Source organism: Phyllostomus hastatus, unplaced genomic scaffold, assembly GCF_019186645.2.
Source record: "Phyllostomus hastatus isolate PE091 unplaced genomic scaffold, TTU_PhHast_1.1 phas_contig_34, whole genome shotgun sequence".
NCBI classification, from domain to species: domain Eukaryota; kingdom Metazoa; phylum Chordata; class Mammalia; order Chiroptera; family Phyllostomidae; genus Phyllostomus; species Phyllostomus hastatus.
Genome location: NW_025333857.1, coordinates 26,661,895 through 26,806,073, shown reverse-complemented (window position 1 = coordinate 26,806,073; position 144,179 = coordinate 26,661,895). Strand labels below are relative to the sequence as shown.

Here is a 144,179-nt window from a genome sequence, read left to right as displayed (position 1 = left end):
AAAGAAGTAACAAAAAGCCATGATTATCATCAGCGGGTGCTAAGGTAAATTTCACATAGAGCAGAGGCCTTGCAGCCAGAGCACACAATGCAGGGATGCAGCATCAATATTAATTTTTAGGGTTGATACTGCCTGGGCAGGGGGTTTCCATGAAACATTTGGGGGGGTAAAATTATTTTTATATAGAATAAAAGAGGCCCCTATTCTCTCATTTACCTGTGAACTTGAGCAGATTTGAACCAAAGTTTTAGGAAAAAATCTTGACCATTTTTGAAGGCATTCCCTCCTCCCCCCAATTTAGTAGGGTCCCTTCCAGATTAGGCTCTGACAGTTCTACAGTGTGACAAAGACAAAAGCAGCCCCTGACAGCAGGGAGCCAGCCTGGCACTAGCAAATTGATCTTGGTGTTGCTAGGAGGCAACATCAGTCAAGGACATTCTATTACTGGGATAAAGTGAGATAAAAATAAATGCAATCCATAACCACGTCTGGGCATGGGCAAAAACAAGGTGTAAACGCCACATTTCCTTCTCTCTCAACTTGTAGGCAAGATTGCCACTTCTTCCCAATCACAGCATTAGCAGTGCTTCAGTCCCCCTACACTTGCTATAAAAATTAAGATGCCCAATCATAGAATCACCCCGAGTTCCTGATAGCACCCAATAGAGAGCAAACTCCTGCTTCCTTGAACTCTCCCCCAAAATCACCTAACTCAAGCTCAAATCCTATAATATAAACCTCCTAGTACCTTTTTACCAAGACTCCCCACAGTTTCTTCCCGTTGGTGTGTGGTCTCTCTCAATACAACAGCCAAGAAACCCAATTCAGTTCACCTGCAGGTGTGTTCCTGGTGGTTGCTGGCTTTACAACGCAGACAAATGAAACAGCATCTTTATTCCTGGATTTGGTCAACTCCAGGGAGAGCAATCTGAATTTCATTGGCAACCCAGAATAGGTTCCAGCCATTGTATAAAAACTGAATTCACTGTTCACTGCGTTCATCAATGTTCAGTTGAGAGAAACAGTACAGTGGACTGCCAGAAGCATATGGAATCCCTCTCCTTCTCTAAGACCTCTGAAACCTATCCCTAAACTCAAGGAGACCAGCCAAGAACTCTATAGCTGAATCCCACTCCTTGGCATCCATGGAAGTGCTGTTACTGAATTTAGCTTTGGTAGAACATTATGCGGGCTTTCGTAAAACCTCATCACTTGGCCACTGTCAAGATGTCCAAGATGCCATTCATTGCATAAAACAATTCGACAACTCTCAGGAGACATTATTTGTTTCGCTAACACCGGGAACCGTTTCACCACTCCTGAGCAACAGGTTTGTTTCCATCTGACATATAGTGTGAATTGTGTAACTGTTAAGTTTTCATTTTTCAAGTGAGTTTCTTGAAAAGTGAGCCAAATCTGTTGCAAGACTAGTCGCTTTCTGATGTTTGTCTCATTCCTGGCTTCCTTCTATAACTCTGCTGCTGTTTTGTTTTTGCCAAATATACTTTTTTTGTATCTTGCTGCATTTTATGTACCTGTGCCAGCTGCCTGAAATACTATTTTTTAAAAGATTGAGCAGGCTATAAAAAAACAGAGATAGGGAAATCAAGCCTGAATGGTGTGGCTGAAAAGATCAAGCAGGGTAGGCACTTAGAGGTGAGCCCCTGGCAGGGGCAGTCAGCAACTGGCCATGAGGGCTGGACACAAGGAGAACCTGGAGCACATTCCGGGTTGGATGAGAAGTACATTTTCTCTAAAAGCTTAACCCAACAGAGTGTGTACAGGAGGTGGAGCAAACTAGACCGCAAGGAGACTTGACTGACTGTCAGGTAAAGTGCATGCTGGAGAGATAAGCCCTGGGATGCAGAACAGGAGGGGAAGGCTGTAGCGGACTTGGAAAACAGGAGGTGTTTGGGCTCAATGTAGGCTGCATCTGTCCTTCCTTAACCAATACAATTGTTCTGGTCCCCGAACTTGGGGGTCAGAGAAGTTGGTAAAAGAAAGGGGGCTATATTAGCCTGCTAGGGCTGCCATAGCAAAGTACCACAGACTAAAGGGTTTAAACAACAGAAGTGTATTTTCTCATGGTTCTAGAGGCCAGGAGTCCAAGATCAAAGTGTTGGGAGGGCTGAGTTTCTTCCGAGGCCTCTCTTCTTGGTTTACAGATAGCCTAATCTGTGTCCTTATCTCCTCTTCTTATAAGGACATGCATCATCTTGGATTAGGGTACACCCCTGATAACCTCATTTTACCTTAATTACCTCCTTAAAGACTATTTGAGACACAACTGATTGATGTTTCTCTTTCACATTTATGTGCTTCTCCCTCTTTTTCTCTCTCCCTTCCCTTCTCTCTAAAAATAAATAAAAATCTTTTTAAAAAGCCAACATCTGCCTCAGCTGGTATAGCTCAGTGGATTGAGTGCAGGCCTGTGAGCCAAAGGGTCTTCGGTTCAATTCCCAGTTGGGGCACATGCCTGGGTTGTGGGCTAGGTCCCCAGTAGGGGCTGCACAAGATGCAACTACACATTGATATTTCTCTCCCTTTCTCTAAAAATAAATAAATAAATAAAATCTTTTTTAAAAAGAATTAAAACTTTTTAAAAATATATTTTATTTATTTATTTTTAGAAAGGGAAGGGAGGGGAATAGAGAGAGAGAGAGAAACATCAATGTGCGGTTGCTGGGGGTTATGGCCTGCAACCCAGGAATGTACCCTGGCCGGGAATCGAACCTGGGACACTTTGGTTCCCAGCCCACGCTCAATCCACTGAGCTACGCCAGCCAGGGCTAAAAAGAATTAAAACTTAAAAAATAGAAAAAAACCAACCTCTTTTAAAAAATATTTTGTATGTAGTCACACACATTATAATAAAGATTATACTGTAAAAAAAAAAAAGACCCTATTTCCAAATACACTCACATTCTGAGGCACTGGGGGTTAGGACTTCAACATATGAAGTTGAGGCACAATTCAGTCCATACTAGGTACCTAGAGTAGCTTCAGAAGAAGGCTCAAAGCATATGGCAGCCAAAATACAAGGGTCAACGTGTAAAATGCAATTTATTTCTGAGAGATGGGGCACCCCTGTGTTGAAAGGAAGCTGGGACAAGTAACCATTCTGAATGGGTGTTGCCCACTGACCTTGGCCCTCAGAAAATCAAGTAGGGTTCATCTTTCCCAGATACCTCTAATCAACGATATCATGAGGGAAGAGTGAACTCTGGGCTTAATGAAGACAATAAAATAATTTTGCTGACAATGACTTATCATGAAGACTGTGGACAATATATGGTTTGTTTCCAAACACCATGAGCGATAAAGGACACTCAGTGACTCAAGATAGTCATGGCAAGGCTCTCATCGCCAAGCAGGTGGTAGAGCACAACCAGTATGACTTAGACTGATCGTTTTCTGGCTCTACCCACACTCTCTTCCACAGGCACCACACTGTCTGACTGAGACAGTGAATTAAGTCTCTCTTCTCTAACTACCTATCAGAGGAAAATGTTCATACATTTTTCTCACATACCATTTCAATGTCTTTAATTGAGGAGGCATCAGGTGAGTTCTGTGACTCTCTATGGAAAGACACATGGCTACTTTGCACTTAATCCCAGTTAACCTTGGGCTAGCCTATGTGCCGCAGGCCCCTCTGCTTCTCTAATCTGAGCTTTAGCTTGGTTGTAGCATCTGTGTGTTCTTTGTAGAAACAGCATTTCCTCTGTGGAAATATCATTTCTGGCAAAATCACCAAATTCCTGCCTGCTGTATGAATAGGAAGGAAGTATCATATCCTTTTTAAAAGGATGATTTGCTTCTGGTTGTGGTCCTGTTGAAAAATTAATCCTTCATTAGAAAAAAACATAGAGCCCATGAAATTTTCTATGCTAGCAACTAAATATTCTCTTCTTGATAATAACTCCTGACATTATAATTTAATCACTTCAATACTGGGGCTGTTAGGTTAGCAAGTAAATTCTCTCCCTGCCTTTATTGTGATCACTTTAGGTTGATTTTGCCCTCTGTGCTGCCCCATCCATCCAATATTTCCTGAGTAGACTGCCATCCCTGAAGGTTATACCCCTATTAGTTCAGTTGATTAAAGTTGCCCTCAGCTTTTCTTCTAAATGGATATTTTTTTCTAAGATGAAAACATTAAATGGATAAAAGTGGGTCTCAGATCCTGCTTAAGCTTAAGCTTCAGAAACTGAGAATATTCAGAAGTTATTGAATAAAAGACTGAGAATAAGAAAATTGTGATTGTAGCATTCCAGACAGATAAGCCCAGGAAAGAACCAAAAAGGAGGAGGGCTGGTTGCAGGGCATTTACAGCAGCCCCAGCCTGTGGTTAGAGCTCAAGTACTTGAACTTCCCCAAGCTATGGGGAAATAAAGGACTGCAGAAACAGGGGCAGAAGCTTTGGAAATGGGCACAGTTAAAGGAAAAGAAACAAAATAGGCCAGGTAACAAAGTAGGACAAAGGCTGTTGGGAAAAGATGACACAAGCAAAGTTTTGAGCTAGAAAAATTTGAGACTATATAAATCAAACTGCTTTACCATATTTTGTCATGTACAATGTGCACTCATGTTTTGTGCACATTATACATGGGATCATTATACCATGGTATATAATCATTATACCCATGAATAACATACATCCTTATTTTTCCCTCAAAATTTTGTGCAAAAAAGTGCTCATTATACACCACAAAATATGATAATTTTAGATGAGAACTCAGCCTTCAAAGTTAAACTCAATGTCCCAAAATCTTCAGTCCCAGACCCTTCCACACCCCCTGGTAGAAAACCAGGATACGCCACATCAAAACATACCAGCCAGCTCATGGAGGAGAAGACATTCCCGACCAAACCTATTTGTCCCCTGCATCTCTCCATGATCTGCTCCCTAACCCAAGTGGCTTTCCATCCTGTCCCTGTTGTGATACTGATGGGCTGATACAGGTTGTCATTGAAGCTGCTCAGCATCACCACCTGGATCCCTCCACTGATGGGCCGCCACTGACTTAGTGATGCTGGTCTTGTTGATGGGAACGAACAACAGCCCAAAGTCTGGAGTATCAAATAAAAGTCATTGTTTAACTTCTTGGAGATTCAGTTTCCCCATCTGCAAAAAATCAGGGTGATAATCCTTCCTCTACAGGTTGTAAAAAAAAAAAAAAGTATGGTTATTCTGACAGTAAATGGGGGACACATTTATTTTTTAAAGCAACTGTTACTGTCATTAAGAGAAGTGAAATTTCTTGACCACATTCTTTGTTCCAGGCACTCTTCGCATAAATTACCTCACTTAATCCTCATATCTGCATTATGCAATGGTATTAATATCCTGGTTCAGAAAGGTACAATTATTTGCTCTAGGACGTTTGGCTCTAAGGGTTACATAACCCCAGCTGTCAGCCCAGATCAAATTCTTTCTAAGGCTTCTTCTAGCAGACGACAGGTTTAGCCAGGGTTCAATGGCCCAGGCCAAGGCATTTGGCAAGGAACATCATTATTTCCCTAGACTCTTCCAACTTCCCCGTTAACTGGCTGACCCTGTGGAGTTATTACTTTGGAGACAGTCCAGGTCACTGCACACATTCAGTTGCCCCTCAGAGGGGCCCGGATGCACATTTGCTTTACGTTCTGCTGCCCATGCATTCTGTCAAGCAAACCCTCCTTTCAAGTTGTTTCACTGACAACTTGAGCTCCTTCCCCTTGGATTGGCACAGAGTCAGTACCTATTTTAAGCTATGTATTTGTCCTCCTACAGACACACTGAGAGAGAGAGAGAGGGGAGTTCTGTGTGTATTTGTGTCTGTGTGTGAATGTTAGCAGATTAACTTTTTTTTTCTTTTCAGCAACCAGACTCATGACCTACATTTTGGGAACCTTTCCTGAGGCAAAAATGCCTCCTTGCCCACTATTATTTCTTTGCATAACTAATATATGTCCTTGTAATTTTCATCAGAAACTTCCTCCTGTGTCCTTTCACATTTTGCAAACAATGATTGATTTTCTACACATGAAGTTACCTAGTTTTCCTGACCCTCAAAACCCAGCTGAAAACTTGCCTCCTTTGCTTGCAATGAAAAATTTTTTTTTGCTATTAGATACTAAAATTACAAAAACAAATAATAACCCCCTAACACACAAGGCCCTTGCTCAAAACCACTGCATTCTGTCACTTCCCACTGATGCCAGCTAGGTATCACTTGAAACAATAGTGATTAGAAAGCAGATCAGAGGTCATCAGGGCTGGGGGAATGAGAATTTGCTGATTAATGGATAGAGTTGCAGTTTGTGATGAAAACAAAAAAAAAGTGTGGAACTGGATAATGGTAATAGTTGCATAATATTGTGAATGTGCTAAATGCCATTGAGTTGTTCTCTTAAAAATTGTTAAAAGAGTCAATTTTATGTTACATGTTTTTCTAATGAAAAAGGAAAGCCTAAAAAATGACAGTGATTGCTACTTTCTTTTCGCTTAGTATTGCAATTCATTTAATTTTTCCAAGCCTCAGTTTCCCCATCAGTAAAATGGGAATAAAAACACTGACAGCTACTGTGGAATATTGCTGTGATAATTACTCTGTAACATATGGAATGCACCCAACAACACATGTGGCACCTGTGATGCTCAGTCTGTGTTCAATCCCTATGCACTGTCCAACATTAATGTCCCCACTAATTTATACTCCTTGGGCACAGCTCGGGAGTTGGGGCATGTGTGAACTAACTGGGAAGGTTGTCTGCCATTTAACAGTGGCAGCATATTGCAAATTTCCAGCACTTAACAGGTATCTAATAAACGTTTGTACAACTAAATTAGATTGAACAGATAAACCACGGGGGAACAATAAAAGGATGCTGCTGCCTTATTCTGAGACATTTCTTGACCTATGTATCAGGGCCTCCTAATCAGAGGGGATATAAAGAATATTTGTTGTTGATGAAGCAACTCAGTAGTTCATTTGATTTCTTTTCAGATTTAGGCTATTTTAAAAAATCTGACTTTTTTTATAGGCACTTTTACTATCTTGAACAACTGGAGCCAATAGGAAATGGGTGTTTCGGGGACCATCTATAATAAAGGAAATGGCATTAATAGGTACAAGAAGCAGATTCACAGAGCACATATTACTTAATCCCCAGTTGGGGATGTACAATGAAAACTGAAAATAGGCATTAACTGGATCCACCTTTCATTTTTAAGGTTGCATGGAGTCTATACAGTGGTGAACATTATAACTAGGTAATTTAAGTCACACTGCCGTTAAATTCAGAGCATGGAGCATAAAATGTATGCCAAAAATATATAACTTCTAAAAGTATTTGGTACTTTCATTTCACATTCTGGTAGGCTAAGTGAAGAAAATGAGGTTGAGCAGGAGAAGAAAGGGAAGTAATAGAGCAAAGGAGAGAAAATATAAGGTAGGTCAGACAGAGGAGAAAAAAGAGAGAGAGAAACCCATTGAGGGAAGAGACATAAGTATAGGAAGAGAATGAAGCATGTAGAAGACCCAGGGTGATTTTTTAAAAAATTCTCAATTAGTTCTGGGGCAAGTGAAAGAGTCAACTACTGGTGTCACACCCTGGTGTTACCATTGACCTCTATCATTATCATTTGATGGCCACAATGCTCACAGTCCTACGGTTTCTGTCCCTGTGTTCCTGTCACAGAGAAAGGCTTCAACATTCACTCAGATGCTTAAGGCAGAAACCTAATGGCATCCTGGAGCCCTCTCTCCCTCTCCCACATTCTGCTGTTTTTAGCATCTGCGTGTGTTACAAGTCGATTCACCCATCTCTGTCTCCACTGGCACTGCTCTAGCCTGGCCATTCCCCTCTCTCACCTGGACAGGAAAATCGTTGTCCATCAGGTCTTTGCCCTCTACTCTGGCATCTACACTGCTGATCGTGATCTTACAATGGCAAACCTAGTTGTCTTGGCTAAGGTTCCTTTATCTCTAGTAGAAGCTTCAAGTAGGAAAAATACAATACATATAATTGAGTACAGTGTTTTTTTCTTCTGCAAGAAATTCCTCCTGTTATATGAGGCTCAATGGGCATTATCTGGGGAGAAGGAAGTGGAACAACTTCTAGGAGTGGGGTGAGGGAAAGCAGAGAAGAGAAAGGTAATGTGATTCCAAGCCTTGCACTCCAGATCTGAGCCAGGATGCCTGGAGGCTGCTGGGGTCCTGGGAGGATAAATACATGCCCTCCTGGATTCACAGCACCTTCCACAAACAGATTTCAACAGCCTGCTTTACTGCCTCCTGCAATCACCAAGCTGCTTCCTTCTGTGTTGCCACATTGAAAGTGTTGGTACTTTATGAGGTTATATGCACAGGTATGAATCCCAGCACATTTCACACAAAGGGGCATTGTCACACATTGGCTCATCTTAAAGGATTTTCCCATGAAGACTGACTTGTCTTGCAGCAGCCTCACTTCACGCTCTAGTACAAACTAAGAAAGTGGCAGGGGGCTCTAGATTGAGCAAAAACTTACTTTTATAGTATACCAGACACTCGCAGTCTTTGTCTTGTCTTAGCTTCAAACCAACCATGTAATGTGGGCATTGTTAAATCCTTTTTTTCAGAGGAGGAAAGAAGGCAGAGAAGCAACATGTCACACAGGTAGTGTTGGAACCCAGAATTCAGGTCGACAGGTTTGATTAATCACAAATCATCTGTCAAAATCAGAGGACAGAGACTATCCCACAGCAACACAGCCAACAAACCTACTTGCGTCTCTAAGTCACAGCGGTGCCTGTGTGCCCCCATCTCTCATCATCTTCATAGGAAATGCAATGACTTCCAAAGCTTCATGAACAACTTTCCTGAGGTCCCACCACCACCAAGGTTCTTGAGAACAGGGCACTTCAAACATTCTTTTGCCTATTGTCTGTTCTGGACCTGGGCAGAGACTCCCCTGCCAGGACACACCCTGACCCAGCAGTACTTGCATTCATAACATAAAGATAGCAGAGGACCTGAGAACTGAGCATTGAGAGTTTTCAGGGAAACAGGGTTATCCAACATCAATCACATAACTGTGACTGAGGGGCATGTGTCACATGGATACCGCAAGTAACCTCCTAAAATCATTCACCTATATTCTCCCGAAATGATTGACCACAAAGGCAGCTATTAAAATGATTTAAAACTGGCATGCTGCCATTGTCCAGAAAACTATACCAAAAACAGGTTTCATGAAAAAAAGGGAGGAGATCATCAATAATAGGGGTGAATAGGACCTGGAACAGAGGCATTCCAAAAACCAGCTTAGTTCGCAAACTCATCGGTCCTCCATGCCTTACTCATCGTTATCTCTAAGCCATGGTTCTCATACCCAGCTGTGAATTCACATCTTCTTGGGAGCTTTTAAAAATGCAGTTTCTCAGGCCTGGTATCAGATCTGAAGAATAAGGATCCCTGCAGAGTGGGACTAGGAATTGGTATTTATTCAAGTTTATTTATCTTTACTGAATCCTAATGCAGCCAGTCACCCCAGAAACCAGCTATTTTAATGGACATTGGCACACAAGACAATTTTTTGGAAGGAAAAATGTCCTCTGCAGTTTAAATCAGACATCCTTGGCATTTGAAATGCCTCTGGGAGGTCTGAAGACATCTTCCACAGCATGCCAGCAGGAGCTCCTCAGTCCAGTTCACTTCTTCTACCAAGTCCATGAAACTTGTTTATTTTTAACATCTTTTCTGTACAAGGAAATTGCTAATAATTTGGAAGTGTAATATTTCAATTTGTATTCTGGACCACAAAGGAGGTGACACTCTGCTGACAGATAAACCTGTCATATTGCCATAGAGAGAGACACTTACGGAAGGGAAGTGGGATCCTCATGCCAGCTTCCCTCAATGCTCCTCTCTTTGTTCGGGTGCAGGTACCACAACTGAAGCTCGAACCCTGGCTGAGATCAGCAATAAAAGGAGAGCGAACTATTTAATTCACTTCTTATTCCCAAAGCTAGGTTTTTGCTTAAGTAAGCAAAGGCTTCTGTCTGACTTCTCTTTGTGGAATAGTTATCTTAAATAACATTTGCATAGCATTTACAGTTTGCAAATTACTTTCTCTCTCATTATAGTCTCATTTAATCACTAGAACAACCCAGAGAAGCAGGCATTATTTATTCCATTTAACCTAAAGAGGCTGATGCTCAGACAGGTAAATGACTTACCCAAGGCCACACAGCTAGGACATGGAAAACAACAATTTGGAATCAGGTCTTTTGATTTCAAGTCTTCTCGTGCATTTACCCTGCCTTTAAAAGGCCTACCAAATATAGTTGAAGGAATAAATGAAATGATGGATAGACAATTGTATGGATGGATGATCTTCTATGAAACAAACACAATAGTAAAGATTAAAATTAACTTCAATATACACTATTGGATACGGAACAAAGACACCAAAACCAGAATAAACACTCAGCACTAGAAATGGACTGCCAAACAGAAACCTAATCTGAATTTGCCAAATGGTCTTTTCTCAGTAACAGACTCGTCAGTAATTTGTCTTCTGAGCTATCACAGAGGAAGAACATGCAATTAAGGCTGGAACCAGAGCCTGACTTTTGAACCCCAGCTCTGCTATTTACTAGCTGCATGACCAAGGGCAAGTTACTCAATTTCACTCTGCCTCAGTTTCTCTGCCCACAAAATGGGAATAATAATAATCATGTATAACTTACAGAGTTGGTTGAAGTTTTAAATTATGAGATGTGTAATGTATTTTGAATTATACCTGGCACCCGGTAAATTATCACACAATTCTTTTACATTAGTAAAACATCTGCTCATCATAATCAACTCTCAATTGTCTATGTGTGGATTATTCACTAAATGTTAGGTTTTAGTTTGGGGCTGGTTTTGTACCCTTGTTGGTGGTGATAACAGCACCAGGTACTGGTGGAGTCAGGCCAGACCGTGGTTCAGCAATCTCAGTACTTGAGTTCTGGCCAAGAAAGAATTCAGAGCTAAGACATAAACTATAAAAGAAAGTTTATTTAGAAAATCACAAAAGTATGAGAAGTGAGAGGTAGAAGAAATGGGCTCAGGAAACAAGTTACAGATGCAAAAAAAGGGGGGCTCTTAGAGCTTAGGAGAGAGAAGGCTAAAGATAATGAGCATGGGAGAAAAAAGAAGGGGGAAGGAAAAAGAGAAAGTGCACTGAATCCTCTGTCCTAAGAGCTTTTAAGGGTGGGCATTTTAGGGGAGGTGCTAGGGGAGGATCCTAATAGGATACTCATCAACTTTCCAGGTGTATCTTTTCAGGGTTGTAGTCTCCACTGATTGGTCAGTGCCAGGGCAGAGGGTCATTAATCAATGCAGCTGATCCTGGGGTCAGCTATGGTGTTGCTTGTTTGGTTTTGCTGCTTCTCTGGGATTGGAGCTGAAACATAACTGAGGTTTAGATGTACTTGATGAAGATCGGAACCTCATTGTTTGGGGGGCTTAATGCTTAAGGGATATTGTCCAGCCCCCATGTTGATTCCCCCTCTAAGGGGGATCTAACGTGCATGACTAGTAACATGCCAGAGGAGGAAAGATCAGGGATGTATCCAAGTTGCACAACCAATGATATGAAAAGTCAGGGAGTCTAAGATGAATGACCAGCGAATGACCAACAATATGCTAGGGAAGGAAAGGTTACCGTGTGGGTGAGGTCCTTGTTTTCCCAGTTTTGCCTGTTGCTAGGCATCCAGGGCTTTCTGCCTTGGTGACCCTCTATATCTGGTCCATTGTCCTTGCTCTCTCTACTCATGTCTGCCTAATTGCCTACCACACCCTCACATACAGAGATCTGTGGTCTTGGTACACGCCTGTTTGGGGGAAAGAATAAAGGAATAAATGCTTGCAGAGCAAGTACCACCACATGCCAGACAGCAGGCCAGATGCTTCACACATGCCATTTCACTTAATTCTTACAACTCCACACCGTTGCTACTATTGTCTGTATTTTACAGATAAGAAAATCTCACTCAGAGATTTGAAAAACCCTAGCTGGTAAATGGAAGGGGAGATTAAATCCAAGTCTTTCTCTTTCGTGAGCACTTGTTCTTTCAGACTGTCGTTTGTTCAATATGAACATGAATGCTAGCCATACTAATTCAAACAACCACATGCCTTTTCTTGAATCATGCAATCTGTCTCATCTAGTTCCATCCCCTTGGCAAATCCTGATAGCCTGTAGGAACCACTTCTAGAAAAATCAAAAGGCATAGGAAGGTCAACCACCCAATCAAGCCACTATCAAACCAATGTTTCACTCATGAACAAGTGTGTAATGTGCTACGATATGCAAAGTACAGGGGATGATAATAGTACTTAACCTTGTAAAGTGATTATGATGATTGAGTTACAACTGCTCTTGCCACATGGCAAACACTCAAAAATATCAGCTAGGTTGTAAAGAGCAGTCCAGCATAAAGTTTAAGAGCATGAACCTGGAAGCCAGATTGTTTGTGTTAAAATCCTGACTATGTCAGTTACTAGTGGGTGACCTTAGACAAGTTATTTAATCTGTCCATACCATAGTTGTTCACCTGTAAACTGGGGATAACAATAACACCTACCTCAAAGAGTGAGTGTGAGGACTGAATGAGCTAATATAAATGAAGCCTTAGGATGGTGCCTGGACCACAGTAACGGCCATATAAGGGATTGTTTTTATTACTAATATTAAGAAAATGGGGATTGCACTGGGGACAAAAAGAGTTAGGTGAAAGATGAAAAGGCATGCATTTTACATGTACTATTGGTGGGGTTTTATGCTGATGCAATCTTTTTAGAGAATGTATTGGCAATATTCAACATCATTTTAAATGTTTGTGTTCTCTGATTCATAATTCCCATGCAAAAAAATGGAAACTAGAGCTCTGTCAGCACATGTGTGTGTGCACACGTGTGTATGTTGATGGAAGCAACGAGAGGTAAGCAATAACTGCCTTAGCCCAGTAAGGATATATACTAGAAACAGGAAGCAACAACATTCCTAAGTGGAAATATATCAAAAATTCCCCTTAAAATCAGGAACAGGATAAGAATACTCACTTTATATTTTCTAGTTAATATCATACTGAAGATCAAGCTATATACATTAAGAGAAGGAAAATAAAGGATTGGAAAGAAAGGAAATATCTGCCATTAAGTTTATATAAGATGATTGTCTACATAAAACCCAATAGAATCTATAGGAAATTTATTATTATTGATATTAAGAGGGCTTAGCAGCCCCCACTGGTATGACTCAGTGGGTTGGGCATCATTCTGCAAACCAAAAGGTTGACAGTTCAATTCCAGGTCAGGGCACATACTTGGGTTGCAGGCCAGGTCCCCAGTTGAGGCTGTGTGAGAGGCAACCAACCAATGTTTCTCTCACATATCAATGTTTCTCTCCCTCTCTCCCACCCTCCCTTCCTCTTCTCTAAAAAATAAATTTAAAAAAAGAGAGAGCTTAGTGAAGTAGCTAACTACAAGAACAATGTAAAAATTGCATTTATGTGTAGCAGCGACAGAAAACATAATTTTTAAAAAGATGTATTACTTATATATTTTTCTGTAGCAAATTATCCTGAAACATAATGGCTTAAGAAAAACAAGCATGTTTTCTCTTACCTCTTAAGGTATCTGAGGGTTAGGAACTTGGGAATGGCTCAGCTGGATGGTTGTGGCTCAAGCTCTCTTACAAGCTGCAGTCACATGTTGGTGGGGCTGTAGTCATCTGAATCCATGACTGGGGCTAGAGGATCAACTTCCAAGATGATCTACCCTTGTACATGGAGTCTGTAGGCCTCAGTCCTTGCTGGTTATGAGCAGCTCTCAGTTCTCCCAATGTGGACCTCTCTATAAGGCTGCTTGGGTATCCTCATGACATGGCAGCTGCCTTCCTACACAGAGGCTGATCTGAGAAAGAGTAAGGAAGAAGCCATAGTATCTTTAGGATCTAATCTCTGAATTACTTCTGCTTTATTTTTTTCTTAGTAGGGAATCTCCAAGTCCCTCCCACACCTAAAAAGATTGGAATTAACTCCACTTTTTAAAGGGAAGCATTTCAAAGAATGTGTGTGTTTATATATGTATATATATAACTTAAATCTAATAAAAGATGTTCAAAACCTTAAGAAGAACATTTTAAAACATTAGAGAAAGACATTGGAAAAGTCTCAATAGCAATTCTCTCAAATTCACTTATTAAATAAATTAATTTCTAACCTAAGCCCCAGATAGAACTTTAAAAACATTTTTATTTGAAAAGCACATTCTGAAACTCATATGGAAGTTCCAAGACCCAAGAATAGCAAATACCTTCTTGAAGAAGAAAAACTACAAGACTGAGGAACATGCCCTACATATATCAAAACTTCTAATGAGGCTTGATATCAACAGCAGTTAAAAACAGTATGGGATTGTCTCAGAAATGAACAAACTAAGCTGTGTCATAATAGAAAGACCTATACAAATGTGATATGTGCCCAAAGAAACACTGTAAAGTATTTGAGGAATAAGCTACTCTTTAATAAATAGTGCTGTGAAAAAAACATTATCTCTCTATGGAGGGGGTAAGTGACAAGGTATCCCTGCCTCAGGTCACATTCCCAAATGAATGTATCCCATGTAAATTTAAAACTTAAGTGTAAAATATGGAACTCTGAAAGTAAAAAATTACATAAGGATATGTCTGTGTGATTTTATGGCATGGAAGGGCTTCTTAAGTAGACATAAAAATGATAGCTATAATCCTCAACAAAATATTGACAATCCAGATCCAGCAATACATTTAACAGATTATACATCTTGATCAAGTTGGATTTATCCCAGGGATGCAAGGATGGCACAGCATTCATAAATCAATAAATGTAATACATCACATAAACAAAAGGAAAGACAAAAATCACATGAGCATATCAATAGATGTGGAAAAGCATTTGACAAAATCCAGCACCCATTTATGATAAAAAAAAAAACATTCAGCAAAGTGGAAATAGAGGGAGTGTGCCCTCTATTTCCATAATAAATACCAACATAATAAAGACCATATACGAGAAATCTACTGCTGACATCATACTCGAAATGCAAAAACTAAAAGTGTTCCTCTTTAGTTCAAGAACAAAATACGGGTACCCACTTTCACCACTCTTATTCAACATAGTAGTGGAAGTCCTAGCCACAGTGATCAGACAAGAAGAAGAAATAAAAGACATCCAGATTGGAAAGGAGGAAGTAAAACTGTCATTATTCACATATGACATGATAGTATACAAAGAAAACACTCTAGTCTACATAAAAAAACTACTCAACCTAATAAGTGAATTCAGCAAGTAGCAAGATACAAAGTCAATATTCAGAAATCAGTGACATTATTGGACATCAACAATGAATTATCAAAAAGAAAAACTAAGAAAAAATCCTGTTTACTATAGCAACAAGAAAAAATAAAGTACCTATGAATAAATTTAACCAAAGATGTAAAAGAATCAGGAAACTACAGAACACTGAAGAAAAATTGAAGAAGATACAAATAAATGGAATTATATACTATGTTCATGGACTGGAAGAATTAACATCATTAAAATGTTCATACTACCCAAAGCAATCTATATATTCAATACAGTTCTTATTAAAATGCCAATCACATACTTCACAGATCTAGAATAAAAATTCCAAAAATGTATATGGAACCAAAAAAGACCCCAAATAGCCTCAGTGATCTTTATAAAGAAAAACAAAGCTGGAGGGATCACAATACCTAGTATTAACCTATACTACAAGGCCACTATAACCAAGACAGTCTGGTACTGGCAAAAGAACAGACACATAGATCAATGGAACAGAACAGAGAGCCCAGAAATAAACCCATGTCTCTAAGGTCAGTTAACATTTTATGAGGAGAGCATGAGCATACAATGGAATAAAAACAGTCTCTTTAATAAATGGTGTTGGGAGAACAGGATTGGTACATGCAAAAAAATGAAACTAGACCACCAACTTAACCATACACCAGAATAAGTTCAAAATGCATAAAGGACTTAAATGTAAGTCATGATACCATAACATCCTAGAAGAAAACATAGACAGTAAAATTTCAGATATCCCATGTAGCAATATTCTGGCCAATATATTTCCTAGGGCAAGGGAAATAAAGAAAAAAAAATAAACAAATAGGACTACATCAAATTAAAAAGTTTCTGCAAGGCTAATGAATTCATCAAATGAAAAGGGAACTGACTCTATGGGAGAACATATTTGCCAATGATACATCAGACAAAGGTTTGATCTCCAAAATATAAAAAGAACTCATACAACGCAATACCGGGAAGACAAACAACCCAATTAAAAAATGGGCAAAGGACCTGAATAGACACTTCTCCAAAGAGGACATACAAGTGGCCCATAGACATATAAAAAAAGTGCTCAATATCATTAGCCATCAGAGACATGCAAATTAAAACCACAATGAAATACCACCTCATACCACTCAGAATGGCTGTCATTAATAAATCAATAAACAAGTGTTGGAGAGGATGTGAAGAAAAGAGAACCCTAGTGCTCTGTTAGTGGGAATGTCCACTGGTGCAGCCGCTGCAGAAAAGTATGGAATTTCTTTAAAAAATTAAAAATGGAACTGCCTTATGACCCTGCAATTTTGCTGCTGGGAATATACCCTAAGAATCCTGAAACACCAGTTCAAAAGAACTTATGCAGTCCTGTGTTCATAGCATCACTATTTACAATAGCTAAGTGTTGGAAACAGCTCAAGTGCCCATTAGCAGATGAGCAAATTAAAAATTGTGGTATATGTACACAATGGAATACTACACAGCAGAAAGAAAGAAGGAAGTCCTACCCTTCACAACAGCAAATGATGGAACTGGAGACTATATATTATGCTAAGTGAAATAAGCCAGTCAGCAAAAGACAAATATGTAGCCTCACTTATAACTGGAATCTAATAAACAAAATAAACTAATGAGAAAAATAGAACCAGAGACATAGAGACATGGAACAGACTGATAGCTGTAGGAGGAGGGGGGTGGGAAATGGTGGAAGGAGCTAGTCAAAGAACATATGAATGACACATGGACATGGACAATGGAGAAGGGATTGACTGTGGACTATAAGGATGAGTTGGGTGGATGAGGCAAAGGGGGGAAAATGGGACAATTGTAATAGAATAAACAATAAAAAAAAGAAAAATATGATAGCTATAAAAATAGTTGATTTATCTAACTACATTAAAATGAATACAATTGAACATCAAAAAACAGCCATACAGAAATTGAGACTTTCAGTAAAGATAACAGAGTAGGTAAATGTGGTACTTGCATCCTTCCACAACCACATCAAAATTACAAATACACTACAGAACAATCATTATTCAGAACTGCCTGAAATCTAGCTGAACAGAAGTCCCAAAACTGTGGACATAAAGAAGCAGCCACATTAAGAAATCAATAAACAAGTGACAGAGACGTGGAATGGGTTGGTCCCACACCCATGTGTGGCCGTTAAAAATCAGGAGGAACATCTCAGCTTCAGAGGTCCCCCCTGTGTAGCCAGGGCTCTAGCTTCAAACCAGATCCCCCCCAGCTCAAGGTTCCTGTGCTAAGAAGAGAAGTCTCCATAACTTCTGGCTTTGAAAACCAGTGGAGATTGTGGTTGATTAAAACAGAGCTTCTGGAGTCTCAGACATTTCTGTTAAAGGGCCCACACACAGACTCATTCACACTCACTCACTCTGGGCTCCAGCGCTGGGGCAGCAGCTGAAAAGGCAACAGGGATATACAGGGAGGAAATGAATTGTTTGGCATCAAGGAAAGGTCTGGAGGGCAGCTTTCTCACAGAAAGTACTGCTGGCAAAGGCCATTGTTCCTTTGCTGAGTCCTCCCCCTGCAGGCACAGGCAGGTACCATATCTGAGTCTCAACCTACTTAATACTGAGTTCACTCAGCCTTGGTGATTCCCTGAGACACCCCCCCACCAAACCTTTGGGTCTACCCAAACCATTTACAGTGATTTTTCTATACAAATAGCCTGTCTTGGCCCATGCATGAGATCTTTCTCACATCTCTCAAACAGGCAGCATCTGACTTCAGCATGCACCATACCTCTTGCTAAGTGTCCTCAGGCCTGGCACTAGCAGCAGTCAGCCTAGGTTGGCAGCTTGGCCTCTCCTGTGTACCTCCAAGTCCAGCACAAGTAGTAGCCATCTGCAGACTGCTTTGTAGCTCATGCTAGGTGGCTCTGTGCAGAACACAAAAGTGGCTGACCTTGGCCTGCAACTCTCAGGAGGCTCCAGGGTCAGTGAACCCAGTAGACAGCTTCAGACCAGGTCGGAGCAGCAACCAGCCATATCCATGAGCAACACACTCAAGGGGCAGGTTTGGTGGGCACCAGAGCTCTGCTGAAGTGATTCCTGCTCTTCAGGGGTAGGGCCCTTGCATCACAGCAGATCCTCTTCTGTAGCCATGACCAGTCTCCTTAGCCTAATGTCCTGGGATTCAATCCCTCATGTGGATGTGCCAACAACAATCAAGGCTTAACTACAACAGGAACATTGACGCAACCCACACAGTGGGTGCACCTAGAGTGCATGGCTGAGGGGTAGTTTTGGGGACCTTTGGAACAACATCAGGCATATCAACATTTGCATCATGGGGTGCTGTAATGAGAAGAGAGAGCAAGCAATTGAAAACCTGTTTGGAAAAATAATGATGGAAAACTTCCCTAACTTGGTGAACTTACTAAGTGCTAATCTCAGCTACATGTAACAGTCCAGACCTAGTCCCTCTTCTCATGAAGCTAATTTAACAATAATGAAGACAAGGTTTTAGAAAATCAGAACGCACTTGAGCATTGGTAGAAGAGTCATCAAATGTCACCTATACTCATATATTATTTGACAGATGTCAAAACTGAGGCCCAGGCGGGAGATGCAATTTGTTGAAGTTCATATGGCTAGTAAGTCATCACACTGAGACTAGAACTCAGTTCTCCTGACTTTCTAAACATACCATCCTGTCTCTCAGATTAGTCTGAGGGGTTTAGACCATATTCCTTAGTATAGTCTAATCTAGTACTTAGATGTTGTAGTATAGTTATACACATACAAGGCATTAGACATGAGGAAAATGAGGCGTTGTAATGGTTCTCAAATTCTTTTAATATTTTCTTAGACAATGAGTAGGATATATATAAACAAAGGGATACCAGATAGTCATTAAAAATTATATAAATCTGGAAATAGATTTACATAAGGAAAAGTGACTATGACCTATCATTAAGTAAATAAAGAAAATTATAGACTATTAATTTATCATCCCATATGAGTAAAATTGTATATGTAAATACAGGTGTGTGAAACTATACAATATGAAGAGTTATATATAATTATATATGTGTGGACATATACGTATGTGTATACTTATAGTATGTATATGTAGAGATTACAGAGATATAACAGTTTGTAGATGAACATTCACTGTGATGTTAATAAGTTATTTGGGGTTATAAAATATAAGGTGGATTTGCTTTTCCTCTTTGTACATTTTTCTATTGTCAGCATTTTATGTTAATCTGGTATCTTTTTTAAAGCAGTCGAATTTAAAAGATAGATTGCTCCGAATAACTTCCAGTACCAGGCGCACAACCTAATTGGAACAAATACTGAAGTTAGAACGTGGACATTGGATATAGAGATCACAGTGGAACCTACTCGTCCAGACACAGGGGTGAGGAAATGAATCTGTATTTAGGACCAAATGATACGCCTTTCTAGTTCACAAATAATCTGGAGGAGCCTGTGTCGCTAATGATACCTTCAGCCTCCACTGGCCGCAGACTGCCAATCTTGGAGCGTCTTGCCACTGAAGGAAAACAATGCCTCCATGCAGAAGACCTTACTTAGTGTTCTTTCAGTTTCCTGTTGCTGAATGTAATCCTAAAATATGTCTGCAATAAAACCTCTTCAAATTGACTCTACTTAGTCATATTTGGTGATGTTCTTACAAGTGGGAGCCAAAATAGACTTTTGCCAAATTAATTTTAACACTAATCAAATAAATAAAAAAATAAATAAATAAAATAATGGGGACAAGCAAAATCATTATCTTTCTTGAAAGAATAAGCTGCTTATCAATCACAAGCCTTTTAACAGCACCAAGCACAGGGTTACATACAAGTAGATGTTATTTCATTATAATAATTTATATCTATTCCATAATTCTTTTTGGCAATACCTTGCTAATCCATTCTAATTTGATCTTTAGTCCACAATACTGACTTTTCTCATGAAGTTCTCTAAAATCAGTTGCATTGCTTTGAAGTTTAATCTGCATCAACAGGTACAAGATAACCACAAATATATTTACTTATAACCCTTACTTATACTATGCTTTTCAGTGAGCCTAATTCCCACACACGCATTTATCAGCTAAGGTCTAACTCTTCCGTTCTGATTCTATGAGTAACCTTTGCAAAACAGAGATGTGATATTTTACAAAGCTGCGCAGAAAGAATTTACCTCTATTGTTTAATTTTACTATAACCAATAACTATTGACCTATATCCCAAAAATACAGTTTTTGGAGTAAAACTACATAGGCAATTTGAATAATATAATACAATCATAAATCACTGGTAATCCCTTCCTTTTGCCACATTTGTTAACCCTTAAAGATTTTCAGAGAGTGTTTCTGTTTCCAATATTCTTCACATACCAACTGTTCTACAACTTTCATTATATTCTTACTAGGTTTTCACAAATGCCACTTTTTAACCAGCAAATCTCCTCAGGAGCAGCATCTGCCTCCTATCGCCCCCACCCCAGGGAGCTCCCAGTCACCTCAATAATGCCAATGTCAGAACAGATGTTCCACACTCTCTGGCATGTTTCCCCTCCCAGTAGTTCTGGAATGCAAATTTTGAAATGGGAAAAAAAAAACAACCTTTGGGTTCAAGCATTTCCTGCAAATGTTTCCTCTCTGTATCAACTGCAGTGCTCAGTAGCCTCACTGCTCCTCTTCTGGAGACCTGGTCAGAGAGAGTCTCTCTGCCCGGAATATAGGAAGCAGAAACAGACAGAAAGATGGAGAGAGAGAACACTGGAAAACCAAAGGAAGTGAGGTGCAAAGTTGCATTGAATTATATGAGGCTAAACTTTTGCAAAATCAGCTGAGTCTATTCCACCGTGGAAATTAAGCAATGTTCTGGTTTGGGCAGAAGAGAACAGATTGTTTTGGGGATGTATGTGAAATACAACTATGACTACCTACTCAATACAAAATGGAAGACCATGAAGTTTTCCACAGAATTAGACCAACGAAGACAATTACGGTAGTTTCAACAACTGAGCCCAGTTCTTTATTAAATGTCAGAATCTGATATTTAAATTACTCAAAACACTCCTTCTAGATCTACAACTCACTGTTCTGCATAAACACAACCTCAAAGTGAAAACTATATGCAGTGATGCTGAAACCATGTCAAATTAGGGGGAAAGGGCCCTAGCCTGGTATAGAACAAGGTTCTAGAGTCAGGCATGTACTAACCCACCTACCAATGGCACCCTGGGCAAATGGCTGATTTACCTGACATCTCAGTCTCCTTATCTCTAAAGTGAGCAGTGAGACTAGACAACCACTGGATCACCCCAGCTTGAAAGCAGCACAGTGCCTCATATGAAGTATGTATGTTTATACTTCCTATTGAATTGGGTTGCATCTACTTCCAAAGTGGCATAACAGATGTCAAGATAACTTTGCATTATCTGGGGCAAAAAGAACTGTGTAGAAAGTCCATCTATGTAGGTTTACGAGAAACAATAATTAAAGATCAATGAGGGAAAGCTTTTGCTCAGTGAAGCACTCATCACCATAGGCTGTCTATTCTGCGCTGCACAAGGAGGGGAGGAAAGAGCCTGGAGGAAAGGAGAGTGCCTGGAGTGGCTGCTGGATGCACCTCAGAATTTGAATCCAGCTGGGCCAGCCATTCACTGAACAACATCAAGCAAGAAACCTGCATCTCTCAGTTGGAGGTTCTCCATCTTTAAAAGATGGCATTAAAGAGGATAGATGTGCTTTGGGAAAGTGTGTGGGCCCTCTAGATTTAAGCCTGTTACAAGACATTGATAAAAAGAAGGTTTCGTTACAGATTTCTCTTCTCCCCATCACACTCTTCTTCCTTTTGCCAAACTCACAGACAACTTTGATTAGTCAGCAAGAACTTCAGCTAAGACATTGCAATCAATTGCGGTTCCTGTTTGTTGCACATTTCACCTATAATGGGACAGGAGGCAAATCTAAAGACAAGGAGGTGAACAAATACCTAAATAATTCAAGTACTGGAAACACTCACCAGACTTAGCAAAGACTTAAAATAAAAACACTTTTTGTCTCTTTATTGAAAGTTGGAGAGATTGTTGGATTTTTTTCTTTTGGTGATTTCTTTGTTTTGGCTTTGATATTCAGTTATGATCTTAGTACTTTATTGACAGGAACTTCAAAAGCCTTTATGAAATGCAAGTAAGTTTTCCAAGTAAATGCCAAACCTCTCTTTTTCTCTTTCTCTCTCTCTCTCTTTCTTTCAGGACTAGGTCTGGGTAAGTTTACAAAAGTATTTATATTCAGCAACCTTGCAGTTCTTACCATTTGCCTTAGTTTCTCCCTTTTATTACCACTCTCTTCCCAAGCCATTCTGAAACTGAATCCATTCTGAAATGTCTCCAGCCCAAGTCCCCCTACTCAGACTCTTTAATCCCATCCCATTGCTTCATTCATTGTCCTGTGTCATTCCCTTTAGTCTTAGAAGAGGTACATCTGTTCATGCTGGCTAACTCATGTGACTAATGGGTTAATGTCTCACAAATTCATTGCTCTTGTGGCACTGCACATTCACAAGCACCTGGTCCAGACACGGGTGATATCTTTGCACTGCCCTGTCCAACATGGTAGCCACTAGTAAAGTGATGTGACTCTTTAACATTAAATATAAATTAATTAAATAAAATTTAAAATTCTGTTGCTCAGTGGCACTAGTCCTGTTTTAAGCCATAAGAATATTCCTGCCAACATAGAAAGTTCTATTAGTCAGCACTGCCTTAACAGCAACAGCAAAAGACACATGAACTTTAGTAGTAGACTGTGAATGTGGCCATCATTTCTGTGCTGAGAAAATTTACAGTGGCTAAAAATAAACATATCTGTGTATATATACATAGGCATATAATCAGGACTGGGGTAGAAAGTGGCTGGATGAGGGCGAGATGAGAGTCTTTTGATGAGTACTGCATGCCAGGGTTTGGGCAGAGGCAGGCCAGTCAAAGACAGGCCTTTTTATACTAACAAGCAATCCTCTCACAACCCATTTTACAGATGAGAAAACCGAAATGAAAATCAGTTAAGTAATTTACCCAAAGCTTTGAAACCAGAATGTAAAATCAAGACTAAATCCCGATGTCCTTTCTGTTGTATCAACCAAGCTGCCAATCAATCTCACCAGAGAAAAGCAGGTGGGCTTCCCAGCCACCGTTTCTCAAAGCTCATTAGTTTTCTCTCCCCTCAAAATGGGGGTTGGGGCTATATCAGTACAGAGCAATAAATCTTTAATATTTTCTCTTGAGATAATTATAGATTCACATACATTTGGAAGAACTAATACAGAGAGATCTTGCATATCCCTTCAATATGTATATTTTAACCATATTGGTGTTGGGATTATGAAGACAACATTGTCTCTATTCTTGAAGACTTCAGAGGCCAGTGGGGAACATAGGAATAAATCAGTTACATAGAGTTGGTTAAAACAAAAACGTAATGCCATTTTCATCTACTGATTAGCAAGTAACAATAATGGTAATGATATTCTAGCTAAGCAACTATGAAACACTCCCATATTTTATTGATAAAAGTGTAAATTGAGGCAAAAAGGCAAGCAAGGTGGTAATATGCATGGAATAATTTAATCTTTCAGGTAATATTTTTTGAATTCCTGCTACATGCCTGGCACTGGGGTAGATCCATGGGGCAAACATTGACCAAAGCAAACACTGTCCAGCCCTTCTGGAACTTTCACAGCCGTGTCTTCTTTATAGGCAGACAAGCTTCTGTGAAAAGGGCTATGAGAGGCAAAGCAAAGATGTTAGAGAAGCACTTGTGAGGGAAGCTGAACTCAGCCTTAGGTGATTAGGGAAAGCTATTTTAGAGGATAGGACAAGAGGAGGTAGTCTCCCAGCTGTTAAATGATGAACAGGAGTCAGCCAGAGGAAGAGGGCGAGGGGTGGTGGGAGAAAGCCTCCTAAACAGCATGAACAGCAAGCTCCTGGGAAGGATGCGCATGAAAAGAGAATGGCCTAAAAAATCTGGCAAAACTATTCAAGGAACAACCCAGAATACAAAATAACAACAAAAACCAAACCTTTCAAACATAAAGATTTTCACTATATCATTACTCATAATATAGTGGAATATTAAGAAATCTATTTTAATAAAAGAGACTTGGTTAAATTATATGTGGTACATCCACAATATAGAATTTTGTAGCCATTTAAAATAATGCTTACAAAGCATTTTTATTCTTTTTTTAAAATTGTTGTTCAAGTACAGTTGTCTCCATTTTCCACCACCCCATTCCTCCCCACCTTAGCCATTCCACCTCTCACCCCCTGATCCCACCCCTCCTTGGTTTTGTACACGTGTCCTTTATACATGTTCCTGAAAACCTTCCCCCCTTTCCCTCCCCCATTACCCCCTCCCAACTGCCCTCTGGTTACTGTCTATTTGTTCTTAATTTCAAAGTTTCTGGTTATATTTTCCTTGCTTATTTGTTTTGTTGATTAGGTTCCACTTATAGGTGAGATCATATGGCATTTGTCTTTCACCACCTGGCTTATTTCACTTAGCATAAAGTGTTAGAGAGAGTGTGGAGAAAAGGGAACCTTAGTGCACTATTGGTGGGAATGCAGACTGGTGCAGCCACTGTGAAAAACAGTGTGGAATTTCCTCAGAAAACTAAAAATGGATCTGCCTTTTGACCTGGCAATTCCACTGCTGGGATTATACCCTAAGAGCCAATCCAAAAGAACTTATGCACCCCAATGTTCATAGTAGCACAATATACAATAGCCAAATGCTGGAAGCAACCTAATTGCCCATCAGTAAATGAGTGGATCAAAAAACTATGGTACATTTACACAATAAAATATTACATAGCAGAAAGAAGGAAGGAGCTCCTACCCTTTGCAATGGCATGGATGGAAATGGAGAACATTATACAAAGTATTTTTTTAATATTAAAAATGGTTATGTTAAAATGTTAAATGAGAAAGGCAGGATATGTAATTGCATGTCCTACATGACCACAAGCATGTTAAAGATGTGTGTGTGGTTAAATGGAAAGAGACAGGTTAAAATATTAATAGGACTGCCTTTGGATAGTGAGATTAGGTGGTTTTTATGTATATGCTATCTTATAGCACTATGGTTAGTCTGGAGATAAAATTAAAAATATGAAAATAATAATACCTTTCCTCTTAATGATAGTATAATTGATCCTGAAGAAAAAAAGGTGAATTTATGTAACATATAAAAACAATTGTGACAAGTAGTTGGCACAATATAAAGAAGATATTAAATTTTCAAAAACTGAAGTATGTGGCTACAGAAACAACATCCATATTGTATGCCAACAGGACAACACTAGAAATACATTGAGGAATTTAAAGACTAATCCTGGTGAGAGGTTTTATTTGAAGTTTGTAGGTCTGAGCCCTACTGGAAGCCAAACATCAGCAATACTAACAGGCACAGACCCTCTATACTGCAACTGTTACCTCCCAACACCTTTGAAGTATAGTTAAAACTGAACTGCATGACAAAAAGATAGCTCTTTAGCTCAGTGTGGAGAAAACAGACTATTCAGTTAATGTGTTGGGAACATCCAGATAAAAAGCTGGAAAATAAAGTTGAATCTCTACTTCACTCTTTACATCAAAATTAATTCCTGTAGATCAAATTCTTAAATGTGAAAAACGAAACCATAAGAAGAAATTTTTTAAAGAATTATAGAGAGGTGAAGGCCCTTCTAATATGACATAAACCCAGAAGTAATAAAATAAATTCAGAAAAAATATTTGTAGTTCATATCACAGGCAAAAAGTCTGCTTTCGTGATATATAAAGCTCTCCTACAAATCAGTAAGAAAATACTAACAACTCAATGAAAAAGTAGAAAAAATACAACTCAATCCCATGAAAAGATGTTCAAGTTTATTCATAAGAAAAACATGAAATTAACCCACAAATTTTCACCTATAAAATGGAAAGAATTCATGAAATGTAATAACACACTCTCATACATTGATGGTAAATTGAAAATTGGTAAACATTTATGAGAAAAATGTGCCATCCTCAATCAAAATTACAAATATGAGGTCTTTAATCTAGAAATGCTACCTCTAACAATTTCTCCTTCATATACTTTACTGTATCTAAAGTAATCTATGTATAAGGTTTTTCATTGTACCATTGTTTATGAGAGCAAAGACAGAATGTCCGTCACTATCAGACTACTAAGTAGATATTTTTTAAGTGAGGCAGATATTTATGTTCAGATATAAAACACCTCTAAGATATATGGTTAATTGGAAAAAGCAAAGTGTATAGCCTACTATGATTTGTGTTAATAATAGCGAGCTATTCAGATGACAGATGTAGATAGGTTTGTGCTTGCATATGTTCAGAATATTTCTTGAAGGCTAACCATAAAGTACTAATAGTGCTCCTCAGAGGCACACTTGATAGCTGTAAGTTCGGGTTGAGAGAGAGAGAAACTTTCTACTGCAATGCACCTTTGTACCCTTTGAATTTTATCTTATAAATATGTATTAGCTAATCAAAATAAATTGAATTTTAAAACAAATTCCCTGCTCAAAGCAAATCCTTTGCTCTTCTCCGATACTCCTGTATTTTTTCTTGTTCTTTCATTGTACTTGCATATTAATATCACCTATAAAACAATGAGCAACTGGAGGTCTGCAACTTGGTCTCCATCGAGTTTCCATCTCCATCACCTAGCACAGTGCCTTACAGATGAAAAGAGACTTTAAAAAATTGTGATGTCTTGAAGAGTGGTGGAGACCTTTTCCTTGGAAGGAAGCCTGGCCACCTTCACACAGGGCCTCACAGGGCAGCTGAGTAGGGCTGCAAGGCTCTAAGAACATCTACCCACCAATCCTGGGATTCTACCTTTAAGAAAAGGAAGGGTGAGAGAGAGACAGACAGAAACAGGGAGACAAAGAGAGTTTAAAACTGAAACTCAGCTATATTCTATAGCTAATTCAGCTGATTTCATCTGAGCATAGGTACACGGAGCACTTCTTAGGCGAAGACCTAAAGGGTAGCCCACATTTTTATTAGCAATAATCTCTGCCACCTTCCAATTTGCTACAGATTTAAGACCACATAATCATCCTCTACGTCACCGAATGAAGGGAGAAGAGGGGGAAAGAGGCTAAGAGGTTCTAAATCCCTTCTAACACTTGCTTCTTCCTTCTCAGCAAGATTAGAGCCGTCAACAGCTGTCTGCATTTCTGTTCAGACCCAGCATCCTGGGCTGGGCTGGGCTGGGCTGCCCAGAGCCTGAAGCCAGGCCATTCTGAGGGTCTGGGACCCTCGGTCTGCAGTCTTCTGTAAGACAATGCAGAGCACATGATCCATCCTCCTAGCAGCAGTGAGCAGGCCAGGGGCCCTACATTAGCCAGGAGGGAAAAGCAAGGGGTCCGCTTCCCACAGCCATGCTGAAACACAGCGAGCGGAGGAGGTCTTGGAGCTACAAGCCATGGAATACGCCCGAGTGTGATGAGGCACCCAATTCAGGGAACAGCCAACACCGCAGGAGCATCTGCTCCTTGGGGGCCCAGTCAGTCTCCCAGGCCAGCATCCCACCGTGGACGGAGGGCAACTATAACTACTACTTGGAGGAGGATGAGGATGGGGAGGAGGAGGAGCAGTGGAAAGACAATCTGGCGGAGGAGGACCAGCAGCCAGAGGAGGCCACCACCACCCAGACAGAAGTCCTTACAGACAGCTCAACGCTGAACGTGAACGTGGGTGGGCAGAGCTACCGCCTGCACTACACAGAGCTGGCCTGCCACCCCAAGACGCGCCTGGGCCGCCTGGCTACCTCCACCAGCCGCAGCCTCCAGCTGGGCCTCTGCGACGACTACGAGGAGCAGACAAACGAATACTTCTTCGACCGTGACCCGGCCATCTTCCAGCTTATCTACAACTTCTACATGTCTGGGGTGCTGCTGGTCCGTGATGAGCTGTGCCCGCGCAGCTTCCTGGAGGAGCTGGGCTACTGGGGTGTGCGGCTCAAGTACACGCCCCGCTGCTGCCGCATCTGCTTCGAGGAGCGGCGTGATGAGCTGAGTGAGCAGCTTAAGATCCAGCGTGAATTGCGTGCCCAGGCGCAGGCTGAAGAGGCAGAGGAGCTCTTCCGAGACATGCGCTTCTATGGGCCGCAGAGACAACGCCTCTGGAACCTCATGGAGAAGCCTTTCTCGTCGGTGGCTGCCAAGGCCATCGGGGTGGCCTCCAGCCTCTTTGTGCTCATCTCCATCGTGGCACTGGCACTCAACACGGTGGAGGAGATGCACCAACAGGCAGAGCAGGGCGGCCGGTGGCCCATCCTGGAGCATGTGGAGATGCTGTGCATTGCCTTCTTCACGCTGGAGTTCCTGCTGCGCTTGGCCTCCACACCCGACCTGCGGCGCTTTGCGCGCAGCGCCCTCAACCTAGTGGACCTGGTAGCCATCTTGCCGCTCTACCTACAGCTGCTACTGGAGTGCTTCATGAATGAGGACCAGCAACGTGGCAAGGGCTCCTCCAGGGAGCATGACCTTGAGACTGTGGGCAGGGTGGGCCAGGTGCTGCGCATCATGCGCCTAATGCGCATCTTCCGCATCCTTAAGCTGGCACGACACTCCACTGGGCTGCGTGCCTTCGGCTTCACACTGCGCCAGTGCTACCAGCAGGTGGGTTGCCTGCTACTCTTTATCACCATGGGCATCTTTGCCTTCTCAGCTGCCGTCCACTCTGTGGAGCATGATATGCCTGGCACCAACTTCACCAGCATCCCCCATGCCTGGTGGTGGGCCGCGGTGAGTACCATGACCTTGGGCTTTCCAACATCTTCCCCAGCCTTCCCATTCTTTGGTTATCAGCTGTCTGTCTTTATCCCCCTGATCTTTCCCTTGTCTTGGGTGAGGACCACCCCACTGCTGCCTCCAGCTAACAGAAACAGAGGTGGATGGTAGAGTGTTGGAGAGAAAGAGACACTGCAGTCCAGGAAGTAACTGAATTTGACTTGATCCTAGGAATCTCCAAATCTAGATCTAGTTTTAAGATCCATAGCAGGGAGATTTTAAGGAGGATTCATGGTTGATGTATGCGGGAAGCATCCTCATCATCATTCTTGTTGTTAATTGCCATTCATTGAACATCTATTATCCTAAGTAGTTTAATATAACTTTATCTTAACCCTGTAAGGTGGTTATGATCACTATTTCTATTTAAAACAGGACACATTTGGGGTGGTTTCCTTTTTCTTTCTTTCTTTTTTTTTTTTGTAAGGAAACTGTATATTCATTTAGTAGGGGAAATAGACTTGGCTGAACACTGTCAACTCTAACTGGGGTCTCACTGGTTCCAGCTAAATCTGAGTGTGTAAAGAAGCATCTAAAAGTGACACATGCTCCAATGTCACTGGAATTCTTTCAAGATCTGGTATTATTGCGTTTTATAGAAGGAGGTACTGTGGTGCAGAGAGTTTGAGTGCAGAAACACAGCTAAATCCAGAGTGAGGACTGAAGCCCAAGCCTGTCCAAGCGCAAAGTCCATGTCGTTTCCACACCCTAGCGCTTCCTCTTTCATTCTTTAGTTCTTCTGCAGTCCTTGAACAGTTCATACACTAGCTATTTTTGTCATTGCTTTCTTTAGCATTTGTCTTTTTGTAACAATTTATACCATTTACTCACATACCTGTATTTCTGGGATGCTTAACTAAATGCTTGGAAAATCCCTGAATCCCTGGAAGAGCTGATTGGATCTTCTTAGGTCAATGAATAAGCTGACATATACACATTGGAAAGCACTAGGTGTGTGGTTTCTGTATGTTCTTAAGTAGATTATTGTAATGCCTTTAAAGACCTTAAGCAAATATGACAAGTTTTCTCCATCTTAGAAAGTCAGTATTTTCAACATTAACATTGGGTAGGTCGGAGCCCAAAGTCTCAGGTGAACATTCGAACCACCCCAGGGCTACTAACAATGTAGTTTGATAGGATGGAGATTTCTATTTCAGTTCTAGTATCAGATCTGGTCATAATGAACTTTGACCCTAAATAATGAGCTGTGAAACCTCACACCCTCACTCCCCATCCTGTTTCCTTACATCTCTGAAAGGGGAGGATGTAGAGCTCTGCAGTTCACTGAGGCTTTCTTCCTCCCCTGGAAAGTGAGTGCTCACATGCACGACAGGATCTGTGAGCTTTCTTCAGTGAAGGGATGACGTTAGATTCTTGCAAACAAACTAGCCAAATGCCACTCCTCTGATCATATTCCACATGACAAAAGGTCATCTCCATAGTAGATAAACTGTGTGTACAGATGGAGTGATGGAGGATAATTTGTCCCCAGCAAGTGACATTTACCTTGGAGGTGAGTAAAGTAGGAAGGGAAAAGAGCAAATACACATGATGATGATATAATTCAAGTTGCAGAGAGTCAGGTTTCCATCTATTTTTATGTCTTAGGAGATTAGCCCATATGGGCTGCACCCAGTAGACTCTTTAATGCTATAATTTTAACCCACAAAACTTCTTTTACCTTTTGTATATTAATGCAAACATTTTTATTTAAAAATTGCTTCTAACACTGGATTTTTCTTTTTAAAAAATTTCCTGAAGTGATTGCCCATTGATCCCATTTAATTTCTTGATCAGCTTAATATACAAAGGTGTTTAACCAACAAATTATCCCTTTTTTATATTAGCTGAAATTATTTTACTCAATACCAGCGTTTTCCATAAATTTCACAGCAAAAATTTAACCAATGTTCAGGTTTGATCTGCAATAAATTTTACCAATTATTACTTTTACTACTATGTGTTTTCTTTTGTGGCCTTTCTATCAGGAACTGTTTTCATAGTACCAATTTCATATACCGATTTCAAAATTGGTATATTTCAACCTTGCCATTTCCTAACTTAACCTTTATCAATGGCCTTTGTCCATCTTATACTTTGAGAATTATTTATAGTATTAAAAATCATTAAGACTTAGATAAAAGACTGATAATATATATTTATTTCTAAACTAATCTATAAGAACAATTACCCTTGAGCATTTGAGGACTACTCTATTCCCTAGGACTGATGTTTTATTAACCCAGTTCTTATTACTTATGCTAACATTATAACATCTTGTTTCCTTATATAGATATAAAGCAAAAAGATGCAAAATATTAGAGCCAGTTCCTTATATTACCCACAAAAATCCATCTCATTCATTCACTGAGCAAGAATTTTTTGAGCACCTCCAGGGTTCCTAGTATTCTAAGCACTAGAGATACTGAGGGATAGAAAAAAGAAAAGGTGAGGTTCTTTCCCCCATGGAGTTTATGTTCTAATGGAGAAAGATAATTATTTCAGATATTTGTGTGTCTTGTATCGGATAATAGGATTGAGAGTGACTTGGGTGACAGAATCTACCCTCTTGGAGAAGATGACATTTAGGTAAAGTTTGAACAATGAGAAGAAACTCATATAAATACAAATGACTAAAAAACATGAGAAGCTAAGAAGTGGAATCCTAGAAGTAATGGATACAATAGTCTTCAAGATTTTATATACAATTTTTGAGCATATACCCATGACCAATGTGTGTTTAGTGATTCATAAATTCTAAGTTCAGCTGGTTTCCACTAGGAGGTTCTTCTCATTTGGACTCATACTATTCCAGCTGGGTGACAGCTGGGATGAAGGAGGAAACTAGGCTATGTATCTGTCATTCTCCAGCAGACATGTATCCATGGCCATGGCTAAGGACAAGAGAGAATGCAAGCCCAACCATGCAAGCACTGTAAGCTTTCCTTCAATGTCATTTGCTCAACCTATTGTCCAAAGCAAGTCACAAGGCCAAACTCAGAGTCAGAGGGCAAGCAGGGCAGGTTAGCCCACCCACTCTAGGGAAGCACTGTAAAGTTATATGGCAAAGAGCTTGGATACAGGAAGGTATAAAGAATTAGTTCCAGTAGCACAATCATTCTATTGGAGTAAGAAATTCCTGCTCAGATATATTACACACATCAGAAAATGTACCCTTCAGAAATTCTGAACATGAGGTTAAGGATAATAGGACTGGTATTTTCTTCCACCACCCCAGTGCTGTATCACCCACATCAGATTCTCTAATACTTTCTTCCGTGTCTTTAGTGCTTTCAGATCACCCCGAATTTGACTTGCTTTTAATAATCTTCCCTCTCTCTATACCAAGGATCCTGCAACATTCCTCTGTTCAACTTGGGGTTTTAAGAGGGATACAATCAATGTCATTACTGTGATTCTCCTACAGCTGCAGAATTCCCTCCTGGACACTTGTGTCTGCAGATGCTCGTGCATTAGGATATAAAATAGACCCATCCTACTCATCTGTCAAATGGTGGTTATTTGTGAGTACTAATGTAATAGGAAACATATGTAAAATGCTAGACTGTAGTACATCCACAATAAATAGAAGCTACCATATCTGACTAGTTAATCGTCTTTATCACATGGAAGCAATAACCTTTGCTTCCAGATTCATTTGAGGGAAAATAAAACTGAAGTGATTCCTTCTCTACTGGGGAAAGAAAAAGACTGTGGGACATACAAAAGGGTCAGCTGTTCTATCTTGGGAGAGCTTCTCAGCATCCAGATAAATAGATCCATGCTTGGAGCAGCTCCAGCCATGCTGGGGCTCTGAGGGTTGCCTGGGTGTGGAAAATGCATGGCCCCACCCGACAAGTACAATTAACTCTGTGATGAAGCTGTAATCATTGTCTCCAGTGTGGCTATGTTTTTACGGAGAAAAGGGCAATTGGCTGTTCAGCAAACCATTTCCTTCTGAGCGTTCCAGAGCGAGTTAGAGCAGTAGAAACTAAACAGGAAATGATGTCATGAACTTATTCCTTCAAAATGTGACAAAAACTCTTCAAAAAGAAAATTCATCTCCAGCTGAGGCATCTGATAATTGTGCCCCAGAGACCTTGCTTCTATCCTTGTTTTCCTAAAGTATGATATCATTTCCTTGCAAATAAGTGGTACTTATGAGATCACTGAGATACATTTTATATTATTTTATTTTTACACACAAGACTGCATGCTTTGAGGGGACCCATTTAGAAGGTGAATCAGTCAAGTTATACTGAGGAAAAGAGAAAACATTTTGGGTGTTTTAAACAGAGGAGATTTGATACAGGGAAATAGATATATAGGTATAAGAAGGCTGGAAGCAAAAAGGGGAGACTGAGATAACCTAAAGATTGGTAAATGTAGGAAACATCTGCTGGCCCTAGAACTGGAGGAACGAGAAGGAGAAGAGAGAGGTACCAACACAGGAGTACAGAGGCAGAGCCTCCAGGTGGCTGTGACAGGGACCCCTAAGGTGAGGCTGGTGCTGAGCACTGAAAGATGCCTGAGCCATAAATATCTGCTGTTACTGGAGGAGGAGGACCCTGATCTCCTCATCACACCTTCCAGTCTCCCAACAGTGTCTCTCCTGGTCAGAACACACCAGAAGACAGCAGGCAAAGGAATTCAGGAAATGTAGTTTGCAGACTCCCATTTGCAGAATTATAAAACAAAGTACAGAAGGGTGTCAGGCATGGGACCGAGAAACAACAGGTAGATGTCTGACCCAGAAGGCATTACAGTTCTCCCAGCTCCTTCAGAACTAGTGCAGGAGCTGTAGGCAGCCAAAGGCTATTAGGCACTTTTATGACTTTTGATCTCAGACTCCTGATTCGGGGGTAGTCCCCTTCTGTCTTTGTGTGCTCCTCCTGTTGACCATTAGGACTTGAGTGGGATGTGACAGAGTTGCAGAGGGCGAGCAGGGAGAAGTGCTAGGTAGGTGGAAGATGCAGAGGGTATCATGTTGTTCTGGACTTTTCTGTGGGTAGATGACTAGGTCCCAACCTTACTTTAGCTTTTGCACACCCCTCCTTGTTGTACAATTTACGCAATGTAAAAACTGTACTATATGGGTGAGCTGGCTGTTCTCCTCAAGGTGGTCACCCATGACTTGATTCTAACATTGCTTTTGCTGATCAAAACATTCTTTGAATTCCACTGAGGAATTATCTTCAGAGTCGGTGACATGTCCATTTGCTTCTTCGTAATGGTGCTCAATCTTTACCTTTTTGAGGGTAGATTCAATATTTTAAAGTAGTCAAGACCCAGTAGACTCAGAGATAGAGAGCAGGCTGTCAGCTGTCGGGGAGGGAGGAGGGGTGAAGGGATTGAGCAAGAAAAGCAAAAGAGAAAAAACTCGTGGACATAGACAATAGTGTGATTGCTGGGGGAACAGGGTGGGGGCAGTGGAAGAGGGTACAGGGGGATGATTGGTGGTGGACGGAGACTTGACTTGAGGTGGTGAGCACACAACACTGTGTACAGATGATGTGTTGTGGAATCGTGCACCTGAAACCTGCATAATGTTGTTAACCAGTATATTGAGGTTTGCAATAAATTCAATAAAAAGGAAAAAATGAAAATAAAATAATAAAGTAATCAAGACTCTAAAGTTTAAGATTGGCATCTAAAGTTAACCCTCTAGGTATAATAATCTCTAGTAGGGACATCAGATAATTGTGCCCTAATATGTCCAACAAGATCACTTGTTTCAAGGTCATAACACTGAATCTGTGCAGACTATAATCAAAAGGAGGAATTCCTAAAATATTTGTAGCAACAGCATCATGGATGGGTTAAGTGTAGTGTTTGAAGCTGACCCCTTTGAAGGACTGAGGTATGTAGTAATTTTAGCCAGAAAATGTTAGTCTTTACCTCTTCAATTTTTTTTGGAAAAACTAGAAGGGGTGGTTAGTTATTTTTGAAAAGTCAATTTTATTTCTGGGGATCATAATTCTAAAATACATGAATTACTGGCTAGTGATATATGCCTAGTTCATTATGAAGTAAACAAGCATTCCTTGTTGAGGGAGAAATTCAAGTATAGCCATTCTCAACATTTTTGGGAGAAAAATTGGATGCTTATCCTCCTGGTAATATTTAGCAGGCCATGATTTGCTGATTAGAGGGTAAACTGCTAGAGGAAGGTCACATTCTTGTGTTGGGACCCAGGGAAAATATGTAAGTTGTTGATGGAATGGTAAATTTCCCGTGTACGGAATGGCTGAGCCAGCTGGGGGTTGTTTTTTAGAGGGGGTTGGGCTTTTTTGTTTATTTTTATTTTGTGGGTTTTTTTCCAGGATATTATGATGGATTGTAGAAATTTTGGTCACATTTCCAAACTGAACATGTCCTAATGTGAGAATTCACTCTGCATATTCAGATGAGTTAGTCTGGGACCATTCACTTTTAATGCTGATCCAGGGAGAATGGTTTGGCCTGTGGCACATGGAGAAAAAGTTCCCTAAAGCCAAAAAATCCTGAGTTCCTCTTACAGCCAAGGAGCAAGCAGATCACTAGTTGAGTTAAATTATCCACAGAAACAACAATGCATAAATTAGCTATGCATTTTGAACAAATTCTTCAATACCAGCATACATGGCCTCCCTAGCAGAAGAGATCTCTTCTCTAAAATTAGAGATCCAAGATATATAAAAATATTTAGACCATATTATGCATATCAAATATTTAATCTTCCTTAAGCCAGTTCTCTTTGCTTTTAACTTTTCACTCAAAGTTCAGCCAAAAAAAAAAAAATGAAGCTGCATTTGGGAGTAAAGCAAGGCCAGTAAAAGGATTGAGCAGAAGCTTTAAAAAGGCACTTTGTCTTAATGATTGTATTTCCTCAGCATCCTAGCCTCCCCTTCCCCACCCCAATCCTGCACGCAGGAGGGGCTGGTTTACCTAAAACTCTGCTTTCATGGAAGCTTCTTGTTCTAAAACTACCCTTCTTGTCACTCACCCCTATTATGCAACTCCCTTCAGGCCTCCTCCAGGGAAAGGGGACTAAAACTAAACATACACAGGTGCAGCAATGTTGTTAGTGACATATGCTCTGTTCACACCCCTGGACAGACACCTGACCCCGGTGCTTTTTACTCTTGGTGTGGCCAGTGTCGAGAAACACACAGACACATGCAAACAGACTTGGAGACTGATCTACAATCTCACTTCATCACTGATCCAGAAGGCAGGAAATAGGGAGTCTGTCCTGGGGCCAGGTGTGCCCCTGCCACCCTCCCTCAGACAGCACCAGCAGGAGCCAGGGAGAAGCCTGTTTCCATAGCCTGCTGGTCTCAGAAGCATGAGAACTGGCACCCTGTGCCAGGCACTCCCAGTTCCCACAACAGCCCTGTGGGGTAGGCAGTGTTATTCTCCCCTCACTTTGAAAGTGGAAACAGAGGTAGAGAAAATTTAGGTGATTTGACCAAGTTGCACAGCTGAGAAGTAGATCCAGATCCACACAGCCTAGTGCCATACCTGTCTCCTTAACCTAGTTGGCACAGTGCTGCCTCTCTTAGATGCTTGCTTGTATACTTCCACCATGGGAAAGGTTGCCTGTCCCTCAGCCGGTCTCTCCCCAATGAGGGAGCAGTGAGAGGCAGTGGGTCACCTGCCCCAAAGGGCTGGATGGAGTTACTGTTCTTATCAACTCCACCACATTTGCCCAGCTGGCCCACGGCTCCATTGCATTCTAACTAATCAATCACACTCATATTAAGTTCTAACACTTTTTTTTTAAGTTTACATTTCTAAGCTAACGGCCATTTTGGAGCAGGGCAATGGGATTACTTCGCACATTTACTACCATCTGCTGGAAAGTTGTGACAACCACGGCAAAAACTGACAAGGCACACAGTGCCCCCTGGAGTTGTGTGATGCACAGCTTTTCAGCTGTAAGCAACAGCCCTGACTAATTCCACCAATAGTCTGGGGACTGAGGGGAGTCTTAGTACATGAGGCATAAAAAACAAGCCCCAAGAGGTTTTCCAGGGTTTTCTCTAGCTACCCTGACTGATAACTAGTTTTGTGGGTATTTGCGTGTTAAAGCAGAAGCTTGTTAACCTAAATAAATTTCTAATTAGTGGAATATAAAGCACTGTGACAAGAGTGATGGGAATTATTTCATGCAGGGTGAACATATCTTTGGTTGGTGATGTCTTAAAAATCAAGTCCCTTTGTAAAAATAACAAGAGTGTGTTTTTCCTTGCAATTAAAGCAGCTTTATGTAAAATATTTCTTCTGAACTACATAATAATTCTGAGAAGTGTACTTGTCTCCATTTTAAAGATGAAAAAAAGGACAACAGAGGAGGTTGTTTAATGCCTTTTGTGTGTGTGACACTGTGTTAAGTGCTTCAGTTTTTTACTTAGTCTTCAAAGGAGCCCTGAGAGTTAGATAATATTCTCCCTCCTGTTTCGGATGAAGGAGCCAAGGCTTAGAGACCCTGGATGTTTTGCCCAGGTCACTCTGCCGGGAAGGGTCAGAGTCAGGACTTAAAGAGGGTCTGACTGGTTCTAAGTCTGAGCTCTTTTCAGCACATATATTACATAGGCAAACCCAGGGTTCCCAGTCCTAAAGCTGGACCCAGCTGAGGGGAGGCAAAGACCAACATTTATCGAGCCATTTCTACACCAGGGACTTTACACATGGTGCTTTATATGCTCCTTACAACCCCCTGTCAAGTAGGTATTTTATGTAAGAAAATTCAGAAGTGAGAGTCGGAATTTAAATTCAAGTCTTCCACCTCTGAAGCCTGTGTTCTTCCCATGAGAGGGGTCCTGCAGGCAAACTTTCTGGTCCCTGAAACTGGCTTCACAGGCAGCTCTGACAGGACCCATGTGCACCTTCAGGAATACAAGCCACCTCCCTGCCTGTTCTCTCTCCCTTTCTTTTCCTCCCTCACAGTGCTAACAGTTCTGTCCTGCTTTCCTTCTTATACAGGTGAGCATCTCCACCGTGGGCTATGGAGACATGTACCCAGAGACTCACCTGGGCAGGCTTTTTGCCTTCCTCTGCATTGCTTTTGGGATCATCCTCAACGGGATGCCAATCTCCATCCTCTACAACAAATTCTCCGATTACTACAGCAAGCTCAAGGCTTATGAGTACACTGCCATACGAAGGGAAAGGGGAAAGGTGAACTTCATGCAGCGAGCCAGAAAGAAGGTGGCTGAGTGTTTGGCTAAAAGCAACTCACAGCCCACCGTAAGGCAAGAGAATTAATATTCCATAGGATGGGTGGCTGGTAGTTTCCCGTGGCCTTCCAGGCTTCCTTCTTCCTTTCTTTGTTGATCATCAGGATTGCCAGGGAAAGAACACGTGAGGCAGACATACACAAAGGGTACTCAGTGCACAGAGTTCTCCCTCATAGATGTTCATTTTCACCCAAACTCAGACTGCCGTACACTGTGCTGTGGGGAACTCTGACCTTCCCGGAGACATTGATATTGAAAGCTCCTTGAGAGGAACGGCATCTTAGATTTCTCTTGTTGTGTCTCATGGCTTCTCAAGAAATATTTTTGGACCTGAGTAGACTAGAGAAGGATTTTCTTGCATTGAAGAAAAGAAATTCTTAATTTCCCAGAGAGGAAGTGTTGCGGCAGGAGCTGTATGAGCTTCGTCATTGGACCCACCTCAGTCAGAAGCCCAGACCTACCTGCTATAGGGTTTGGGACAAGTTACTTTAACTGGCTGAGCCTCAGTTTCTTCAGCTGCAAAATGTAGGTAACAAGAACTGCCTGTAATATGAGCATGAGGAATGAAGATAACATTTATAAATGCTCAATAAATGGAAGCTGTTAACACTGCTTGAGTGGGTACTGTCTAGTAGGTTTTCTATCTAGATCAATGGTTCTCAGTCCAGGGAGATTTGGTTGTTGTCCACCCCCCAAGCCCCTGGAAATTTGTCACCTTCTAGAGATACTTTTGATGGTCAGTGTTGTGAGGAAGGATGAGGGGGCTCTAGCATCTAGTAGGTGGAGGCCTGGGATGTTGCTAAACGTGCACAGGAGAGCCCCATAGCAAGGAATTACATGGCCCAAAATACCAATAGAGCCGTTGAGAAGCCCTGGTCTAGACTTAACATGAGAGCCCCAGACTTGACCTGTGAAACATGTCAAGTGTGAAAGATATCACCTCCCTTGATAGGAGCCCCCACATATCCTCACCTCTCCAGGCTTCGTTTCCCTTCCCTTTCCTCAAAAAACCCCCCAAAACAAATAAAAAATCCCTGCCTTTGGGGGACTGTTCTGGGAAGAGCACTGAGCAAAGGGAATTAGATCAACATGGCCCTCCACTCTGGGCTCCGTCTGTGGGTCGGAAAGCCACTCCCCGCGGGTGCCGATCCTTTCTCTCCCCATCCTCTGTTCCTCCTAATTCCTCCCTTTTCCCATAGACTGTTGGAAATTGCAGGCTTGGAAAGGAAAGGCTCCTTTGAACTGAGCAAATATTGATTGCCCCAATAACTAGAACTTTCGCTGTGCTGACCATCAATTTGTCTCAGGGCGTGACTGGGCCTACACTTATGTTGTACAAACGAGTAATTATTTTGTGTGTTCTTACAATGACAGGCATTGTGGGTTGTACTTTGTAAGATGTAACTTTATTTCATCTTGATATATCCCTAAATTAGGTATTACTTTCCCTTTTTATTTATAAAGAAACTTTTTTTTTTTAAGTTAGGAAGAAACAGAAGCTCAGAGAGGTTAAGTAATTCAGCCAAGTTGACACAGCAGTAAATAGTGAGGCTGGGTTTCCAGCCCTGGTCAGTCCAATTCCTAAGGTCCTTGCTCTTAAATGTGGTTCTTAAATGGCATCAGCCTCACCTGAGGGCTGGTTAAACTCGAATTCCTGGGCCCACCCCCAGAGCCTCTGATTCAGCATGTCTGCATGACACAAGGATTTGTGTTTCTATGAACCACCAGGGGATGTTGCTACTGCTGCTGGTTCAGGGACCACATCCTGAGAGCCATAGGTCTAACACACTTCCCTCTGCCCCTCACACGGGGAGCTATGAATGTAAAGCTAGGGTATAGCAAGGAAACCTAGATCTAGATCTCCCTCCCTCTTACCCCTAAGTGCCCATCATCAGCTTAACTGGCATCTGAAGGGTGGACAAAAGCCCCATATTTATTGGAAGGTTGCTAGATAGAATACAGAATGCTCAAGTGAATTCAAATTCCAGATAAATAAATAATTTTTAGAAGTATGTCCCAATTATAGCATGGTGTATACTTCCACTAGAAAAAGATCTATTGTCTATCTGCAATTCCAATTTAACTGGGCATCCTATGTTTTCATTTGCTAAATCTGGCAACCCTGTACAATTGCTTCTGAGAGACAAAGGTTCCTCATATGGATGGAAATTACCCCCAAATCCTTAAACCCCTCCTAAATAGCAGGAACCTCCACCAAGGGGACTTCTCCTTCTCTTGCCAAATAACAGGGAGGAATGTTGAGTCAGGCTCCTTGCCAGCAAGAGTCACAAAAACAGAGTCACAGCAAGCAGGAGGTCAAAGCACAGCTTGTACAACCACCTGACCAGCTCAGTGCAGCAGCTGCCCCTTCCAGTCCACCTCCGGCCTTCCAGCTCCTTCTGAGGTCCCTAGGAGAGCGGTTAGTTGATGAAGTGCATCTGCTGGGGCTGTTAAGGACACAGGGGAGACGAAGGACCAGTGCCCACCAACTCCGCCTCTGCTTGAGGCCCAGAGAGAATGACCCTGAGCAGCCCAGCAAAAGAGGCTCCCTGAGAGAGAGCGGGGTTAGCCTGGGGGGCCGGCTGTAGGAGGTCTTGGTAAGGAAGATGAACTTTTCCAGGTCCCTGGGAGGGGATATGGTAAATGATAGCAGCCTCCTCCTCCCAATCTCAGTAGCCACATCTGTTTAAACAGCTGTACTCTGCCTCCCAAGAGAATAAGGCCAACAGACAGAAAGGAGGGAAAACAAAAAACCAAAATTCCATGAGCCCCATTGTGCACTAGGCACAGACCCAACATCACGCAATCCTTAAAAAGCCCTCTGAAGTAGGTTTCAAGATGGTCACTTACAGAGGATTAGCCACCTTGAACTTGACATGGTCTTTGGATTTGTATTTGAAACCTGGCTTGGTCATGTACTGTGAGGTTGAAGCATGTGAAATTGCCATTTTCATTAAGAACAGCTGAATATTGTCAATGTTATATAGAGTAATTTAATAGTGTGTGGTCACTGAATTTCTCTAAGCCTCAGTTTCTGCATCACTAAAATGGAAATAAAACCCTTAGCACATGGTAGGGCTCACGTTAAGAACTAAACACCTGTGGGCTGCCATTATCATAATTAATATTTTGCTGGCTGCACAGGAAAACCATACAAGCCAAGATAGAGTAACTTGTCATCAAGGAGAGGATTCTGTGGTGAAGACAGCTTTTGGGTCCTGTTTCCAGCCCCCAGACCATCCAGGGCCATGCACAAGGATCCAGGCCAGCCTGCCCAGTGGAGCTGGCTCTGGTGATGGAGACGTTATGCACTAATACGGTATAACCATGTGTGACAGTTGAGCAATTAAAATGTGGCTACTGAGATTCAGGAATTACATTTTTTAAAAGACTTATTTATTTACTTTTTAGAGACAGGAAAAAGGAGGTAGAAACATCAGTGTGCGAGAGATACATCAGTTGGTTGCCTCTCACACACCCCCAAATGGGGGCCTGGCCTGCAACCCTGGCATGTGCCATAACTGGGAATCGAACCAGTAATCTTTTGGTTCGCAGACCGGCACACTCAATCCACTGAGCCACACCAGCCAAGGCAGAAATTACATTTTTGAATTTTATTTAATTTTAATTAGTTTAATTTAAAGTTTAAGTGGCCACATGTGGCTTCAGGCTGCTGGGCTGGGAAATGCAGTTGGACTTTTTTCTGCCCTCATGGAGGCATCTGCTCTGCAGTCAGCAGGGCATCTTAAAATTTAAGAAAGGCATTAGATTAACACTCCAAAAAAAATGTTCCCAAAAGCTTCCAATTCCCTCCTCCAGGCTGATGCCTGACCCCCAAATCAAGATGAATGTGAACCCCACACATCAGTGCTCCCTCTTTCCTCCTTGTTCACCTGTGATGTGACACCTTTAAGTGCACGTGGTTCTACATGTGTACTCCATGTTATATGTCTACTCGTGGGTGCTAGGCCTTCTCTGTTTGTCCTTCTGGAGCCATTATTCACCCTGCTCTGCCCTGCTGCCTGGCCCAAGGGGTCTGTCTTCCATGTCTATACCACCCAGGCTCCCTTACCCTCTGACAGGCTGTCAGCAGAAAAGAGGAGAGACCATTCTGGGAACTGACCCCCACCCTCTCCCTGTGCAGCAGTAGCCTGGGCAGCAGCTAAGTTGCTGGGACCGTGGCTAGGTTGGGCAGCCTTCCTGATCAGCCACGACACTCACAGGTTCCAGTAACACCTGTCCTGCCTGTCATTCCCTCAGGCCTATGAGTGATAATGGTCCCTTGCATTGCTTGTCACTGATTATCTCATCCCTCTTATTAGTTCCCTTAATCCTGGCTGTCCCTCTGTAAATAGAATCCCAATTAAGATCCTTTCACATAACCCTTTTCAGTATTTCCCCCTGGGATTTTGAGTGCATCTTGTTTACCTTAAGAAAAATATATTGCTCATATTCCCCAAATCACCACTGAAATGATAAGGCATGTTTATCTGAGGATTCATGCCTCCCCAACATGTCACCCCAGACTGAGAAATACAGACCTTGGATTTATAGACACGGGGGGGGGGTTGCAATCAGCTCATAGATGATTGGTAGGGCAGTGATGATTGGCACCTTTAAGTTCCAATAAATGATTCACTATTCCTGTCAAAGTCTCTGCTGTTTTTAGGAGCAGTTTTCAATGACTCAATCTGTTGAGTGCCCTTTCACAGCCCCATTCCACACATATTAATGAATTTTCATGACTACATGATGGAACAGTATGCATGAAATGAGTTGGAATATATGCACCCAGGGACAGAAAGTACCCTCTGAGGACATCCAAAAATCATCTTGGCCAGTCTCCTACCTTCACTCCGGTAAGGTTTTATTAACCTTATTTTGTAAGTGATGCAACATACCTGGAGAAGTTAAAAATGTGCCTGGAAGTGATAAACATCTGTTTTCTGTGCTGCCACCCCCTTTACTATGCCCACAGCAGACATTCTTCATCAATCACATCACCCTCTGCCATTGGACGGCCTTCTCATTGTGGTTCCCCAGCAGCCAATGCAAATCTGTCAGAGTTGACACTCAAGACCTGTTTGCTGTCCTGGCACGTGCTCAGACTTAAAAAATAAGGAAGTGAAACTAGATATCAGTCTCTACAGCTTCCTACTACACTGTCCTTTTTGAAAGATTTCCCTGTAAATCCAGAACACCTGTGCAGACTATACCCATGCTATTCTTAATACCATTAAGCCTTTGTAATCAAACTTCCCTGAGCCTCAGTTTCTACATCATAACATGGAGATTATTAAAACCTCCTTGGGAAGATTAACTGATATATGAATGCAAAGTACTTGACATGATACCTATCACATAGATGCTCAGTTCATAGTATTTCTTATTACTCATTCTTAATGAATGTCAGTGAAATTCACCATGCCCTTCTGTGGTGCTCACTAGGATCCACGATTATTGGTGTGTCCACAGATATTTTCATTCTGCTGAATATAGATTGCATTTCTCCACTACATTCAAATTATACGTGGCCAAGTGGTTTGCCTTGGCCACACAAATGTGAATAAAAGAGACATGTATTACTTTTGGGCAGAATCATTTAATTGCTGCTTCTCTATATCAGTCCCCCTTTTTTCTGTTTTGGTGATTGTGGAAACAGGTGTCAAGATGGAGCATCCATCCTCCAATGGCTCTAAGTGACAGCGATGAGCAGAACCCCAGGCTGATCCACAGTGGGCATTTAGTCTAAGTGAGAAATACACCATTGTTAAGTAAAAACCCTGAATTTTTGGAGTTCTTTCTGCAGCCATAACCTAATCCATCTTGGTGAATATTTATTTTTGTATCAAGGTTCCAGAGAAGCTGATTCTCCATCTCACAGCAGAAAAGCGACTTGAAATATTCATGTATGTTAAATGTTCATGTCCTGGAAGTCATTTTTTCACTTCCCAATGCAGTGCAAGATAACAATGTCACTTAAAATGTGTCAAATGCCTATTATGAGCCCAATGTTGTTCTGGGCACTTTATGGGAGCTAATGTGCACACCTAGCACAATGTCAGGCAGAGAGATATCTAAACGCATGCTAATTATCAGTCTCATCATTATTATGTATCATTTCCAGTCCTTATGACAACACAAAGAGATGGACTGTTATCATCGCCATCTGACAGACAAGGAAACTAAGGCACAAAACAGTTAAGCAACATGAGAAGGTTTTGGAGACAGAAAATAATGCAGCATGGATTTGAATTCAAGTATGTCTGAAATCAAAGTCCATGCTCTTTCCACGCTGCCATGCATCCTGGCCAACGAAGACTGACAAATTCTGTGGTGCAATTCCCCAACACCTCTGCTTCCTACTTTGGGGGCCAGTGCCCCACCATCAGATCTGTCCCCCTCGCTCTACTACATGCAACTGTTGTAGCCTAACTCATTAAGGAGAAAGAGAAACTGGCCTCCCTGAGGCCCACTCACCCATAGACAGAAAAACTTGCCATTCAGGAGGAGGATTATGTTTGTCTATTGCTTCAAATTCATTATCAAAGGAGGGTTTCTCCCTACCTCTTCTTTCAAATGTCTTTAAAATCACTAGGCTGTCACTTATGTCTATTTTAGAAATAGCACAAGGCAAGGAGTCAGTGACAAGTTTGCCCTGCCCTGCCCTGCCCATTGCCCTAGATGACACAGGCCATACAGAGAGGAAGAGAGAGAGCCCAAACCTGGACAGACCTACTAGCTGACCTCCCCTCCCCGTGTCTTCACCAGGACATTTATTTCATTAAAGCACAGCATGCTCAAAGGGACCTCAGGAAAGGTGACAATTTCATTTCACCCACACCTTTGAAATGAAAATTCTTTCCAAAAATAAATAATTTTTTGTTCTCTGAGAAAACTGGGGAGAAAAGGAGTCAAGGAGTGAGAGGTAAGAAAATGAAAAGCAGAAGGAGAGGGAGGGGAAAAAAGGAAAATAGAAAGATAAATGAGGTCTGTCCAGAAATAGTCCAGCCATTGTTAGTATAACAAGGACAGTTTGCATAACATCAAAGTAACCTGGTAGCCAAGGAGAGTGGACTGGAATGCACATGTGTGAACAATGACAGCTTCACTGTTCTAGTCAGTGAGGGCGTTAGATGCCACTGAGTGAGCGTGTGTGCTGTGTGACCATTGCATTCAAAATGACTGAGTGAGTAGAGCAATAAGTCTGCATCAAATTTTGCATTAAACTTCAGCGTTCCTCCATGGAAACTATTCAGATGATTCAGAAGGATTTTGAGGATGATACAATGAGGACACTGCCAATAAAAATGTGGCACACACACTTCAAAGATGTTTGAGAATCTGTTGAAAGTGATCCATGTTCTGGAAGGCCTGCAATAAGCAGAACACCTGAGAATGTTGAAGGTGTATGGGCTGTAATCAACAAAGATCAGTGACCAACAGTGCGAGAGCTAGAAGGTGATCTAAGGATTCCAAAATCTACTGTGTCCAAGATTTTGACACAAGATCTCGGCATAAAACATGGAAAAATCTGTTTCATGGCTTCTGCTCCCAAAGTATCATGCTGTAGTTGCTAATGATTTGATTCAAACTACTACCAATGAACCAGATTTCCTCAAGAAGGTCATAAGCAGAGATGATTTGTGGGTGTGTGCCTATGATTCAGAAATGAGGGCCCAGTGGTCCCAATGGAAGTCACCTGGTTCTACAGGCCCAAAGAAGGTGCAGCAAAGCCACAGCAAGATCAAGACCATGTTTTGAATAGCAGAAACAATGCTGGGAGAACTGTGTGAGGTTCCAAGTTTTCTACTTGGATGGGGACTGAGGTGTCACTGTCCTATGTACAATGTTTCTTGTATCTTGTATCTTGCTCAATAAATGTCTCTATTTTTCATATTACATGGCTGGATACCTTCTGGACAGACCTTGTATACAATTAGGGAAGAGAGAAAGACTGACATGGGAAGGAAGGATGAGAAAGAAGAGCGAGAACAGAAGGGAGTAGCAATGAGACTGATCCATGCCTCCAGGAGATCAGAAATCCATCTGAATTTTCATCTTTTTTCAAAATTGTAATTTCTACTATACTGACCGTCACCCACATCTGTTTGACAGAGCCCCCTTTCGTGTGCTCCCCCCACACCTTCAGAGAAGCCACTCACTCAGGGGCTCCTGCAGTCTAGTTCATAGCTGTGGTTTCTTGAAAGACAAGGAACAATGGGGAGGAGGAGTTTTCTAGTCCAACTGACCTAGGGCTCAAGATGCAGCCAGCCCTAGGACATCTTTTCCACTCAACAGATATTTACTGGTGACCACCTCCACGCCAAGGACTGTTCTAAGTACTGGGTTAACAGTGTATAAGATTCCCTACCCTCATAAAGCGTCTATCCCGGAAGAATAAATAAAAAGGAAAATATATAGTATCTTAGTGAAAAGGACAATGGAGACAAATAATCCATAAGGACTAACAATAATGGAGTGAGGGAAGCTTTTACATCAAATGATCAGGGAGGCCTCCCTGTGAAGGCTGATTCTGGAGCAAAGCCTTGAATGAGGTACGGAGTTAACCCTGTGGGGGCCTGAGGAAGAGCAAACCTCAAGTGCAAATGCCCTGGGGTGAGAGCACACTTAGTGAGGGCATGTGGAATAGTGAAAAGGTGGAAAGACCAAGGGGTTGTAGGCCCTGGTACTGTAGACGAATTTTTGAAGTTTACACTCTAGGGCAAACTGCAAAACTAAAGTGATGAACCAAAAAAAAATAAAAGGGCAGTTGGAGGTAACTTTAGGGAATCACTGTGGTTTCCTCGATGATGTGTTCTGGAGTGAGTGTCAGAAGAAGGATAAAAGATAAAACCATTAGAGACGATGCAAAAGACCTCAGAGGCAAGGGTAAGAAGTTTTGTCTATGAAGATATTAAAATCGCCAAGGATTAGAAAGGAATGGTGACAATGAGTCAGATCCTACTCTTCAAAAAACTGAAGGGAGGGTCCGGAGGGCAGTAGATGATTGTGCGAAGAAGAGACTTGCAATGCAGACTTGGTTTGGAGCAGTTAAGGAAGAGAAAGGCAGGATGATCTGGAAGCAGCAGTAAGGACCAAGGAGGGCACTGATCTTACTCCAGCCCCTGTAGCTTAGGGCTGCTGGAGAGAAAACCACCACCACTCAAGAGGACTTCGGAGGAACAGGGTTCTCCGAGGAGAGTCAGGTATCGGTGAAATCCATGGTCATTTCACTGGTATTTAATATGCAGATGGATGGAGGATGCTAAATGTCCTGCAAAACACAGAATAGCCCCACAAAATGAAGAGCTGTCCCATGCACTAGTGTCCCCACTACAAAACACATAACCTCAGAAAGCCAGAGCCTTCAATATCCAGTGGACAGGTTAGAAGTAGAGGGGGACTGTTGATCACTGACACTAGTGGAAGGGCTGTGGACTTTAGGAAGGCCAGGAATTGGAGTCGGAAAAGGGGGTGGCAGAATAAAACTCTGGGGTGCTGAATGATGACCCAAGAGTCCTGTCACACACACACGTGGAAGAAGGAGCAGTGAGATGGCCCTGCTGGTCCTGGGGCAGGTGGTGGTAAAGCTGTGAGTGTGGAAGGTGGGAGTGACACGCAGCCCGGGACACACCTCATACCCCTATTGAGGAAAACGTGGAGTTGTGGCAAGGAAAGATCTGATCTGCAGCGCCCAGAGCTCAGAATTCCCTCCTGGCCCTGGAGACTGCAGGAAAGAAGGCCCTCCAAGGGCACTTTGAACTTCTCAGTTCCTACCACGTCTAAGCTCTGTGTCCTCAGGCAAGTTACTGAATCTTGCTGATCCAGTTTCATAATCCACAAAGTAGCACCAAAACACCTAGCCCACGGGACTGTTGCAAGAGTTAAAACTAGACCATGTCCAGAAATATCCAGAAGATATACACAGTGTGGCCTTCAACAGGCACTCGCCACCATGGGCCCACATTGGAGGCTCAGGTTACACATATCTGAGTTAAAATCCTGGCTCTGACTCTCACTAACTGCATGCCCTGGGGCTGGTCATTTACCATCTTTGAGCCTCAGTTCCCTGTTTTTAAGATTGGGAGACTAATACCAGGGGCATAAAGCTCTGGCAAGGAAGAAATGCAAGAACAATGGAAGGAGTAAATGAAAGGCCGATGTCATGAGCTATGAACTTTTGTCGTCTTCTCCTTGCTGAAAGAAATTCAAGAGCGTAAAAGAGAAATTTTCTCCTTCCTGTCCCCAACAATTTCTAAAGTGAACCAGCAGGCCTCTGTGCTGCGGGCTTCCTGGTCCCAGGGGGAATTAGGAACTTGAAGAAATTTTCAGGGCTGCTACTCAGGAGCTTTGTCTGGGAGGACAGAACACTTTAAGGCGGGATCATGCTGAACTGGAGGACAACAGGGACTCAAGTCTGCAGTTGACCTTGGGCCTTGAGTAGCCCAACCCCAAGAGAAGAGAAGGGAATTCCCTGAGATGGGGGAGAGAGGATGCCCAGGTTCTTCAAGGAAGCAGCAGAGGTTCAGATGGTGTCCTGAGGCACATCTGGGCAAGGGCAGGCCTGCCACTAAGCGAGTGCTCAGAGCCCTCACTTCCCCCTCCAGCCCCTCCGCCTTGGCGCTGTTTCCATCTTCTGGAAGTCAAGGGCACTGCGCTGTGTGTAAAGCAAACACATTGCATTTTTTCCCCATCTTGTACTTGGCTCAGAATATAGCAATCTTCTAGTTTGAGATGCAGTCAGATAGCTACGGAGTCAAGGTCACCCTCCACACAGGTGTCCCTGGAGGTCACTTCACCCATTCAGCGTGGGGAGGTGCCAGCTGCCTTGCCAGAAACTGTGGATGGCTGCGATGAAGTCACCCTGCATCAAGTTACCCTCCACCCAGCCTCCCAATTTCAAACTCTTGCTTTCCACTCCTTTCTTGTTTTTTGTTTTTTTTTTCAGGGCCAATCATTCAGGTAAAACTCAGTGATGGTTAGTTTTTTCTCCTGTAAAATTGAACTCTTCTGATAGGATAAGATTATTGTGACTCATAGATGCTATGAAGCCTTGAAACGGGCATGGCAATTAGTAGATGTTAAAGGAATGGCAGAGGTGGTGATGGTTGGCGGAACTGGCAGTACCAGCCACACTACTAAAACAACCACTGACAGGCTGGCTGGCACTGAGTTAACAGTCCCAGCAGTCTCGAGAGCACTGTTCTGCTCCCAGCTCTGCCAGAGCGCCCAGGCAGGTTGGATGAGCCCCCCAGCTCTCTGCTGTTGTTTCTGTCAAACAGGGATCATCCCACTCACTTCAGGAAAAAAACACCTGCAGCTAGAAGGGTCCCTAGAGAACATTTGGACCAACCATTTCTCCTCTACACCCCATTTTATAGAGGCAAAAATTGAGGCTGAGGATGTAAAGCAGCCTACTTAATCCATGCAATGAATGCTGCTTCCTTTCCCAATACAAAGAAGCTCATTTTTTTGGTTTTTCTGCTCACTGGTGTGGGTTGGGGTGTTGTGGAGAGGGGAAAGGGGAGAGTGATCTGGAAATGTGACATTCTCTTCCCTAGAGAAGCTTTTGATTTATTGGAAAAACAAGATAAGCCTATGGAATTTTTTTTTAATGAGACAGTGTATGAGTAGCTCTCTGAAAAATGTGAAGTATTTGTATAGACAAGCTGTGGTAGCTGGCCTGCAGGATGGCCCTCGGTGACCCTGCGCCTTGATGCCCCGTCCCTCATGCCAGAGCTGCTGTCAGTGTGATCAACGGGACGTGGCAGACATGGTAGTGGGACTGCTGCCGCCATCTCGGGCTCTCTCTCCAATCACCTGCTCTAGAGGGAGCCAGTTGCCACGCCCTGCGGACCTCCAGGAAGCCAACACAGAGGCCCCTGCGGTGCGCTATCCAGCTGACAGTCCGAGAAGAACTTCACCCCGGGGAGTGAGTTTGGAAGCGAATCCACCAGCCTTAGATGACTACAGACAGGCTCAGGTGACAACTTCATGGTCACCTTAGGAGAGACCCTAAGCCAGAATCACCAAGTTAAATCCTACCTGGGTGCCTGCCCCACAAAGGCTGTTGTTTCAAACTTCTAAATTTGTGGTCATTTGTCAAGTAGCAAAAGATTGCGGAGACATACACAAAGAGTCTTCACACAGCACCTCGCAAGTGCCAGCGCTGTGCTTCCCAAAGTAGAACAGGCAGCAACAAGTCAAGACAGAAACCCCAGCAGGAATTAAGACTGTATTGGGCTGAGGCTTCCTGTGAAGTAGTCCCTTGAGGGCAGATCATGGTACACAAGGAGCGGAGGACGCAGAACCCTCGAGAGGTCTTATCAAAGCACAGCCATGCTTTCTTCCCCAGAGCGAGATTGCAAGGCTCCTGCGTGTGCCTGAACGGATGCATGTGAGAGAGAAGGGTGCACGTGAATGCCAGGATGAGAAGGCAATCTAAGGCCTGGCTGTCTAAATGGCCCCTAACAACAGGCAAGAATAAAACACTTCCTCTAGATTAGGCTCCCAGCTCCCCTGGAAAAGTCCACCTGCTTTTGTGAACTAGGTTTCAGTCCCGTTACTTACTCATCCACCAAATGAAAATAAAATCTATTCTGTCCTTCCAGAGATGCAGTAAAGATGCCTTGCAAACTGTAAAACACTGAGCACGGTAATGAATTTCAGTGAGATCTCACATATAAAGTCCCCAGAAGAGGGCCCAGCTTGCTGTGTAGAGTTAACAAGGGGTAGGGTTTCCTCCCTGTGCTAGGCTCCCATCTGGTAAAAGGGGAAAGAAGCAAGTAAAGTGATGGCAGCAGGTGTTTTCTGACCTGGGCCCGTGACCAGCTGTCCCGGGAAGCCCCACCAATGTCCCGAAATACCCTCACTGGCCCCACCTCTCCTCCCCAACAGCACTGTGTAGGAGCAAACAGCAGGGTTTGGATCCCAGAGGAGGTGACAAGCCAGGAAGGGTTAGCAACTTCCTCTCACTAGGATCTGAGGGAGCTGGGAGGCCTGAAGACAGGGAATGGAGTGATAAGGAACAAAAAGACTAAAAGGACAGGAAAAACCCGCAAAGAATCCTTGTAACCCTCTGCCCAGGGCTTGGGTGCTGAGTGCAGTCTCCAACTATAGGACGAAGGGGAAGAGGCAACACATTCTGCCCACGGGCACGCTCCTCTCCCCAGGGCTGCAGTTGGGGTCTGCTCCAGGTTGAACCGAGTCCCTCCCAGTGACATCGAAGTCCCTCCCCTGGGGTCTGTGAATGTGAAATAGGGTCTTTGCCTACGATGATCAAGCCTTGAGAGGTCATTAAAAGGCCCTGATCCAGGATGTCCATATAAGGGGGGAAATTTAGACACCGAGACAGACACACAGTGAAAACACCATGTGGAGGTGACAGCAGAAACCAGGGGGATGTTTCTACAAGCCAAGGAGCACCAACAACTGCCAGCAAACCGCCAGGGGCTAAAGGAAAGGGATGAACAGACCCCTCCTTCACCACCCTCAGGAAACCCAGGCTGCTGGCCTTGATCTCAGACTTCCGGCCTCCAAAACTGGGAGACAACACAGTGTCTGCTGTTTAAGCCATTTTGTTCAAGTGGCCCCAGGAAACTGATGCGAAGTCACTGGGTATCATCAGCACAAAGCCAAAGGCTCAGACAGACCTGATTTGAAGCTCTGCACTCATCAGCAGCATGACCTTGGGCCACCTCCCTGCCTTCCTGGGCCTCAGGTTCTTCATTTATAAGACCGCAAATTCCATATGCTTTACAATATTTGTTGGGAATTAAGTGAAGTAACAAACGCAAAGCACGCAGCTCCAGTGCTGGCTCCTGGCAGCCACTCACCGGTGGCAGTGGGGTTTCATTGACAGAGATGATGGCGCAACTCAAATTCCTTCACCTTTCTGAACCAGCGATTTCCAACCTGTGTGCTGCGGAAGCACGCTGGTGCACTGCAAGATTCTTTAAACATGCCACACCCGCTACTTAGTCAGGATTGCTGACCTCTTCTCCCTTAGATTGTCAGATAAAAAAAATGACAGCAGTCAACACAATAGTCACCAGGTGTGAGTGAATCATAATTATACCATTGTGGTTTTTTTTGTCAGATTGGCAAAATATATATTTTTGGTTTGTTAGAGAATTTTAGTAATTAGTTTATGTATGCCATGAGATAAAAAGGTGGAAATTGATGCTCTAAACTAGCATACCCCTCACAAGGGAAGAAGGACCAGCTTCCCTCTAGTCTGTGAAAACGCTGAGAGCTGTGAAGGCAACAGGCCTCAAGGCTTTATATTAGTTTCTGTTGCTACTTAACAAATTGCCACAAACTTAGCAGCATAAACAACACCCATTTATCATCTCACAGCTCTGTAGGTCAGAAGCCCAATGGGACGTGACTGGATTCTCTGCTTAGGGTGTCACAAAGACAAAGTTAAGGCGTTGACCAGGTTGGGTTCTTGCCTGGAGCTTCTGTGAAACAATTGCTTCCTAGCTCACTCGAGTTATTGGCCAAATTCAGTTCCTCAGCATCTGCAGGACTGAGGTTCCCGTCCTCCTCCTGGCTGTTGGCCAGGGACTAGACTCAGCTACTCAAGGCCTGTGGTCTGTTTTTCCTGGCGGCACTTCTGACATGAAATGTGTGGACTTTGTACACCAAACAGTTCTCCATTTCTTTGTAGGGACCTGAGGGTCCTACAATTTATTTCAATTCTGACACTAACTACCCAGAGTAAACACGATTCCACAGGTTAAGGACTCAGTCCCACAAGAGGCCCCCACTTCAGACTAGTCACCAGTCCAGGCCACGAGCACTTCTGACCAATTGGCTATAAATTTGGGGCTGGGGAGAGGTACCCACAAGCCCCTCCTCAGTTTTCATAATTTACTAGAACTCATAGAATTCAAGGAAACACTCCTTATATTTACCAGTTTATTATAAAGGATATTTAAAATGACAAAAGTATTATCAAATTCATTTATTAGGTCAAGTAGGTTTTTGGTGGAGTCTATACGATTTTCTATGTACAGTATCATGTCATCTGCAAACAGTGACAGTTTTGTTTCCTCCTTTCTGATTTAGATGCCTTTTATTTCCTTTTCTTATCTGATTGCTGTGGCTAGGACTTTCAATACTATGTTGAATAGAAGTGGTGAAAGTAGACAACCTTGTCTTGTTCCTGATCTTTGTGGAAAAGATTTTAGTTTTTGCCCATTGAGTATGATGTTGACTATAGGTCTCTCATATATGGTCTTTATTATATTGAGGAATACTCCCTCTATTCCCACTTTGCTGAGTGTTTTTATCATAAATAGGTGCTGTAAATAAGCCAGGTGGTGAAAGACAAATACCATATGATCTCACCTTTAACAGGAACCTAATCAACAAAACAAACAAGAAAGCAAAATATAACAAAAGACACTGAAATAAGAACAGGATGACAGTGACCAGAGGGGGGAGGGGAGGGAATTTCAGGGGAAAAGGGTGAAGGGTTTGCAGGAACAAGTATAAAGGACACATGGACAAAAGCAAGGGGGGCATAGAAATGGGAGGGAGGTGGGCAGGGCTGAGGAGGTGGGCTGGGATGGGAGTAAAAGGCAGAAAACTGTACTTGAACAACAGTTAAAATAATAAATAAATAAATAAATAAATAAATAAATAAATAAATAAAATGACAAAGGTGAACAGCTAGTTGAAGAGGTATATCGGGGACACTCGGGGAGAGCCCTGAATACAGGAGCTTCTGTACCACTGGAGTCAGGGTGCACCAGCCTCCTGCCACATGGAGTGTTTACCAACTCAAACTCTCGGAACCCCATGAGTTTGGGTTTTAAGGAGGTTTCATTACACAGGACTAGTTGATCAAATCATTGGCCATGGATGACTAACTCAATCTCCAGTCCCTCCCTCCTCCTTGGATGTTGCAGCAAAGGAGCTGGAAGTTTCCATTCTTTATCCTAACCCTAGAATCTAGGGGCCTAGATGCTACCCGGGGGCCCAAGAGTCATCCCAAGAGCATAACTTTGGGTGTGGCTGACAGAGGCTTATCTTGACTAACAGAAGACACTCTTCTCACTCCTATAAACCAGGAAGTTACAATGGTTTTAGGAGCTCTGTGCCAAGAGCCAGGCCAGACATATATTTCCTATTATATCACATGATCCTTCCACGTGGCCCCTCTATCTCAACAACAGAACTGAGAACTGAGCAGCCACAGAGCCACTGTGCCAAATGTACCTCATGCTTTGAATTTTTCTGACTTCTTCTACTACTAAATGGAGACAACTCTCTTCTCCTTGGGCTCATGAAATTAGAGTAAACCCACCTGGACAATGTCCCGTGTGTCTGGGCACAGAAGGAACACCAGGGAGCGAAGGTCATAAGCTCTGTCTTCATATTCTGCTATGACACCGGGTTCTCTCCTTGTCCTTGCCTTTGCCACTGAGGAGATGAGTAACTTTGGAACAGTTCCTTCTCCCTCTTGGACCATACATTTCCTGAACTCTAATATTTTTATAACTTTCCCCAAAATCAGATTACATATTTTAACTTTCTGGTACATGTGTCCTGCTCGAGGGTAACAAGTTTAAAAGAAACCTTTGTTCTCTGAGAAGGTTTGCAACTTCAGCAAGAGTTGTTCATTCCCTACTGCAGATGGGAATATCTGAAACCTTTAAATAACCGATGCTGGGGGCCATCTCAGAGACCCTGGTTCTCAGGAACTCCAAGACAAGACATAGGGATGAAGGAGGACACACCTTTCCATGTGGTGGGAGCATGAATAAAGAGTCTTCTGTTCACATTAAGTCTTTCAAAGACGGGATGGCTAGGGCTGTGAGCCGTGGCAGCTGGACTCAAGGGTGCATTTTGGCACAAAGACCTCCCATTTTCACACAATTTCAGTTTCGTATATTTGCATCTCCTGGTGTTTCTAGGCGTGAGTTGAGGATACAAGTTAGTAAAGGCTGTTCCAGACCCGCAGCTCTCTGGGTGTTGTGCCTGTTAAGTTCCAAAGCTCAAATCTAGGCTCTGAGATAAATGAATGGACTGTACCTTCTTTGTCTTAGTAACTCTCTCTATATATGTAGGCATGTATAGTGTGTGTGTATATATATATTTCCACAAATATAGAGAGTTTATAGATATAAAGTCTCTCCTCATTTGATAACAAATGGACAGTTGACAGTTGAGAACCATATTCTTTGCCAAGGTCTTGGTGTACACAATTTTGCCTTATGGATTTTAAATTCATACAATTTTAAAATGCCAGGAAAAATTATGAAACATTTTGTAATAGACAAAAAGATTATTGCGTGTCTTTTCAAAAGGATGCTGGATTTTAGAGAAGTTTTCCAGGGTTATCACCAAAGGCAGGGTTTGCTTTTGATGATTTTGCAATTCTGCAGCAATAGAAGTTAACTTCTAAAGGTCTAATAGGGTTCATGTTAAAAGAAGTGCAAAATTTTGTTAAAGATGCAATACAGGATTACCATATGGATATGAAACAGTTTTGTATCTTTCAGCAAGTTTTTCCAACATTTTATTCCTTGCAGGGGGAAAAAGGCCCACTTTTCTTTGAAGGGGAAAAATACATTTATGTGTGTATATATGTATGTATGTATTTTAAAGGAAAGGAGGGGGACCTGGGAATATACAGCCATGTTAACAAGGCAGTCCTAGTCACTGAGGGAGGGTGGAGGCGAGTCTTATCCAAGACTGTAAGAACCAGGTGGTCCCTTACAGGTAAACTTCTCCAGGAACACAGGGCTCAGATCAAGTTTAACGTTGTCAATACCATACAGCAGAATGAAGCAATAAGGGAAACAGCCATCTCTCGTATTAAGTTACAATGAATCCGGACTTTCCATCTAACGTAGCTGGAACCCTGTCCATCAGGATGAAAACTGATCTTTGTGTGGGGAGAAATTCTTCTTTGACAGATGTAATTAATAGATTTAAAAATATCCATACTGTGAATTTAAAATTTTAAATCACAAATTGACAACATTTCGTAAGCCCTTTGATATAAAATGTACCCAAGGTATTAATTGAGCAGTACCTTTTATATCACATATAAGTCATGGCTCATATAAAGTTATAGAAAAATATTTGCAATTTCACACATTTTGAATTAGTTGATCTTTGATATTATTAGAAAAGTCTGTATTCCATGAGAAATTCTTTGTTTGCTTAATTCAAGATCTCTTGCCTTTAGAAAATAGTTTTGGGTTTCTCCTAAATGTCTAACAAAATAACTGAAAAATTTTTTTTTACCATCTCTTTATCGAAAATTAGGGGTGTGTGTATGTGTGTGTATGTGTGTAAGAATTCAAGCAAAGTTTCAAGGCATTTGAAACTCATTTAAATTTTCTTCTGCTGGACATTTAATTCTGATCTCAGGTGACTGTCAATTCTTTTTTGATTGGTAAGAGGAAATGTCATTATTTCTGGCTTAGAATGTCTCAGTTTTTATGCGACAAACACCTCTTTTCATTTTGTTCTGCTATAGCAAGTTGCAATCGCCATTCTTTGTGAAATTTGCAATATACCTCCTTCTGGTCTTTTAAAAACTGTTTTAGTTATACCCTGTAGACTAAAATGTTTGTGTCCTCTCCGAATTCATATGTTGAAAACTCTCCTCACTGTATTGGGAGACAGCGTTGGGAGATGGGGCCATTGGAAGGTGATTGGGTCGTGAGGGTGGAGCCCTCATGAGTGAAATTAGTGTCCTTATAGGCCTCAGAGGGCTCCCTTGTCCCTCCCACCCTGTGAGAACACAGCCGTTAGGAAACAGGAAGTTGGCTTTTGTCTGACAGCAAATCGGCCAGTGCCCTGACCTTGGACTTCACAGCTCCCAGAACTGTGAGAAAGAAGTTTGTTGTCTAAGCCACCCCATCTCTGGTACTTTTATTACTGCAGCCCAAACAGACTAAGGCATTATAGTACTAATTTCTTTGTCTCCACTCAAGGTTGCACCAATATTATGCCTTAATTTTAAATTTAAAAATGCGTCCACTTATATTTGTTAAACTAAAATACTGATTTAATTATAACTAAAATAATTATTTCAACTTAATTATCAATAACAATTTATATGGGTATGACTGTAGCTCATACTGTCTATATAAAATGTTCAAAAAATTACAATACTCTATCAATACATAGAAAAAAGTCAGTTGAATTGAAACAATCCACTGACACTTTTAGATTCACTGAATCCATTATATCAGTGATGGATTTAATGTGGGACACCAGAAAAATAAAATGCCCAGCCCACACACTATAGTGCGATGATAGCATACTAATGTAATTTAAATGAAATTTAATCCTACTAAAAAAATACATTGTGCTTAATGGAAAAGTGCTTTACACTGCTTTGGCTTTTAAGGTAATTAAAATTAAATAAAATATTAAAGCTCAGTTTTTCAGTCTGCCCTGACACACTTCCAGTGTTCAATAACCACATTTGGCAGTTGCTGCTGTATTGAGTACCGTTTAGAAAACAGAGAAGGCAGATCTGGGGTGTTGCCAGGAGATGTGCAAGTTGGAGAAGAGGAACAATCACAGAAAAGAATTTTAGTTTTGTTGTTGTGCCATACTATCTTCCCTTTGCCGGTCCCTCAAGAAAATCTACAGAAAACCTTTTTTTTTTTTTTTCATGGCCTGTAGAATTAGATTCATGATTGCTGTTGGTTCTTGTATTAGTCTTCTCAGACTGCCGTAACAAAATCCCCCTCCTGGACAGCATCTCTTCTTACAAGAAAACTGATCCTACCCACTCAGGCCCCACCCTCATGATCTCGTTTAACCCTAATTACTTCCTCACTCCACTTACAGCCACACTGGGAGTTGGGGCTTCAAGGTACCAATGAGCAGACACAAACACTCAGTTCATAACTGTTACACAGACCAATGGAAGAGGCATATTTTATTTTATTCACTTACCATTTAAAATTTTAGGAGTTTCGTTTTAAGAATTTTGTTAACTGGAGAGCCATGGAAAGGTGGATCCAATGAGAAACAACTAGCTGGCCCAGAATTTTATAACAAACTATCTTAAGTGGTAAAATATTAATCTGGGTTATCCCCCTCTCCTCTCATCCTAATAGTGGCATCTGGGTTCACAGGAGGTTTCTAGAGCAGCATGACATGGCGGATGGGTGCAAGGTGGGTATCTGGCCATGGCTGTTCTCTGCTGGCCTCCTCCATCCGCTAAAGTGGTTCATCCCATCTGTTCTTCACTTATCTCGTAACCTAAAGAATCCATGTTCAGGTGCCCTTGTTCTCAGAGATCCTGTTTCTGGTCAAAATAGGCTGCTCCATGCCTACCTCATGCCCGCCACAAAGCCTCATGGGCAACCCACAGTGCCACCTGTGCCCTTGCACCATCACAGATCAGACTTGGGGTACTATCGTAGACCCTTTTGCCTAAACATGCCCCTATTTCCATTTTGCTGTGACCACTGCTCTAAGACACTGCTGTCTCCCTCAAATATGCCCTTAGGAATTGTGACAAATTTCCTTCAACACCCTTACTTGGGAGTTTCAATCCAGGCAGGCAGGAAGAATGTCGATCTCCTCAAGAGTCTATCACAGTTGCTCACCTCCACTCTCCTCATTAAATCCTCTCAAATATTGCCCCTACCACCACCCCACCCCTAAATGAGATAGAGTTTCAACCACCCTCAGCATAGGCCGGTCTTACATCATCACATATGTCCCCCCTGATGCACACCCAGTGTCCCGAGTCCTCTGGATCTGCTTTTACCCACCTCATTTTTATCAGAAAAAGTAGAGTGGAGAGAAGGAAGAGCAGTAAAATGAAAACCTGCATATTCTCCACCTAGATTCAACACCTGTTAACATTGTGCTGTATCTGACTTGAGCAGGCACTCTCTCTCTCCACAACTTTTGTAGCTCTTCAAAAAAATGAAAATTTAGACAAAGAATCAAAAATATGCAATGAGGTAAAGACAGTCTATCAGTAAACAGTGTGGCAAAACTGGATAGATACATGTAAAAGAATGAAACTGGATCCCTTTCTTACACCATATAGAAGAAGAAACTCCAAATGGGTTAAAAATTTAAATGTAAGACCTGAAACCATAAAACTCCTAGAAGAAAACATAGGCATAAACTCTTTGACATCACTTTTAGTAACCTTTTTTTGGACATGTCTCCTCCAGCAAGGGAAACAAAAGAAAAAATAAACACATGGACTACATCAAACTAAAAAGTTTTTTGCACAACAAAGGAAATCATCAACAAAATGAAAAGACAACCTACTGAATGCAAAGAAAATGTTCATCAATTTCATATCCAATAAGTGTTTAATATTCAAAATACATTTAAAAACTCATATAATAACCCCCACAAAGAAACCAATCCAATTAAAAAATATGCAGAGGACCTAGAGACATTTGTCCAAAGAGGACATACAGATGGCCAATAGACATATGAAAAGATGCTCAACATCACAAATCATAAGGGAAATGCAAATTTAAACTACATCGAGTTATCACCTCACACCTGTCAGAATGGCTATTACCAAAAAGACGAGAAATGAGAAGTGTTAGCAAGAATGTAAAGAGAAGGGAATCTACAGAACTGTGTGGTGGAAGGAATGTAAACTGGTGCTGCCACTGTGGAAAAACAGAATGGAGGTTTCTTAACAAATTGAAAATAGAACTAACATATGAGCCAGCAATTCTATTTCTGGATATTTATCTGAAGAAACCCAAAACTCTAACTCAAAATGATATATGTACTCCTGTGTTTATGGCAGCATTATTTACAACAGCAAAAATATGGAAGCAAACTAAGTGTCCATCGATAGACAAATAGATGAAGATGTGGTACATATATACAATGGAGTGTTAGCCATAAAAAGACTAAAAGTTTGCCATTTGTGACAACATGGATGGACTTGAAGGGTAGGTATCATGCTAAGTAAAATAGTTATAAAGAGAAACACAAGTGCCATGTTTTTTCACTTATATGTGGAATCTAAAATGAAAACTAAACAAACAAAACAGAAATAAACTCATAGCTACAGAGAACAAATTGGTGGTTGCCAGGTAGGAGAAAGGTTGGAGGGATGGGTGAAAAAGTTGAAGGGATTGAGAAGTAAAAATTACTAGTTATAAAAATGTCTTGGGATATAAAGTACAGCATAGGAAATACAGTCAATAATACTGTACTGACTATGTATGGTATCAGATAGGTACTAGACTTACTGGTGTGATCACTTCATAAGTTATATAATTGTCTAATCATTATTTTGCATACCTGAAACTAATATAATGTTATATGTTGACAGTAATTAAAAGTAATTTTTTATAAAAAATAAATTTAAATAAAAAAATTTAGGCTTTACCTTTACAGAAAAAATTAGCAAACAATATAGAAAGTTCTCATGAGGCCTCTTCCCACTCCCATTCATAGTTTCTCCTATTATTAACATCTTACATTAGTGTGGTACATTTACCACAATTGACAGACCAATATCGATACATTATTATTAACTAAAATCCACAGTTTACCTTAGGGTTCACTCTTTGTGTTGTGCAGTTCTATGGGATGTGACTAATGTATAATGTCATGTGTCCACCCTCATAGTTCCACACAGAATACATTTACTGCTCTAAAAATCCCCTGTGCTCCACTTAATCATCCCCCCCCCCATATCACCCCATCACTCCATCTCCACCAAACTCCTGACAAACACTAATCTTTTTTACTTTGTCTATAGTTATGCTTTCAAAAATATCATATAGTAGTCTTTTCAGGCTGGCTTCTCTCACTTGAATATGAATTTAAGATTCCTCCATGTCTTTTCCTGTCTCAATAGCTCATTTATTTTTATTGATGAATAATATCCCATTGTAGAAACGTACCACATTTATTCACCTATTGTAGGATGTCTTGGTTGCTTCCAGGTTTTGATAATTATGAGTAAAGCTGCTATACACATTTGTGTGCAGGTTTTTGTGTGGAAATAAGTTTACAACTAGTTTGAGTAAATACGAGTGTGATTGCTGGATTGTATAGCAACACTGTATTTAGTTTTTTAAGAAACTGCCAAACTGTCTTCCAAAGTGGCTGTACTATGTTCATTCCCACCAGCAATGAATGAGAGTTCCTATTGCTCTACATCTTTGTCAGCATTTAATATTTTCAGTGTTCTGTATTTTAACCATTCCAATAGGTGCAGTGGTGTCTCATTGTTGTCTTAATTTGAAATTCCCTAATGACATATGATGTGACACATCTTTTCATATACTTATTTGTCATCTCTATACCTTCTTTGGAGAGGTTATCTATTCGATATTTTGCTCACTTTTTAATTAGATTGTTTGTTTTATTGTTTTGTTTTAAAAGTAAGTTCTCTGTATACTGAGATGCAAGTCCATCAGCTAAGAGGTTTGCACATATTTTCTCCTAGTCTATAGCTTGTCTTGTGATTATGTAACAATATCTATCACAGAGCAGAAGGTTTACTTTTAATGAAGCCAAATTTGGCAACTTTTTCTTTCATGGATTATGCTTTTGGTGTTTTATCTAATAATTCATTGCCAGCACTAAGGTGACCTAGGTATTCTCCAGTTATCTTGTAAGAGTTTTATAGTTTATTGACTCATGATGCACTTTGGGTTACTTTTTGTGAAAGGCTTAAGGTCTGTGTCTAGCTATATTCAGTTTTTTTGCATGTGGATGTCCAGTTGTTCCAGCACCATTTGTCCAAAAGACTATCCTTTCTCTGATAAACTCTCTGCTCCTTTATCAAAGATCCATTAACTACATTTGTGTAGATATATTTCTCGGTTCCCTATTCTGTCGATATATTTGTCTGTTTTTTTCACCAATACCACATTGCCTTTAATTAATGCAGCATTACACTAAGTCTTGAAGCTGGGTAGAATCGATCCTCCAATTTTATTGTTCTCCTTTAATATTTTGTTGGCTATTTCTGGGTCTTTTGGCTTTGCATGTAAACTAACCTCAGCTTATCAATGTCCATAAAGTAACTTGCTGGGACTATTTGTTGGGATTGCATTAGATCTATAAATCAAGCTGGAAAAAAAACAGTATCTTAACATTAATCTTCCAATCCATGCACACAGACTGTCTCTCCACTTAAATCTTTATTTCTTTCATCAGAGTTTTGTAGTTTTCCTGATATAGTTCCTGTCCATATTTTGTTATATTTATACATATTCTCTTTGGGGGATGCTAATGGAACTGTGTTTTTTTTTATTTCAATTTTAAATTTTTTGTCGCTGGTATATAAAAATGTCATTGACTTTTGTATCCTTGTATCCTACAATTCTGATAATCAATTTAGTTCCAGGGGCCTTTTGCTGATTAATATTTTAAGATTTTCCACCTAGATAATCATGTTGTATGTGATCAAAGATAGTTTTATTTCTATGTTTCCAATCTGTATATTTTTAATTTCCATTTCTTGCCTAATTGCACCAGCAACAACTTCCAGTACAATGTGAAATAAGTACAGTGAGAGGAAATGACCTTGTTTTATTTCTTAGAGGGAAAGCATATGGTTTCTCAAGCTCTAACTTTTAAATTGGGGGAATTATTTTAAAGAACTCTGAGGGGTCTGAGATTTCACCCACCTACAGGCTAACAGCCACAATTTTATGGATGCTGGTAGAAGATATGGGTCAGAGACAAAGGACTTGATCACTCACACCACCACAAGTGGCATGAGCTTCTTATTCACATTGGTTTCTCTTGTCCTCAGTTCACATGGGAGTAACACAATGTCACCTGTATGGGTGCTACACATACAGTGAGTTTCTGTCACACTTAAGGAAACCCAAGCTTAGGAAACTCAAATCTTTTATAATGGACTGCAAGGAAACCTGCTTGACTTTTGCCCCAGGAGACAGTATTTTTGTTTTTATTTTTTAAGTATATTTTATTGATTATGCTATTACAGTTGTCCCAATTCCCCCCTTTACCGGCAATCCCCTACCTTAGCTCATGTCCATGGGTTGTGCATATAAATTCTTTGGCTTCTCCATTTCCTATACTCTCTTAACCTCTCCCTGTTTATTTTGTACCTACCAATTATGCTTTTTAATCGCTGTGCCTTTCTTCCCATTCTCCCCTCCCCCTCTATCCTCAACTGATAACCCTCCATGTGATCTCCATTTCTATGATTCTGTTTCTGTTCTAGTTGTTTGCTTAGTTTGTTTTTATTTTTTAGATTCAGTTGATAGTTGTGAGTTTGTTGTCATTTTAAAGTTCATAGTTTTAATCTTTTTCTTAAATAAGTCCCTTTAACATTTCATATAATAAGGGTTTGGTGATGATGAACTCCTTTAGCTTTACCTTGTCTAGAAAGCACTTTATTTACCCTTCCATTCTAAATGATAGCTTTGCTGGATAGAGTAATCTAGGTTGTAGGTCCTTGCTTTTCATCACTTTGAATATCTCTTACCAGTCCCTTCTTGTTTGCAAAGTTTCTTTTGAGAAATCAGCTGATAGTCTTATGGAAACTCCTTTGTAGGTAACTCTCTGATTTCTCTTGCTCCTTTTAAGATTCTCTCTTTATCTTCAACCTTTGGCAATTTAATTATGATGTGTCTTGATGTGTTCCTCTTTGGTTCCAACTTGTTTGGGACACTATGTACTTCTTGGACTTGTATGTTTATGTCCTTCGCCAAATTAGGGATGTTTTCTTTCATCATTTTTTAAATAAATTTTCAACTTCTTGCTCTTCTACTTCTCCATCTCGCATCCCTATGATTTGGATGTTGGCACTTTTGGAGATGTCCCAGAGTCTTATTCTCCCCTCATTTTTTTAAATTTTTGTTTCTTTATTCTGTACTGGTTGACTGTTTATTTCTTCCTTATGTTCCAAATAATTGATTTGAACCCTGGCTTCCTTCCCTTCACTGTTGGTTCCCTGTGGATTTTTCTTTATGTCACTTACTGTAGTCTTCATTGCTTCCCTTATGCATTTGCCATACTCAGTGAGTTCTATGAGCATCCTTATCACCAGTTTTGAACTCTGCATCTAATAGGTTGGCCATCTCCACTTTGTTTATTTCTTTCTCTGGAATTTGGGCCATATCTATTTGTCTCCTTAATGGCAGCCACCCTGCATTTGTTTCCATGTATTAGGTAGAGCTGCTATGACTCCCTGGCTTGATGCACCTGTTACACTGTAAGGGGTTGAACCTTAGGTATTCACCATGGTGGGACAATCCACTCTGCTGCTTTATGACACTGTGTGTAGGGGAGGGGTTGGAAAGGGAATAATGCCACTTGCTTGGCCCTAGCCCTGTTTGCAGTCATTTCTACCACTCCCACTAGAGGGGAGCGACTGATACCCCTCTAGCTTTTGCCCTGGTGGTGGTTTCCAGAGTGGATGGGTTTGTGTATATTCTAGGATCATGGGGGCCTTTTAAACAGACTCTCCTGAGAGGCCAGCAGTTACTTCTGCTGCCCCAATCCCCACTGCTTTTTACAGCCTGAGTTATGAGGCTTTATTTTCCCATCATTGGAACCCTGGGCTGTGCTGTCTGGCCTGGGGCTGGGATCGCTCACTCCCCAGGTGTCCCTCCCAGTATTTATCTGCCACACACAAAAGTGGGACTGCCCGTTCTGCCACCCAGTGCCACCACTGCCTCGCCGCCACCACACCGTGTCCTCTCCATCCCAGCTCCCTATCTCTGCCCCACCTACCCATCTGGATGAATAGTTCCTCTTTAAATCCTTAGTTGTCAGACTTCTATCCAGTTTAATGTTCTGGCACTTCTGGTTGTTTTTTGTTTTGAGGTTAGTTGTGATCCTTCTTATGGTTGTGCAAGGACATAAAGAGTGTTTACATATACTTCCATCATGGGTGGAAGTACAGGGAGACATTATTTTTATTATGTTACACTTATAAAAGTATTCTTTCTTTGACTCACAGGGAGATACTCTATCTTTGAAGGCTGTGTGCCTTAAAAATATGGTTTGGAACAAAAACTGCTAGTGTCTCGTGCAAAAATACAAGCATGAAGATTGTCTCCCACAAAGATAACACATCACCTCTAAATACTTCAGCATGTACACTCCAAAAATAAAGTCTCATGCATAATTACCATATCATTATCACAAATAGAAATTTGACAATGATTTCATCATATCACAATTTCCACAATTCATTAATGTCCAATCCATATTAAAATTCCTCCTATTATCCCAATAACCTATTTTATTGCTTTAAAAAAACACCAAAATAGAATTCTATCAAGGTCAACCTTTATATTTGGTTGTCTCTTTACTATCTTTTTGTCCAATACTGCTCCTTTTCTATTATTTTTCCCAGAGTAGGGGGAAGTCCCATATTCTGACTTTGAGAACTTTCCTTTGATATAATTTAACCTGTTCCTCTTTCCCATATATTTCTAATAAATTGGAAATTGTGTTTGGAGACTAGATCCAATTCAAATTAAGTCATTTCAGTGAAAATACCTCATAGGCGATTTTTTAAAATACAGTGGGAGTTCAGTTAATGTCAGGGTTCCTTGCTACTAGTGATACAAAGTTTGATTACTTGAATAAGATGACAACTGCAAGGTCTCTCCTTCAAAGGTACCATCTTTTTTTTTAATTTGTTAGAAATTTGAGATGTAATCCTTTTGGCATCAAGTAAATAGCTTATTCTCCAACAGGTTTTAGCAGCCATTGATGATTCTTTCCTGAATTAATTATTACACAGGGGTTAGGCTTTGCTCTTTATCACAAAAGTCAAGCTTTTAACATTTTTTTAAAAAAGGGAGAATGAAAAGAAGGGAAGAAGTAACAAGTTTCTCTTCCTGTAAAAATGCCTGTCTCTTGCCCTGGCTGGTGTGGCTCAGAAGACTGAGCATCAGCCTCTGAACTAAAGGGTCACCAGTTTGATTCCCAGTTGGGGCACATGCCTGGGTTGCAGGCCAGGTTCCCAGTACAGGGTGCGTGAGACCACACACATCGATGTTTCTCTTCCTCTCTTTCTCCCTCCCTTCCCCTCTCTCTAAAAATAAATAAATAAAATCTTTTTTAAAATGCCAGCCTCTTAAAATCAATAGTTGTGGTTTTCAATATCTTACTTGGGAATAGCACATTAAGAATTTTACTCTTTTCTTAAAAGTCTTGAGCATCCACCCCCACCCTGGGGGCAATGAGACCTGGCCTGCATCCTAGCAGTGGAAAGATTATAGAATAAAGAGGAATTGTGGAGAAAGAAAAATACATAAGGGACTATTTCAAGTATTATCTCCAGCTATAATTAGATAGCAATTTTTTCAAATGGTAGAGTTAGAAAACCATCAATGAATGCTAAAACCAGTGGGAAAAGGTTGGATGAGAAGCACAATTATTTGCACAGTCTTGGCATACACCCCTATAAATTACTTTAATTTATAAAGTAAAAGAAGCAGTTTGAAAATTGAGTAGCTTTAAATTGCTCAAAGTTACCATCACCGATAATAGGACAAGCTGAAGGCAGGTGCGCCTGGGCTACAACAATAGTTCTGTGATTTTCTTCCCAAAATGTAAACTCTGGACTTAATTAGACAAATCCAAGTTGGGGGCCATGCTAGGTAACTCTTCAGTACTCTTCTAAACATTGAGATCAAGAATGGCAAAGATCAACAGAACTATTGCAGATTAAAGGAAACTAAAGAGGCATAGAAACTAAATACAACATGTGATTCTGGACTAAATCCTTTAATGGAGAAGAAAGAAGAAGAAGAGGAAGAGGATGAAGGAGAAGAAGAAGCCGCCACCAAAGGGACATTACTGAGACAATTTGCAAAATTGGAAATATGGACTATAGATTAGAAAATAATATCATATCCATGTTAAATTTTCTGATTTTGAGAATTGTACTGTGATATGTGAGAAGATGTCCTTGTCTAAGGAAAGATGCTCAGAAGTATTTAGGGATAAAGGGACATATCACCAACTTACCCGCAAAAGGTTCAAAAGCATGTAGACATAAATATATTTAGAGAACAAAAGAATGAATACAGGAAGCAAATACAAACAATTGGTGAATCTGGGTGAAAAGTATTATGCATTATTCTTGCAATTTTCCTTTAAGTTTGAAGTTATATTATTCCCCACCACCATAACAAGCTATTTCTGTTTCTTTCACTTTCCTTACTCTCTGCTCTAACATTCAACCAGGACTTGCTGGAATACCTTAAGCTAGATGCTTTCCCTCCATAGGCCTCTGATGTTTTTAAACATGTGCATAAAAGTGAAGTAGGCCCCTAAGATTCTAGGATTGCAGGACAGCCCTTCAAAATGGAAAAGTCTGAGTGTTTTCATTCACCTATTGGAATTCTGCTATCCACACATCCAGTGTGGCCCTCATCTCCAAGTAGCCGTTCACTTTTCTAGCTGACGCGGAAGCTCTCAGAGTAAGTTGAGTTCATTGTTCTCGAGTTTCCTCATCTCAAGATGGATGAGGTAAGGGCTGCAGACCCACGTTTGGACAGGTGTACCCTCCTGGACTGTCGGGGTAGGACACTTCTAGCCATTGAAGGCTTCACACCTCCTGACCATCTTTGGTTTGATTTCAGGCTCCTAAAGCAGTCGTTTTTTCCTTTCTTTTTTTTCAAATCACAAATTGGCTTTTTGTGTGTGTTTTTTTGCCCTAGAGAGAGAATTAACAGACCAACAGAAACTAACCTGTTTCTCTTGTTCTTGACTCTGTTGTATTCACAGTAGCTGGTGCAAAGCATACATTTGATGAATCTTCATCAAGTGACTGAACATGAGCTTTGAGCGCTTGACAGTTACGCATTCATGATGCAAATCAGTACATTGACTTTCTGGGCTGTGCACTGGGCTAAGAGAGATCAACTATCCTCTGGATGATGACAGAATTATGATTCAGAATTTGCAAAGCTGACAATCAATAAATTTTCATGACATCACCAAGGTCATGACTCTCCAGAGCCCACACTCGGCTACAAGCTGACCCTCCCCTACAGCTCTACAGGTCTTGCCTCATTTCTCAAACTGCTAACTAGACAGAGCACCAAATGTCAGGTCTACATTTATGCACTTATTCATATACACCATTTTATATTTTTCTGCTAAGACTTATTTTTGTTAATGTAGGAGACTCTTAGAATGAAAAGATCATTTGTACAGTTCCTTCCTCCTTCACAGTAGGATAACCAAATACTTGTTTCTTGTTGCTGATTTTTGGTTTTAGTAGTTTTGATTCTCTATTTGACTCAGTGGGTGACTTATGACTTCAGTATTTTAAAATCAAAATCCAGAATTACCCGAAGACTCCACTGTATATTTGCTGTAAAACTGACAAGGTAGAATTATGTTGAGAACCAAAGAGGAAGAGGCTGAAGTTGGTGTTCTGAGTTAAAGAGGTGACACTGGCTTAGTCTGGTGGGGTAATAATTTTCCAAGCCCAGGAAGAGAGTAAGAATGCTATGTTTCCAAAAGCCACCGCCTGCACTCAGAATCCCTTGGGGAGGGCATCTGTGGGAGACCATGGCATGTGGGCTCTAAGCACTGCAGCTTGGAAGTGGCATTCAAGGTCAGAGAGGAAGACTGCTTAGAGGGGCCCTGTGGGGAGCAGAGAGCTCACCGGGTGGCAGAGGGCCAGCTCTACAGCACCGTTGGCAGTAGTGGTGACTGCACAGGCCTAGGACCAGGCTGTGCTCACAGTCTGGCACCAGGTTCGTCAAGGACTCTCATGTGCACACATGGCTGGAGGCCACAGGGCCCTAATAATGACTGAAAACTGACTTTTCACCTACTCTGATGGCAGGTCTAATTTGCCTAGGAAAATATTTTTCTTACAATGCTGCTCAAATTTATTTCCGCCACGTGGGAAATATCTGTGCATGGGAACAAGAGCTGGAAGGGGATGTTAATTTGTTATGACTGTAGATGGTTCCCCCCCTCCAGACCTGCTTTACCATTACTCATTCCATGCCCTGTGTTTTTACAATCATTTGTCTTCCTGACTAACATTATTCACAAAATAATGTGCACATGTAACCGATGACTTTTAAATTACTTTGCTTTAACTTGTAAATCTCTTATAAAAGCCTGTTTCCCACTGTGTTTATTTCAAGTTGGTAAGGAATTATTGCACAGGCCCAGCCCAAATCTGCCACCTTTCCCTTTCCTGAGACTTTATGAGTAACCAGTGGATTCTAAAGAAACCTTCTAGACAACCCATTGATAAGGGAAGCAATTAATTTTATCAGTTGTAAATTACCATCATTAAATTACTGACATGAAAACAAGCCAATAGTTTTATCTCTCCCCTTCTTCCTTCTCTTCCAGGAGCCAGGAATGGAGAGAAACATTTGTTTAAAATGATAGCAAAGCAGTTAATGATCGCGTTTATCAGCGGGCACTGCTGCTTCACCGAGGCTTGTCTCAGAGTAAGAACAGTTCCACTAATCCGAAAGCTCCTTTCTCTGTGTCTGCTTGAGTGACTTTCCTTGTAGATGTCAACTAAAGATGAAATGAAGATTAATAAACTCAGTGAATTGATTAGTCATTTTTCCCACTGTGGTACTGTATCAGTAAAATAAGAACTTCTGATCATGAGCAGGTAATGATATGTTGAAATTCCACAAATCTAGCTTAATTTCACAAGGAGTTTTGGTAATGCCACTGACAGAAGCTCACCTGTGTGTACCGCTCTTCCCACAAACACTTCCACATACATACCTCATTTCACTCCGAACACAACTGTGATGCAGGCAGGGCGGGCATGACTGCTTTTACCTGTCAAGTGAGAAAAGCAAAATTCAGGGAATTAAAGCCACTTATCCAAGGTCACAGTCAGCAAGTAGCCAAGGCAGGACTGGAAGCCAAGAATAATGACTCCCTTATGAATGCTATCACCATTATGCCCTTCTTCTTCCTGGTTTGGCAACTGAGGGACTTGGTTGTATAAGTCTAACTTTCATGTTCTTTTCCCCAAGGAGAGCTGGAGTAAGGGATTTGAGAGTTGGCTCCCTAAAAGAAGGAAAATGACTAAGGTAAAATGGCAGTAATTCCCACAAGGAAACCATGGAGAAAGTGTTATGGCCTCAGATGTCTCTATACAGATGCAAAAAAAATTAGGAAAGATCACAGAACACATGGAATTTTAACCCAAGGCAATTAATAGTCCTACAGACATCAAGAAATCTCAGCGGTTGAGGATCTCACTTAAAGTATGACCCAGTGGGAAGCTGAATCATTCAAAAGAAACATCTGATAGTAGGGAAAGCAAAGTCACATGAAATGTGAAAAAGGTATAGTCTTAATTGGAAATCCATAGATCTGAAGTAGACGCAGCAAAGGGCATTTAAATGAAGCAAAAACAGAGAAATTCTACCAGTGGAGTATGTTGTGATCCAAAAGGCTACAGCAAATGTTAAGAAAGGCAGAAATTTCAAGATTGAACAGATTAAAAAAGAACTCCAGTTTCTTTTCATAAGGTAGCCCTCTAGACCCATAAGAACTTGCAGATCTGTTGGAGGAAAAATAGATGCTGACAAAATTGCAAAAAAACAAAAAAATGACAACAATTAGACAAAATTCTAACTCCAATCATTTCTGATTTCTCCCATGACACACACCCAAAATAATCTGTGATTGTGAAGAAAGACTGGACACAGGCAATGTTCAAATTTGCCAAGGGGGGAGAAGGACGGATTCCAGAAACAATAGACCATTGGCAAGCCATTAAAATCCAAGCCCCAACTATTTAGCTTAGGGTTTGCCGTTTAGAATGGAAAGCAGTGCTCTTTAGCAGGGCAATATGAGTCACCGAAGCAAGCCTGGACAAGGTGACTTCATTTCTCATGGTGACTGTACTCACAGAGCAAAACGGTGCAAGGATATAGAGGACGTGCCATTAGCCAATATTCTGGCATTCTCTCATGATATTGGACAAAGTAGAGACATGAGCTGGAATGTTAGTAAAAAGAGTTCAATTTGGAGCTTGTTGCACTTGTCCCAACTGTGTTGACTGGTGCGCTCACAACAACTTGGGTAGCAAAGGTAAGTTCTCTAGTTGGCCCCTGAGCTGGATCTTTGGCTCAATCTTGATCAAAATTTTTATTGATAACTTGAGTAAAACATAAAAGCTGCAGTGTGCTGAAGCTGGTCTGTGAGAGCAGATCTTTAAATTTTCAGAAAATATGTGAGCAGGTCAACACCATAGGTTGGATTGTGATTGGTCATGGTGGGGTATTGAAACCACAGAAAACAGAGAGAGTTACAAATCAGTGTCTTTCCTTTCCCCTCTTCACAAGAGAAGGTTGGTAGATATTTACCACCACACCACTTAATAGAAAATAGGTATGCTAGTCAGGACTCTTCTAACAAAAGCTAAAATTGGTTTAAGCAAACAAACAAAACCCAGCAATTTCAAGTAATTGAAAAGTACAAGTTAAATCTGCTACAAGCAGACTTGGAAGCTGAGCACAAACGATGTCACAAAGACTCAGCCTCTGTCCCTCTGCTCACCTTTCTCCCAAGTTGGCTTCATTCAATAGTAACTGAAGGTCTTTTGCTTTTTATCATATCATATCATATCATTGAACACCAGTGAAAAGAAAAGAGAACCTTTCTTCCCAATAATTGAAGCAAAAGATCCAATCAATTTGATAAGGTGCACAGAATGGTGATTGTTCAGTCCTGGGTTATACCCCCACCCCACCCCTCAGCTGTGTACAGAGACTGACAACAAGGAGAGGGAGAAATCTTAACGTTTTCTCGTCAAGTTACCAGGAGAAAGGGAGGTGGATGCTAGGCATGTGAGGCACATGTGTCCACCGAGCGCATTGCTTAATCTGTAAAGTGGTGGGGACATTTTAATAAAAAGGTGGGGGAGCTATAATTAATCTTAAAAAGTGTAATCAGAGTGTGACCGGATTAACGGGCACAGATGTCAAATCAGACACTGTGAGAACGATGCTGTAATTGCATAACCACGTTCGGAGTACCGCATTCCATTCCAGCACTGTGCTACACAGAGGAGCGTGACACATTTGTGAGAAGGCTAATGAGGTTGCCCAAAACTACATATGTGGAAGAATGCATGAAAAAAAGGTGGAAGAAGCCAGGGATGTTTGCTTCAAAAAGAATATGACTTGCAGCACACAGGATCTCTGTCTTCAAGCACTGTAAGTTTTCTTCTAACAGAAGGGGTCTTCTGGGCCACTCCAGAGGGTGGAGTCACAGGACCAGGGGACAGACTTGGCTCAGCCTAAGAAACCACTCTAACCATGAGCACTGCCTGACGATCGCATAGACTGACTCTTAAAGCAGGGAGCTCTTAGTCACCAGAAATGTCAAGTTTAGAGGAGCAAACTTCTGGAAAGCTATAGAAGAGTCTGCTTGGGATATTGTAGAGTAGAATAGCCTTTACTCAGCAGTTGGGCTACAGAGACTGTAAGGTAAAAATCACGGATAGCCAAAGCCACCCTGAACATCACCACCTGTAAGCCAGTCATGTGGAATCTAATGAACAAAGCAGAGGGATGAACAACACAGAAACAGAGGCATGCCCTCATGGAACAGACTGGCAGCTCTCAGAGGGAAAGGGGCACTGGATGAAAGAAGGTACAGGGATGAACCGAAGAACATACAGGCATAATTCACAAGACACAGACAACAGTGTGGTGACAGCCTGAGGGAAAGGGGGTGAGTTGGGGAAATGGGGACATCTGTATAGTGTCAACAATAAAGGAAAAACAAAAAATTACTACCCATAAAGTATGGTAATTGTAGCTCATGAGTTTGTATGTGTGATATGTATGTACAGATGCACACTGCATTTATAATGCACAGCATAACAGGGCGATCTTTCAAACACAGGGGTCGGTCTCACAGCCCTGTGATAAGTATGTGGGGAGCAAATAAAGCAACCACTGATTCAAGTCTATTTCACACTCTCTTCGGGGCACAGACTGATTGGGTGCAATAGTGGGCACATTGTAGACAGAACCTCACCCTGCCCTCCCACTACTCTACAAACACGTGTGGTTGAATCATCCCATTGTATAATAAACTTGACTGGCCTTTGTCCTTGGTTCCTAGGAAGGAGAATCTAAATTCTTGTAATTTCCCAGGTAACTGGAGTGTTTTGTTATTCATGAGTTTTGGAATCACACCTGAGTTTATGCTGAGAGATGAGATGACTCAGGATGGGGGCTGGTCACCAGAAAGACTGTGTGATCAGAGGGTTGGCAGTTTGCAACAGCTCGACTTCCAGTGAGAGAGAAAGGGGCTGCAGATTAAGTTCAATCGCATGGCCAACAGTTCCATCACTCATGCCCACATAACAAAACCCTGGCAAAAATTGTAGATGTTGAGCTAAATGGAGCTTCCTGATTGGTGAACACAGATGTACAGAGAGGGCTATGGGCCCCACTGAGGGCCCTGTATTGAGAACTGTTCCTCAATACCCTGGGCTCTGTATTGAGGACCGTTCCACACCTCAGCCTAAGCCACTGCTCATTCGGTTAGTCCTGATTTGTACCCTTTGCAATAAAACTGTAGTCACGAGCATAGTGCTTTCCTGAGTTTTGTGAGTCATTCTAGTGAATTACTGAATCCGAGGGTATTGTGGGAACCCATGAATTTGCACTCAGTGGTCACGAGTGCAGGTAGCCTGATGACTTCTGACTAAAGAAAAGACAGTCTTGCTGGGAACCGAACCCTTAAACCTATAGAGTCTGACACCAGCTCTGGGTGATCAGCATCAGAATTGTGCAGCAGGACACTAGTGCGTGTCAGCGCAACCGTAATTTAAAGAAACAAGGGGTATAATTGTATAGCACCTCTAACAAGTGTTTTAACTTCAAAAACTTTTTTTAAAGCAAAGACCAAACAAAATTTACACTTTTATCTTTGCCCACAGAAAAGCCATTATTAGGAAATAATTTCTTACTGTCTCACTTTATGAAATTTATGTTCAAAAGATGCAAGAAAACTGGAACCTAAGAGTCTACAATTTAGCTCCTGTGATTTCACATTACTGACTCATGTTACCAAGGTCTGGTGATGGGACAGCCTGTCCCATTGTGGAGAGAGGGCAGAACCCCTCTTCCTATGTCAGAATGTACCCTGGAGACCCCGACCCCATAATGACAAGGTGAGCATGTCCACAGCCTCCTGCCTTAAAGGTTGGCAAGATCTCTCTTTTTCCTTGTTCTTTCAGAGAAGTGTGAACCAAAGATATCTACTGCCAACTTCACAGAAACGGAGGGGGAGGGGAAACCCACCTGGGGCTCTCCCAGGGCCACAGGATGACGTTCCTATCCCAGTCCCTTCTTCACTCGGAGGCCCATGGCAGTGGTGTTCATCCCAAGCACGTCTATTCAAATTCCTTAGCATGCCCTCCGAGACGCTGCCTCTCCCTCGAGAGTGAAGGGTAGAATGAATTCCTCGGGAGCAGAACTGGGAGCAAAGGAGGGAAGTGGCAGGGGGACCTTCTGGGTGAAAGGAAGAACTTCTAGAATGGAAGGGGCTTCTCAGGAGATTGAGAATGAACTCCCTGTTACCAGGGGGGTATGAGCTGAGTGTCACTGCCACATTGCAGACAGGGAGATGGGCATACCTGAGAAGGGGCGAGGACACCAGACAACACCTGAGTCTCTGCAGCTCTGACAGCTTCTGGTTCTAACCCAACTGTGTGTTCCTAGTACAGCCAGGGAAAATAACCCCAGGAACGGAGACTTCCAGCTGTGTCCTTGCAGACACTTCTCAACAATAAATCCTGTGTGATGTTATTTAGGGCAGTTAAGGGAGATTTTGAAATTACTTCGATGATGTTTAAATTCATTATCTAGTGCTAATTAAAATGATCTGTTTCCCTGTCGCCAAGGAAAATCTTGTTAGGGAAACTGATGAGCTGCAGTGAGCCCTTTGTCACCGCGCTGGGAGCAGAAGCTGCTTGGAGCCCCACACAACCTGTCACTGACAATTAAAGCCCAGGGAGAATCGGCCTACTCAGCCTCAGGCGGGTTTTGAGAGCCGGCCAGGCATCTGAAGGGCACTAGGCAGGAGGGCAGCAGACCTGCTTCTGACCCTCTATATCATTTGGGGCAGTCACCTCATCTCTCTGGGTTGGTTTAGGTCAGTGCATTTCAACCTGGGATGCAAACCAGGTCCATACCCAGGCCCCACCCCAGACCAGTTAAAGTCCTGAGATAGGCCCAGGCATTCGTATTTTAAAGCTCCTCAGGTGATTCCAAGGTGCAGGTGAGGTCGATTACCACTGCATTTGATGGTCTCCAAGGACCCCTCCAGCCCTGAGTCCCTCCCCATTTCTAGACTAATCAAGTGACAGGAAATCACTGGCTGAGTCCATCACTCTCCTGCAGACACTAGTTACCACGAGTCTGTCTCAACTGAATTCCACGAGAGTATCAGCAAGGAGGTAACTGCTATTAAATCATGGTCCACATCTTACTCTGTATATGCCTAGAGCATATTAGGTGCTCACTACTCATTTGACGAATGAATGAATGGTGCAGAGGCTAAAAAGTCAATTTGCAATTCACCCCATCTGTTTTACTTTGAATGGCATTTTACTAATTTTGCTTTTTATCACATAGCAGAGCAAGTAGTTACTAAAGTTAAATAATGTATCAGACTCACTTTAAATAACAGAATAGCCCCAAACTAGAAGTGGCTTAAACAAAGTAGATGTTCATTTCCCTAACATATAAAATCTTGGCTTTTCAAACATAGTCCTGGGACCAGTACACCATCCATATCACCCATTAAAAATGCAGAGTCTTAGGCTCCAAACCATACCTGAGTCAGAAACTTTGGGAGCAGGACTCAAAAATCTGTTTTTTGTTTTCAAATTGTCACCAAGAAAATGCTTAGGGAGGGGATGGGAGGAAGAAAGGGAGAGAAATATCAACATGAAAAACATAGGGCACCTCCTATAAGCACCCCAAACCCAGAATCAAGGCATGTACCCTGACTGGGAATCGAACCTGTGACCCTTTGACCTATAGGACAATGCTCCAACCAACTGAGCCACACCGGTAAGAGTGAAAATCTGTTTTAATAAGCCCTCCAAGTGATTTGAAAACCATGCCTTTATAAGAGAACTTGAGAGTGGGCATTCTGAGGCTAGCATAGGAACTCCATGAAGTTGTCAGGGACTCCCTTTTGCTCACCACTCTGCCCCCAGGATAAAATCCTGTCTCCATGATGTAGTACAGCTGCTAGAGTTCCAGTCATCACATCTAAGTCCAAAGCAGGATGGAGAAAAGACCAGAATGTGACTTCGTATCTGAATACAACACTTCGTCTTACACCTCTCTGACTAAAAGCTTTTCTGTGAAGGCCGGGAACGTCCAAGTAGGACGCAGGCCCCCAGCTACAAGTTGGGTTGTTTGTGCCTGAACTAATGACTCATCAACGGCAATAATGAGAACACCTGTGGGTGCTTTCTGTGTGCCCAGGTACTGTGATAAAGACATCACGACGGTACCATGTTTAACTTTCACAGCTCTACTTAGAATTGTTATTTTTGTAAATGGGGGTGGGAAAAGTGGACTGGGTCTTGCAGAAGTTGGTTAATATGCCTGATGTCACATAACTAGAAAGTGACGGAGCAGGATTTCAACCGAGGCAGTTCAGCTATGCTTCTCTCAGAAAAGTGTTGGTGGAGATGAAAGATGAGTAATGACAGATACTCTACATCCATCCCTCATTAGCGGGAACACTCTAACATCGGTTTTGCCATCACTTAGTAAGTCTCCGCTTGCAGAGGGGGTCCCACTCCACTCCAGATGTCTGTTCTTTCTAAGGCTGAACTCCAGTTCACTAGGACGGGTCTGCAGTGGTGTCTGGACATGAGCAAGCTCGGGCCTGATGCGGGGAGGATCCAGGGTTTCTGGGGCCTGAAGTTCATGCAATTTAGGACCTCCCCCTAAGAAAAATAAATTATGAATAAAATATTAGGTAGCTATATTAGGCAGCAGGCTTTGGAAAGCCCAGCAAGGAGCCCTGACGCTTAAAACTTAAAAGTCTTTGGCTTCAAAGGAAATTTGCTTTCAGCCTAATGCTTCCAGTCCCGGCACTGTTTACTGTTTGCTGATTGTCTGCTGGGTGATGTGGGCACTGAACACATGCAGGTGATTGCAATCAGACACTCACAGAAGAGACACAGGAGATGGTGTTGAAGAGCAGATTTCTAACTTTTTGCTTTTAACAGCAGAACCTTGTTACAAAAGGAAGTCTTACTCGAAGTCTGCCTGTCTTAAACACACATAAGCAGGGCTGCTCCAACAGGGTCCCAGGTATAGCTGGTCAGGAGTCCCATCCACTCTGTTCCTACCTCCCACCACATCGCAGCCCCAGAGGCAACTCAGGGCAAGCCCCCGTGGCAACTCAGGATCCCATAGAAAATCACCAGACCTCTTTCAAGCCCCTTTTCTTATAGAGGACAGAACTAAGACCCAGAAAAATTAAATAGCTCACTCTATCTCACACACCTGGCTACTGGCACACAGGTCTTTTCACTCTACCGTAGAAATCCTCCAATTCCCAGGACAGCCCTCAAATGCCTATTGCCAAATTGTCTCTCTCACTTATCTCAAACGCAGTACTTATTACATTGAGTTGACCAAAAAGTTCATTTAGTTTTTTTCGGTATGATGGCTGTAGTAATGCTTAGTTGTCTTTAACACCATTCGAAAAAAAAAACACATCAAAGTTGATGACTTATTGTGCAGCTATTTTATTATTGAAGATGAAAGAAAATGCAACATTTTTGGCCCATTATGCTTTATTATTTCAAGAAAGGTGAAAATGCAACTGAAATGCAAGGAAAGATTTGTGCAGTGTATGGAGAAGGTGCTATGACTGATCAAACGCGTCAAAAATGGTTTGCGAAGTTTCGTGCTGGAGATTTGTTGCTGGACGATGCTCCGTGGTCGGGTAGACCAGTTGAAGTTGACAGCAATCAAATCGAGACATGAACTGAGAACAATCAACATTGTATTATGTGCGAGATAGCCAATATACTCAAAAATACCCAAATCAATAAAGTTACTGGTGAAAGTGAAAAATGTGTATTTTATTTTATGGAAGAAACCACACGGACTTTTTGACCAACCCAATACTATAGAATCAAAGCACAGGCATTACCTGCTTCTATGGCCAGTCAGAACATCCACTCCGGCCTCAGCCCTGGTGGAAGGGCTGGGTACTCCTTCCACTTAATTCACGGGAGGTTATGCCCCTGGACTGCTGGTCCTTTCTCCCTTTGGTTCACCCTGCATCTCTGGCCAAGTCCCTGGGGAAGGCGAGAGGCAGGGAATGGAACAGGTGGGCAGTGTTTGTACCTCTGAGAGGGAAAGACTGGGAGCGCCTGGAGTTACAGGGTCACGAAACATGTTTAAAAATAGAGCATAGATAGAAGCTATCTTAATAGCATGAAAAAGAAAACACAGAGATTTCAAGACATAGCGATTCAAGAGATTTCATGTAGGCACTGCAGATACCTTCTTTTCCATCTTAGAACAGTAAAGTTCTTTATTCTTCGAGTACGTATACACACACACACACACACACACACACACACATAAATATTCAACGAAAGACTACTACAATAAGATTGCAAGTTCAGACCAACATTGGTTAATGTTCTACAACTCAACAGAACTGTAATCTTTGGAGATGTCTCTACTTTAGACAGAAATAGTTTGCAATTTATTGATATTCTACATATTATGACCCACCATTCCAGAGTTTGGGCCCTAATTAGTAGACTAACATGTCAAACAAAGTTATAGCCTCCCGGAAAAGTCAAAGAGCCTGTGGTTTTGTAGATAATGCTCTAGGATGTCTCTGAATGGAGCAAACCTTTTTGCCTTAGTTCTAGGCATTGAGTAATTTTACTTAACAGTATTTTTTTTTTAATTTTTATCTGTGCACTGCAATCCTGTGATGTGGGAGTCAGAGCACAGAACAGCTGATCTCCCTGGGGAATCACAAACACCAACAACGTTTGCAAGGCACCTTTTCGTGCACAATCTCATTGCTTCCGACCCCAACCCTGAGACTTTCAGGTATTATCTCTATTTTTACAGGTTATGGAAAAACTTTTTATCCATAAAGTTTGTGACTTACCCACATTCTTGGTCAGAGCCAAGGTCAAGCCTCAAATCTGTTCTTCTGAAAACAAATTCCAAGTGCTTTTCACTGAGGTACTGCTCTCCACAATTGTGGAGAACCTTACTGTGTAAAAAGTCTTTGTAAATAGAGGGAACGTGAGCAGGCAGCTTGTTTCAGATGAAAAGACTGAGAACCAACATAACCTGCCTAGCATGTGGCCAGACTCACACAGGATCCAAGATTCCCAAACAACTCTAAGGCTCTTTCCTCTGCAGAACTATCACCTAGAGTTACCCTAGTGTCTCCTGGCGCTCTCCCTGGGTGCCAAGACCACTACATATGGCGAAACCCCCACACCTCTGAGTACTTAAACCTACTGGCCCAGATAAAATGACCTCAAATGACCCCTTACTCCTTCCCCAAGAACACAAACTCCCTTTCCAACTTGCCCAGCCCCCAGTATTCTACTTGAAAAAGTTGATAGACTTCGAAGGAAGATGTTAATCACAGGTAACAACAGCTCAAGATGCTGTTTCTACAAGGATTGCTTACATTTTAAAAAAGTCAATTTGGACTCAAGTCCCTCCACCCTGTGCTTGCTAACCTGCGGTCAGAAATAATGCAAGGAGCCTGCAAACCCTAGCCTCACCCAGGTACCAGCTGCAAATAGAATGACAGCTCGCAGGTTAAGTACTATGCAAATGGGCACAGCTGTTTCAAATTGTAAACTACGTATCTGAAAGTGGTAACGAATCCACCAGTTTCTATGTGATTTCTTGGCCAGTGATATGCTCAAAACTACAAGCGTAATTTTACATTTTGGGGTAAGGGTTGCTGAAATGTTTGATGTTAAAAATCTCAAAGATGGGGATTTTATTTGACTTCCAAGTCACGGCTTTCACGGTTGTCATGGAGGCCTTTTCAGCAGTCCCCAAATCTGTCGTGATCCCACCTGCATGAGTGTAAGTCTGGCCCTGAGCGGGTCCCATCTGTCCTTTATATATGTAAGCTCACTTCATACAGCGACCCAGTAAAATGTGCATCATTTACTTTCTATAAATGAGGAAACAGAAGCAGAGGGGCTATGTATCTTACTCAGAATCACAATGTGGTTCTGAGCCAGCGTTCCAAGTCACTATCCTACACTGCCCCTAATTTTACCTGATTTTTAATTTCCAAAGCAGTATGACTTGTATGCAAATATACAGCAGGAGACACGTAGGAACCTGGCAATGAAGAAAAGTTGCAAGGAGTAAAATCTACTGCAGAAGAGCGAGCAAGCTGTGTATAAAGGATAGGATACTGCATTCCATCAACTGCAACATGACCTGACTGTAGGACCCATTATGTCCTGTCACTAAGACGAGAAGCTGCGTGTTAAAAATGGCCACGCTGACGCCAACCACTGTAAGATGCATCTTCTCAGGCTTGTTAAAATATGACCAAAAGTATACTTGTGCAACTGATGGAGTACCGGATACCCGGCAGGCAGCACCAGGCAGCACCAGGCAGCACCAGGCAGCACCAGGCAGCAGGCGAAGGGGAGCATCTTTCATGCTTGACCTCACAGAAGCCCCAGAACTCCAAATGCCCTGGGGTGTGGCCCCATGCCAGATTCAGCTTTGATGCTACTTATTAATAAGAATATATTTCACCCATAAAGTAACCCTAGTGCCAAGGGAACAGTGATTTGGGAGACCTGGTCATGTGCACCTGGAGGAAGCAGGTCATGATGGCTTCACCTCACCCAAACAGGATGACGGCAAAATGTGGGAGACGGACCACAACATACGGCCCCCAGCTTATTACAAGTCCAACAGATCTGTATTTAGAACTAGGCTTAAATACTAAGTAATACGGATGGGGCAGGGTAGTTGCTGTGACAAGAAAAACAGAACCCAAGACTTATCCATTTCCTCAAAGGCACGTTTTTTGCCCTTACACGGGTCTTTAAGAATCATCTGTATGCTCTCCAGCGTGGCCCACTGTTGAACATAATAGCAGCAAGTAAATGTCTTTACTGGTAGGCAAATCAGTGAGTTTTAAAAATGTAAGAGAATTTCTATTTAAAAGGAAAGTCTTTTCAAGCATCTGGAAGTCATTTAAAATATCTAAATTATTCATTTTAAATGCTTGTTTATAGTCACCAAGAGCACAAAGCAAAATGATTCCCATAACCCCACCAGATTCCTATCGCCTTCCACTCGAGTAGTCGTTGCATGGCAGGCAGAACTGAGCACATCACTGCTCCCCGCACACAATGCCCCTAAGAACAAGATGGTGTGGACCAGCATTTCTTCCCAGCACATTTTCGCAGCTTGCTCTGTCCACTAAATATCGGGCATGAGTCCATACTTAAAACTGGAGAAGACATTTTGATGAAGGATTCCAAACACCATTCCTTCACAGAGATGGGAAGGGAAATATGGGTACTATCTGCCAAGGCACCATTTTGGGTACAATCATGTACACAGCAGTCAGCGTCTGTCTCCAGTTTGGAATGCGGGCCGAGTAACCACTCAGTCACTGTTCATAAAAGATATGCCAAGGAAAGCACAAAACATATCCCGTGGTTAAGAACGTTCATTCTGGATAGCCTCCGCCCCACCAAAAAAAAAAAAAAAATGTTCGTCTAGGGATTCAGTGTTGGTGCTGGTGTCTTTAAGTTTAGAAACGGAAAGATGGTGTAGTTTGCGCCCTGGCTGGCATAGCTCAGTGGATTGAGCACGGGCTGCGAACCAAAGTGTCGCAGGTTCGATTCCCAGTCAGGGCACATGCCTGGGTTGCAGGCCATGACCCCCAGCAACCACACATTGATGTTTCTCTCTCTCTTTCTCCCACCATTCCCTCTCTAAAAATAAAAATAAAAATAAAATCTTTAAAAAAAAAGATGCAGATTCTGTTCTAAAAAAAAAAAAGAAAGATGGTGTAGTTTGCTGGGACTGCCTCACAAACACCATGGACTGGAGGGCTTAAACAACAGAAACTTTTCTCCAGTTTCTGGAGGCTGGAAGTCCAAGATGGGGGTGCTGGCAGGGTTGATTTCATTTGGAGGCCTCGTTCCTGGGCTGGTCACCTTCTCTGTCTTCACATGGTCTTTTACGTATGTGTCTGTCTGAATCTCTTATAAGGACACCAGTCATATTGGATGAGGTCCAGCCCATGAGTTCATTTTACCTTAGTTACTTTAAAGCCCTCTCTCCAAGTATACTCACATTCTGAGGTTCTGTGGGGGTGAGGATTTCAACATGCAAATTTGAGGGGGACACAATTCAGCCCATAGCAGCTGGAGGTGATTAGAAACTTGGTTTCCTTGGTGAGAAAAGAGCACGCAAGGCAGATCTTTATTTAGTTCTTTAGTTTTGGTATAGAAATAGTTTATGATTAGCAACTCAGTATTAACTGCTCCACTTTTTGAGTTTTTGTGCTCTCGTAACCATTATTCTAAATATACGTATGTCTTAAGAGTGATGATTAACTGCTATAATTAAGATGTAACCTTTTCAAATTTTCACTGAAAACAGACAGAAGTGCCATCTCACATACTAAAGAGCTTTGAGGTCGGCACGCAGGATGCCGATCCTTTAAGAGGCCCTCGTTGGGTTCCCAAACCAACACTACCCCAGGCTTAAAGGGAAAGGGAGTTCTTCCTCCCGCAATGTCTGATCCCTGGGGAAAGCACAGGGTTGATGCAATCCGAAAACTACAAAAACCTCTATTTAAAAATGTGAAGACAATCCCAAACCCAGCAAGCTCTCAGGGGGAAAATAAAATCTCCATTCAGCCAGGTGTGTTGTTTTCAGTTTGGTTCAAACCATTTGTACGTAGATTTCTGCTTAGAATGGGATAAACTGGCAGGAACGAAGTGATCTGGGTAAGCCAACAGCAACCAAGGAAGCTGCGCAGAAAGCAGCAGGGCTGAGAAGGCTGACCCCATGCACGCAGAGGGGAAGGTTAGCTCTCACCAGGAAGTGCAGCAAATCCCAGCAATCAGAGGAGCCAGACCCTGGGAAAAACTGGGTACAGCCTGTAATGGAAACAGGGATAGTGGCTAAAACTGGTGACTACCACTCCACACCCTGGCGGAAAGCCGATGGTTTATTTTGTTGACTTACATTGATTTAGTTTCTCCAGACTAGGTGGTTTTAGGTACAAGGGAGCACAAAGGAGACAATGAACTGAGAGGAGGTGGGTTCATTAAAATCTGCACACTGAGGGCTGGGCAAACAGAACAGCAGCTGCCAGGTAGGCTTCTGTCTGGGGGCAAGGAAGGGCTCCAGGCAAAAGGCTTACGGAGCCCCACATCTGCAGGGCTCCAGTGAAACCGCAGCATCCACACCTGGTCACCTAGGCGCAGAACAAGTCAACTGCAGAGAACCGGATGGGCCTGCCCTGCTTCCGGTCAGTTTTAAGATATAAGGAGAGTCAAAGATCTCCAAGAAAGGCTCAAACATAAAAAAGAGACCAAAATAAACAAAAAGAGCAGACAACAGAAAACAGACAAAGTTAAACAAAACAAATAAACACAAATATGAATAACATCTCCAGGAACAGGGACCTTTCACCCCAGAAACAAACAAAAACATGTTCAATGGAAAGACTGGCAGTGTGTGTGGAGGAAGCGTCTCACCAGAGAAGCCCAACGAAAAGCCAAAGAACTGAAACAGAAAACTAGAGGATCACACCAGCACCCAAAATCTCTACTACAGGAGTTCCGAAGAAAAAGAATAGAGAAAATGCGGGTGGGGAGCGATCAGAGAAACAATACAGACGCAGCTCCTGGAATGGACAGGCTTTGTTTTCCTGACTGAAACAGGTCCCCAGGGCCAGCATGAAGATCGATAAACAGACACACACCAGTTCACATGCCCCTGAAATCCTGGGACTTTTCAGAAGCCTCCCGACCCCAAGGCCACAAACCAGAGACTCAGGATTAGGAGGGCATGGGACTTAGACAACAATTCTGCAAGCCGAAGAAAATACTGACCAATGCCTTCAGTTCTGAGGCCGAGTTCATTTCAAACTAGAATTCTATATGGAGTTAAACTGGGTACCCAGGTATGAAAGGGGAGAGTAAAGACATTCTGACTTCCAAGGTCTTAATACAACTTTTTACCTCACGTGCATTCTTTCTCAGGAAGCTACTAGATTGGAAAGAGGTATTAATCTAATTAAACTAGTGATCCATTCAACAGCAACAGTGGTAACCAAAGGTGATCAGCAAGAAAAAGAAACGACAGGGTCCTAGAATGGGCTGTCCATAGCAGAAATGAGGGGAAGGCCCAGGATGCCCCGGTGGTTGAGCAACACTTCAGGAGCTGGTTTGTTCAGCGGTTCGACATCACCAAGTTCCAGACTCTTCCCACCTGCGGTTGCTCAGCCGTGCCCTGCATGCTCTTTAGCTTCTCACAGCTCCAAGACACTGCATGTAACACCTCCAAGCACCTGATCTGCACATGCCCAAGTCGGCCCAGGAAAGGGACCCTCTTCCTCATGGCCTATAACTTAAGAAACCTGCACTAGGAACACCACTTCCTTCTAAGGCCCAGGGCCAGGCTCCTTCCCAGTCCGTCACCGACTAACGAGTGGGCCCCAGGGTTCACTCACACCCATGCTCTCTTACACTAGACACACACACACACACACGGGAAATGCTTGTGCAGCCTGACGGAATAACAGAGGAGGCGGTGAAAATCTCAGCACATACAACTGAGTGTGACTCGCTGAACTACATTAGTGAGGATCCCGGAGCCACAGGGTAAAGGGTAAACATCAGAATAACATGGGAGCTTCACAGGTTGGGGAAAAAAGAAGAAAATGGTATCCGCCACAGAAGAGTTCAAGCAATTCTGACAAAGCGTTGGGGAAAGCCCTGGCCATTGTGGCTTGGCTGGGTGGGGCGTTGTTGTGCGGCTGAGAGGCTGTGCGTTCCACCCCCAGTCCGAGAGTGTGCAGTGGTGGATGCTTCTCTCTCTTGCATCGATGTTTCTCTCCCTTCCTCTCTTTCTAAAAACAATGAAGGAAAAATGTCCTTGGGTGACGGATAAAAAAAAAAGTTGGGGAAAAATTTATAAGAATGTAGAAAAGCAAATGAAAATAAATGAGGCAATTATTTATTCCAGGGAAATTAAAATGATTTAAGAAATACAATGACAGCTTGCTATTTCAGTATTTAACAATTTATGTCGGTATAACCATATAAACTGCAAACACTGATTTGTCAAAATGATGCAATTCTATTGGAAACACGGAGAGAAACAAAGTGGGGGAACAGTGGTGGCAAAGTCTTAATCTGTATTTCCCCATAATAGGAAGTCAAAAGAAAACACCTAAACTGATATTTTTTTTAAAAACCCAAAAACTTTATCTTTAAAAAATTAGCACAGCTAAAAGAAGTGGAAGTAGTTGCTTCTGGGGAGGGGCTAGGCAGGGGTGGGGGAGGGGAAACTTTTGTTATATGTTTTGTAGAACTATAACTTAAAATTCTGCATGTTATTTTACTATTTTAGTCTCATGGGTGGAACACACAGGAGGGTTCCCTCTCTACCCACTTTCTGAAGGGGCTGTTTATATGGAAAACACAAACTCACAATGTATGGCTCTGACGTGGCCCTCTCTCCAGTCACCTGGTCCCATGCCCAGTTCCCCAGGCATCCCGCCCCCACCTTAGACCCGGCTGGTTGGCAGAGGTCTGGGTGGTGGTGCCAAAGCTTTTACTCTTCGGGCAGGGTTCAATGTCCCAGGCAAGAGCAGGTGGCGGTGGCTTGTATGCTGGGAGTAGCCCTAGACCCTGCAGTCTGGTCAGGAAAGACACAGCAAGTCTCCAGCCTCCAGCAAATGTAATTATAGTGACAGACCCCAGAGGGGGTCGTGTTACAGCAGGCTACTCAGAGAAAGCACCGAGACCTGAGATCTAAAATAGTCAGGGTAGGGTTTTGTGAGTCTGCACGATCCACTAAACCCTCCTAAGCCTTGCTGCTAAAAACCAAGAGTAGTTATAAATTCAAACATCCTACCTGAATTTAAATTCAGACTTCTGTACTGTTAACAAGTTAGCAGTTCTCCTTCCAAACTCAAACCCGGTAGACTCCAACTACTTTCGGGACAGTCCCGATAAAAAAAATCTCAATCAAAGGAACTATTTACTTGGAGACCCTGATCCAAAGATAGGCAGATTTTCCCAGTGACCTTGACCCTAACACTGCTATCCATGAGGCCCCCTAAATTCATCTAGCACATTTCTCCCTACTAGCCTTAATTTACTCCAGTAGCTTTCAAACAGAACCTAATGTAGAACCCAATCCACAAGGCAGCCAGGAATGTGGCTGCCCTGGGGCAAGGTATCCTCCCCTCCCTGCACCCATCCAAGCCCTAAGGCCTCCTGAAATTCAGTTCAAAACCATTAAGTTCCACTTCACTGCTCCCAAAAAATACTCCCATCAGCTCTTTCCACATCCTGCTTTCCTTTGAGGTTCTCTCAAGCCCCCCACCTCCATGAAGGCTTCTTAGACTGCTGCTCACAGAAGATGTCTTCCACTGAATCAACTCATGTGCACACTTTATATGTATTTGGTTGGTCCCACCATATGACTATTAAAACTTTTACATTGCTGTCTCACACTGTGATTTACTTACTACTCAAGATGATAGGGAAGACAGCTGGAATTTTTTTAGAAGAGCATTTTTAAAAAGCATTTTATAAATAAGTTCTTATACAAAGAAGACACACAAATTACAGTCAGGTGGACCCCTCACCCCTTCTTTTCCACAATTGGGAAACAGATCAGAAGAGAAAAAAATCAATCCGTCTTGAAAATTGCTTCCATCTATACTGATAGTTTTTCAAGTAGCATTTCTATTCCTTTGCTGGTGTTCTTGTTTTTTTCCAGTGTGGGGATCAGGCTTTTCAGTCCAGCTTTGACTTTGTCTGCAACTTCCTGATCAGGACTCTGTACAAGGCTGAAGAGAGAAAATAAAAACTAATTTCATAGAAATCTAGATCATCTCCAAGTGCTACCTGCATCGACATTATACACACTTTACTGACTTGTGAGACAAGTCTTGTAACTAGAAATACATTTCTTTCTTCAGATAAATGATAGGGGCTAGTAGCCTAAATTCTAAAAACCACAAATAAAAAACATTTCATAATCTTGCTGGTGGAGTCACTCAGGCAAATGCAGGAGCAACTCTGTTCCATACAGAATTGGTCCTATTTTCACCCCTAGGACCAATACCCTGCCTTAAAATGATTTACTGCAGTATTCTGTCTTCCCTTCTCCACCTAAACTTAAAGGAAGAAACTAGTGTTTTTCTCCACAACACCACATGTACAGAACAGATGGCCAAGAAATGCTCACTGAGCATCTGAATCAACGTAAATAGGTGCACAGACAGGAAAGGTGGGGCCGTGAAAGGGAGGCAGTTAATGGCCTTCTTACTGAACGCCGCAGCAACAACAGTTAGTGAAAGGGGTGAAGAGCTTTACCTGCAAGCTTCACTGCCTGTGCCTGAAACCTGCCTCTGCCACTCGGTAACTGCACAACCAAGAACAAGCTATTTAAGTTTTCTAACACCCTTGCTCTGTTAAGTGGGATCAACAACAGAATCCACCTTCGCCCTCACAGGGCTGTGTGGAGGCTCCAATGATCATGCATGTAAAGCACCCAGCCAGAGCCTGGCCCTCAGTGAGCGCTCAGCTAGTTGTTCTGCCATTACGCAGAATAACGTCGGGTCTGCTTTCCGAGGCCTTGCTGGAACGCCATGACCGGTGACTGGAGCCCTGGATGCTGGCTACCAGCAGGCCCTTTCTCATTACACAGGGGCTGCGTCGCAGGCACTTGACTGTAGGACACCAGGACTGAATTTCCTGTTCTCCCCCAACATCTTCAGGACATTTAAATGTGGACTTCTGAAACATATCCTTGGCAATTTTTAAACTGCTTGGTCCCAAAATCTTTCATCACGTCCAGGAGGAAGAAAGTAAGCTAGCAGTCCCAAGCAGCACTACCCCATTCATGGGACACAAGCAACAAGTACTGTTTGCCACCTATACAGTCGAAAAGTAGGGTACCCTTTTAACAGATCGGTGACTCACTAGGCATTTGTATTTCATATACCTTAGCTAAGCACACAGTCACATAATGCATAATAGTTATAAAAGTTGATATTTATTGCATACGTATATTAGACATATACTAAGCAATTTATATTTGTCATCTCATTTAGTTTTTTTATAACACAAAATTATTATTTATTTCATTTTACAGCCAAGAAAATTAAGACTCAGAAAAGCTGAATTATTTGCCCAAGGCTACACAGTGAGCTGGGACTGGAGCCCAGGCAGTTTGTTCAGAGCCCATGCTTTCAAAAGCCAGACAATTCTGCTTCCCTGAGCTTCCTATCATACAGGCTGCACACAAGGCTGATTTTTTTCACCTAGAATGCCTTCTCATTTACTATAAAAAAGATAAAAACATTGCAAGGGTTTGAAGTAAAAATAAATAAGCAGGGAATTTTATCAAACAGTCAAGCACATGACAATGTTCTAAGAACCAAATATCACTGTACTCATCAATTATTAGGTTATCTATCGTTCACTTTCCTTCAGAACTCCAAATATTTCATGTGCTCCTGCTTCAATTATAAGTAGTGTTCCATAATAAACCCACAGTGTCCTTCTTATGTTTGAAGTCCACCAAGGGCAGCTCTGATTTATGAGCAATCTCTATGAATTAATTTTATGACATTGCTGAAATTTTTAGTTAAGTATTAAGTGTAATGAAAGAATGTGTCAGTAGGTGCTAACATTCCAAATGCCTAGTCAAGAAATTTGTATCAAAAAGTTCATGTTTCAGCTAATGGATTCTGGATGTTAAACATCAACTGGAAAATTAACTAATTTTAATGGGAAATGAACAAAATAATCTGCATCACCCACGTTTGGAGATACTGATATTCCTGGAAAAAAAAAGTAACGTTCATATGAAATGTGATGTTCCTAAGTATATGTGTGCCAAACCAAATTATATATTAAAGAAACACAACATTTACAAACAATACAAATTAAACTGCACGGCATTTGTATGGGAAACACTGAGGGAAATTCAGACTAGGACTGGTATCTGTTCTCCAAACCTCGGTAACACAACAAGGAAAAAGATTAACAGTGACTGCTTCAAAGCAACTCGCAAACCTATTTTTAAATATTCTTAAAAAAAGTTTCACCTGGGAATAGAAGGCACTGAAATTTTGATGAGCTGTAAGTTATAAACTCAGCATACTTTGTCCAAAGAACAATATGCAAGTTAAGTATATGCCTCAATTCACAAGTCATCAGTTTCCTATCAATTTTAATTAGAAATAAACGATTCATGTGCAGACTTCAGAAGCAAATGTTCCCAAATCCTTTTAGAATAGTTGAAAACAATAAATGAAAATTACATGTAAAGTCAGTCACAATTTAAAAAAATAACTGTCATCCTGACTTGGGCAGCTCAGTGGATTGAGCGCTGGCCTGAAAACCACAAGGTCACCAATTGATTCCCAGTCAGCACACATGCCTGGGTTTTGGGCCAGGTCCCCAGTTGGGGATGAGCAAGAGGCACAAGTGATCAATGTACTTCTCATATATTGTTGCTTTTCTCCCTCTCTTTCTCCCTCTCCTTTCTAAAACTAAATAAAATCTTTAAAAAAATAAAAAGTAACTGTCACAGTTTTCATAGGGATAAGACTTATTCATTAAAAGGAATATACTCCAAAACATATAAAGAACTCACACCACTCCATGAAGACAAACAACCCAATTAAAAAATGGGCAAAGGACTTAAACAGACACTTCTCCAAGGAGGACATACAGAGGGCCCAGAGACATATGAAAGGATGCTCAACATCACTAGCCATCAGAGAGATGCAAATTAAAACTACAGTGAAATACTACTTCATACCAGTCAGAATGGCTACCAAATCGACAAACAACAAGTGCTGGCAAAGATGTGGACAAAAGGGAACCCTAGTGCACTATTGGTGGGAATACAGACTGGTGCAGCCACTGTGGAAAGCAGTATGAAATTTCCCCCAGAAAACTAAAAATGGAACCGCCTTTTGACCCAGCAATAGAATTGCTGGGATTTTACCCTAAGAACCCTGAAACACCAATTCAAAAGAGCCTATGTACCAATGTTCACAGCAGCACAATTTACAACAGCCAAGAGTTGGAAGCAACCTAAGTGCCCATTAGTAAATGAGTGGATCAATAAACTGTGGTACATTTATGCAATGGAATATTACACAGCAGGAAGAAAGAAGGAGCTCCTACACTTCATGACAGCATGGATGGAACTGGAGAGCCTTATGCTAAGGGAAATAAGCCAGGTAGTAAAAGACAAATACCATATGATCTCACCTATAAGTTGAACCTAATCAACAAAACAAACAAGCAAGCAAAATATAACCAGAGACATAGAAATCAAGAACAAACTGACAGTAACCAGAGGGGAGGTGGGACAGTATAACTGGGGGGAAATGGGAGAAGAGTTTTCAGGAATATCTGTAAAAGACACGTGGACAAAACCAAAGGGGGGAAGGATCAAGGGTGGGAAGTGGGAATGGCTGGGTTGGGGAAAAATGGAGACAACTGTACTTGAATAATTTTTAAAAAGTAGAAAAAAAATAATATAAATACATTTTAGTCAAAACCATAAATGTGGCAAGATAATCAAATGATTCCTTTCAATGTCAATTTTGTGATCCTTGACATCCAAAAGAGGGCATATGAAAAAAAACTCTAAGAACTGACTGAAAGAGTTACATTTGCTTTCTAATATTTGGTACATCTGTCTAGACAATGAGTGACTGAGAGTAATACTGGGCTAAAGGGAACAAACATTAGAGCAGAGAAACAGATGTGAGAAACGAATGAACGAGCATTCAGCATGGGGACCCTGCACAGAGAAACGCACTTCGTACCTACCTGGAAAGAATAATGGCACCTCGGTTCACACTCGCCCAGGACTTCAGGTTCTTCAGACTAACATGCTCAATGAGTGTTTTTGCAAAACAACCTGTAAAATATACTGAAACTTAGTGAACCTCATATGCTGAGATTTAAACTCCCCATCTCCCTCTCTAAGGCTCTTAAATCCATGAGGATGTTTTAATAAAAAAGCTAGTAAGAATTCTCACCCAAACTCCCATACCAGTAAAAATTCCAGTTCAGGTTTATATAATGCATTTTTAGTATAGCCGTTTCTTTCCAATCTGATCCAAATCCTAAGCTATGTTTAGCAGTAATTACTCAAGGGAAACCACGAATTCTCATAATCCACTCACTTGGTCGTGTTTGCATTTCTTTTTACTACTGAATGATTCCACCCTGACTTGAAAGGAATTCAGGGAGTAAACATTTGACAGCAGCACCTTGGGTCTGATCGAAATGAAGTTTTCCCTCACGGAACATCCTCACCCAGAAGGTTCCATGGACATGGCTAGTGGTGGTTACACCTGGCAATCACTCTCTACAATATTAGATGTTCACCCATCAAAAATACCATCCATCTTTTTGTTATAGTGTGTTACCTTATTCAGTCTGCCATCTAAGTATAACTAATTCTTGGATAAAGGAGAAATTCTGAAGGCCAGGATTTAGTGCAAATAGAGATAGAGATGACCTGTCTTGAAAGCACACATCTTAGATAGGTAGCATGTATCATTCACTGAAACATACTCAAATGTAAGGAGTCTTTTAAAAGCCAAGAGGCATATATGTCTATACATAGTTTTTCATGGCATATGAGAGGACACCGAGATAAGCTAGAGAGACAGTTATGTTTTTCAAAGGTGAACACAATATCTCCTATGTGCTCTTGTAGAATAGTGCCCCCAACCCCCAATCTAGAAATGGAATCAAAGCCTTCTACTTTTGCATCTTGGTGGGTCTTTATGACTCACTTAACCAAGGGAGTATGATAAAAGTGATGCTAGATAATCCTGAGGCTAACTCATGAAAGAACCACACACCTACCTCTTCTCTTAAAACTGAACCCACCATGTTGTAAGGAGGCCCCAGCAACCTCAGGAGAGGAGCTGAGGCTGTTGGCCTCAGCTATTGCCAGTCATTGTGAAAAGTGGATACTCTGAACTCAAGCTGAGCAGTACTCTGAGCAGGAAGAAACAAGCTCCACCCAACCCTGACTAAATGACTATTGTTTTGAAAGCTACTGTTTTGAGGTAACTTGTTATACAGCAACAGACAACCAAGACAGCTAGCCACACTCACTTGGTGCTACATGAAAATGACAAACACCTCAGGCCCGAGCAGGCATGTTTTAGGGCCACTGGTGCATTTTAATTAAGAGGAAGAAAAATCACTAGAAAATTCCTGAACTTCACAAGGCAAACAACTTTTCTGATATAAATAAACTCTGCCCAAATGTACACCAATGTTTTAGTAATAAAAAACAATTCAATACCTTGGTTTTTCTTCTTCAGAAATTATAAGCTTTCTCTTCTACATAAAATGTAGTAAAAGAGTGCTCCAAGTCTCTACTGAAAGGCAGAGTGGGAAGTAACAGCTCAGCCGCTACACTGACTGCCCTACTCACCATCAGAGCTGCAACTTGCCCAAAGACATAAATTCATAATCTGTCACTTTTTTTTCCAGATACAATAATAGTAAACCAAAGTACTCAGGAGGCGGAAAATATCTTTTGTGGCTGAAATACCAGATGAAGTTGAATTTAGGGAGATAAGGCCTGGTCAAATACAGGACTGAGAGGGGAGTGGTAGGCAACTTTTCAGTCACATAAAAGATGCTGCCCCTCTCCTGAGAGCTGAGTTTCTACAGAGCAGCTGTGAAGTTTATGAAAAACCAATAAACGCCAAGGACTGGCTTGCCCTTTGGTCACATGTATTTCAGTGTCAAATAGGCACCAGTTCAAAATTCTCTGATGACAGTTTTCTTCTACCTATCCCTTCCCCAACACATCACGCCCTTCAATCAGAGTGATGAAACTCACAAACGGGCCTCCCACCCTATACCGCTCTCATTGTACTCAAGAAATAGAATGGCGTTTTAGAAAAATGGCCAAACCCAGTCAGAATTCTGAAGTAGCAGAAAAAAAGAAGAGTAAGAGTGAGGGGTGGGTAGAAAAGAGAACAAATTAAAGAATTCCAGGACACAAATTTCTAGCATTTACTAAAGTAATACTTGTAACCACTAAATCATTTCTTATTCACAGACATTTCTGAACATTCAACAAACTAATCTGAACTTGCATGGCTGACATAAAGTTCAGGGATGTCAGGAATCACTGAAATTTCACATAGGCTACAACAAAGGGTCAACTTTAACAACCTACCTTCTCTTCCATTTTCTTTCATCTTTTTATCTTGCTCTATTAGCCACTTCAGAACAAGATGTCCTGCAGGATGTTCTGCAATGTGAAGCTGTGAGGGGACAAGAACACATTAATTTACAAGCTGTTTTCACCCATGCCTTGGCCTACAATCCACTCTATATCACCACACATAGACAAGGGCTCAGTCAAGTTGAAAGTTCCATAAGGCTTATGAGATCTTTATCTAGAATGACCCTTACACCTGGAGACACCAAAGGTCTATTCTAGTCTAAAACAAAGATAGCACAGCCACCAAGAACGAGTTCAGGCTCAGCCTCACGAGTTCCAGTTCAAAAGCACCACTACAATGTCCATCGTAAGGTCATGCTCACCACGTTTCAGATTGCCAATATGCAGTTCTGAGGTACAAATACACCTGTGGGACAGAACACTACAGCAGAAACATTAAAACCTAATGCTGAATAGTTCAGTACATGTGACTACATATGGGTATGATTTGATAAGCAGGCCAAGAAAGTGTCTTTTTAGCTCAATCTTACTCCTTTTTAAAGGCCATATCATTGTTCCCATTGTACCTAGGATCTCTCCTTATCAAGTGTGAAGACTAGGGGCACAATTTCTTTAAAAGAAACTTTCATTGTGCATGCATCTTCCCAAGCTGCTAATGCAACTGGCTTTATGACGGCAGGGGCCAGAGCTTCTCTAGGGGCCATAGCCCATTTCTATTCCCTTATCTTGTAGGTCAGAAAATAGTAGGCTCCCCATACACATCTGTTTGCCAGGAAGGCTTTCTACATGGAAAGCGAAGGGACACAGAGATGTGGGAAGATGCGTGTACAAACACAGAGAGGTTCAACAGTCCATGGCAGACTCAAAACAGAATTGCACAGAATATACTAGAAAGACAGCTTGGGGCCAATCATGGACAACAGAGAAACACATGAAGAGGATTTTATTTTTACTCATAAAGTCACTGCAAGCCATTTTTGCAATAGCACTGTGTTTTGAATTCAGTTTTCAAATATACTGTTGGTATGCGGTGAGTTAAGATAATTATCACTGAAATCCTCTTTATGGCAATGTTCTCAATGACTGGAGTTTCTGTGGCCACTGCAGCTTTCCTGCCTGTCTTATGATAGCACATTACCTCTCCATCTTTGCCACCAGGATGCAGTTCTGCTGCTGCCAAGCTGGCGATGGCATTCATGGCAGGCTGAACGTCTCCAACAGCAGCTCCCAGAATGTCACACACCAACACACACGCAGACTTATCTAGCACCACTTCTCGGGCATGACCTTGCAAGTAGCTTAACAAGGCTGGAGAGATGGATTCTAGGAGTTCTCGGCGTCGGATCTCTGGATCTTTCTTACTGTTGGAATAGGTTGAATGAGTATTAAGGTAAGATAGATGGCAAGGGAAATATGGTGACTATATTTTCAAAAAACCTGTAAGGGCTTATAATAGTCCGTGTCGCGTGCTACTGTAATAGCCTATATATCTTTGTTACGCATGTACATAAATGATTTGAGGGTGGGATGTCTTTCATATTTGTGTCCCCAAGATGTGACTAGTGCCTGGCACAGAACAAGCACTCAGTAAGTGAAGCTTTCGTTATGTAATAAAAAACCCCAAACCAATCCAAAGCCAAGCAACAACAAAATATCTTACAAGACAGCATATGTTTTCACTATTGTGGGGTCAAAAGGATATGGCCCGAACCCCCTCCCATGACTGAGAGCTGGTCTCAGGGCCACCAGCCAGAAGCAATGTGTGTTGTTTTGGGAATGGAGTGTAACTCCCTCCTTATCTCCTTTTGAGAGTGGCTTCTTGTCCTATGACTGCTTCTTGCTGCACATACACATTGAAGTCGTGTAGTTTAGAGTCACAGGCAGGACATGTGCCTCCTCTGTCCGGGCCCCCTCATAATGAACCTCAGACTGGAGGAGGCACAGTCTCTCTCACGCCCACCCACCACGGTTGGTGCCCTCCCCTGCAATGTGAGTAATAAATGGCATGTCCCCATCGGCTAGTCCACCAGGTGGTTTTTTTTAGGAATATCATGAACACTTAAGCAGCTCCCTGGCTTGGGGCTCCTGCACTACAACTGTTTTATGGACTCTACTCTCTAGAGTACTTAATTATGTAGTACCAGTAGCTCTAAAAATAAAGCAAACCCAAAACAAATCATACACCTAAGTGCCTACTATGTGCAAGGTGGTCACAGGTATTCTTTTCGAGATAAAAACAACTACAGGTTTAAAAATGGAATTCCCTTATTGAGTTTTAGAGAGGGGAGGGGCATGAGAATGGGTGTGCATGTGTGAGTAGATTCTGGAAGCACAAACTACTGAAAGTTAACAAATCAAGGGATAAAGGGCACATGCTGTTCTACTTGTTCGTACCTGTGTGCATTTCCATCTCCCTTCTGCAGAACCTCAATGATTTCTCTCACTATATGTGCAGGATCTCTGGGACTTAGTAGGTACAGCAAGACCTTCCTTCCATATTTGTCGTTTACTATATTATGCAAGGAACTAATAATTTCCTGTAAAATTACAGAAACATAAAATGAATGTGTATGCTTAAAGGATACTTGCAGTCTGAATGGCAAAGAAGGATACATACTTAACTATTTTACCCAACATAGTTAATGGAAAATGTGGAGCGACTTATGTAATCGTCTCATTAAAGGACAAAGAGATTTACATTCAGAACACAACAGATTCTCTACTATGACTAGCATAACTGAAAAATCCATTTATATAACTGACAAAGCTCAAAGAGACTTTAAAAATATTTAAAGCAGTTACCATTATTCACTATATAAACAATATTTCATAGGCCACATTACTAGGGACATGGCTTGCTAGGGTCACTGAGCACAGATCAGTTAATTTGCAGCTGCACCTAAATGTAGCATCAGCATCGATGAAGAACATTCTTATTAGAATTTCCCCATTGAGGTGTATGTGAAGGGAGATAAAGAAACTCTGTTAAACATAACAGGTGGCTAAAGGCTTTTAAAGTTAGGTTGCTTATTCATGGCAAATGAAGGCTATTTAAGTATTCCACTGAAAACAAAAAGAGGGAGAAGGAAAACGAATGTAGAAAGATTCCACGAAGCAGTTAAAGATATCTGCAGACAATTTCAATCAACTTAACCAAGACCAGTAACCTCCATTTTTAGTTGCGTGAATTTAAGGAACAAAGCCAACATCCCTACCCCAACTAAGCTCCTGTGTAAATTTGCTAATGTTTCCATAGAAAATTCACTGTTGAAAAATTCCTTTACTCTTTTTAATTGTTCATTTTTATTGTATTTTTATTCCATTACCATTTATCCCTCCATACTCTCCCTACCCTCATGTCCCTGCAATCACCACACTGTAGTTCATGTCCACGAGTTCTTTTTCTCCTTTAATCTTAACAGGAAATACACAACAGAAAGATCATCAGTTATTCCCCCCTCTAACATTCCTACTTCAAGCAACAAACCTAATAGATACTCAAAGCTATGTTTGAGCACCAGAGATTCTTCAGAACTGGCTGGGGCCATAGAAAGAATTCAGTGCCATTGCCCAGGCCTACAGACGAGGAACTGAGACAGAGGAGAGGTGACTTTGCCAGAGAACACAGAGTGTCAGTGGCAGGACTCGGACTAGTGCTGATCCCTGATTCCAACTCTAGTATCTTTCAAAGACAACAGACAATCTCTATTAAGGAAAGGAATTCTCCATGAGATGATATACTCAGATCTGCTATTCTCTTAAGTGACTATTACAAGAGATTAGTAATTTTAGTGCAAGGAGCCAAGCTAAATATTAAGTCATCATCTCTCCCAAGAAGTCATAAAACTGACCAACAGATATGAAAAAGGGAAAGGCAAATCAAAACTATAATGCGATACTACCTCATACCTGTTAGAATGGCTGTTATCAACAAGACAAGTAATAACAAGTGTTAGAGAGGCTGTAGAGAAAAAGGGACCCTCATACACCACTGGTGGGAATGTACACTGGAACAGCCACCATGGAAAACAGTATGGAGGTTCCTCAAAAAATTAACAGAGTTACCATATGACCCAGCAATCCCTCTTCTGGGTACATCCCTGTAAAATTTTTATTCCCTGAAAACATTTATTTGTAAAGATATATGCACCACTATGTTCACTGCAGCATTATTCATGGTGGCCAAGATAAGGACACAGTAGATGACTGGACCGAGAAAGTGTGGTGCATATACACAATGGAGTACTCCTCAGTCATAAGATGAAATACTGCCACTTGCAACCATATGGATGGTGCTTGAGAATATCATGCCAGCAAAGTAAGTCAGATGGAAAAAGTCAAGAACCATACAATTTTACTCATACATGGTATATTTTTAAAAAAGCAACAAATGAATAAATAAGACAAACAAACAAACAAGCAAAAACTCATAGACACACACAGACAACAGTGTGGTGGTTACCAGAGAGAAAGGGGTGGAGAGCAGTAAAAGGTAGAAAGGGTCAAACACAGGGTGACGAGAGGAGATCTGACTATGGGTAGTGAGCACACAATACAATATGCAGATGATGTATTATAGAAAGGCATACTTGAAACGAATATAATTATATTAACCAATGTCACCACAATAAATTTAGTGAAAAAATAAAATAATAAAAAAAGAAAATTAAGTCAGTCATCAACCACGGGATCATGCTATAGCGAAATTCATGGCCCCAAAGCTGATGACACAGCTCCAGATTCCAGACCCATTTCTCTTTTTAAAATTCCCTAATTCCAAACTTCCCTACTTTTCTGCACAAAAATATATTGTGCTTCCTGTAATTAACAATAACAGCTAACACTTAAGTGCTTACTAGGAACCAGACCCTATGCTGAGAACTGTATGTCCATCATCTTAAATACTCCACATCATGACGACGAGGGTACCATAGCGGACTCTCGTTTTACAGGTAAGAAGCCCAAGGAAAATGACTTAAAATAGATAAATAAAGGTCACTCATCCAAGACATGAACCCTTCTTTCCATGACTCTAAACTCCACTGTGCTCTTCTACTTTTGAAGAAGTTTAAGGTCATGCATAAGATTTCCCCATACAACATAAAGGTTTCCAGAGAATAAGTTCAATAAATCTAACCACCTCAAAATGGATATAAATTTTAATCATCCAAGAAAAACAAAATTTCAGTAAAAGGCACAAGATAAAACAAAAATGGACATATCACAGAAGAGTAAGCTCTTCTGTAATTTCAAAAAAAAAAACATGCCCCGAAGTGGACTCAACAAATGCATACTTGATAATGAAGCATTCGGTGCCCCATATATGGGCTACCTTTATTACAGTTTTTCCTCTTTAAGCTTCAACCAACTTGTAAAGGAAGACAGATGCTTTAATTTGTGGAAAGAAGACAGTAAAAGTACATAGCTTAGGGCAATTTCTGTATAATTGAAAAAAAACCACCACCCACAACTTTGCTGTCATTAAAATACCACTCTTCGCTGTAATACCTTTAAAACAGTTGCTTTAAAAAATAGATAAACAGGCCCTGATCATTCAGTTGGTTAGAGCATCATTCCAATACGCCAAGGTTGTGGGTTCAATCTCTGGTCAGGGCACATACGAGAATCAACCAATGAATGCATAAATAAGTGGAATAACAAGTCGATGTTTCTCTCTCTCTCTCTCTCAAATCAGTAATAAAAAAATAAGTAAAATTAAAAATAACAACAAAACTCAAAACAGAGGCAATATTCAGTGAAGAAATACAAAAGGCTACTTATGTTTAACTCTTTTTTTCTTGCTGTAAGGAGGAAAAGGGGCAGCATGCAGCCAGCACCATAGTCCTCAATGCACACACTTTTTCTGTGGGTTCCACGCTGAAGGACCGCGACAGTCCACATATGACTTGGGCAGGAAAGGTTTCACCTTCACATGAGAAGCTTAATTCCATGTACAAATAACTACTAAATGATTAGTGCCCAAATTCATTGAACTTGACTGCCTTTCAGTTTGTAATTAAGGAACTGAGAATCTAAAGTTACATTTGTTTGAGTGTGTAATATCACTTAATTTTCCCCATGTCACCCTTATTCCAGCTTCCCTATCATTAAAAAACAGGTATCTAAAAGGAAACAGTATGAGGGCTGTAATATGCGAGTACTAATTCATTTCTCTTTAACCTGGTTACACACAAAGAGGACAGACATTCCTACAGAGGAGAACACTAATGAGTATAGAAACATGCAGAAATAGGTAAAAGCACCAATTAACTATTGGTATAGTTGATTTTTTGCTGAATTCAGTCTTCAAGCTCAAGTACTGTCATCTTTGGCAAATCTTCTACCCACTCTTCACATCAGTTCCATTCTCTACAAAAGGAAACGATACACCCGCCTGACTTGTGGGCCATGACCAGGGGCAAATCAGAAAATTCACACTGCAAACTGAAATCTGCTGTGAAGTAATTACTTTTATTTTCCTATTCAAACACACCTCTCAATACAGCATCTTTACGGGGACTAAATACAGCTGGTAGAGTCATGAGTTTGGCATTCTCAACAACAAAAGCTCAATTTTACAGGTTTCCACCTTAGCTTTCCACTTATAAGAATTAACCTAGAGAAAAATCACCAGGCCCTTTTGCTATAATTTCTTTTTCGTATGCTTTGCTCTAAAGCCGGCACGTGAACAGAAAGTGCCAGAAGAACAAAAGAACAAGACTTCCCTTCTTAAGACACGTCTGGCCAGTCTGACCTCCTTGAGTTGGACCCTTATCAGAGTCTTTGATACTCATTTTGCCAAACCTCTTATAAAAGGGAAGGCAAAGGTCAAAATGAAGGGGTGCACTCTGAACGTAGAGTTAGAGTACAAGTGCATTTTCAGCAGAGAAAAGAAATGCCAAAAGCAACACACATTACTGAGAACTGAGCCAGTGGTACATACACTGTTATGGCAGGTTGTGTGTGGGGACAAAAGAAAAAAAATACATACTAGCCTGAAGCTAAAAAAGCTAGATCTAGTGTAAGGGGCAAGAAAAACTTACCCGTATTTTCCAGACCATAAGAGGAAAATGTGAAAAAAAAATTTGAAGCAAAATATGTGGTAAAATATTTAATAACATAAATAACATAAAATTTCACCAATGTAAACGTAAACAGAACTCAACAGCAGCATTAACAACCATTATTCCTCCCAAATGGGGGGGGGGGAGGGGTGGATGCATCTTATAGTCCAAAAAAAGCAGTAAATAAGAAATGTAAATACTGCATAATAACAGAAGTATAGAAGGAGGTTAGCTCACTAGGCAGTGATTGCAGCCTCCTGAGGGTTTAATTTTAAAAATATAATTAAAAAAAATCTAAAGTCCACCTTTTTGCTGCACTGAAAAGAACTGGAATATGTAGTTTAATGAACATAAATTTGGTTTTGCAAGATAAAAAATTTCTGGAGAGTGTTAAGTATATGTGAATATACTGAATACTAAACTATAGATAAAAATGGTTAAGACGGTAAATTTTATGTTACGTGTATTTTACCACAATGGAAAGGTAAAAAAATCGAGAGGTCTATCACCATGGAGCTCACATTCCCAGATGCCGAGGGCTACCACCCTGGGCAGGAGACGCGCTCTCTCCTTTCCCCATGGTCCACTCCCTACACCTGGCCTGCCTTACTTATCTGTCTGGTCAATTAATGTTTCCGAATTTGTGAGCCTTGGTCAGATCACGATCACTGTTAAATGAAAAGATGGCAGAGATAAACTACAGGCATTGAGAGAATGGGGAGACCAGGCATGGCTGGGAGATCAGAGAATACTGTCTAGAGATTAAACTGGAGCCCGGTCTCAAAAGAGAAAAGAAGTGTTCAGTGGGCTCATGATTTCACCCTGACGTTTCAGGAACTCCAGTTACTCTGAACAGAATGCTTAGCAACCGTAAGCTTTCTTCACTATTTTTAAAAGCACTGCATAATGCAACAGGTTTTGTAGTGGCTGGGTGGGGCGGACATGTGACTCTATACAAACATATGCCCAGCATATTTTGGCAACCCAATGATTTTGCTAAGTAAATGCTTCAGAGAAACAAGGAGACAAACAAGAATGCTCACAGAATTATTTGGAATAGAAAAACAAAGTTTTAAATGTTTTTAAAATTATAAACAAGCTAAATGTCCATCAATACAAAATGGAAAAATACACTGCAGCATACTCACAGTAAAACACTATTTGGCGTTGAAAAATAAATAATTTAGAACAGGAGTGGCAAACGAAGGCTCATGGGTCAACCTGCAGCCTGTGTCTGTACACCCCACAAGGTGAGAATGGTCTTTACACTTTAAAGGGTTGTTCAAGAATAGGGAAAAAACAAACCGAGACAAGGAAACAAAGATCATATAGAGTCCACAAAGCCTAAAATACTATCTGGTCCTTTTTAAAAAAGGGCTTGCCAACCCCTGGTGATGAATTTCACAAAAATAATGCCAAAAAGAAATCAAGTTGCATGAATACAAGATATCATTTACACATAATTTGTAAACATGAAAAATAGCATCATATACCTCCATGTATAGCAAAAGGATAAGGAAATGCATGTGAATAACAAATACAAAATTCATCACCAGGGGTATGGGTGGGGCTGGACATGCCAGGTACACAAAGGGCTTCAGCTTTAACTATATCTGTCCAAGTTTGAATTATTTTTCAGACAGTAGGAAGCTGGCTATCTACTGTACTATTTTTATATTTTTCCTTACATTTTAAAGACAATATATTTTTAAAGTATGCATCAATCTTTAGTCACTCCCAAACAGCAGATATACATTTCAAAGCAGATGTATTATACCAACAATTTCAGGGTAAAATGGATTAAATTTTATAAACATGTTTATTTTGGAAAGTAAAGTAGAGGAAAGGACTGTGTATCCATTCTGAAAGGTGAAGGCTCAGCTGACCAGGCAGGTTGTGATTTCAACCTGGTATTTTGGGAAGTCTGGTTACCCTGAAGAGAATTCTTAGCAACACTAAGCTTTCTTGGGAATTTTTAAAATACGAACTGCATACTGCAACAGATTTTCTGGGAGGGGCTGGGAAAAATGCAAGGGCAATTAGCATTCCAGAATTCTATCACTGGCTACAGAGTTTAATGATACACAGAACCTGTTGAGCATTTGTCATTTAGAGGCAAGAGATCAGTAAACCGGGCCCTGCTCGGAAAGCTGCCCTAAGTATGAGAAAGTCATTAGGAATGTGGGTTAAGCAGTGGTGGGAGTGAAACCGATAAGCACGAGAAATTAAAATTGTTTCAACAAGTTTAAGTGGGATAAATCTTTAGAAAAACACTAGCAGACAAATAAATTATGGCAAATCCCAAAGAAGTATGGTTTCTTTTGAAATCTATTTGGAACAGTTATGCAAATTTTAGTTGTCTTGAAAATATTAAACAAAAGCAAACTTTGAAAAGCCCAGCCTGTTTCCATTTCCATGAAACAACTTTATTCATTAGCAAATCTATGGCTTGACACCAGTGTCACCAGAGTGAAAAACAATCATTATTGATTGGAGTCAAAGGGTAATAAAGTCACAAGGAACATGTCAAAATACTCAGTTTATGACAAGAAAGTCTTGCCAGATTTTTTCTTCCCACAATCTTATCCCCCAAAAAGTCATCACAATCCTAAAATAGTCGAGGGAAAGCTGGAAAATGACAGCAAGGGCATGAGAAATTCACACACACTGAGACCTACAGTTGGCATCTAAGAAAAATCTCCTTCCCCTCCATCAGCCAATACATTTTTTTCTCCCGCAACTCAGCTCTACTGGTCCAGACAGGGTAAATAGAGAGGACACAGCACCACCACATGTCAACAGGTAAAGTCTTTCTGAACATCTGCTTGCCCCTGCAGATGGTGTAAAAGCATTATAGCTCTTGTCACTAAGATTTCCCCAAGGGCCCCATCCATGTGTATCAAACAGAAATGCTTGTGTAGTTTTCAGACAATACAGATTATGTGGTTTTCAAAATGTTTCCAAGTTTTGTCACTGCAGCCAATGTTGCAATTTCTCAGCCCTGCCCCTGCAACCTCTATTACATACCCCGCGCTACCTGTACACTAGAGCTAAAGGGAGAGAAGAGAAAACTATAGATTCAGAAGTCAATCGTTGTGGAACGAAGGGAACTATTTCAGAATGCAGTTTTTACTTTGGAGTTGTCAAGAGGACAGCTCACTTTTTCTGAAAACAAATTTAGGGTTAAATAAGTTACATTCAATTATTACCACTTTATGGTCATTGCACAAGGCTAAAAGGAATTGCTGAAATGTAAAAAGGAAGCTAGTATTTGCTAATTTTTCATTTAGTATGTCATATGGTCTAATTTATCCTAATTTAACTATCCCTTTACATATTTTAAACAGTATTAATTATTAATACCAAGTTATAAGATTATGGCTTATACAGGAATAAAGCATTTCCCTGAAACAGACTTAACTGAGTAAACTAATAAATAACAAAATACTGTTAAAGTGCGTAATTCAAAGTACTGACATATATGTGTGAAATAACACTTAGAAACCCACAAATGATGTATCAATTTAACTTAAATTCAAGACCATAAGAATTACTTACTGATATGATTATCTGCTTCACAAGCTTAGTATCATCAATACAATCAAATGCCGCCAATAAAACCAAATGGGAGTACTGGCCCTGTAAGAATCAAAGCCAGGAAAGTTAAAGAAATGCATCATTTCTCCCTTTAATTCCACCCGTGGAGCCACTGTATAAAGGTTACCAATCTGACAACCTGCCCAAGAGAAGAAAGAGGGATAAAAACCATTCAAAGGAATTCTTATCAGGACCTAGTAAATTATATTCTAGGTTGATTAAAGAAAAAAAGAAACACAAACAGAAAAACACATTCTTCAATTTCAAATAGCCCAGACTCATTTCTTTTTAACTAATAAGGATATAATACCTTTCCAAAACAGGTATCTCTGCTAAGGAATAGCTACTAAAAAAATCAAATTAAAAAAATTCAATAGGTTAAAAAAAAGAAAAAAAACAAGGGGGAGGGAAATGGGAGGGAGGTGGGGAGGACTGGGGTGGTGGACTGGGGTGGGAGTAAAACACAGAAAACTACTTGAACAACAATTGAAATAAAAAAACAAAAACAAAAAAAGAAACAAGAATATAAAACTACTATATAGAAATCCGATCATGTAAAACATAAACTCAGATAAAATTATACATATACAAAATATACATAATACATGTATACAGAAAATCCTTGAAGAATATTATAAGTCACCTCTCTGAGTTAAAGCATAAAAATGATTTTATATTTTCTTTGGTATATTGTCCATTTCTTTAAAATAATCCTATATAATTAGAAGAGAAATTCTGAAAATACACTAGAAGAATATACTTACACACTGAATGGGAATAAATAAAAATAATTGCTATTAAAAAGTATAACAGCAAGATGTCATACGAACATACACTGTGACTTTCCCAATGGTCAGGTCAGCACTTGATATGATACAACTACTCTGTGATGGCAATATTGTTCCAGAGTTAAAGAACTACCTTATGTAAAAAGAAAAAAGAACAAGTGCTTTCAGAGTTTATGGCATATTCTTTTTGTAACCTAGGTAATATGAACCTTTTTTTTTACTTTGATGGGGATTTGAATTTTGATAACCCTCACTCAGAGCCACGTCTAATGAATATGGCAAGTAATAACATTTCAGTTAGAAACAAACTAGAGAAAAATAACAAAGGTCTAACATCTTTGCTGTATAAAGACCAACAATCTACTAAAAATGGGCCAAGAACATGAAGAGTCAGTTTACAGAAAAAGAGAAGTACAATTGGCTTCAACCACATGAAATAATGCTCATAAGGGCAATAATTAAAACAATAAAATACCATTTCCACCTATTGTATGGGCAGAAGTGAGAACCCTTGATAATATACTAATTTAGCAAAGGTATGGAAAAACACAGACACTTTTAGGTCATTGGTGAGAATGTAAAGTAGTTCAACTTTTTTGAAGGGCAACCGACATCTAAAACACAAAATGCATGCACCTTCTGATCAGCAGTTACAGTCCTGGATGCATCTTCTAGACACGCTCCTGCGCGTGCGCAAAGGTCATGCGCTGGAATATGATTTGAAGTAGCAAAAACCAGAAGCTACCCAAGTGTCCAATAGTGGGGACTGTTAAGTGAATTATATCAGCTGTATAAAAATATTATGAAGCCACGAAAAAAGCGAGGTACACAGACATACACAAATGGAAATAAAACGGCGCCTGAGGTAAATTAGGTGCAGGAAACACAGTGGAGAACAATGTGCACACAGTACACAAGCCCCGGTTTCCGATTTCTTCAGGCCTACACACAGAAACACGCCGAGGACAAAACCTCTGCCGATGAATACAAGAGTATTCAGAACAGAATTTAAATGAGAAACAGACAATTCTGCAATTACAGTTAGAGATTTTAACAGGCTTCTCTCAGCAACAGATATAACTAAGCAGTGATATATAAACCACTTTGATGATTTGAAGACTTTGATGATTTGAACATTATCAACCACCTTAATCTAACTGACGTTTACAGAGTACTACACTATATAACTCCACGAAACACGTTCTTTACAGGGTACTAAGACAGATCACATTAGGCCATAAAATAAGTCCTCATAAATTGAAAAGGACTGCAATAACAAAATCATGTCAAGAAACACCCAATATTTGGAAATTAAACACTCCTAAATAAACCATAAATCAAATCTATGGGTTGTATTAAATTATCTTCCCCTTTTGGAAGCAACTCCCTGAAATAAAAATATATTGCATTGTTAATTTCTTGTTACTATCACAATGCTTTGCAGAGATTAGTTTCTTCAAAAAAAATATTGTTATAACTATAAAATTAAAACCTGATATTATTACTTAAAAATGTCTTTTACTCTTAAACATTTTATAATTTTCTAACACCCTATTTTTACACATTTCTAATTTAAAATATTCAAATTAAATTATACAAAAATAATTAATAATGAATAATAAACCATAAAATATTCTCATACCCTGGAAACAACTCACTAGAGAATCTTACTTCATCTTGTTACAGAAAAGTTAGCTGCCTTTTAAGTGGCTTTACATTCTCTTCCTAGTCTCCAACCCTACACAAGACAGTATGTAGGAGGTCTGTATGGAAAAAGTCCAGCCATTGTTAATATAACGAGAACAGTTTGCATGATATCAATGCAACCTGGCAGCCAAGGAGAGTGGACTGGAATGAGCATGCATGAACAATGACTTCACTGTACTAGTCAGTGGGGACGGTAGACATCATTGGAGTGAGCATGTGTACTGTGTGGCTGTCCCATTCAAAACGACTGAGCAGGTAGAATATGAATCTGTACCAAATTTTGCATTAAGCTTAAACATTCCTCTACGGAAACCATTCAGATGATTCAGAAGGCTGCAACTACAGGCACCTGGTAATGGGCAGCTTCCTCAAGAGCGCACTCATGCATCACATCTCATGCAGAGATTTTTGGCAAAACATCAAGTCACCCTGGTGACTCAGCCCCACTACAGCCCAGATTTGGTGCTCTAAAAATTCTGCCTTTTCCCAAAACTAAAATCACCATTGAAAGGGGAGAGATCTGACTGTTGACGAGATCCAGGAAAATATGATTGGGGCAGCTGATGGCAACTTGGAGAACTATGTGAGGTCCCGAAGTGCCTACTTTGAAGGGAACTGAGGCATCACTGTCCTACGTACAATGTTTCTTGTATCTTCTTCAACAAATGTCTCTATTTTTTGTATGGCATGGCTGGATACTTTCTGGACAGACCTTGTATGTATACGGTCACACAGCAGCATGTGTTTGAATTAGCATTTACTATATGAAGTACTTACCAGATTAGTAGTTCTCATTAGATTTTTATAGGAAAAGTTGTTGATATCAATAATTTTAGTTCATCAGTAAATGAGAAACTATAAAATATAAAAAATAACTAAAAAATTTTTTATATTATTTGCTACCACACATACAGGGTGGGGCAAAAATAGGTTTGCAGGTGTATCTGAAAGTTTATTCTTGCATTATTATTCCTGATTATATTATTTTCCATACAAACAGCTGTAACCTATTTTTGCCCTACTCTGCATCATAGAAATACTATGGAAAACTATTTAGTATTTATTTAAATACATGGAAATACTATTTTTTGAGGTCATTTAATGCCTCAAAAAAAAACTCTGTGTATCCTCATATTTCACCAGGAAAGCTGTTATAGCATCTCCAAAGGATTCCAAAGAACTACAAAACTAAACTAGAATTTATTCTAAGCAGTAATTTCTATGTTTAATAATAATGATTAACAAATTTATTTAAATAAGGTTGTAAATATCAGGTCTTTAAAAATATCTAATAAAAAATGGAAACTTTTGTCACTATACAATGTTAAATGAATAAACGAGAAATCTTATTTTGTGTAAATATATAAAAATGCATCCATATGCATAGAAAAAGACTATAATAAAACAATGATTAAATTTCTTAATAATTGAATTTTTCAAATTTTCTATAATGGACATGATTTCATTTTATTAAAAATAATTTTTTAAATATGCTGTTTTTTTATACTTACGTTAGCAACTTTTTCAACATAAGTCTTCATTGTTTTCACAATCACTTTCCTGTCCTTAAAAAAGAAAAATTGTCTCAACTTTTAATTATAGATTGTATTCACAGGCAAAAATTTTATATAATTTTAAATTGTCATTGAAATGGGATACTTTTCATTAGTTAAAACAGTTCCAGAACATGCAGCCCGAACAGAAAAAAACCTGCAATGTACTATTAGCCCTTTCAGAGCTCTTAGAATCTTAGACTTACACGTCCTTTTACAGTGAGAACTGAGAGGTCCTCTTCCAGTGTCTGAACAGTCTTCAAATATACAGAGTCTATGGCATTCAATGCGTATTTGTTGAATAGAAATTAAATTTACACTAACTTTAAAAAGCAAAGTACAACTGTCTTCTAAAGGCAGAATTACACCGATCAAAGAAATGAGAATCAGTTGTTAAACCTCTGTAACTAACATGAACATTTACCTTTTCCCACAAAGTATTTAACACCCATATGAGCAAATGTGTAACTGTTCACTATCTTTCCCCTCCTTTCCCTCCCCAATTAGGATCATTAAATAAGGAATTAAAGAGCCTGATAGGTACCAAAACTTCTGAAAATGTGAGCCTAACAGAAATACTGTATTTATTTGCTTGGCAGGTCCCTTTCCAAACAATGACAACTCAAGGTTTTCATACTTTATTGAAAACTCCAGCAGAGAAGAAACACTAGGCCCAAAGAAGGCCAGTTCCTGTGAGGCCCTGAGACACAACTTAGCAAAGATAAAGCTGTTTACACACAACAGGGTTAAGACCGAAGGAAGCAGAAAGTCTAAGACAAGCCACGCCCTGACACACTCACCTTGGGCGTGCCATGCCACAGGCAGTGCATGGCCACTCTGGCGCCGTCGTGTGTGTGCGCCAGGTACACCACCGCTTCACGGATGGCTTCGATCATTTCCTGGGGAACAAACGGGGCCAAGGCTTTGGTTATTTTTAATTTTTCCTTTAAAAAAATCTGTTTACTGGAAGCAGTTAAGCTCAGACAATGAAACAGACCATAGGTAGCAGACAATTTAATTTTTCACTTTGCAGACAAGCACAAAGATACATCTTTCTAGGAACATTTTTCTCCATCAAGAGTGGAAAATATTGCTGGCAAGCAATTTCTATTAAAATGCCTGTCATTTTACAAAATGTCTATATTAAAATACAATGCTTATTCACAGAATGTATGTGTATAGTGTATTATAAAAGATAAAAAAAAAAAGGCAAAGATGTGGCTGTGATAGGAAGGCACCAGAGAAGCCAGCGAAAATAAATAAAATGCTGTTTCCTGAAAGAGACATGTATAGAAAAGTAGGGAACCAAAATACTAATTTTGGCTGAAAAAGTTTCTCTTTTTAGTTTATCACTGGATTACTTCCAGAAGTCAAATTAATAACTCACCATAAAAATGTTAAATAACATTTCCCTAATAAAATTAACCTCTATAGTAGGCTAGGCCCACACTATCAGTGACCCTTTAGTAAAACCCAATCATTAATTTCTTACCAGCTAGTTTAGCTTACTTATAAGCTTCATTCTTCACTGTCAATGCATATAATTTCTAAATTATATTTTGGAAGTCTAGCATGAGTTCTGGCAGTTAACAACTACAGGGGCCCATTCTAGTCCATTCCCAATTTTAAAACATATATTAAATAAATAAATAAGTACAAGGTCCCCTGCCAGGAGGGAAGAAGATAGGTGCCTATTTTCATTAATAAGGAACCACCAATTTCACCCTTATCTATCTTACAATCCACATCCGAGAGGAATCTCAACACAGCTTTCAACTTACACACCTAAACTTGTGAGTCTGTTCAAAGCTATCCAGTTGGAGAGTTATACACATATTCCAACTGTGCTTCCACAATCCCCAAAGGTTTGTTCTAAGTCTCTCTTTTGAAAACACCGCAGGGCCAGAAAAGATTTTTGCCTTGTTACTTTATATTCACACTAGGTTCCCAATGACTTTTTTTTGCTATTAATAAAACACATTTAACACTAAAAAGGAGTATTTCCCACCACTGAATATATTCAAATAATCATTTTTTCAGTTCTGAAAATATAGTCCTGCCTCAGTAAATCTAGAACTGTGAGATACTGTGCTCTGTAGGAAAGGGAGATAATTCCCCCAAAGAGAGGCAGCAGCAGCTAGTCACTGAAACACAAGCTTAGGTAGGTAGCTATTCATGGAAAATTATTTTTTATGTTCATTTTGGGAGGGTCAAAATTCCTGTGAATGTTTAGTCTAGTATATTTGTTCAGAAGTGTCTGGGGGGAGGGGGGATATAAGGGGACTAAGTGGTAATGGAAAAAAATCCAGTAAAGATTAAACTGAAAAAGAAAAAAAAGCCAGTGTCATTATTTTAGTTATCCCTTAGTATTAGAATGAAGACAAAAGGACAATGAGTTCACTGAATAAGGCAGGCAAATTTCAGGGCATTAAACCATGAATTCTCATTGGTATTTCCATCACTGACTTGAAGGGCAATGCTATTTACTTCAATGTGTTTCTTTTCCCTCTATCATATAAGGTCCAATTTTTTTCCAAGGCTTTATTTATTTATTTTCAGAGAGAGGGGAAGGGAGGGAGAAAGAGAGGAAGAAACATCAGTGTGTGGTTGCCTCTCACATGGCCCCCTACTGGGGAACAGGCCCACAACTTAGGCATGTACCCTGACTGGGAGTCGAACCAGAGACCCTTTGGCTCCCAGCCCATGCTCAATCCACTGAGCCACACCAGCCAGGGCTAAGGTTCAATTTTTCATGGTCCATTTAGTTTTACCTAAGTGTCTTCTAATCTTTTAATACCAACAGAATTTTTTTCTATTGGCACAAGTGAATTTCATACTACCTGGATGCTGAATACCCTCTATTTGTTGGTTAATTTTTAGATTAGGTTAGCTAGAGGATACTCTGAGTTATAATTAAAATATAAAAGTTCAATGGAGTTGATAAAACTATGATCAATTCTATTGTCTTCTAGGAAAAATCTAAAGGCAATTAGCAGACTTGCTCAAAAGGAAGTTCAGTGTATTATATTCTCTAAATAAATATGTTTTAAAATTTCCAAAAGACAAGGTATACCAAAGCAAGTGTTTTACGTATTAACATGGCACTTCTCTTTTGGTTTAAAAACTAAAACCAAGAACTTACTGATCTTAGCTTTGAGGGTGCATAGGTAAAGAAGTCCAAGAATACTTTATGTACCAATGAGTGCTTAATCACAGCTTCCCTGAAAACAAAACAAGAAAAAGATAGCATATCAGACCTGGTGCTATGGCACTACATATTTGGGTGACCTCAACGGTCCTAAAATAATCAATGCAAGTGAAATGATTTTAGCAAACATAATTCATGAGATGACAGACTGTATCTTTCAGCAATATTAAGACTTAAAAAACCTTTTAGATTATAAAAATATTTTAGTGCCTGCCATCTATGACCAAAACCAGGGTACAAATTTCTAGCGTTTAATCAGCAAAGATGAAATCATTCAAAATACACTCTCTTAAATAAGAACATTATATTTTGTTATGCAAACAATGGACATAACGATTAGAAAACTGTATGGGGCCTATTTTTTATAGCTGTTTTCTTTCTGGCAAGCATCCTTCACGATGCATCAGTTTCATAAAATAATTTTAGCAAAGTTAAAACCTGAGTAGATCAAAATAGAATCAGTAACTGCAACACCTAATTGACCCAAGCCTCCTGGTATGACACTAGGTGAATTCAGATGTACAGTGGAGGCTGATGCTCAGGCATGGGAGACTTCAAGTTCACCCTGAGTGTCTGTGTAGATGGCAGAAACGTGTTGCCTTTATGGGCAAAGCACTATTCTGAGTGTTTTGGAAACATCAACCCATGGAATCTTCATAAAATTCTATGAAATATGTACTATTATCAACACAATTTTATAGATACGGAAACTAAGGCACAGAGCAGTTAAGTTACCCAAAGTCACACAGTTAGTGGTTGAGGGGCCCCAGGGTTCACAGCCAGGCCACCTGGTCTCAGGCTACACCTTAACCACTCCACTGTGGCTCAAGTGCCAAGAAGATAACATGCCTTATTTGTAAGTTTTACAACCCAAATAAAATAACACAATATATTTGGAAAACTATCCACCCCTTCTGTACAAGGTCTATATAAAACTTTCCCCCTTCAAATGCCATTTATTAAGAAAAACAAAAGGGGCTTTCTTACTTTTGAGCCATTGGAGTTAGAATCTGTTTCATTTCATCCATGATAAGCTCTAGTTTTTCTGGCTGTACCTCTAGTACTTTGTCCAGAGTTGGGTGATCTGCTGACTGCAAAAGAAAAAAAATCAAATACTAAATTTCACCAAGTTTCTTCAGCCTCATAACAAAGAAAATCAATCGCAGACAAACTTAAGTTTCAGATTTCCATATTCCTATAACAAAAGCCCTCCGGCAGATACGCTCACTCAGGGAGTAATTCCTGATCATCTGATTCTCAGTGTATAGGCATACTAATGCACTTACAGAGCCAGGCAAAACAACCAACCAACTCGACCAGCCAGATTCATCAAGCGCCTAGCATATGCCTCATCACAAGATCAAGTAATCAGTTCGCAAATCCTTGCCACCATGTGTTTCATACTTACCTACACACTCATATAGTGACTGTTACAAAAGAAATAAGGCACTAAATTCAACCCAGGAACTGAATCTGACTAGTAGAGGCAACCCAGGTATTAATCCATACCCCTAAAGATAAGTGTGGGCATTTATGTCCCAAGGTCTGACATAGATCCTTTAAATGTCGTAGTCCTTTTCCAGATTCAGTCCCTGTACTATATCCGGTCTCCCTACTCCCCTTCCTCTCTAGATAGGACCTGGAGAAGGATAACCCACACAGGTGAAGGAACACAGGAAAAGGCAGCAACAGGGAGCCCGACACACTTCTGCCAGAGCTGTAGGGTGCTTACAAAGCAACACTAACCGTTGAGAGTCTTCTACCGCAGTCTGACTACAGAAATGAAGTCTGAAGCATTACACACAGCACTTGGGAAGGAGTTACGAAAGTAGTTCAATTTAAAGCAGATTTAAAAATAGTGCTCTGGATGAAAGAGAAAGTATAATCTCTTGCTCACTACACTGGAGAAAAAATAATCCATGAGAAAAATAGGGCCCTTCAAGATTAAAGGACCAGCCAAAGTAAAAAGACATCCTGAAAACAGGGTATCAAAAGGTAAGTAAGAGCATATAAAGAAAGTAAAAGTGCTGGGGGGGAAGCCTTAAAATGTTACCTTGTAAAGCTGAAATGTGTTCCCATAGAGCTCCTCTGTCAACATGTTCCTCTGCTCCAAAACGGCTTTGTCATTGTATGCGTACTCCACGATGGCCGACGCCTCCGCATGTCGGAGCATCTTCCTCACATGGCCTTTAAAACTTCGTATTATCTCTGCAACCTGTGGTTTACTCCTAAACCCAATGCAGTAATGGGGAGAAAGTCATGCAAGGAGAAAGCTGGGTGACAACAAAACATAACTGGACCCCAACATAACTCCTGAGACCACCTCATCGTTGGGCAGCGGCAGGGGTCTACCACAGAGAAATGCTTGTAAGAAACCTGAACTGCCCTGTATTTTCTACCTCAGATTTTGTAAGTTACTCAGCAACCAAATCCTGGCTCTGCTTACCAGCTGCAAGACCCTGAACAAGTTATTTAACCTCTCTGTACCTCAGTTGCTTCATTCATAAAATAGAAAGAATAAGGTTGATGTAAGGATTAAATGAGTTATGTACCAAGAACTGTGACCAACCTGTAATACAGGGTCTGGCACAAATAATGCCCCCTCTTTATTACAGAATCATAAGCATGTAATTCTATAACATAACAATATCACACTCAAGCACACCAAGTGGCATTTTAGGTGAAATGTTCAAATTAAAACTATAAATCATTACACCCATATTATTACCCTACCAACCACACTCAAGCAGGCCTCACTTCTGTTGGACCCTGTAAGTGCTCAGTAAGTGTCAGTTCCTATTAAATTATTCAGCTTGTAAAAAGGAGGGAAGGAGAAGGTAAAAGTCAAAGATGCATGGAAATATGAATAAAACATATTCTAAGGACGTTCTTTTGTTTTGTTTTTTAAAGATTTTATTTATTTTTAGAGAGGGAAGGGAGGGGGAGAGAGAGAGAGAGAAACATCAGTGTGTGGTTGCTGGGGTTCATGGCCTGCAACCCAGGCATGTACCCTGACTGGGAATCGAACCTGCGACACTTTGGTTCGCAGCCTGCGCTCAATCCACTGAGCTACGCCAGCCAGGGCAAGGGGTGTTCTTTTAAAACAGAACTTAATCACAAGTATTTATATTACAACCTAAAATCAAGCAGCTGATAATTACAGTCAGGAACAGTTTTTGAAAATTCTGTCAACTGTACTTTTTTGTTGTTGATCAGCATACTTTGGCACATTATTAGTCAAAAGGAAAAATCATGACAAGTATCGATTCCACCTAATTCAGAAAATCCTCCCATCTCGACATTTCCTAACCCAATGACTCTGCCTGTGTCCACTCACCAACCCCTCCCAACCCACTACCCTCTAAATACTGGCAACAAATTACAAGTTTACAAGTTAATCATCCTACTTCTCTTCTTTCAGGACTTCAAGATATATTCCTAGGAATGGTGAAGACAGTACCATCGTTTTGTATTAACTTCCATAATTGTTTTTAAGACTACACTCCCTGGAAACATTACAAGCATCTGTTGAGGGTCATTATTGTGGTGACAGACTTTTAAGTAACATTTACAGACAAGCAGTATCCATATCTTTAAAAAAAAAACAATAAAAATATCGTATAAATAAAACAACTCACCCATACATGAGAAATTTTTTAACAACATTTCTGGAATATTTAGCTTTACTTAATTCAACCAAATCATCTGAAAAACAAAATACATTACAATGATTCCTTACAAACAAAGGAAAGAACAAAATAAATGCATAATCCTGAAAATACAAACAACTCTGTCTCAGGCAAAAAACAAACAAACAAAAAACAGAAACAAAAAAGGTTCTACAGAGGACAGTTTCCCACAACAGAATTATTTCCCGGGACAGTCTTGGGTATTCCAAGAGAAAACAAATGACTCATTACAAATGATTATAATTAATCTTCAAAATACAAGAAATACCTCGCAGTTCCTCAAAAGCCTGCTTTCTCTGTTCTTCGTTGCCATACTGAATGTAACACTGGATCACCCGAGTTGAATCGTGTGCAAATGCAATCTGCGGGAAAGACAGTTTGGGCCTTGAGACTAATTATCCCTGAGATCTATGTTTCCATTATATTATTTATTGCTACCTCTTTCAGAACTCCTTGTTAGAAAAAGATAGGGTCTTCATGGATAAAATTAAGTCGAGGTTACTAGGGAGCAGATATACTCATTTTCATTGTACAAAATGGCATTCTTTGGTTTTGCTGCCAACATATGGCATTGAGACAGGGGACAGATTTTACCATTTTGCAAGATTCCTGTCATTATTAATTAAAACCAAAAATCAAACCAAGCTTATCTAATGATTATACAAACTATATTTCTCATTTCTCTGAAAGTTACTTTCCTTATAAGGGGAATTTTCCAATTCAAAAATCCTACTATTGTATGATTTTTTTTAATCTAAGAATTTTGGCTTTGGCAACCAAAGATAAATATATAAGATAGATCTAAAAAAAAGTCTTGCTACACAAGCAAATAAATCTATACACACACACTGGATTGTAAGTTAATCCCTCCATTTCTCACATTTTCATTATGATTTCCTGAACATATACCCAATTATATTTCTAGAAATTTGTTATATTGCAAATCTGATTTCCCAATCCGCACCCCCCCACCTCAAACTACTGGATGGATTAGGTCCTCAGTGAAGGACTTGCTGATCAATTTTCTGTAGCCATGACCACAAATGGGCAGTAATACAAAATTATTTTTTAGTATATTACAATACCATCTACTTCAATAGTGCTTATTATTTGTTGCTCAGTCTGTCTGTAAAATTGGAATGTGAAGGCACACACTCATCAAAGCCATAGATTTCAGAAGAATTTCCTTAAGGGATATTTATATAAACATTTATGATTAAAACTAAAAAATATTTTTTTTAAAAATAAGGCTGTTTCTGTGCATATACTGATTACTTACTACATAACCAATGTACGTACTATAAGTATATTTTTCTCATTTAGACTTTAGAGCAACTTAAAGAGTGGGCTATTGTTATTCCCACTTTATAGGTGAGAAAAGTAAGTTTAGGAACCCGCTATCTCTGTGACCCTGGAGATGAAAGTTAACTTGTCTGAGTCCCAGATATATGAAATGTGTAACAGTGATAATGACCTTTAAGGTAAAGAAGGCAACAGATGCCCTGGTTAGCACAACTGCCAGCACACAGCAAATAACAGAGGTTGTCTTCATGTAAAGGCACACATATGTTGAGGAGCAGAGTGATCTGAATACCACATCTAAACTCCAGACTAACCCCTACATCTATGGGCATGTAGTAATAACCTTGGAGTAATTGGAAAAGGATATTGAGTGTAAAATATTTATAAATAGAAAGTAACAGACTGCTGGAGCAGAGGAACAGTTCTGTTGTAAAAAGATCTTGCTGGAGCCCTGGGAGGGTAGCTCAAGTTGGTTAGAGCGTCAGCCCAATACACCAAGGCTGTGGGTTCAATCCTTGGTCAGGGCACATACGAGAATCATCCAATAAATGCCTAAGTGGTCAACAAAAATTGATATTTTCTATTTCTCTCTCCTGTCCCCTCTCATTAAAATCAACTTAAATATTTTTTTAAAATAGGCCTTGCTGGATTTAAAGGAAAGCAGCAGTTGGAACTTGCAATTTCAAGACATTCCTTCGAACTGCAATGCAGCCTCTGTCAGACCTGTGTGTACAGTTTGGCACATGCTACCACTCTGGAGCCCCCAAAGCTATCGAGCCCATTGTCTTCCAAGTGAACGGTCACCTGTATGTATACATCCAAATACACACAAGTCAACAGAAGTTCATTATAAAGCAGGACTAAACAGCAACAATGAAAATAACTTGAGAATTCCCAAACTGATTACATTTTAAAGAGCTTTGTACGTTTATAAAATCATGGAAAAAAGAAGTAATCTAATTGTGTTTGCATCTCTCTCACACACACAAATAAGCCAGCAACTGTGAACATACTAAAGTACTTAAGAGTTATGACCCAATGATTTCACTTCTGAGAATTTATCCTAAAAATCGCAATACATTAATTTGAAAAAAATATATGCACCCCTATATTCACTGCAGTGTTATTTACAATAGCCAAGAATCAGTCCAAGTGTCCATCAGAAGACAAAGGGCTAAAACAGCTAAGGTACATTCACGCAACAAAATACTACTTGGCTGTAAAAAAACAAAATTTTACCCTTTGCAAGAGCATGGAGGATGGACCTGCAGAACACTGTGCTAAGTGAAAAAGCCAGTCAGAGAAAGACAAATACCACATGATTTCACTCCTATGTAGAATCTAATGAACAAACTGAACTAACAAGCAAAATAGCAACAGACTCACAGAGGTGAGGCTGGGTGGAAAGATTGAGCAAAAAAGAAAAAGAAGAGAAAGAACTCATGGACACAGACAACAATGCAACAATAGAGGAAGCGGGGGTGGGGGCAGTGAGTAGGGCTGGAAGAGGGTGTGGGGCGAATAAATGGTGATAGGAGAAAAGTATATTGAATTCAGAGCAAGACATTCTAACACATACTATTCAAGATAACATAAAGAATACTGATTTATTTTAAGTAAATTATTTAAAAATGACACAACCAGATACTTCACAGTCTTTTTACAGTTTTCCAGCAATAAATTCTGTCATTATTAAGCTTTTAGTCAGTATTTGAAATTTTTTGCCAAATACATTTAAAATAACAACAATTTCCCCTGACACAAATGGTCAGCTACACTTCACTTGAGAGTAAGTGAATTTTAATTGTTAAAATTGCAACTGTACATATGCCCTACTTACAGTTTTAATTTTTCCTTGAATCAACTTCTGCAAATCACTTATCAACTTCACTCTTTTTTCTTTGTCACAGTCTTTTCTATAAAAGAGAATAAAAGAAATAGGAAATGTAGCTTAAGTAAAGACATTATTTTAAACATGCAAAACTAAAACCTGTTTCAGTCTATGTTCACCCAGTTAAGTGTGCTTTTCTCTTTGGAGGCAGCCGCCCTTTGACATTAAAATTACTATTCCAGAGCAGCCAGAGAAAGGCAATTTTCTCAAAGGCAGAAACTCATCTCACAGGGTATTATTTCATGTGTCAATCTAAATCTTAACAGCTAGAACTTCAAAAGTAGAAAAATAATAAAACAAGTACAAGACACCAAATACTTAAGTGTCTCAAAACTACAATAAGAAATTGTCCTTCGTTTTTTCAGAAATCTTTCAGGAAGAATGTCAAATCCAATTTAACTCTGATACATTTTCATAAACACATCTGACACCACCCTAATGATTCCCCACCCTTGTGCAGCGAGCAGACCTCCAAACAGTGAAGCGCCCCCTGGAGCACTATGAGTGCTCCCTCAGTTAGCCAGGTGCTATGCCATTTGCTTTAGGATATCTCACTCTGCACAAAGTAACAACAACGCTGTCTCGCTGCATTACCTTCTTATGATCTCCCAAATCTGCTTTGCCCGAACAACAATGTCATAGTTGGTTCTATCACTGAGTTGTCTGCTTTGCTTCAGTTCTTTCTTCTTCTTTTTGAAATCGTCCCATTTGGGTTTCTTGGCTGCTGATTCTAGTCATTATAAAAATTATTTGTGATTACATTTAACATTCTGAGTGCCACAAACAAATACCAATCAGGTACACAGAGCGATCAATGATCAGGGCTTATACATACTCAATGAGGGAACTAGATGGGGGAAGATATTCTTACAAACTTATACTTTATTTCATTTTCTGAGCAGTTTATACACTTTAAATTTGGTTGAAACTAGCCATCCATTCATTCAACAGCTATTTATTGATTGAAACTAGCCATCCATTCATTCAACAGCTATTTATTGATTGAAACTAGCCATCCATTCATTCAACAGCTATTTATTGATTCTTAGGAGGATACCTTCTAAGAAAAGAAAAAGGAAACAAAAAAGATGGTAAAAGCAATTCAAAATTTTTAAGTATCTTTTTAAGTTCATTACTTCTTAAGACTTTAGTTATAACCAGTTCTTAAGGCAAACAAAAATTAGTTTAAATTAGTCCAAATAAGAACAGGAAAAACAATGTAATCAAAAATTCACTATTCTGTGTGCTGTTATATTTAAGTCATTTAATTGTTACAACAACTCTACTGTAAGGTGAGCACTATTTTTTTTTAACAAGATGAATTCTGGGGTAGACATAGTAAAGAATAATGTAAAATCTTACATGTAGAATCTAAAAATGTCAAATACATTGAAGCAGAGAGTAGAACAGTGGTTACCGGGGCAGAGAGGTAGGGGAAATGGAAAGATGCCAGTCACAGGGTACAAAGTTATAGCTACATAGGATGAATAAGTCTAGAGACAGCAAGATGTATACGAAGATGGCTATCCTAAACACTGGACTGAATACTAGAACTTTGTGCCTCAGCCAGGGTGGCTCAGTTGGCTGGAGTGTCCTCCCATAAACTGAAAGGCAGTGGGTTTGGCCTCCCATTGGGGCACATATGGAGGCAACCAATCTATGTTTCTCTTCCCCTTCTCCCTCCCTCCCTTGTCCTCTCTCTAAAATCAATTAGCATGTCCTCAGGTGAGAATAAAAAGAAAAGTTCCTACAAATTTGCTAAGGGGTAGGTACTATTATTAGCCTCTCTTTCACACTGGGGAAACAAAGGCATCAAGCAGTGAAGCTCCAAGGTCATACAACTAGTTCAATGGCAGAGCCAGGACTCAAATCCAAAGGCAACTCTGAAACTTCCTGCTCTGCTGCCTCTTACTTATGACTATGCACAATCAAAATTCCTTAGCTCTCTACAAGCAGATTATTTCTATAAAAGTCAAGTGTCTATTAGTATTTTTTTGTCCTCAAAATCTAAGAAACTTGCCAACTGAATCAAAAAGCCTAAAGGAGGTCAAAGAACAACTAAATAAAATTGAATATCCTGCAAAGAACCTTTTGGAGAATTAATTTGAACTTACACAACATGAGAAAGACAAACAATCCAATTTAAAAAATGGGCCAAGGACCTGAAGAGACACTTCAAGGAGGACATACAGACAGCCCATAGACATATGAAAAGATGCTCAACATCACTAGCCATCAGAGAGATGCAAATTAAAACCACAATGAGATACCACCTCACACCCATCAGAATGGCCACCATAAACAAATCAACAAAGAGCAAGTGCTAGTGAGGATGTGGAGAAAAGGGAACCCTAGTGCACTGTTGGTGGGAATGCAGACTGGTGCAGCCACTGTGGAAAACAGTATGGAATTTCCTCAAAAAACTAAAATGGAACTATCTTTTGACCCAGCAATTTTGTTGCTGGGAATATACCCTAAAAACCCTGAATCATCAGTTCAGAAGAACCCATGCACCCCTATGTTTATAGCAGAGCTATTTACAATAGCCAAGCGCTGGAAACAGCCTAAGTGCCCATCAGTAGATGAGTGGATCAAAAAATGGTGGTCCATTTACACAACGGAATACTATGCAGCAGAAAGAAAGGAGGAACACCTACCTTTTGGAACAGCTTGTATGGAACTGGGGAATAGTACGCTAGGTGAAATAAGCCAGTCGGTAAATGACAAATACCCTATGATCTCACCTATAAGAGGAATCTAATGAACAAGATAAACTAATAGTAAAATAGAACCACAGGCGTGGAAACAAAGAATAGACTGACAGTGACCAGAGGGGAGGAGGGAGGAGGATAACAGTGAAAAGAAGGGGAAGGAACTAGTTAAAGAGCAGATATGAATTACCATGGACATGGACAACAGTGTGGGAACTGACTGTGGTAATGAGGATATGATGGACGGAGGAGGGCAAAGGGGGAAAATTGGGACAACTGTAAAAGAACAACAATTAGAAAAAAACAAAAGCCCTGGCTGGTGTAGTTCAGCGGACTGAGTGCTGGCCTGCAAACCAAAGGGTCACTGGTTTGATTCCCAGTCAGAGCACATGCCTGTGTTGTGGGCCAGGTCCCCAGTAGAGCGCACTCGAGAGGCAACGACACACTGATGTTTCTTTCCCTCTTTTTCCTTCCCTTCCCCTCTCTCTAAAAATAAATAAAATAATAAAATAATAAAAATAAAATAAAAATGGGGCAAAGGAAAAAAGCTATAGGAAAAGCTAAAATAATAAATATTACTTACATTTCAAAAAAAGTTTTTTCTAAATATCTCCCTTACTCTGATTAGAAAATACACTCATTATGAATAACTTAGAAAATGCAAAAACAAAATCCTCCTATAGTCCCAAAACTTAAATATAACATTTACATTTTATTCCCTTGTCTTTTTCCTATACATGTTTTATATTATTGTTCCTAAAAATTCAGAATTTACTGTCTTCACTTAAACTTAATAACTATATTTTAAGTGTACCTCCATGGAAATAAATATTCCTCAGAACCTTAATTTTTAATGTCTATACAATATACAACATATTTATTCTCCTTACTGTTTATTTATTCCTGGCCTGGTCACAGAGAGTTGTAGGTAACAGAGGGTGTATTTACCACTAATGTTAGGCCATCATCTACTATACAGCAAATGTCAGTAACTGACTCAGAGCTCACAACTCCACAGACATTTGGCACCCCTGACTAGGGTGACTAGCCTTGCCAGGCTAGGTTGCAGTAGTATACCAATTCTGGGGATGTCTAGTATCCCATTCCCCTCAGTTGCTAGTATAAAACTATGAGAAAATAAAATCAGAGTTCCATTTTGAGATGTCAGGAACATACCTCCCATAGCAAAAGGAGTCAGACTACAGCATGACAGGATCTTAATGCGAGAATTAACTGTTTAAAATGCAGGTGCCAAGAATTCCAGTAGGAAAAGGAAGATTTAGGAGCTTCAGAGAGGGTAGCAAAGAGGAGATAAGAAAGGGAACCTGAGAGAGAAACTATGGGGTGTGGGAGTGGAGAGAAGAGGAAGAGAAAGGGATCAAGAGACATCAGAAATGGAGCACAGAAGGACCCGCAGGTCTCCTGGGAAACAATCACAAATTTCCCTTCCTTCCTCTCCCCCAACCTCCCTGTCTTAAAGTTGCTGTCCCTCTAGTGAACAGTCCCCAGTAGAGCGCAGAGGAGGGACCAGGGCTGGGGAACTGGAGCGAGAAGGCCGGATGGCAGTCGCCTCAGCTGACAGCATAGGAGCTGGGTTAGGATATGCCATGTTGGAGAAAAAGAGATGAAAGACGACAGAAAGACTCCCATGATGCTGTAGAGAAGGTGTATGTATGGCAGCACATGAAACCTGGAGACAAATCCAAGATAACACACAAGAGGGGTCCATTGTATAACAGACAGCAGACAGAGCTCTGTGTTAGAAATGATGCCTGGGGTATCATGATGAAGAGATGAGCAGTTTGTTTCGATACACAAATAGGAGTCCTGCCAATATATCCCATCAGTTAACAACTCATCCTGAACCAATGAAAGTCAAATATGCCAGGTGTACACTACACCTTCCTTGGAACTGCCTGATAGGCTAATATATTAGAGTGGCCTAAGCTCTGTGAACACAGGGTCTACATGTCTCTCGTTCAGCAAGGCCTCCTTAGCCAAGGCAGATGTATACTAAGGTGGACACACTACTTACTTAAGGCTGGCTTCTATGCTGATCAGACAGGGCTTGTACACTTACTGGTTTTTAATCCCCCCCATCTTCAAGGACAGTGCAAAGAAAACACAAATATTTGTTTGTCTAATAAATGACTGTATTAACAAATAAATAAATTTTAGCCTACCAAAAGAAGAGTTTAATCAAGATTCCTCTGTATAAACTCATTACAACTCCAAAGCTAGGGTAATTCAGCAAGGAACTAGGATATACGGGACCCTAAGCACCAGAGGACATACATTTATGATCAAGGAAGGAAGATGCTTTCGGTTGTTTATTTCATCCCATCTACTCTTCACCCCCAGCCCAAACGTCGCCTGTCTAGGACCAAGAACGGGAGGTCCCTCACAGACTTCCAGAGTCCCTGTGCGGTGCTTCCAGCAATAGCTCAGGCAGGGTGAGGCTTCCACAAAACTGCCCTGAAGGAACCAGAGCTCACCATCACTTTTACCGTCCGGCCGGAATTTTCTTTTCTTGTTGATGTTATTTGCCTGTTGGAATTTGTTCTTTGGTATTTTATCCCCTGGCTGCTTGTTCTTGAACTGCTTCACACCTTTTTTCCCTGGTTTTGTAGCACTTTTCTGAAAGTTCTTTGATGTGATTTTAGGCCCACCTTCCTTAACAACTTTTCTTGGGAATGTCTTTGAAGAACCAGAATCTAGTGAAAACAATAAATAATTAGCAGTTCAATGATCCTGAGCCTATATCTCTCTTATCTACTGAAATGTATTTGTTATGGAAAATTTTACCCTCCTTATTAAAACATACTTTGTCTTACTCTCAAATATGGAGCAGAGTAAGATTTTAAACACCAAAACAAAATTTAAAAACTTTCTCTGATTACAGAATTATAATAACACAGATTCATTATAGAAAACCTATAGAGAAATGCGTAATAAAAACTATCTATATCCAGCGAACCAAAGGGTCACTGGTTGGATTCCCAGTCAGGGCACATGTGTGCATTGCAGGCCAGGTCCCCAGTAGGGGGCGCATGAGAAGCAACCACACATTGATGTGACCCTCCCTCCTTCCTCCCTTCCCCTCTCTAAAAATAAATAAATAAAATCTTTAAAAAAAAAACTATAATTCCAAAGATACTTTGGTGTATTTCTCTTTTTTAAGCATTGAATAGAAAGGGGGTAGTATTTATATACCTTTGTAATTCTACTTTAAAGACTATGTCATTAAAGACTTCACATATAATTTCACAAGTCTCAACAACATCATAGGAAACTACAAATAAAACAAACACTTGGAATTTAGGAGATATACCATATTGTCAATTAAAGATATTAATTTTCAAAATTTCTAATTTTGAAAATAATTTTCAAAGATAACTTCAAAAGTCTTCTTTGGTCAGCAAAGCCTACAAATTAAGCACCTAACAAATGAAATAAAAATGGTAACAGCTATGCCCTAAGAATGTTGTTAAGGAAAAAAAGAAGATTGCTTAGGAAATGTTTCATCATTTACACAGACTCTGACTTTTCTGTTTTACAATACTGACACCTGATGGAATAATAAAGACACCACAATCAGAAATCTTGAAGGTAAAAGTATATGGTTTACCAGCAGTATGTATTTGTCAGCCACAATTTATCAAACATTAAAATAAAATGTGGTGAATCAGTGTCTAATGACTTAACAGCATCAGCAGCTGACATGAGGAGTCTTTTATCAGCATCCCCCAGTCATGCTGGCAATTTCTTAAATGTCTTGGTTTCACAGGGAACACGCACACTCCTACACAATAACGCTGACTGTTTCTATTATTTTAATCCCAATCCTAACCCACAAATACAGACTGCAATCAACTACATACCCCTCCATCCCACAAACCCCGTCCTTCAATTATAACAGCCAAACAAGTCCACATGGAAAGCATATTTTGGTAAGGCTATCTTACCATTATTTTTATAAAATCTGTTTTTTTCTTGGGATGTCTTTGGACCTTTTCCTGTGAATTTTTTTTTTGGTTTGACTTCCATCATGGCAACTCTGGAAAACAAAAAACCCAAAAGAATCACTGAATTGCTCTCATGTAAGAGACATTAAGTAGCCACCGCTACATTTAGTCCTTGAGTTCACAGATGCAGGACAACTCACGTGGGCACCCACACACGTTCAAGAAGTAAACAATCACTGCTTTTAAGATTTTACAACTGAAAATCAACAAGATACCAACACAAAAAATAAGAATACCCACACAATGTATACCTTGACTAATGTGTGATAGTTTGGAGGCAATACTTCAGCAACAGTACTGGCTACACATAGACCATTATTTATGTTTGTGTTTCTTATAACCTGGGAAGACTTTGTGATGAGAAACTGACATTACCATTTGTTTTCTTGGGTCTCCACCCTAAAAAGTCAGAGACAAACAATAGGCTGCACTTACCGTATATTCAAATTTAATAAATGAAAATAAAAAATTATCTAAAAGTTCCTTATGTAGCTAAAACAACACCTAATTCAAATGTTTGTTATTCTTTTAGTGATTTTCAGAGACCTCCAACATAGGACCACGTTGAAACATTTAATATTTTGAGGAATCTGCCTAACAGGTTACTTCCGGGTACAGAAACCCCCCGTGGTACACAGAGCAGGTAACAGATAACCCCTCACTCACCCAAGGCTCCTGGATGCAGAGTATGTCAACAGCGAAAGTCATTTGGCTATTTCTCTGCCTTCCAAGGTTGTACATTCAATTCATTCCTAAATTTCTAAAGTTGACCGTCTAGCACATGTTCAGGATCTCTCTCTACACAATGCCGTATTTCTATGACTTTGTCAGTCTTTGCTTGTTCCTCACGACTGAGACACTTGAAAACTACCGGCCAGACACTTTGTAGAATATCCTTCATGGAGTTTGGTATTTTCTCACTATTAGACTGGCATTATGGATTCTGGGGGGAGGAATACCACAGAGGTAAAGTGGCCCTGACATCACGTCACATTCTGAGGAACATCGTATCAACATGACCAGCAATGCTAACCTTGGTGGCTTCAAGTACTGTGTGCCAGGTTTCTCCACCATCAAGTTACTATGCGTCTCTTTCCATAGTCTGTTTATTAGAATTACGTCACTGTGTTCACCCAAAATGAAGGGGAGAAGAGTTAAGTTTTACTTCCTCCATGGAGAAATATTAATGAATGTTAAAATATGTATATTAAAATCAGCATAGCAACTAGTAAATGTTTTGGGTGATACATTTTGCAATTATGCAATATTCTATGTATTTCCCCATAATTTTAGAATTCTCCAGTGAATCCTGCCTCCACCAATTACTATGGTGTTTTAGTGTTGACTTTCTATTTCCCTTAACAGCTCTACCTTTAATTCTTCTATAGAGAAAATTTGTGTCTTCTTCCTCATTTATTTAATAATTTATTTACATGAGTGGTCTCATAGATATTTTATTACTTGGGGTTATAACCTAACAGTATTGTTATTTTGCTGCTCAAACTGTTCCAACATTGGCTAGTGGACAATCCTTCAGGTTGCTGTGACAGTTTGACAAGCTCCATCTTTTTTTTTTAAGCATGTCCTTACTTCCTGGTACTTGTTCTAAATTCCCTTTGTACTTTTCCTGTGATAGCCATGAAATCAGCCATTTCTCCAAGAAAGCCTCATTCCTTTTACTGAGGATGGTATTTAAAAACCAGGATATGAATGCTAGGTGTGCTTACTGTAGTGGGGGTTGGGTTGGGGGGGGGGCAGGCGGTGACACTGCTTCAGGTAGCTTCCTGTCTTTTAACCAGACAGGATTACTATACATGTGCATGCAAACTAACCTGTATGCACACACAAACCTCTATTTCCGTAACTATTAAATAAGCTCATACTGGTGTCTCCAATTCTAATCAAGTGCTACAGGGTTCTCTACTCTTCCTTTCTTGATTATTTGTAACTTCTTTGACAGTGAGAAACTTGCCTCTAGTATCTACAATTTGTGTATTGCTCAATACTAACACACACATAGCTTCAGAATTACTAACCTGCCAGCACTGTAAGATACAAATTTACCAACTATAGTACAATGTTTTTAAGTATAACTGAAGTATATATGAAGTGTTCAGGGGGCCACAGAGCTGAAAGCCAGATTGTGCCTTGTGAGGGGGAAATGGTAGAGCTTTCCCAGAGGTAGAGGGACATCTGACTAATCCTTCTTTAACTCCTTTCAGCAAACTTAGCATTGCAATTTCAAGGTAGTAGACATTCAATACCAAACCTCAAAATGTTGACATTCCTCAAGTCTTCCCCTCTCTCCTCAAGCTTTATCCAATCCCCTGGCTCTCTATGCTGAGGTCTCTCCATTAGGAACATCTCCTTGGGCTCCAGACCTGTACATCTAACTGCCTACCTGGTACCCCCATTTATGTTCCCTACACTTACTAAGTCCAAAACATAACTCTTTAACTTTATCTTCTCTGCAAATACCAAGTCCAAAACATAACTCTCTATCTCCACTGCAAACAACACCCAAACAATAACCCCACCCCCTCCTCCATCTCAGCCAATGACACATCATCCACTCCACTGCTCAAGGAAAGAAAAATCCCATGTTTACCTTTGACATTTCCTTCTCCCTTGTCTGCTACATTCAGTCCTTCAGTAAGTCTTCTTCAATCCCCTTAAAAAATACCTCTAACTTTCCAACTTTGAGCTCCACTACCACCACCTTAATCCAACCATCATCAATAATCTCCAATTATATAACCAGCAATACAAATTATATACATTTTCTAAAAATAACCAAGGCCTATCATGTTACTCCCTTGCTTACAAGCCTTTGCTGTTTTATATAAATGGGAATGCATTCCCATTGTTCAGAAAATCTAAACTCCCCTACCACCCTACCATGGCCACATCCCTCTAGTTTTACCTTGCATCGCTGTACCTCCAGCTCACTACATTGGTTCGTTTTCTATAGCTCCCACCTCAGGGACTCAGCCCCAGTTACTACTTGCGCTTGCAGAAGTTTCCTCTGGGCTTTCAGACTTCAGAGTTGCCTCTTGTCAACTTTACACCCGCTTCACGATCACTTATTCAGACTTCCCTGTCCTCCATCTCAGTACCCAGTAAGTTTCCCTCGCAGCAGTCAGAACTTGCAACTGTACATTCAGGTTGTAAACTTAGCACCTGGCACTGATTGTGCACTGATTGTGCACTGATCCGCAGAACGGATGCCTGTCAAACGTATGATAAGAAAAGCTGAACGCAACTAACGTGGGACAGCTTAGGGCGTGAAGGTAGTCAGGCTAGTCCTGCACTCTCAGGACAAGGTAGTAGAAAGGAGTCTTGAACCCGCCTCGGTCGCCAAGCTCCCATCAACCTCCAAACTCCCAGAATAGACAAGACAGAAGACTGCCCAGCGAGTGACAGGTGTGAACACCTCTAGCCTCGCTGGCAACCCTGAGACATTCCCACTCCAGCACCGGGCACGGGGCAAATCCCTACCAAGAACAGCCGCCAAACCCGCCACACTCACCGTACACGTGTGGTTCAGTCAGAAGCTTCCTACTCACAACACCATTTCCGCTTCCTGGATTTACCCCGCCTCCGTGTCCACTCTTTTCTTCTTCCGCAGGGGAGATTGGGTTAAAGGGTGGAGATTACCCGGAAAAACAGGAATTTGGCATTGCTATTGGTCCGCTCTTATTTACCTCCTCTAGAAGAACGAAGCTTGTGCCACACAGGCGTTTTGGCCCTTGGAAAGATCCGTCGGCGAGAACGTGTTTGCGGCTCCTGAAAGTGACGTAATTAACCCTGTCGCTTCCGCGTCCGGGAAGACAGCGCCTTCTCGCGAGGGCTGACCAGATTTTTGAAACCAGTGGCTTGGCTCGGTTAATCCTTTAACCTGAACTAATACTACAATGGTTAACGTTTTTACAGTCCGTTAATTTGTATCCTTTCTGGCAGTCTAGGGCAGAAGCTAAAAGCGATACCTCGGGAGTCTGTGTGAATTGTAACCCGTGTTTTTTTTCGCTTGCTACTTGTGAGGTTTTGAGCAAATTACTAAATTTCTCTGAGCCTTGATTACCTGATTAATAAAATAGAGACAGCTAAGTCATCCATGGAAAGCTCTCAGTAGAGTGAAAGGTCAGGATAAGCGCTCAATAAATGTTGTCATTTTTAACCTCTGCCCGACTGCATTTATCCCATTTTCCACTTCAGAAAATGGGACTGGTTAGGATAGTGTCCACATTTTACAGATAAGAAAACTGACACTACAAACTCGTGTCAAACAATTTGTTCTCATAACAGTTCTGTAGGCCAGAAGACCAAACTCAAGCCGCTGGCAAGATTATGCACCTCCCCAAGGCTTTAGGGAAGAAACCTTTGCCCCTTGCAGCTCCTGGTATTCCAGGCACCTTTTGGCTTGTGAGTGCATGATTCCAATCCACGCCTCCGTTTTCACATGGCTTTCTTCTCTGTGTCTTCTGCCTGTAATAAGGACACTGGTCATGGGATTTAGGGCCCATTGGAATAGCCCCGGATGATCTCATCTGGAGGTGATCACTTAATTGCATCTACAAAGACCCTTTTCTCAAGTAAGGTCACTTTCACAGGTTTTGGTGCTAGGACTCTCAGATACCTTCTGCAGGGCCACCTGGAAAATTAAAGAATTGGAACTTGATACCAGAGGTGTCAAGCTCAGGTTTTACTCTTTTCCAAATGACACAGTTTACTGCCCCTTCAAGACCTGGTAATTCTCTAGATTTCCTGAGGGCAGGGCCACGGTTACTTTAAGCACACCTATCCCACTACTCAACACGCAGATGTTCGATAAGTACCTATTGTCTGCCTCAGCCATTATGTTTGCATTCCAGCTCATTAAAGTCTCATAAGAACAGTTCAATTACCGGTAGATCTTTTCCCCTTATCTTATGTAAAAAGAGGAAATAAAGTAGTTTTGATCTGGTGATCCTGACTCCAAACACTGTATTGCTTTCCTGAATCCATTAATTCTCTAGTAAATGCTCAAGAGAAGCAAATACAGTGCAAGAATTGCAGGTATCTCAGCAGTGCCTACTAGGCAAATAGTATGGTATATGCTAGCCACACCCCCCCAAAAAAAACCCCAAAAGCAAAAACAAAAAATACTTCACAAATATACCTTACCACACAGTACCTAGAAGGGACACATCTGTATTTTCAGGGCCACAGAAGACAGCACCTCACATCCTCTCAGACACATTTGCAGAGCTGTCTTAAACATATACATTAAAACCCTACTACTCCTGTGCCTTTACATTGAGAAGACAAAAACTGGCACATACCAAAGTCCTAGATTAATATTCATAATGTTATTTTTCAAGTCTTTTATGCTGTGAAAAAGTAGATTGATTTGAGTGTTTTTGTTTCTAGTGAACTGAAAGTGTCTTGTAGTTTTGCAGAACAGCAACAGAGCTTCTGTAATTCTGCAGTTAACCAAGTTAAACCCATCAATTCTTCAAATATCTAATAATCTAAATGTCATATGTCCTAAGGTGACTGAAGTTTAAACATGTAAGAAGAAATACACAATATTTTTATAAATAAGTTCCATTTTTCTGGGGGTCTCCCCTCCTACATATTCAAGAGGTTTGCATCAATGTAATTAAGAGGGTTGGCATTTGAATCAAGTGAATCCAACTTCAAGTCCAAGGTCTTTATGACCATGGACAAGACAGTTCATTCGTATGGGCCTCAGTTTCTGAATATGTAACATGGGAATAACAACACTTATCTTTTAGGGTTGCTCTGTGGCTCAAAAGTGAGAATAACTGTAAAATTAATAGCCAGTAGTAAATGTGGAGTGATTCATAGCTTGACAGAGACAGAACCAACTTGTGTCTACTAGAGATGCTTTTGACTGCAAGTAATGAGAATTGAGCAAATTCTGTAGTGTCTACTAGAGATGCTTTTGACTGCAAGTAATGAGAATTGAGCAAATTCTGTAGCACAGCAAATCATATATTTTTTACCAATCTGACAAAAAATAGGTATAATTTTGGTTCATTCATACCAGGTGGCTATCATTGTGTTGGCTGTTGTCATTTTTTAATTTGACTATCTAAAACAAAAGAGGTCAGTGCCCCTGACTAAATAGTCAGGTTCTGCATGTTTTAAAAAATGCTTGCAGCACACCAGAGTGCCTCTTGTGGTGTAACGGTTGAAATTCCCTGGTCTAGTTCAAAGATTCCACAATGTCTCAGAGACTCATGTTCTCTCACAGATTCCAGGATCCACCATGCTCAGCTTGTTAACTTCATTTTCACAGCTGCTTTCCCTCCAATTTGTACATTTTGACCATCTTCATCCATCCTCCCTGCTCACCCCATAATCTCTCTTCACTCCACCTCTGGCAACCACTACTGTGTTTTGCTTCAGTGAGTTCTGGTTTTGTAGATTCCACATTCAAGTGCGATTGTACAGTATTTGTCTTTGTCTGGCTTGTTTCATTGTTGCTTTCTGATTGCAAGATGTACTTCTCAGTTTCAGGATTTATATCAGAGTTCAGGGCTAGAAGAATGGAGAAAAGAATGAAATTCACTTTTCCCCCAGTAGGCTGCTATCCTTTTATCTCAGAAGGAAAAGAACCAGCAAGGTTTCCTTTCTATTTCAGTGCCTAAAACTGTGTCACAGGGGTACCCCCATGGTTGGAAGTCCATCAGACATAATGTTAACCAGGCACTTAGATTTCACTCTTTTCCAGCACTCTAGGAAAATTAAAGGTCATTTAGCAAATATGCCTCCATCTAGCAGTAGAGATTTAATTTGTAATTTAAACTAATCTGGCTTAAAACTTAAAATTTAATAATAGTAAGCTAAAACTTAAAATAATTATAGTATCCATGGTGGTGAATCTCAATCTTGGCCACATATGAGAATCACCTGGGGAGTTTAAAAAGCAAAAATCCAAACCAGTAATTCTGATTTAATTAGTCTGAGTGGGACCTGGGCATTGAAAATTTGGAAAGTTCCCCAGACCATGCTAACGTGAAGCTGAAATTAAGAGCTACTTGTTTAAGGCATAGAGTTAAAGTTGTTGACTTGATTTTCTAGTTAAGTGAGGATTAAACCCTGCAATCTTCTGATCCCTCTTTTGTACTCACCAGAATCAAAGAATTAAATGTATAATGCGCTTGTTTCTGTAAATAGAATGTCTTGGACATAACTGTAATCTCTCTTGTTCGTTGAGGCCTCCTGTAGTGATTTAATAACATTAGATACTGAAAATGGTTTAAATTTGAACCATACACTTTCAAATGTATTCTGGAAAGTATTTGCACTGTACAATTCTTCATGATGTTGTGCAATTTTTCCCTTTCCCATAAAAATAAAGTGTGTTAGGTGTCAGATACCACACATCTCCCTTCCCCCAAATCAGTTCTTTAGGGTTCTAATGAATGGATTTGTAATAAATTGGCATTATTTCTGTGCTTCCAAAATGCACCAGCAGGGATAAAGGGCAAGTTGTTGATAGAAAGCATAAGTGAGGTTTTGGCAAAGATTGGATTTTATTTTCAGGACCTATTAGAATTATAAATCCATGGAAATAGAGCAGTTGCCAACATTTTTTCTTCAGTAAAAAAGAATTGCTTTGGAGGAGAGAGGATTATGTTTTTCAATACCATAAATGTGCTGAAAAGTGTACTAGTATAGCCTAGACATTAACTGTGTATTCATAATATTCTGGTTGCTGTCTAGTAAACACAAAATTTACCTTGCTTTAATTTACTTTCTTCGGTGAAATGCTTAGGAGCAGCAGGAAGATCATGTGACCAAAATGAAAGTTTATCTGATTGTAGCACAAAGTACCACTTTTACTGAAATACCATGTCAGCCTGTGATGGAGAAATAAAAATGATTAGTTAATATCACTCAAAGCCCACAGATTATCATGTATACATAGAGCACTAAAACTGTCCTATGATTTTTATAAAAACGTAACTCCTCAAGTGACATAGACCAGCTCTGGCTTTTAGCTAGGATAAAAACCATGTGTTTTGGGGGGCGGGGGGGTTAAGTTTTTTGTTTAAATTTGGTGTTTAGGCTTGATCTGAGGTACTTATTCATTGCTCTACACCATTTTACACATGGGACTGGAGCATCCATCCATGGATTCTGGTATCCACAGGGATTCCCGGGAACCAGTCTTCTAATCATTGGCTAGTGGTCCTCAAGCTGTCAGAGGCCTGGAAGGAAAAAGACAATGGGAGATAAGGAGCTCCAAGGTAAAGGCATGTGGACGGATGTATGGGAGTAGATATGAAATGTGAACATTTTCACATGTTAATACCCATCGAAAGGCATTCAATGTTGTGAACACTGAACAACCAAGTAGACCAGTTGGCTCAGCCCCTTGACATGAGTCAGCTTTCAGCATGGGCCGCTCTAAAACTGGTACGATGGGCACATGAATGGGATGGCAGGGATGGAAGCTACACACTGGCCCTATAGCATGAACTTCCACTTACCAATCTAACTACTGCCTCCTCTGAAGCAGAACCTGCCAGCAAGGAAAGCCATTGCTGAGACCCTAATCTGGCACTACTTCCCAAAGGGACCAACACGCCACCTGCTGGTCAGTTGATGACACTGGGCTCCTTTCATTCGGGAAGAGCTAGCAGTTTCTCCTCAAAGGGACAGAGTCCTGTTCTGTGGGCTTCTGCCCACAGAGCCTGAGCCAGCACCACTGCCAAGAAGTTCATGAAGTGACTCATGCTTAGGCATGGATGCCACATAACGTGGCATCTGAATAGGGGACACACCACACAGCAGAGGAGGTCATGTGATCCACAAGTCCTATCCCACACCGCACCACTTTCCTTCCGCATCAGTGGATGGTCATGCACCCTGCCTGGCTGTCAGGGAAGTTTCCTCTCATCACTGTATTTCAGCCTGATCAAGGCTAAAATGATGCAGTCTAGTTTCAGTTTGCACTCACAAACCAAGCCAACTCATCTGAATACTATGCTTGGGCTTTTTCTTCCTCCTGCAGCTATTTGCACGGTACCCTGCTCCATGGCCACAAGGGGAGCAGAGGCAGGGGGGCTGTGCCATCACGTGGGCTGCATGGAGGTCTGCGCTCCCTTTTCATGCAGCTAACTCATGCCCTTGGGTCTTACTGGGGCTCAGGCCCTGATACACCATTTGCATTTTACAGCGGATCATTGCTGGGTCCATCTGGCTTTCTGAATTGACAGGTGAAACACAACTCAGCTCACATAGGCACTTATCGATGGATGGCCCTTGGCACTTCACAGTCAAGCATTCTCTGTCAGGGCTCAGCAACATGCCAGGAGCTGTTTCTTGAGATGGTATAATTCTTCAGTCCAGATGGCATGACCTGGCTCTGGAACCCCAAGGCCCTGGGTTGTGATCCTCCTAGTTGGGATGAACTGCATCTCTTCCCACCGCTGTCACCTCCCACCAGGACGCCTTCCAGACATTCTGGTCTAAGTGAGCAGGCTGCTCTCCCTACTGCCTGGGCCTGCTGTTACAGCACCTTCCTGAGTCAGGCCCCACTTCAAGCCGGCAGCCTCCCATGTCCTTTCGTGTATGGATGGAGGCAGAATTCTCAGATGTGCAATATGCGGCTTCTAGAAGCTGAAGAGGCCAACCAGGCATTGTGCTTCCTTCTTTGTGTTAGGGATGCAAGATGAGGCAATGTGCCTTTACTTTGGAGGGGATGTCGGGACATGCCCCGACCCTAAAAATATGCACCTCATTTTTTAGTCCTGGCTTTTAGGTTTTATAAAAGCTTCAGTGAAGTGACCCATCCCTGAATTTCTGTAGTGTGTCTCCCACCTTCTTGAATACATGTTTCTTACCAAGGTCTCTAGCATACAAGCCATGTCTTTATTTTATTTATGTAATGGATCAAAGTTTGACAGAATGTCTGCGTGGTCCAGATCTCTTTGAATTATATTCAGAAAGAAGGTGGGTGAGCTAACATAGCCCTGGTACAAAAGTGTGAGTGAATATTAGTGTTCATTCCAAGGAATATGAACTGCTTTTGATCCTATTTTGTGTCTATTTTTTATCCTATTTTACCATCTGCTGTGACAACCCAGGCATTTCAGCTTTGCTCTCCAGGCTCAGGAAAGCCACATAGGAATGTGTTTGTCTCGTCTCCCAGGGTTCTTGCTATGGGGTTAAATACTAAGTCCCAAAACATTGACCCCAAGTCAATGCTTTTCTGTTTGTTTACTTTTACCTTTGAATCCCTTGGTCAAGCAACCTCATAGTCCAGTACCTAGGTACTCTTCTGCTCTTGATGGTATATATGCTGGCCAGTCCTTGAAGGTTTTTTGGGGTATAATTGCTTTTCTCACTCAGCAGGACCAGCATGCCTCAGCTGGCTTATGCTGAATTTACCCCCAGTCCCTGGCCTGGCCACCAGGAGAAACAGTGGGGACAGTTCGCAAAGGCAGGGGCTTGGGGGAGCTGTCGTCCTGCAGGGAGAAGCCTGTGCAATGTCTTCCTGCACAGGGAAGTCCGACTCTCACTAAGCATGTATGGGCCATTTCTGCCAGCTCTGCAGTGCCAGGGTGGTCAGCAGAGTCAAAATCGTCACCCACATTTCAGGGTCTCAGGTTTTCCCAACCGGGTTACTGGTTTCAGTGTGACAGACCACCTTGGCTGAGCATTTAAAAGATTCAGGAGATTCAGGACTTGCTCCTCAAGTTGTCCTTTTTGTAATCTTCCAAACATGCCCCTGGGTCTACCATTTGCCTTTGACTAACCATTTCTAGTTCTCCTACCTCTGCAGGAAACCCCCAACTCCACCATCCTTATGGACATCGCAAAGCCTCCCACCCACAACATAACTTCCCAATGCCTAAACCATTGCATAGGCAAAGGCATTCCTCTTCTGCAGACATCCTCCTGGTCATCAGTGGTGATTTTTTTTTTTGGAGTTGAGCAACCACCATGTGCCAAGGACTAGCTGTGCCCCTCATACCACTTGGATGGTGATCCTCCTTGCCAGCCCATGGTGAGTGATCCACCTCAAAATCCCATCTCATTGCCAGCTTTCTGGAACCACTAAAGATACCAACTGTATTATTTCAAGTTTTCTGGGAAGAAAAAGCAAGAATGGAGTTAGAAATGTAAGAGATTTATGCAGGGACTTGCCTTTGAGTGATGAAGGAAAGAGGGAAAGTGGGAGAAGCTCTGCCTTCTGTTTGGGAAGGATGGGTTGTGCAGGAAGAGACCTTGAGAAAGGCTCTGAGGAAGATGTGGGCAGGCTGGGAGAGCCTGAAAGCACAGGCGGACCACTGGAAGAATCCCAAGTTGGGAAGGAAAGTCCTGGCTCTTATACCCTAGCCATGTTCTGTTGTTGGTTTGGAGAAGCCCCAGGAGACTGTTTGTTAACCTTTTTATTTCATCCTCACCCAAGGACATTTTCCCCCATTGGTGTTAGAGAGAAAGGAAGGGAGAGAGGGAGAGAGAGAGAAGAAAAATTGATGTGAGTGGTTGCTTTATCATATGCGCCCCCACCAGGGATCAAACCTGCAACCTAGGTATGAGCCTGACTGAAAACTGAACCTGTGACCTTCTGGTCCACAGGATGATGCTCCAACCAACTGAGCATCCAACACAGGTCAGGGCTGTGACTTGCTTTGAATGCTGTGGTAAACCCTAAAGACATGACAGCCAGAGGCTTTCAGCCAACCACACCTCTCAGGTACCCAGGAGGTTCTCTGTTGGAAGGGGACCTGAGAGCACTCCATCTGCCACAGTCACATCACTAGTTCAGTGGCAAGACCAGGACAGAAACCAGAACTATAATCAGGGTTTTAGAAGCCTAATCCTGTGCCCTTTTTTCTATTTTGGGTGACAAGATTTCTGGCATGTAGTCTTTGATGTACTATCTAGTATTTAGCAACTCAAAGCAATAAGGCCTCAAAAAACATTCCTTGGACCATAAATTATATAAGCTACTGAATCAAAACATGGCATAGCATTGGAAGTAGAAGTGAGGTTTTGGGGAGCTACACAGCCCAATGTTTGTCCCAGCACACTGCACTGTTGAGATTTATTATGTGCAAGACAGGGAGCTCTTAGTGCCTGCCCATGAGACAGGCCACTGAAACAACAATTGAGAGTTTTCAATTTGGTGGCTGATAACTTCATGTATATTAATACACATATTTTTATAACATCATCCAATCATTTCACAAGAATTAGCTGTCTGAGAGCAGGGAACCATCTTTTGTTTGCTGCAATATCTCCAAGGCCTGACAGATTGCCCAGCATGTAATTGTTTGTCAGTAACATTTGTTAAATGAGCGTCATCACTAAACTATAATTCCACAAGTGTAGGGATCATAGCCATGTTATTCATGGGCATACAGTAAGAACTTAGCCAACAAATTTAGCAACTATATTTATTCAGAGGCTACTCTGTCTCAGGAACCGTTCTAGGTACTTGGGATATATTAGTCAACAAAACTGAGACTCCTCACCAATAAACATCAAATAAAAACAAACAACAGATACATTCATGGTATGATATGTTAGAAACACTGCAGTAAAAAAGAGCTGGGTAAAGAGAGAATCAGGTGGGTGAGTTAGAAATATTAAACAAGTTGGTCAGAGTATGTCTTGTTGAGGCCAGATGTGAGCAAAGACTGAGAGGCTTGGGAGTCTGCTGAGTGTGTCTGGGCAAGGAGCCGTCCAGGCAGAGGAGAGAATGAGCTCGAGGGACTGAGCCAGGAATCAGCACCCCACACACCCAGAGTCTTTGAGGAAGAGGGAGGGGCCGGCATGGCTGGAGGTAGCTGTGGGAGAAGAGCAACAGGGAACGAGGTCAGAAGGAGGGTAGGAGTGGTTAGTAGATAGTGGGAAGATTTTTTAGGCCATTTTAAGAACGTTAGGTTTTACTATGAGTGAAAAAGATGAGATACCTCAGGGTTCTGAGCAGGAACGAAAAATGATCTGACATCAAATGTAAAAGATTTAGTAGAATTAATTACTATACAAGTAGATATGATTATGCTATCTACCGCTCCGGAGCTGGTTCTATAAAACTCAATGTTATACACACACACGTATATATATACACACATATATATTTGATGATTTTTCCTGATATTCACATTCTTTATCCCCAGGGAACAACTAGTCTTACATCACTTTATGATTCCCATTTCCAGCAGCAGGTATTTGCCAACCACTTACCATGACTAACTTTGTGTAGTATTGATAGATGTTAAAGAATTTTTCATATTTATCATGTCACTCAAATCATTACCACAACTCTATGTAGGAAGTATTATATCTATCACAAATATATCACAAATGAGGAAGCAGGCACAGAGAGATGGTCCATATATCACTTGTGGTCACACAGTTAATAAATGGCAGAGTTCAAATTTTGCCTCATTATCTACTGTGTGTGAAGCTGAATTCTGGGTATTACAGAAAGTGGTTCAACTTCCCTAGGAGCATTTTACAGCCCAGATGGTAAGGCCAGGATAGGAGTAAACAAAATATGGTAAATATCAGAATTAAGAAGTCGAGGCAAAGTGCCAAAGTCATGGTGTGTTCAGCAAAACGGTTCAGAGAAGGGATGATGGTTATGAAGGTTGGCAGCTTTAGATACACTGAAGTGGGGGAGGGGCATTCATGGGGGGGGAGCAGCGCCAGCAGATGCCTGGGGGGCAGTGTGAGCACTGTGCCCCTTGAGGTGGGTGAGCAGCCCCAAGGGGTGGAAACCTTCATTGCAACTGGGAGCTGTGGGCAGCAGGACTGTAGCCTGCAGAGAAAGTCCACATGGTACAGAGTCTCAGCCGTAAACCAAGACCATTTGTTTATCCGCTGGAAGTTGCCAAAGATTTCTAAGTGAAGGTGGTGATGTTTCCAAAGTTTAAAAAAAAAATCTCTCTGAACTTTTAAAGAAAGTTCAATGTGACAAGACCGTACCTCAGTGGTTTTGTGGGGGTAAGCATGAGAAGCAGTGTCAGAGTAAGTTCCTTCAGAAGTCAACCCTAAAACCACGATTCAAGTAAACATAACTGATTTGGGGGGTGATGCCAGGAAATACTAGTATGAGACTGAGGGAGAAAGACAGGAAGGGGAGGCAGCCAGGTTTGTCATCAAGGTGCTCATCTTTGTGGATCACTGGAGATTCATCTCCCTGTGGGATTCGGGGAGCCAGTGCAGAACGTACACCTCAGAGGCCGCCCACCCGAGGGCTCCAGGAGGTGGGCTCTCTGTGTGTGAACTCCCACCAGTCAGGGGTCGAGGGCTCTTCCTGAGGGCAGGGGCTTGTGTTCCCCAGAACTTCCAGCCTACTATATGGGCACCAGGAAGGCTTTGGTGGCACTGGAGAGACCCTCAGACAAAGGTGCACCTGTGGGAAAGGGGCAGAGAGCGTGGGATGAGAAGTGAGGGTGGGGGGTGTGGACAGGCCACTGGCAGGTTAGCTATAGGCAGGAATGACAGGCGGCTGTCTCAGTCCCCTAGACAGAGAGCCACATGAGTCCAGACCAATGTGCTGACAGCAGGGAGTGAAAGGAAGGAACAGGCTGAGTTTTCTAGAGGCAAAACTGCGAGGACTGGTCTTACAGACTCTTGCCTTATAAGGCAGCAAGTAGTTCTGGCCATTTAATGATGTTGGAGTCAACCTCAGGAAGTTGTTGGCCTGATCCCACGTGCATTCTTTTAAATACATTAAGGAAAATAAATATTCATAGGACTGATCTTTTATAATGCCTATATATCACACATATTAGGAAAGGACCCAGGAAAGGTAGGCAAGAGCATTACAACATTCATCCTAATTCCAGACCTGCTTGTTTTGGGCACCTTTTTATAATGGGAACAAAAGAAAAAATAATACAGAAATAATGAGCCCTGGCTGGTGTGGCTTAGTGGATGGAGTGCCAGCCTGTGAGCCAAAGGGTCACAGATTCAATTCCCAGTCAGGGCACATGCCTGGGTTGCGGGCCAGGTCCCCAGTAGGGGGGGCATGAAAGGCAACCACACATTGATGTTTCTCTCCCTCTCTTCCCCTCACTAAATGGAAATAAAATCTTTTTTAAAAAAAGAATAGCTATAAGTGTATAACCTTAAAAAAAGAAATTATGCAAACCCAGAAACAATACTAAAAAATAACTGAGATTAAAAAAATAAGGTAAAAATAACCTAACAGTTTGTTCAAGTATTTCAAGCAGGAGCTTTTGAGAAAACTCTCCAAAGTCTGAAAATCAGAAAATAGAAGGATGGGAGAATAACTTACTGAGGCATTAATTTAGTCTCATTCTCACAGCTGTGTCCCCTTTCCTCACACCTCAGCTCCTCAGCAAGTCAAGGAGGGGAGAAAAGAGGAAGAGGAGGAGAGGAGGGAAAGAAGGAGGACAAAAAACCTTGGCTCCTGGAAGAGCGGAGCTGGAATCCCCAGAGGGAAAACACAGCAGGTGGTAGGAGGGCAAGGGTGGGATGGGAAGCAGAGTGCCGGCAGGGGTGGGGAGGGCGGGGCTCCTGAAATGTGGGGATTATGACGTGAAGCAGAAGCACCTGCCTCAGAAGGTCTCAGCTCGGGGAATGGGTATTGTCTTGGCAACCATTTGAACTAAAAATTAGGGGCCCCAGGCACCTCCATTTTATGGGCAGCTGAACACCTGTAGAACTCCCTATGATCCATAAGTGAGAAAGTGGTTTCCACAAACCACTTAGAAAATATTCAGTTACCCAGTAGAAAATACTCACTATTCCTGGGGTGGGGGCAGAGCTTAGCCAAATTCATCTGGTTTAAAGAGAAAAAATGTTGATTCTTGCAACAAATTCATACCTGCAGTAGAAGGAATAGCTAAGATATAACTTTTACTTTGGTTTTTCTGTTTGCTTTTTGAAATTATGTGGTGGGGAGCCCTGTTCTGAGATTCACATGGGAGGCAATGAACAATATTTGCCAAGTTCATGGTAGGGACCGCCCTCTGCACTTTCCCCACACCTGGTCCATCCCCACGTGCGCTCCCACACGCTAACCTTCTCGGTGACCTGACAAGAACTGACTTTTTCTACCTCTTCCTCCGTGTTTCTTCCCACCCTCCCCTCAGAGTTTGGCATGTGGACAAGAACGAGTGCAGGAGACCGAGGGGCTGGAGCTGTGTCAATGGCACGTACTTCAAAGGACTACAAAGGAAGAAAGGAGAGTGAATAAAGCCAGGAGAACAAGACAGAGTAAGAGAATGAAGCAGAAGAAGAGGATGAAAAAATGGGAAAGGGTCGTGGAGAAAAAAGTGAAGAGGAGAAAAGCCGAGGGACAAGAGGGAGAAATAAGCGAGGGCTGCTGTGCTTGGGATCCTTCTGCCCTGACAAATGCTGGACGCGCTCGAATCCATGGGGCTCGCCCCTCAGCCAGGCCAGCGAGAGAATCCCCCAGAGTGCCTTTGGGCCTGTTTGGTTACTTAACTTTTTATAGATACAGGCAAAGTAGCCAATGTCTCCTTGTGATATTTACTTAATGATAGGAACATATTTCAAACCACATTTAAAATGATATGCAAATTCAGAAATACTCCCATTCTCACGCTCGCATGTCATTTAATGAACCCTTCACGTTCATTTCTGAAGGGAGCAGCTTTGCCATCAGCACAGGCGTTTTCGGAGCTGCCCAGCACTGTGTTCAGGAAGGACTTAGGCTGAGAAGGTCCACAACTCAGGACTAATGACCATATTATCTGTCTTTGCTTTTTTTGGTAACTGATTCTCCCAGCTGCCCTCTATAAGCATCCAAAATCTACCTTGATTTAGCTACTTTATGGCTCGTGTTCTCCAAGTAATACTTTATTTTTCAACATAATTGAGAGAGAGCCCTGTAAATGAGAGGGCTTATAAGGAGTGGACTCAAAGATGGATCACCTACATTTCTCTTTGAACTAAAATTCAGGCACAGATAATACAGTTCTTCTAGAAGAGAGGATTTTATGGCTCAAGGTGAGGGCTGATTAGTTTTAGCTTAAGCTATTTCAGGATTCCTGAGACCTCTGCTTGTAGGTCAGGCTTGGGACAAACTCTAACCAAATCACATGCAGAAAATACCTCCCAGGAGATATTTTAGCTTCCTCTAGGTTCCAGACTATTCTAGTCAGGTCAGCCTCTCTAGGACCTGTGCCCAAAGAGAGTGCCAGCCTCATCTGTGCACAGCTGTGGATCACACTGAGACTGTTCTGCTCCCCAGGCATCCTTCAGCAATGCCTGGGGACATTCTGGGGAATGATGAGTATCAGTATTGGGGGGATTAGTCACAATTCTCTAGAGAAGCAGAACCAATGAGATCTTTATACATACAAAGAGAAAAACAGATTTTAAAGAATTGACTGACATGTTTGTGGAGGCTGGCAAGTCCAACATCTGCAGTTCCAGGTGAAGGCCATCAGGCTGGAGACCGAGGAAGAGCTGCTGTTGCAGTCCAAGTCCAAAGGCTGTTTTCTCACAGAATTCCTTCTTGCTTCAGGGTCGGGGGGCAGTCATTTGTTCTGTTTAGGCCTTAACTGGTTAGATGAGGCCCACCCACATTGCAGGGGGCAATCTGCTTTACTCAAAGTCCACCAACTGAAATGTCAGTCTCATCTAAAACACCCTTCCAGGGACATCCAGCATAATGTTTGACAACACAGCCGGGCACTGTGGTCCAGGCCGGCTGACACAATTACGTCATCATGGGGGGAAGGCGTTGTGTGTGCGTGCGCGTGCCTGGCATCTGTGGGTAGCGGCCACAGATGCTGCTACAGTCCTATAAGGCACAGGACAGCCCTCTGTAATACAGAATTACCCAGCCCCGAAGTCAACAGTGCCAAGGTGGAGAAACGCCGGTCCACAGGCTCCGGTCACAGACTCAGTAACGTGACTATCACAACACTGACGGGAGGTGATGGGATGTTCCCCGTGTTTGGGGAGCCATTAGCTTCATCTGGAAAGACATCGATTGGTGAAACATCTTAATGAAAATCATTCTTCCTTTCTCTTTGACTTGCTGGGAAAGAGAAATATTCCACTGAGACCTACTTATGACAAAGCTGCTGTGGCTGGGGATTTCTGAGCAGACATAAATTTAATTTCTTCATGCCAATGGCTCAGTCAGTCTTTCAGTTGCAGAAATATTCTGAGGAAAAGGAAAGAAAGAAGGTCCCTGGAAGCTCCTCTGAACTGGGAAAAAGATGAGCTCAGATGTCCCTGGAGTAAAGCCAGTGTGTGAGTGTAACTTTCTCTGGGCAGTATAGCCAACCAGGCAAGACAAAAACAATCAAAGTGACGATGAACTTGCTGAAAACAATAGAACAGATGGGCCAATGGCACAATGGCTCTGTTCATTTGTTTGTTCGTTTGATTATTCATTCACTCATTCATTCATTCAATAAATAACTTGTGGAGGGCCTAAAAGGTGCTAGGCTCTGAACAAATAAGGCAACCTGGACTCTGTTCTCAAGTTTTGCAGTCTAATGGAGAAGACAGACAATGAAATGTGATTAGCGATGTGTTATTAAGGACAAGCAGAGGTTGTTATGCATGGGTGTATAGCCTTGTTTAGGGATAATTTTTGTTACACTCTGGTGGGGAAAAGCCCACCAGAGTATATGGTGGATTTGAAGCTTAGCTCGTAGCCTCCCTGGCTGCCAAGTAAGTTATCCTCTTGGATCTCCTGCAAAATGGGGACAAAAACATCAA

The 144,179-nt window shown here is 41.1% G+C and overlaps 2 protein-coding genes across 4 annotated transcripts; one reads left to right on the top strand and one right to left on the bottom strand.

Moving 5' to 3' along the window:
* Window positions 1-26,921: 26,921 nt before the first annotated feature.
* On the top strand, window positions 26,922-39,455 carry KCNV2 (potassium voltage-gated channel modifier subfamily V member 2). Of its 2 annotated transcripts, none has more exons than XM_045840668.1 (2): window positions 26,922-29,057; window positions 38,196-39,455. In XM_045840668.1, exons 1-2 carry the CDS (start codon window positions 27,816-27,818, stop codon window positions 38,475-38,477), a joined length of 1,524 nt encoding a protein of 507 aa, XP_045696624.1. In that variant the 5' UTR covers window positions 26,922-27,815; the 3' UTR covers window positions 38,478-39,455. The 2 variants fall into 2 exon arrangements, with proteins under 2 accessions (XP_045696624.1, XP_045696623.1); XM_045840667.1 differs by having other exon boundaries at window positions 26,922-29,183.
* Window positions 39,456-85,661: 46,206 nt separating this feature from the next.
* Window positions 85,662-129,204, bottom strand: PUM3 (pumilio RNA binding family member 3). Of its 2 annotated transcripts, XM_045840942.1 has the most exons (19): window positions 126,505-126,520; window positions 126,138-126,414; window positions 125,412-125,503; window positions 123,942-124,160; window positions 119,330-119,465; window positions 118,685-118,760; window positions 115,811-115,904; window positions 115,492-115,558; window positions 113,907-114,081; window positions 112,841-112,944; window positions 111,788-111,866; window positions 109,446-109,544; window positions 108,604-108,657; window positions 104,559-104,639; window positions 96,331-96,473; window positions 95,075-95,297; window positions 93,928-94,015; window positions 91,542-91,632; window positions 85,662-87,529 (listed from the first exon to the last, which is right to left on the bottom strand). In XM_045840942.1, the coding sequence occupies exons 3-19, from the start codon at window positions 125,494-125,496 to the stop codon at window positions 87,397-87,399; spliced, it is 1,947 nt and encodes a 648-aa protein (XP_045696898.1). In that variant the 5' UTR covers window positions 125,497-125,503; window positions 126,138-126,414; window positions 126,505-126,520; the 3' UTR covers window positions 85,662-87,396. The 2 variants fall into 2 exon arrangements, with proteins under 2 accessions (XP_045696898.1, XP_045696899.1); XM_045840943.1 differs by lacking the exons at window positions 126,138-126,414; window positions 126,505-126,520 and adding an exon at window positions 129,001-129,204.
* Between the last annotated feature and the right edge of the window lie 14,975 nt (window positions 129,205-144,179).

Bases quoted from the DNA above. Each gene is read 5' to 3' on its own strand.
- KCNV2 (XM_045840667.1), top strand. From the start codon at position 27,816: ATGCTGAAACACAGCGAGCGGAGGAGGTCTTGGAGCTACAAGCCATGG. The intron at 29,184-38,195 runs GTGAGTACCATG...CTTCTTATACAG, and splicing joins ATGCCTGGTGGTGGGCCGCG to GTGAGCATCTCCACCGTGGG.
- PUM3 (XM_045840943.1), bottom strand. From the start codon at position 125,496: ATGATGGAAGTCAAACCAAAAAAAAAATTCACAGGAAAAGGTCCAAAG. The intron at 118,761-119,329 runs GTAATGCAGCGA...TCTCTTTTATAG, and splicing joins ATTTGGGAGATCATAAGAAG to AAAAGACTGTGACAAAGAAA. The intron at 115,559-115,810 runs GTATTTCTTGTA...TTTGTTTTTCAG, and splicing joins GGCTTTTGAGGAACTGCGAG to ATGATTTGGTTGAATTAAGT.